This window comes from Diadema antillarum, unplaced genomic scaffold (assembly GCF_040938485.1).
Source record: "Diadema antillarum isolate AM-2024a unplaced genomic scaffold, OU_Dant_1.0 scf00000033, whole genome shotgun sequence".
NCBI lineage: Eukaryota > Metazoa > Echinodermata > Echinoidea > Diadematoida > Diadematidae > Diadema > Diadema antillarum.
Window position 1 is genome coordinate 2,185,001 of NW_027270922.1, and position 122,500 is coordinate 2,307,500.

At 39.6% G+C, this 122,500-nt stretch overlaps 4 protein-coding genes across 4 annotated transcripts in view; all 4 read left to right on the top strand.

Annotated features, from left to right (window-relative positions):
* Window positions 1-10,650, top strand: part of LOC139743155 (gamma-aminobutyric acid type B receptor subunit 1-like) — an 18,901-nt gene extending 8,251 nt beyond the window's left edge. Inside the window, exons 6-18 of the mRNA XM_071653668.1 lie at window positions 883-1,095; window positions 1,971-2,060; window positions 2,903-3,055; window positions 3,434-3,497; window positions 4,108-4,185; window positions 4,801-4,951; window positions 5,672-5,813; window positions 6,315-6,428; window positions 6,894-7,019; window positions 7,295-7,472; window positions 8,110-8,279; window positions 9,767-9,892; window positions 10,579-10,650. Of these exons, the coding sequence (XP_071509769.1) occupies window positions 883-1,095; window positions 1,971-2,060; window positions 2,903-3,055; window positions 3,434-3,497; window positions 4,108-4,185; window positions 4,801-4,951; window positions 5,672-5,813; window positions 6,315-6,428; window positions 6,894-7,019; window positions 7,295-7,472; window positions 8,110-8,279; window positions 9,767-9,892; window positions 10,579-10,650 (1,677 nt within the window). The remainder of the gene's footprint in view (window positions 1-882; window positions 1,096-1,970; window positions 2,061-2,902; window positions 3,056-3,433; window positions 3,498-4,107; window positions 4,186-4,800; window positions 4,952-5,671; window positions 5,814-6,314; window positions 6,429-6,893; window positions 7,020-7,294; window positions 7,473-8,109; window positions 8,280-9,766; window positions 9,893-10,578) is intronic.
* Window positions 10,651-18,758: 8,108 nt separating this feature from the next.
* LOC139743166 (uncharacterized) lies at window positions 18,759-55,258 on the top strand. The gene is made up of 22 exons (XM_071653677.1): window positions 18,759-18,916; window positions 19,405-19,457; window positions 20,275-20,451; window positions 22,176-22,268; window positions 23,452-23,458; window positions 24,468-24,651; window positions 26,750-26,825; window positions 27,599-27,763; window positions 28,222-28,289; window positions 29,305-29,387; window positions 31,055-31,161; window positions 31,688-31,779; window positions 33,928-34,026; window positions 34,875-34,884; window positions 35,500-35,568; window positions 36,610-36,744; window positions 37,239-37,428; window positions 38,798-38,856; window positions 41,024-43,560; window positions 51,867-51,921; window positions 53,069-53,293; window positions 55,202-55,258. Exons 1-22 carry the CDS (start codon window positions 18,763-18,765, stop codon window positions 55,256-55,258), a joined length of 4,695 nt encoding a protein of 1,564 aa, XP_071509778.1. The 5' UTR covers window positions 18,759-18,762.
* A 2,973-nt stretch (window positions 55,259-58,231) lies between these two features.
* Window positions 58,232-62,640, top strand: LOC139743177 (C-type isolectin Sp-CL4-like). Its single transcript, XM_071653684.1, has 4 exons — window positions 58,232-58,319; window positions 59,733-60,005; window positions 61,035-61,157; window positions 62,372-62,640. Exons 1-4 carry the CDS (start codon window positions 58,232-58,234, stop codon window positions 62,638-62,640), a joined length of 753 nt encoding a protein of 250 aa, XP_071509785.1.
* A 4,144-nt stretch (window positions 62,641-66,784) lies between these two features.
* On the top strand, window positions 66,785-76,037 carry LOC139742852 (uncharacterized). Its single transcript, XM_071653370.1, has 3 exons — window positions 66,785-66,958; window positions 68,017-68,139; window positions 75,392-76,037. Exons 1-3 carry the CDS (start codon window positions 66,826-66,828, stop codon window positions 75,649-75,651), a joined length of 516 nt encoding a protein of 171 aa, XP_071509471.1. The 5' UTR covers window positions 66,785-66,825; the 3' UTR covers window positions 75,652-76,037.
* Window positions 76,038-122,500: the final 46,463 nt, after the last annotated feature.

A 122,500-nucleotide genomic window follows, 5' to 3' on the forward strand; every position in this document is an offset into this window, starting at 1 on the left:
TTTGTTTTAACATTTAAAGCCCTCTGTACAAATGTACAAATTTGTGCAGAGTATTGATTTTGCACAAATGTATTTGTCGCTGCATGGCATGCAGGATCACTGCCAGCAGGCTATTTCTCGTGGCAATGACACAGTGAACTTATCGGAAGAAAGTATCTAGACTCTGAAATTCCAACGTTGCTGCGTTAAAATGTCACCCTCTTGTACAGAGGATGCTGACATTGATAAAAATTATGAAGTTATTATTGAAGCTATGAAAGTGAGCATCATTCTGCAATGCACAATGCCAAACTTTTTGCAAAAGTCACATGATGATACCAAAGCTGGGTGAAATAGGAAACAAATAAGAAGAAGAAGAGGAAGAAGAAGAAACGTGAAGAAGAAAGAGAAGAAGAAGAAGAAGAAGAAGAAGAAAATAGGCTTTATGCTTGATGGCAACACAAACTCTTATATAGGTTTCACATCTGGGTGCCATAGGCCTATCTGCCAAATTTGTTTACACGTCACGTGCCACGCCTGCTCTTCCCTTGCAGTGTAACAAAAGGAAGCTTGTGTTTGAAAGTGTTACTGTATATTAAAGTACAAATTGTATTCCTTATAGATATAAGCATAAGTGTATATCTATCATGTATTGGTGCATTGACATCAGTGCAATAACTATATTATGGTAATATCTTGCGACTTATCACGGTAATTAGAAATCTCTCAGTAGTGCGGGTTTCTCAACGTTGGCTCAAGTAGAACAAGCAAACTCCATTCGGAAAGTTTGACACATATATCTGTACTCTTTCTCTCTACTCTGGCCATGGAAGAGCAAGCATACTCTTCATGTTTTATCACGTGACGTATTTTGTTACTTATCCAAATTACCCTCGAATATAGGCGTATCGACAGGGTCTCTATGGCCCAAAATACGTCTGGATCTTGATGGGGTGGTACCACGCCAACTGGTGGGGCGTCGAGACAGAGCAATTCCTGGAGAACGGGGAGAACTTCTGCACCGTGGCGCAGGTGGACGAAGCGGTGGAGGGGTACCTCAGTATGAGAGGATTCGAGATCCAGGAAGACTTGTCCAAGATCAACTTTAACGGAATCGTGAGTCCGACACACCAGTATTTATAAAGGAAGAGTGTTGAGGAATTTGTTTGTTAAAAAAACTGGGAGGCTATGATTCCAATAAACGTTCTCTATAAGCTTTCATTACAGACGTCCGGCATGAAATTATTTAGTAACAACTACATATCTTACTACTCTACTTTTTGTCGGCCTTATAACATTTCTATTTTTTTTTTTGGGGGGGGGGATGAAAAAACTATTAGACTGTATTTAAACATCTCGTTTAATCTCATTAATCATCCGCAATTTCATCGGAAATAACTTTTCATAAAAACCAGCGACAACAATATCACTATAAGATTGTGTAGTGACACTTGCGCTAAGTTTTCCATATTTTGTTTCACTGTCAACCTGAAATGGTCTCAAGTTCTGATTCAGAGCAAGGGACTAGCCTTGAAGTGACGTTTGAAGTGACATTATTACGCGATCCATCTACCTTATCGGCAGCGCAGTTTTCCGCGGTAGTGACGACGATAAAAGCTGCACTGGTCACGGGTTTCCTCATTATATAAAAACTGGATAGCCTTCTTCTTGTTCACTCTTCAATTGTCTGATATGAGATGACACACTATGGCGGGAGAATGGAACACAAAGAACAAGCAGCCAACTTACGTCATATCATCTCATATGAGAATAGATCGGGTGAAATGCTACAGTACGGAGCTGGGTGGATTAGGTTAAGACTGTGCAAGTCAACTCAAAGTCCACAGAAATTGAATGAGTGAACAATGTTGTTGACTGTGTAAACTAAATGTTATTTCAAAAGTGCGCTGCACATTGTATTTTGCTTTCTTTATTTTCTTCTATGGCGAATCGCGACTTCCGTAAATCATTCACTCACGTTTCTCTTGTAGTACCCCGATTCTGATCGTCTGGAGTTTTTCAGCCATCTTCAGCGTGAGCTCCTTATCACCGGTGCGTGTGATTCCTATGGATACGACCAGGTCAGCAGATCGATGTATTAGCTGAACATAATTAGCTGCACGTGTACTAACTGAACATGATCCCATTTTACATGAACGAATTGTATAGCTCTGCTTTGTATCTATAACAATTTTGCTACGAATGGGGCGACAGGATTTAAAACCATTTTAAGAGTCTCCATTCTTCTTGGGGTTCTTGATATGTGTGTATACAGGTTTCCGTTTTTAGATATTATGCCACCAAGAACTATTCTAAATTTCCTTTACTTAGTATATATTTGACTTTAACTCACACCTCACTTGTTCAGTCTCATCATGTGTTTGAAAGATGAAGAAGTTTCATTCTCAACCTACCCAGAGACAGATAATTGGCAGGACCGTTTGTGCCATTAAAAGAAACAGACAATTCATCGTGACATGGGGAATCGTTACGGACCTGCTGCACCAATAGCACCACCGAACAGATAAAATAGGTTACAAATCTCTGAATATACCACATCATGACCGGTAACGGATTTGAGATTGTCTTGTCCAATCCCCATATTTCCTCCCGAGTCGTTTGAAAGGGTGAAATTTGCGATGTAATCATCACTTCCCTATTGAAACGATCACATGATGACTTGTAACAACAAATCTTCCTTCCATGAACCCGCTTTCCTACATGAAGGCAGCAATCATTTTAAAGGCTTCAAAGACTATAAAAATGGTCGATAAACATGTACTGCCACAATATTATGCGAATACCCTCTAATGATCGCATCACGAAACTGTCAAAATAACGTCGTTCTTACCCCATTGCCATCCTACTCTCGCAAAGCTGCATGTTATTGTCGTCTTCTCTTTCGTTCCTGATCATGTTCCAGATCATGACTATAGCTCTGGCGTTGAATGCGTCGGCCAGCGTGATCGAGGCTCGCTACCCCGGCCTCTCTCTCGGCAGCTTCACGTACGACAGCATCCAGCTAGCCGACATATTCCTGGAGGAGGCCAAGAAGATACAGTTTGTAGGTTTGACGGTGAGTCCGATTCCCGGGGGCGATCTTTAGCAGAAGGGGACAATATGGCCGTGGAGGCGACATTCTAACACTTCTTTAAAGTATGGTGTTCCCTGTTGTTTTTCCGTAAATCAGCGAATCAACCAATCAGCGTCAACTTTGATATCACTTCAACTTGTATATACCACGATATCTTTGAAACAATCAACACTTTACCTCCAGACGGTTCATATTATCCTTACTTATTTTCCAATGTTTATTTGTGTGTGTGTGCGTGTGTGTGTGTGTGTGTGTGTGTGGTTTAGAAGTCAGAAAGAAACGTAGGCCCATACGTATCTTGGCGTCACCTATATATTTTGACTATACTTTGATAGCTGTTGACCTTTCTACTTTTTTAAGGGACCTGTTGCGTTTGACAGCATTGGAAGTCGGGAGAGCAACGCCGTAATTCAACAATTACAAGGTAAAGAATTCAAAGTGAAGTACCTAGAATATGTCCTGAAAAAGGAAGAGAATAATCAATTAATTTTAAAAACGTCTTAAACACACTCAATGCGATGCTAGGTTGATCCTTATTTCGGTTTTGATAGAACTGAGTAGATTACATTATTATTTTGTCTGGAAAACTGTCGTAGGTTCTGGGCTCCTGAAATTTGAAAGTAGTGAAAGAAATTTGACAAACAACCAAAAAGAGCATAGTATATAAGGCAAAAAGTGAAATGATATGTGAAACAAGCATTTTCATAAGTTTGAGGCAGTGATGACCCTAAGAGTATTAAAAAAACCCCGTTTAATATCAGAAGGATTCGTTACGAGGACTAACAAATAAAAAATAACTGAAGAATTTTCTTTAGAAAATGCCTTTGTAGTCATTGATAATACATCGTCTATCATAGTTTCAGCAAACGTCAATGACAATTAATGTGATCAGTCTCATCGTGTCCGGATATTTCTAAGAAAGTCGCTAGGCAAAACGTCACAAAGGAATTGCGACTCGGGCCAAATTTCACTTTGAAGAGGGCCTTTAATATGATGAGAATTGACGTAATTTTATTTTCTTTGTATTCCTACAGGCGGTAACGTGGAACAGGTAATGGTGTTCGACAGGACTACAGACACATTTCGAATGAAACTCGAATTCCAGTGGGGAGGTACGGAAATATTATGTGCTCATCCTTTCACGACCTTTTCTGTTGTTCGTTTCATAGCGATATCGCATGTCCAGGGCTTTAATGTACTCTTAAGTGCATCAATGTTTTCAACAAATGATGGCTTATTCGTTAATTTCCATTATGTGAGATATATACGTGGCGCTTTAAACTTTAACATCAGTATTTCTCAGAATATTTAGATAAGAATTCAGGGATTTCAGTTGCATGTACTTTTCGTTGTGGGTTTTTGTTTGTCATCCACGCATTAGATGCACTTTTAGGCATGTGATAGGCCTGTTGTGTTTGGCTCACCTCGTTTCTTCTGAAATTGGTGTATCTTGAACTGAACATATCTTGCATGTTTTCATATTAATATTATGGTTGATAAAGGCGGGAAACATCTTTCCAATCTTTCCAATTATTTGTACGGTAGCAACGATTCACAGACGATAAATGAATCATCCATGTAATCTAACTTGTGTCTAATTTTCTGCTTCCTTTTCAGTAAGAAGTCGGTAATATTTTACGCGTAAGTTCTGGTTGTTTTGTGAATAGGTTAAGCAAAAACATGAAATCGAAATGAAAGGTATGTAAAAAATAAATCCTACCAAACAGGTACAATCACACCTGTGGACGGCCCTACTGAGAGGACGGTTGGCATTGTGATTGATGACGTCAATCGAGTTATCATCTTCACCGCTGCCTCGCTTGGTATCGTCCTTGCCTGCATATTCCTGGCCATCAACATTGTCAACAGAAAAAGAAGGTAAATATCGTTCACCTGTCACGAGTTGATATATTATGACGCTGCCTTCTGATATCGTTTAGTCGTTGAAGATCTCTGATGTAAAGCGTAAGGTGCCCAAAATGAATGTACAAAAGAGCAAATGACTTTAGGGAAACATGATGTTAAACAGTTCCTTTACCACTGAAGGAGCCATAGAGTACGACAATCAAAAAAAGAAAAGAAAAGAAAAAAGAAGAAGAATATATTGCCAAAGGAAAAAAAAAGACAATACAAAATATTCATGACATAAATTCCGAGTTCTGAAATAAAGTGTCAAGTTTCAGCGTTGTCATAACTTCATAAAATGAAATTAAAGGGCCACAATTTAAAATGCTTTCATTTATTTTGGAGTATATAATCATCTCTGAAATGAACACATGATTATTCAGTTAGTACCATTACTATTATAAAAAAAGAGTATACGCATATGACAAGCAGTATTCTTTTTTATTATAACGAATCTGAATCGATGCAAACACAAACTCATCAAATCAGTTTAAATGGAGTGGATCAATTAGCCATGATAAAAAAATCATGGGCTTACACATTCGAGTATGTACGCCCATGATTTTTTATCATGGCTACTACTAAACATTGATCAATGCAGCGCTTATTTACGTCGATGTAGGGCAATTTGTCAATCAGTTCAGTTGCAATCTTTAATTTTACTTTATTTTTTTTTTCTCATCACCTCTCTAGAGCATTGAAGATATCGAGTCCTATGTTAAACAACGTGATTGCTGTCGGAGGCATCCTACTTTACTGCTCCACTTTCCTCCTGAGTATCCTATTTGAGATTCAGGATGACGGGAACTCAATTCTCACCAACTTAAAATGTCAGGTATACTTAAAACCAATGCAGCAAACTTGACTCGGAGTTTCACTCTTGGTTGGCGCCCTGAAACTATTTCCTTGCGTATCAGTAACATGGTGAAAAGGCGAAATACTTCATGGTATGAACAGATTAAGAAATGTAATATGAATACATATAGATAGATGAAATGACAAATCCCAAGTATTTTAATTGGTGTGAAACTCATCCGTGGGACACAACATATATCCGTATGTTTATTCGTATCATTTTTGTTGTGTCGGCATAATATCATTGAATTGTATATTTCGTTTCTTGATTTCATTGTACTTGTATAAAAGAGGAATATGAAAACCAATCCATTTTGTATCAAAAATCATTTTAGTTTCTCGTCAATCTGTCCCCTGATATCATACTAATAGTTTCATTTTTGAGCAAACGCAAAATAAAGCCAAATGAGGTAATGATATCAATACCATGCTGAGGTTATAGCTAAATATCATCTACGTTATTTGGTATTTCCTAAATCAGAGCGCACTTGTGGTCGCCTGCGTTGGACTTTCCATGTCTTTTGGCGCCCTTTTTATGAAGACATACCGCATTCACCAGATCTATACAAGCGCCATGAAAGTCAGGAAAGTGCTGGTAAGACTTGGTGAAAGTGTTTCTTTAATTTGTAAATTACCAGAGCAATGTTTTTAAGTCTATGTGAAATTGTTTTTGTCCTTGTCGTATTGACATGCATAAATGTGATCATTATCGTATTCCAAATGACGTTCATTGTGCTTGTACGTATAGGTAAGTTATAGTAAACTACTTGACGGTTGCATACTATTCTTAGTCAGTGGTAAAGGCAGGATTAGAGTGTAAGGTTAGGGTTGGGTTAGATGCTAAGTCAGTTTCTTGAAAGCCAGTGAAGCTCTTCGTATTTTCTAGTCTACAACAACTTCAAATGAATTGATGCGAAGGTTAATTCGAGATTTGCTGCGAATATTGTAAATTCATGTTACATTCTATAGTCTTGGCGGAATAAATGATTAGCAACCTTTTCCGACAACAGTCAATGGATAATGGACTCACTTGTATGTCTTGTGAAATTTCCTTTTTCAGAAAGGACTGACCGATAGCCGTCTCCTCTTCGCCATCTCATGCTTCGTGGTCATTGACCTCGCTTTCTTCGCATTCTGGATGAGTTACGATCCAATGAAGATACAGACGACCACGTATACACCCAAAGTAAGGAGAAGTCAATATTTGTATAAATTGTATAATTTATTCATTTCTTATTAATTACGCTTCTGTTTAAATTGTTTGATAATTTCTAAAGGTGACCTATAAAAGTGGGACCAAACACATCAAAACCGACATGGATGACGACCTATACTCCCCTATTCAGATGAATTGCTTTCTCTTTGATATATGAAACAGTTTCCAAGTGAATTTCACGCACATTACCTCAATTAACTAGTGATTTTTTTCTCTTGTTTTTTTTTAAACCAACTTGCGCGAAGTTTGACGAAACCCAGCCAGAAAAAGAAATCTCCCTGGTGCCCACCCTCAACACCTGTACATCGGTCTATATGCTTCCTTTCTTGGGCTCTCTCTGCGTCTACAAAGGCGGGCTGCTGCTTTTTGGAGTCTTTCTGGCGTGGTCGACCAGAAAAGTTCGCATCATGGAACTCAATGACAGTAAGTACTCATTTTGATCCCTCGGCGGTATAAAAGTAGGATGCCTACCCTGTCTTCCTCCTGTATGATTTTCCCCTTGGTTGTGTCTCGCTTCTCCAAGAGCTGTCGTGCAACACAAGAGCTATACAAAATCAAATTTTCGTATTGCACCGTATCTGATTATACGATTGAGAAGTTAAAACCAAACATGAAGTTCATTATTTCCTTGCATAAATGCTAGCGGCTTGTCATCTTTTACTACAATAACTTTATTGCAGTGTACTTGCTATTTATTGTAAGTCTTTTGTGGCTTATAAAAACTAATGTAAAACTGAAATTTACATTTTATAAAAATGCTAAAAACAAAGTTATACAAGGGTCGAGACAGCATAATGAACTTTTCTCATAGGAAAAAGTATGAAACAGAAAAATGTTAGTAGAAAGCCTTATAACACATTTGTGTGTAGTAGCTTTAAACTGCTCAGGAGTGTGTGACAGGAACAGTTGAAAGATCACGCCGTCCAGTCATCATTGATAGCCACACAAATTAAGAGGCAATGTTCTCCTCGAGTTTTTTTGTTTTTTGTTTTGTTTTGATTTTGTTTCTTAGTCCTGACCTAAAATTAACTACAATGTCACATTTCCCAACATTCCTCAGGCAAGTACATCGCACTGTCTGTGTACACTGTTTGTTTGACGTGCGTGATCGCCGTCCCATTTGCATCCATCTACTACAGCCAGGGAGATATCAACTTCGCCTTCTTGTTCACAGGGGGCGCTGTTGTGGTCGCAGCGACCATCGTCTTGTGTCTGGTATTCGTGCCCAAGGTGAGTGGTGTATCACTCTGAATTTCCGGACCACTGATGTCAGTTATGATATTATTACGATTGTCCTCTTGGAGCCCCTTCATCTTACAAGTTTCCCATGTGGACACCATGCTAAAAGCAACGATTGGCTACCCTTTGAAGAAACTTTTGAATAAACTTTTTAAGTCAAAGCCGTTTTGTCATTCGAGTCTTCTTAGTAAGACTTTATTTCCTCTTCAGCCCTCCATACCGTCATTGTACTCACCGCTCCTTCCTCTTCTATCGAATGCACCATGGTACTGTTGCTGATATTTCATTTTCCTCATATCTTTATTGTCCCTTCTCATCTGACTAAAACATTCATTTGGAGAGTAGTATCGTTCAAGCGTTTATCTTCAGTAGGTCCATCCATTATATCAGAAAAATACGAATTTCTGAGTTGAATGAAGATTATTGTGTATTCTTTATACTGTATATATCTTTGAACCTTATACTTTCATTTCATGCTTTGTTTGTAAATGAGGAATCAATTCAATTCAATTCAATTCAATTCAATTCAATTCAATTCAATTCAATTCAATTCAATCATAGTTTATTTCCAATCATCGAAAATCAAAAAACATAGTACAAAGTATATTATACATGTGTTGAAATAATATTGTTCAATCGAATCGGATAGCGGCTGAAATGAATGTGAATCAATTTGATTAGATTGAATGGGGCTGATTTGAAGTGAATCACCCTTATGGAACAAACACATGGTCACACAGTGTGGTTTATGTGGTAATGTCCCAATTTCACATAGTAACTATTATCATGTTTTCGTTGTTTGTTTGTTTTTTGTGTTTGTGTTTGTGATGTAATGTATTTTTTGTAAGGCAGCTCACCACAAGCTTTGCTTTTTTGAGGTTCTGCCTTCCTGTACAATAATTTCATGCGTGTGATTTCCTACATGAAAAAAAGATGGAAAATAAATGTTATACAAACTTGAACTTGAACTTGAACTAACTGAAATAGGGACATTACCACATAAACCACACTGTGTGATCGTGTGTTTGTTCCATAAGGAAAGTGTCCCACATTTTTCTTTTTCCAAAACCAGCAAAGCCTTGCTCTATGTTCTCGTGATAGCATGATATGATAGTTTATTTTGATTTAGCACGGTTCGCGCTTTTATGACCGATAGTCATTCGTCTATACGTTCTCGTGCTTGGTTGAAAATAGCATTACGGCAACTCAAAGATTTTTAAGTAGGTCTACACCTAGTCATTTTCACAAGTTGCTGCTGATAAAGTTATCCCACCTTCTCCACCAACTTGTAAATGAACGCAATGGTCACTAGCTACAGTCCGTGGTTAGGGCTAAACTGCAACCAGAGTGGGTGCAATGACGTTGCGTGAAAATTTTTTTGAGGTAATGTAATTAATTAACATCATAAAGCCATCCATATTACGTATTGACAGGCCTATCGCCGTTATCATAATTATTCTTATCGCTGCTCTGCACAGCTCCTTGCTCTCAACGAACCTGTAGGAGACAGCAAACAGCGTCCCCTCACTACGTCAACATCAACAGACATGGTTTTCGATGATAAGGATGCGGTGTTGCAGCGCCTTCAAAGAACATTACAACAGGTATACCCCGAACCAATAATAATTATATTCTATTTAGTGTCCAAGTTTTATGTCTATCTTATACCAAAAAGTATGGCCTTTGCTAATGATAAACAATTCTTATATTTCACATTTTTGTGAAATTTTGAAAGTCTTGTTGAAATTCTCTTTGTGTTTAAAAGCTTTTCGTGTAGGCGAGAAAGGACAAAATGAGGAATATAACCAGGTATAAGATGTGCCAACGGTGAATTACATGAATACTAACAGATATACAAAACAATATATGTCGTAGTGAAAAAAAAAAGTTTATAGACCCCACACGAAGTGCAAAAGAACCCGGGTCTAGGGCAATTACCCCAGACCCTTCCCCTGGCCCTAATCCTAATCCTAATCCTAATCCTGAACCTAATCCTAACCCTAACCCAAACTCCTAACCCTAAACCTAACCCTAACCCTAATCTTTTCTCTAACCTTACCACTAACCAGTATTTAGCCGGGGGGTAATTGCCCTCTGGGGGTAATTGCCCGGATACGCAAAAGAACCCTTGTTAGTGGAATACGAATGAAACGAAATTAGATGTCAAATATAGCTTTTTTAAGTCAATTTGTTTATACTTCTTTTTTGTTACTAAATAGTAACAAAGTGTTTACTGTTCCGAAAATGTCATGGTACATGTGTACCTGTCTTCTTTTCTCATCCACTGCAGAAACTTCAAACACGCAAAGATTTACTAGAAGAGTTAGCACTGCTGGATCGACTTTACGCGCAGGTTGACTGAAGCAAATCGGATGTCATCACCAGTCATTATTGCGCTACAATGATTGATCAATAGCAATTCAGTTGTTTTGGCTCTGCAGTGACGTGTGTATATATAATGAGGACAAGCAGACCATTAACGTCATTTTGATTCTGAGATTCATAACAAATTCTTGTCTACGCATTAGACGTTTCTGTGCTAGTCAGTGGCTTCAGAGTTTACATCATGCAAAGGAATAAAAAAAAGAGCTGTAGATTTCACAACACTGAACGTTCTTAAGATTTACGACTTCCGATGTTTCTTTTAGAAAGGACCAATTCATTCATCAGATTGTGTAAGTATTTCGTGTAATAACATTGACTGCAGACGAGAAAAATTATGTAGGGTGTGATTTACAATGCCGTTATGGCTGCCTGTAATTAAAATGCAGAAAAGGTCAAATGCTCACAAGACAGTGTTTGATTGAAGTCAAACCAATTCCGTCACTCTTTTGTTCACTTAACAGCAGCGTACCGTTATGTTATATTGATTAAACAAGAAACATTTGACACACATGGATGACATTTAAAAACTCGTCAATAAAAGCAAAAGAGAAGGAAACTGGATGATTATTTATGATATAACGGATCTGATTATGAAAACATCACATAAAAGTTGCAATAATTGCAGTGATTTTGACATCGTACAAAATATCTAATACCTTATTGGACAGTTTTCGCATGAAGGAATACTCTGGGAGAGTTTATATATGTACGATGATATGGTCCGCAAGTATATAAGGCCCCTCCCTGATGTGAATTATACTGATACATCTAGTCGACCTTTAAAAAAAATAGCATTTTTTCTTACCAGTCTTCATCAATAGCTCCTTTTAAAATTCTTGTCCTATGCCGCTGTAATGATGTTTTCCTCAAAAGTATAAAGAAAACAATAAACAGTATCTCAGGGAATATAATTATACGTGCATAGTTTATATCTAAATAACTATTCCAGAGAGGAATACATGTATTTCCTAGTTTGGTAAATTCCGCAGATATCGAGGAATGTTGTTTTTGTATCATAGACCAAAACTCAATGTAATGTTTCCCCCGTCTTATGATGCTTATGTTCCACAGACACAAAGGAACGAATGTGTCATAGAGATACATGCTTTAACTTTCTCAGTACACAATGGCTACGTTACATCAGTTCTTCAACACAAAATGCCCGAAGACTAAGATGCGATTTCGACGTTGGAACATAGCCAAACTGAAAGACAAAAATGTCCATTCAATATACCAAGACCGCATTTTGAGAGAGTAATTCGATGAAGGGGGGGGGGGGGGGAAAGAAAAACCAGTGCTCGTCTCAAAAGTGATTCCACCCCACGGTCAGCTGGCTATATAATTGTGTGTTACATATCATAATTATAACCGCAGTTATAGATGGGCCAAAATGATATAAATATGTTGGGATTTGTGCGACAGTCCCGCGACGACTGTGCTTGACTTTTGGTAACTTTGGTTTTTTTTTTGTGTATGTTTGTTTTCTTTTATCGAGTATTTTGATATTTGTCTATATTTTGTAATCTATTGTTGTACTTGATGTAACTTTGAATGATAATAACTATGTTGTTAATAAAACTGTAGCAAAACAAGTATTGATTGGTTCATACTTTGTATTGATATTTAAATCAATGAAGTATAAATCACGTAAAGTGTCGTGGTGGATTATGTAGGTAAAAGTACTGAAAAAAAAACGATACGAAATTTTCATGGTGGAAGTTAACGGTAGAACTGCTAGTATAGAAGAACTATATCTCTCTAAAAAAAAATCGAGTGAAAATATTCACTCTTAAAAGAGTGAATACAAAAAAAGAGTGAATTTAGAGTGAAATTGGAGTGAATTTTGAGTGAAAAATGTTCATTTTCACTCATTTTGGAGTGACCTCAGGGATCACTCGAAGATTTTGGAGTGATCCCTGAGGTCACTCTAAAACGAGTGAAAATGAACGTTTTCACTCAAAATTCACTCCGATTTCACTCTAAATTCACTCTTGTTTGTATTCACTCTTTTAGGAGTGAATATTTTCACTCAATTTTTTTAGAGAGTATAAAGTGTTAACAGAATGATGTCAATTTAGCTTCATTCTCGACGTGAGTTCATTATTTGTCGTTCATATTTCTTAGTAATTGAGTTTGCCATAAGATATTTGGGAATGTGCTGCATAATCATTTTGTTTAATTATAAGTTATGAAGCTCTCAGGTACCAGAGAACAGGACTTACGCCTCCCAGCTCATCTTTGAGAGATATGACTGTCATCATGTATATATAGGCTTATTTTACGAGGAAAAAACGCAACTTGAATACATTTTATTTAGGTCTAGAAATTGGACTACGTATTATTTATTTACAAGTATGTTTCTATTATTATTAATTGTTTGCGTAATATATAAGTTAAGCGATATTTGGACATGGATGACTTTAGTCATGAAAGCAAATTGGTTGATGTATACAGTCGTGTTTGGAGTTCCTGCCTGATGATGGGCATAAGTAGTAATCGATTAATGTTATCATTTTCGTATGTTTTGATTAATGAACCACTTATTATTCGATATAAGTTTCTGTATCCATAATTATTTGGATGTACTTTAATAAAGACAATGTCTCTTATTCTGCCTACGTATTCTGGAGTGAATATACACATGTGAATACTTGCGTTTCACTCGACTGCATGAAATACGAGATCGCAAAAAATCTCCACACAATATTCAGGGTTAGCGACACGTGGGTTTTTGAATTACAATGTACAAGTATTTCTCTTTGCTATTGTATTGTTGCTTCTTTTTTTTTGACAAATGCGTGTGTGTGTGTGTGGGTGGGGGGGGGGGGGGCAGTTCCGCAGCTTCTGCAAAGTTCATGACGTTTTATTGTTTCATGGCAAACTGAAACGGCAGGAACATTTAAATTCAACTCACCCTTTTTTTTTTCATGCTTCATTCACTGGTCGCACTCCTGCTGGACCAGTCAAAGTCCCATCACTTTTTCGTACCAAAGATAGCAAAGAGGCTGAAGTTTAATTGCGGTAAATTGTAAGCCATAATACAAAGGACCTCTGGACGAGCGGATTATAAGCAGACCATCCTACCTCCCTTGCAAAAATTAAAAACCGGAGTGAAATTGGTTGGTGTGCATAGATATGAAACATGAAAGGTACTGCAAATCTATTGTGTAGGCCTATTCTATATAATCTTTTATTTCTTTATTTTTCGCACGTGTGTGATCTATGGAGAATAACATAAACGTATAGTGCATGATTCTAACTCTATTCTATACCATGGGCAAACTTGAGTTTGTGATATTCTAAAGTCCGGTCATATTAAAGATTTGCACATTCTGCAGCGACAATTTTCAACAGTTTTCTCACTGCATCACTTCAATATTTTTTTAGGACCTATATTGACCTCAAATTCTTTTTATTAAACTATAAACTTGTGAACGTCATCAGGTACTTTCGAAATATATATGGGCAAGTCCAAGCTATTTTGCACCATTAACGCGTGGGACATCACAAGAAGATTTAGCCCTATATTGCACTGTTAAGATTGAAACTTCATATATGTTGGGCTGCTTTTGATAGCTAGTAGGTATCTTCGTTCAAAACAATAGAAATAATGAGAATCTTGCGTTCAGTATTCAATTTATGCAAATTTATTCTCCAGTAACGCGTGGGACCAGAAAGATTGTCCTTTTTTTCTTCTTTTACTTTTTATTTCAATTATTGTGAAAATACTTGGTATACTATAAAATCATTACAAACATCTTTTTCTACAACAATAACTGTACCAGAAACAAAATATTTCAGAAAGAAATCATGAAACTGTTTTCTCTCAAGGTCAATTATAGAAAGATAGGTATAGTAATGCGTGGGACATTTTTGTCACTATGTATATTGTGATGTGAATTGCACATTTACTCAGAGAAACTTTAATATGTGGTACTAATTATCTAAATAGATGTATTTCTAATAAATTCTTGCAAATTTCAATGATTTAGACCCACCAGAACAATAGATATGATAAAAGATATGAAATGCCTGTGTTATCCCTTATTTTTCGACATTTGACTTTGAATGTGACCTTGAAAATAGCATGTCATGATCTTTTGTGAATTATTTATCCAAAGTGGAACTTTTCACCAAATTTCAAGTCAGAATTCAGGAAATTACAAAAAATCCCTCAATAATGTACACATTTCCCATAGAAGACTAAGATTTAGTACACTTCCACTGACTTGTACACAAATCGTCCCACGCGTTACTAAATCTAATTAAAAATTGCAAGTATGAGATTTATCAGACTAACTTTTTATCTCTTGGATATGATTAGGTCCATTGTGAATTTGGTCTTTTGAAAGTTTCAAGTCAATTAAATCATTAACTTTTATGCAAATGAGAAATAATGACCTAAAAAAGTAACGCGTGGGACATGCTAATTTTGGCCCATCCCTCATTTGCATATTTAATCAGTTGAGAAACTGAAAATCACAGTCATGATAACTTGTTTAAGGTCACCATACTTATTTTCATAAAACCTTGTAAAAATTGAAAAATATATTTTAGAATGCAGAATTTCTGAATGTCCCACGCGTTGCTCTAAATTCTAATTAATGCAGATTAATTAATCTATTGCTGGTTATGCAGAATGATTTTTTACTTTTTCTTTTTGAAATTCATGTATTTTAACTTCTTAGCTTTAAAATGATACCAAGTTTATGTAGATTGACTCATTTTAAATCTTCAGTCTTGTGTGATCAATGAACTTGCCCATACATATATACATGTATATGTATATATATAGCAATAATAAAGTCACAACAGAGGAATGCAGGGAATGCATTAATAGCCAATCTTGATTTAATGGGATGACAGTGCGAATATTCACAATGATTATTAATGATTCTTAATAATCATTGTGAATATTCGCACTGTCATCCCTGAAGAAGAGGAAGGTTCCTCGAAAATTCGGATTATTCATTAAATCAAGATTGGCTATTAATGCATTCCCTGCATTCCTCTGTTGTGACTTTATTATTGCTATTTCTAGTACTGCCAATACGCGGAACAACTACAATATATATATATATATATATATATATATATATATATATATGTGTGTGTGTGTGTGTGTGTGTACATTATTATTATCATTATTTATTTATTTTTTCTTTTTGCTTTCTAATTTTCAATGCTGACTAAATATTCCTGCTGGGTTTTTTTAAAAGCAAATTCGCATATCAGGCTAAATCATTCACGCATAATTTCAAAATGTCAATGTCTATTGAATTAAGCTTAATCGCAAAGAAACGAAGAAGAAGAAGAAGAAGAGGAGAAGAAGAAGAAGAAGAAGAAGAAGAAGAAGAAGAAGAAGAAGAAGAAGAAATAGCCACTTCCTTCCTCAGAAACACAATTTCTTATACACCTGTATTCCACTCCCCCGAATCTCACCTCGCCTCGCCTTTTCCCTAGCCCCCATCCTCGCCCTTGTATATTACTAATACAGATAGATCCACTCAAGTTTTCCACAAGGAAACATCAGAAGTTTTATACTTTTCATGACGAGCAAGGAGGAAGTTTTTTTTTTTTTCTCTAATGGATATTCAAACAAAGAAATAATGATTTCGATCCTTTTATTTTCACGACAGCATGACAGAAGAGAAGAAAATAATGATCGATTCCAATGCATTTGATCGATATAAAGTAATTAATCGTTTTCAAAACGATGGAGAAGAAAATGTCCGCTTCGGTGAAAGATTTTCCGCATACTTGTGTAAAGTGACAATTCAGCTAAGAAATCACTGTTCAGAATCATTCTGTTTTATGAGAGATCGTGAGAAGGTAAGTATTGTCGTATAAAGGAGCATTCAGAACGTGATTTTTGGTAGTAGCTTCGACTGAAAATTGTGGTCACCATGTTTGTGTTGGCGCGTTCTAATTCCGCACAGTGTATGGATCTGTGGAGTGTGAGTGGATGTGGGATACGTGTAGGTAACGTGCAATCTGTCCGCTGCTTACCCGTGTAATTATGCAATCCGTGCCATCATGCGTGCTACATCATACTGTACTGTACTTTGTACTCGCCGCCGGGGCGGGGGCTAAAAACAGTAAGTAATGAGTAGGCCTATTCGACTTTCTAACATAGTTACTCCGAATCCTGATCCTTTACATTTTGGCAATTGGATAGCCCATTAAATGGCGTAATCGTTTGCGAAGAAATAACTCTATCGCCTGAGCTCTTTAACGTTAGAGTCTTATTTTTGTCTTCTTTTTTTAGAATCTCTCTAAAATTAGTAAAAAAGAAAAGAAAAAAAAAAGCAATGGTTGGACAACTGACTGCTGTTCCCAGCTGATACAAATTTCTTCTTCTTCTTCTGATTAAGTCTGCCTCCTTCAATAGACTGAAGATTCTTGCAGACTGGTGCTATTTACATTATAATACAATTTATTTACAGATATTTACAAGCACATAGAAAATTTGACGAAAATAACTAGCCACTGTGATCAACCGTTAGACGGTTTCGAAATGATCGCACAGATGGTGCTGAAACAATTTCTGACGAAAGGGAATTCCAGTTCCTTACAGTTCTTGGGAAGAACGAATGGCGATGCGATTCAGTTCTCGAATATGGTACTGAGTGAGTGAGTGAATGACATCCAACGTCACTTTGTAGCTAGCTGCATCCCTATCAATCCACTCCATATCGATATCATCCTAACTGCGACCAGCCCCAAGAACTGTGTACAAGGAGCGCCCTGCTGGGGTTAATATCATCCTAACCTTTTCCTACCATTTTTTTTTCCGGGGGGGGGGGGGGGGGGGGGGGGGGGACAGGGGGCAGGGGGGGGGGTGGGGGCAAGAAAGTGAAATATTGAAAGTATGACAGTGAACATTTCAGAAGAATAGGACCTGGCATTCAGAGTGGGTAAAGAAGTTCGTATCAATGCAGCTCAGATTAATTTTTGTTCTAGCTCGAACAGTTGATTTTATGAATATGCAAATGAGAGAGCTGATGATAATATCACCTCACAATTTAAATTTCCATTGATTGTCTACCCCCCCCCCCCCAAAAAAAAAAAACAAACAAAAAACAGCAACAACAACAACAACAACAAACAAACAAAAGTGACAAAAATAAAATTTGTCTGCCATCTGGAAGTGCAAAGTATAAAATGTTATTCTTAGCTGAATAACTTCAAAATAATGGTCAGGGTGTATAATAGGATTTGACTGAAAGAGTATAAGACTGGCATTATTGTGCTGGAACAAAAATGCTGATAATTTCAAGCTTTATAGGTTCTAACTACGTTACTTCTAATGGCAAGTTTATTTGAATTTGATCAAATTTTCTTTGCTTCTCATCTATTGTTTATTATTGATTTACATGCCACATTTTTTTCTTTCGTGGAGGTGCGAGAAAATGATTGCTCTGCAGGTGAGCATGAGATCAGTTGCTGAGGAGTGAGACTCTTATCACGCCATATTAGTGTGAGACTTGGTAGGTTTGAAGGTACGGTAGATATGTTCAAAATGCCGAGATATTGAAGGGATGGTATAGGATCCCAGTATTGGTTGAGATGATGATTCAGATTTTAAATTTTTGCAAGATACATGTACCCGGGGCTTAGAAACCAAACCACTGTATGAAAATGTTACAGAGCATACATTTCTAGAGAGGAATTCAAAGTTTATTTGATGAAAATCGATTTTGAAATGGCCGTGATACCCAAAAACACAGTAAAACAAAGTGATCTTTATAAATGATGGGCCCCACCTTTTATTAGGATCACTTTGTTTTGGATTCCTCAACCATTTCAAACCAGTTTTCATCAAATAAAAGTTGAATTCCTCTTAGAATTATAGTATGCTCATTCGTATTTCATTAAGAGGTTTCTCATTTTCTCCCCCCCCAAAAAAAAAAAAAAAATCATCAAAAAACGTTGGAAACCTGAAACCCCATGTCAACCGAAACTATACCAACCCTTTAAACTCTCAGGAAGCACTGTAACCATGGTAACAACATTCTCCTGATTCTCTATCACCAAACCATTAAAGAACTATTAGAGGTTCAACATGGACGACCTAGGAGATCAGACCATGGAGGAAGATCATCTGGAGCTGCAGCAGGAGATCCAGCAAATCCACAGGGTGCTGGGTGAGAGCATCAACGAAGAGGAGGATGACGACGCTTCCTCTGATGATGAGGATGAGGATGACGATTCAGATGATGATGAGGATGTTCTTGTAATGGGTGAGCTTACAGAGCTATAATCTTCAATGGGATTATGTGTAGTTTTTTTGCTTCTAGAGAAAACAAAGACCTCATACCCCCCCAAAAAAAAAACATAAAAAACAAACATGTGAAACAAAAACAAAAAACAAAAACACACACACTCGCGTATACTGAAACACATGGCCATGTTGAAATCTGATACTTTGTTTTTGTTGTTGTAAATTTGAAAATATTCATGGTACTCACATTACAAATGCACACAAAAATACATTGGTCAGAATGTAGGGTGTCTTGTACACTGATATTGTGTTAGATCTATTTGACAAGTGTATAATTGTATTGGAATGATACATGTAGCTAATCTGCCATAGAAATGGACAAGTTAAAGAGGAGACAATTGTGTTGAGAACCAGCATTTTGATTCTATTTTGTTCTTCATTGTAATTATGAAGTATTACTGTGCTGCAGCATGGTTAAACTGTTTATTTATCACCATTCATTTCCAGACCTGGATAAAAATGAACGCATATTAAGAAGTGTAGCCCAACTCCAGAAGAAGGTCAGTATATTATGATGAAGAAAGGTAGTAAATTTGTTGGAGGTTACATTGAAAAATCACAGGGAAGAAGAAAAAACAGTAATAACCAAATAAACCTAGGCTTGGTATTACCTCTCATGGTAAGGCTTAAAAAGATGTACAGTGAATAAGATGTTATCATTGTTTGTTCTTTTTTGTTCTGCTTCTAATGAACACTAGGATTTTTTTCCCCCACCAATTCTTGTTTCAGAATTATATTATTGTTTTTCTTTTCCATCACTGAATATCAAGTACGGTAATAACTATTCAAATAAAGAGAGTGTAACCTAAAGTTTTATCAGACTCTTTTTTTATTTTTCATAGTTAGATAACAAAAAAATAACACTTAAGGGACACTCCAGTGTTAGCAGGAACTGATAGAATTTTATCTTATGGGTAAAAAACAAAAAATTGAAAGGATTATACAGTGGACACCCATTATTACAGAGTCCTTGGGCACTGGCAGTTTTCTTTCATTATATCAAAATTTAGTTTCAACTTAACAAATAAACAATAAAAGACATAGAGGGGATAATGTTGCAGCCTGGATTTTTTCTTTTCGTTATGATCGTAGTTTCGTTATAACTGTGCTTGTTATAACGGGAGTGCACTGTAGTAAATAAATGAAAACACTGAAAATGCAATCTTCCAATTTTAGGCAAGCACTAAAAATTTCTTATTCTTTGGCCATACCATCTTATTTAACTGTTTACTCAACATCAATGTCTGCTGTTTTATCACGAGGTTACATGGTATCAGGTTGCATGTCATATTAAGTTTTGTTGTGTATTGAGCGTAGATCAGCATAGAGATCTCTCCTGCTACCAGCCATCACCTTGACATGCCTGCCGAGCCCCCCAGGGACCTGGAGCCGACGGCTGAGAATCTTCTGCAGCTGAACCTGAGCTACCAGGACCAGCTGTGCAGTGTGCTTGATCTCATCAAGGAGGTCAGACAAAAGAACCACATCACTCAGGTAATGCCCCCCCCCCACCTCATCACCTTCCACTCTCCCCCCCCCCCATCACAATTACACAAGACTTCATAGATTTGTCACCTACAGCTTTAATCATTAAAGATGTGATTTTTTTGCCTCTTTCTCGCTCTCTCTCTTTTTTTAATAAACTAAAACATAATGATGCTACATTACACGAAATATACTATTATTTCAATGTTTGTAATATATTCATACATTTTGTTTGGAAATGAAAGTTAAAGAGAAATGAATGAATGAATAGTTCTCAAAAGGGCTCAAAATTTATCTTCCACAATTTGGAATTTGCTAGCAATATATTTAAAAGCTGTAAAAAGAAGGCTGACACTACATGCCAGAATAATGAGTTGTTTTGGAGCATGTTTAGATCAGAAGTGTGTAGTAATGAAAGTCGGTGTATGTGACCCTTTTTCTTGAAGCGGCCACCCCATTCAGTAGTGGATAGATAGAATGCTCTTAGTACGTGATGATCAAAACATGCCATATCAGTGAATATGGTCTATGTTGTACATTATGTTTAAATCAAAGAAATGTTCTTCTAAATTGCAGGTTCTCAATCTGATGTGTATTTCCCATTAGCCCTAACCAGACCAGGCTTTTGGGCTGTTCTGTGGCTGGGGGAGGGATGAATCACCCCCCCCCCCCCCACCCAAGATCTCGGCCGTCGATTGCACAATTGCCATGAAAATTGGCACATAACGTACATCACCTGTGACATAATCTGCCAAACTATTAAACAAGAAATTGAAATTTTCATTATATTGATTAATTATGCGACCTACATGTTATATGCATAGAATTGTACATCTTGCTCTAAATCAGAAAATAAAGCTCCTAGAATCCTAATTTTTGGTGATAACATTGCTTGTAGCATTCCTCACAATGTACTTGAAAAAAAATCTGGTATCAAAATTAATTTCTTATGTATTGTATTTTTTAAATGAATTTCTTATGTATTTTTTTTGTTGTATTATTTTTTCACAAAATTTGTGACAGGACCTATTTTAAGCATAATAATGCTAAAATTAATTGATGTCAGCCAATAAAAGTGAAAATAAACATATCTTTTGAATAAGGTGAGAAAATTCCATTCACATCAGACTTTGTACTCAAAATCATGTTTTTGAGCCATTTTCAGTCTGACAGGCTTGTATGAAAGGTAATGCAGCGCCGTAACGGTATGCCCGATATTCCCTAAAATGGTGTCGTAAGATGTGTGAGACTTGAAAGTAAAAAGTCAGCAAATGGCTTGGTCAAAAAAATTCACGCAGTGGAATAGTCGTGGAAAATGTCGGGGGGGGGGGGTTGGTTCACCCCCAACTGTTTTAAGGTTAAAGTTCTTTTATTCTAGTGGTATTAGTGTGACCATGGAGCTAGGTGTGACACAGCTCCTGCATATTAATTATGCCAGTTCAATACAAGTAAATTGTAGCTGCACTTTCTGTAGTTGATACTATCAGCAAAAAAAAGAAAAAAAGAAAATAAAATAAAAAAAGGTCGACGATTTGTGTGAATTCATGTATCAGTACTATAACTTGATCTTTGGAGTGATCTCTATATGTGGAGTTGCTTAAAAAGGTCCACTTGGCATGTGAGTAATGTGTCTGAAACCTTTTGACAGAAACTAATGTAGGCAAGAGATTTAAAGAAAACACACACACATAAGTGATTGGCAGGTCATCTTTTCTCTTTGACTTTGAATGCAGAAAAAAGTGTCTGAAAAGACCAGCTCCTTGATCAAAGGAACGAGGCCCATGTTGCACTTTCAGAAACACTACTTTTCTGGAGAGAGAATGCAGGTAAGTTTTAAGTTTAACATGATTTCTCTGCTCAACACTTTGTCTGGTGTGTAGATGCTAACCAAAGGTCTTACACTATGATATGTCACTGAGGAGTAGACGTTGTCAGTTATTTCTACGGAGAACTTCTTTGAGTTGTCCTGTCTGCTGATTCTTGTCTACATATATATAATGGCTAATTCCAACTTTAAAGTCCCAGCGCTTGTGTGAGCATCAATATTAAAGCGTGTTCCAAGAAGTGCTGTTTAGATCTCCAAGGAACATAGTTTGGTTTACAGCAGTGCCATCACAATTCCCCTGATTTGCTTCAATAAACATGTCATACATTTCCACATATAATAATAATAATAATAATAATAATAATAATAATATTAAATAATAATAATAATAATAATAATAATAATAATAATAATAATAATAATAATAATAATAATAATAATATTAAATAATAATATTAGTAATAATTATTATTATTATTATTATTATCATTATTATCATTATTATTATTATTGTTGTTGTTATTATTGTCTCTATCTTCACAAGATATCTCTTGGAGATCAATATCACATCAAGTTCCATCCTGGAACCTTAGACTTTCTACTACTTTTCTCAGGATTGGCGCCGTCCCCAGCAATGCTTCTTTTGGAGCATTGTTCCGAGTGCTCCAACGACAATAGGGATCACCTTCGTTTCAAATTATTATTATAATTATTATTATTATTATTATTATTATTATTATTATTATTGCTGTTGTTATTTGATTAGTATCATTACAGATCAGCAATTGAAATCTTACAAATTCCATTTTAGAGGGAGACAATTTTAAGAAAATTCACACCACAATAATGTTATTATTATCATTATTATCATATTCCTTAAGTTATAATTTTCCACCAGTGATACTAACATTCAAAATGAACTTTGAAGAGCTTAATGAGAAACATTCATGCAAAAAGTATGTTCAACTTGTTCCTAGTTCGAATGCATTTTATGTAATTGCAATGTATTGTGGCCTTTGGCTACGATTTTGAAAGTTTTACCAATTATTTAACCATTCCGATGATAATAATAATGATTATGTGTTTGATCTTGTGCTGTCTCTCCTATTGAAGACTGCTCCACTAAGTGACGAGGCAAAGCAGATCAAAGCGCATGAAATTCAAAATCCTTTGTTGGGCAACTAAGAACATGTAAGTGACTGAGCACATTTTCTATTGATACTAGTTTTGCCATCATCATACTTTGTAATCAATGATCATCATCATGCCCATACTGTACATGTAATCCTCATCAATAATCATTCGTGTGATCAAACTATATTCCCTAAATTATTATTAACCATCATTACGACCTTTCACCCCCACCGATCCTCACTGTCATCATAATTATTCACCTATATACCATCCACACGCTCACATGTTCACTCTCTTTCTTTCTTTCTCTTTCCCGTTCTCTTCTCTTTCCTTCACTTTTTATTCCATGAGCATCACGTTGGATACCCTTGTTTTCTTTTATTGTATTGATATCTTTCATAATTGATTGCTCAACAGTCAAACTTTGTGCTTATTCCTGGCAATCGTTTTGTGTGGAAATTAAAAGATGTAACAGACATGATTTTGTTACGGATGTATTAATATTAACGAAAATTGTTGAAAATAGTTATAGCACTAAGTAATACCATATTATTACAATGTTAATGAAGCTGCTGAAAATTGATGTACTGGTAAAGAAACTGCCATGCAGACGGTAAATAAGATCATATCAAATGTCAAATGTCAAATGTCAAATGTCAAATGTCAAATGTCAAATGTCAAATGTCAAATGTCAAATGTCAAATGTCAAATGTCAAATGTCAAATGTCAAATGTCAAATGTCAAATGTCAAATGTCAAATCAAATCAAGTCCAGTCCAATCCAATCCAATCCAATCCAATCCAGTCCAATCCAATCAGAATTGCTTGCATTGCTTTCACCACTTTGACTATGGGTAGTCAGTGGATTCTCTCTGACTGCTCCATGGAATCTCCTTAATTTTAATGAGTGACATGTTTAGGCATTGAAGCAACCCTGTTCATTTTACAATCTTGGAGCATAACTTTGAGTCCATGCATACCGGATCATTTCCAACATTGCCCTTACTTGCTTTCCTGTTTATGAAGATTGTGCTCACTTTCTGTCAACGTCAATTGCTGTTCCGCAGGGACGGAGGAAGAAGACACTGCCCTCTACGAGGGAGTGCGTAACGACGGGCTCCAGCGGTGCATGCAGCCACTGATGGCCAGGCAGGAGCTGCTGTTTGGGAAGCGACAAGCAGCTGAGGAGGAGGAGAAGAGGGCCCTCACCAAGGAGATCAACAGCATCATTGAAAAACTGGAGGAGATGAAGTAAGGGGGAGATTTTTGAATGAACTTTGGCCTTTTTTTAATGTCATTTTATTCTATAGCCAGTAGGAAAGAAATTAGCCCATTGAGGACGGGCTGATTTTGCTACAGCACGCATTTCCCATATACACCTGCCTGAGTATACTCGGGACTCGTCCTCAACGGGTTAAATGCTTACAGAGCAAACAGCCACAAGGCCAAAAATTCTGTGCCATTGGATCTACTGTACGCAATGAGTGCCATACGTAATATGGGCACATGTGCTACCATGGCTGACTAGGGACTTTAACTGATGATGACCTTGCAAGTGAGAGCTCATTCAGAGCTGAATCTTTGAAGTAAGCGGGTTTATGTATTAGGTTCACCTTAAGAAAATTCTAAAAATCATGCATCATATGATGTTTTGAAGAGGTACCTAAGCTGCTTAACATAATTCCCTCATAGTCGGTGTAAATATCAGGGTTTGCTTTACAGGACCATATTGTGAAAGTTCTGCATCCCTTTCACTGACAGAGACCTTAGTTAATGACATCATGGCATGGTTGTGTGCATCAGCTGACATTATAGAATGGGTCGGGAGAATCCTGCAATCTTATTAGTCAAGAGCCATGTATCAATTTTTACTGGCAGCATGCTTTATAAAGACACAGTAAACATTTTGCCATGTGTACTTGTAACAAAGAATTCACACACTTAGCAGGCTTTTGTACACTTACGTGTGCACATAGCAGGAGATGGCTTGCTGTTCATATAAAAATTACAAGTAGCCTTTGTTCTTGCACTTGGCAAGCGTTCGCACACTTGGCAAGAGATGGCTAGCCATTAATCAATACCATGCATCAGTAAAAATTGTCATGCATCATTTATTATTATAGAATGGGTAGCGAGAATCCTGCGATCTGATTGGTCGAGAGCTATGTGTTGATTTTTACTGGCCGCACGCTACGTACGCTGAGTCACAGTGGTAAACATGTTATCGCGCACTTGTAGCAAGAGTACGCGTACTTGTAACAAAGGTTTGCGCACTAAGCAAGCGTTCGCGCACTCAGGTTGGCCATGCGTCCAGTAAATACTGATGCATGGCTGGCCGTGCGTCCAGTAAAAACTGATGCATGCTCGTTTACGGCAAGCCAAAAGGAAATGCATCCAGTAATTTTGTCATCGGGTAACACGATAGAAAAATGGGTTTTTGACAAGAAAATTACCCATTCTATAAATCAGATGATGCACATGTCTTTTCGTGCGTCAGTCGGAATATAGTGTGCATGCGGTAACTGTGGAATTTAGCCTAAACCCACTCGGCTTCGCCTCGTGGGTTAAGCATTCCATAGTTACCTTATGCACACAATTCCGACTGACGCACTCAGACCTGTGCGTCATTTGTATACTGATGCATGGTTTCATCTATGGCAAGCCAAAAAGAAAGATTTGCAAATTGTCAGAAATACAATAAAAACAATGGATTTCGGGCAAAATGAGGGGTGGGGGGTGGGGTGGGTGTTTGACCTTGATTACCTCCCCCCCAAAAAAAAAACAAAAACAAAAACAAAACAAAACAAAACAAAACAAAACTGAAAAGTGTTCCGCGGCCCCTGCTGTGCATGCAGTAACTATGGAATTTAGCCTAAACCCATATGGCTTATTGAGCATTCCATAGTTACCTTGTGAATTCAATTCCTACCGACGCATTCAGACCTGTGTATCATTTATATGCTGTGATGTCTTTTTGTGAAATTAAGCACAATTACCGGTAGTGATTTGATTCTCGTCAGCCTGGAGCCTGAAGATCCAGTCTCAATTTAAACTCATATGAGAGTACTTTCCGAATACTTCATTCAGAGTTAATGTTAGATAACAGTCTCTTTTTACACGTATTTGCAGAGAGTAATTTCGTCATTCAAAACCTTTTCATTTGTCTTTATTCTCGTGCTCTAAAATTCAAAGGCTTTGTAGAGTAATTGTGATTGAGATATTACAGTGCACATATATCTACCTCATTGCAGTAAAGACAGGAGCTTACTGCAAATTTCGTATGATATTATGATATTGTGCATAAAATCTTTGAACAAATGCTGTCGATATTCATATCATTTCTGTCCAGTACCACTGCCAAGGAAGAAGAGCTACTTGGTGACAGACTGCGGGACGTAGATTGGCTGAAGATTTCATCACTTCATGTAAGTCTTAGGGCATATGAGTGGTCGACTGTGTCTAAACTTTTTGTCCTGTTCGTATCACAAATGATATGAACTGTCCTTATGAAAAATAATGCATTGTGGCAGCTTCCATATCAAGCAAGTAATTAAGAATACAATCATTTCTTTCTCTAGTGATTTTTTTTTTAAAATAACAAACGTTTTATGGGTGATAGCACATGAAGAGTGATTTGTCATCAGTGATGGATCTATTAGGGAGCGTGTAAGGGGTTTTAAAAGAATGCTTTGTGTTCCTTGTTTGTTTTGTTTTTTTTTGTTTTTCTGTTTGGGAGAGAAGTGGCAGCCAAAAAAAAAATGTAAAGGCTTTTCTTTCTTTCTTTTTTTTTTTTTTTGCAGGTCAGCTGATTTTAGGAGAGAAGTGGCAGCAGAAAATCTGAAGACTTTTTTTTTTTCTCTTTGCTTTTCAGCTGATTTTGGGAGCTGACAAAAGTGGCAGCAAAATGTGAGAAGTAGCAGCAAAAAAAAAAAGTGAAAACTTTTTTTTTGTTTTTTGCTTATCAGCTTATTTTAGGAGAGTGGCAGCAGAAAATCTCAAGACTTTTTTTTTCTATCATTGCTTGTTAGCTGATTTTGGTAGAGATGTGACAGAAAAAACCTGGGAAGACTTTTGTTTTTTCTTTTTATTGCTTGCCATCATCCATTGTCATAGGATCAACCCCTGCCAAAGCTGACAGGTGTAGGAGTTTAGGAAATAATCTTTTCTCATTTCCTTCTCCTGGCCCCATCTTTAACAGCTGAATGGGCTAAGGACCAGCGTCGAGTGTCAGCTGCACTGGCAGAACCACCTTCACCCCTCCATCAGGAATGGTCCCTGGTCTGCGGAAGAAGAGAGGCGGCTGGATGAGATTGTGGAGGAGCATCAGGGGCGGGACTGGAAAACCATCGCCGAAAAATTGGGAGTAAGCCAGTCTTTCAAAACGTTTTCATCAAAACCTATCTTAAAGGGGGAAGTTTTTACAGACATGCATGTGGTTTGAGTGAATGCAGCAATATTAGTAGAAGGCATCATTGAAAGTTTGAGGAAAATCTGACAATCTGAAATACATATTTCCTTGATGATTTTTTTTTTTGTGTGTCAAATACAAAACATATGCATGCAATTGCTCCAAGGAATATCTGTTTCAATTCACATCTGTATTACTCACCTTCTTTGCCCATTTGACTATTATATTTGTATTTACAAGAAAAGTGGTTGAAGAATCCGTAATGTTTTGTAAATCTTAACCTGTTGAGGACGGTTTGATTTTGCTAACACGCATTTCCCATAGATGCTTGCCCAAGTATACTCGGGACTCGTCCTCAACGGGTTAATATTGGGTCCATGATCATTTCCTTTTCCCCCCATTTTCATCTTTAGACTAATAGAGCTGCATTTCAGTGCTTCACAAAGTACCAGGAACGTGAAATATTGGCGTACACAAGAAGGTAATTATCACTGATGCCATCTCTATCCATGAAGACTCAGATAATGTGTCGTCTTCTTTTGCCGTTAAATGCTCCGGACGTAATGGAATCTTTCAAAGTGTTCTGTGTACATCTTGATGAAATGAATTCAGCTTGGTTCCTTACCATGGACGTGTAATGGCAAATTTTGTCCTTGTGCCGGAAGAAGCACCGGTAAGGGGCAAGCAAAATGTAATACTCTGAGGGCATGTGTCGCTAGCTGCAGTCACATTGGCAAAAGATTTGCGAAGGTCAATATTATGCAGTCTTCGCAATCTGTGTTGTCATTCATCCATACTGGTAGCCAAACTTTTCAGTCTTTTAAGTTCTAGTAGTCTGGGTCACCAGTGTATGTGTGCAAGAAAGAAGAACCATATAACCATGTGTTGTAACTATGTGTCAGATGAGATGTAGATATGGAAACTATAATTTTCAATTCTCCTTTTAGTTTTGTCTACTACATAGGATGTCTTCTAGTTGCCTCCGGAAAAAAACTTAAAGTTTATTTGTCCGTTGCCTGTGGAAATCCCTGGGATCTTGTGTTTCAGAAAGTCACAATAGCAGGCTAACTCCATTTTAAAAATGTACCCATTATACAAATATTAATGAATGTGTACTGCAATAGAAGATTATTTGAAAATGTACCAGTACGTTTTCTCCCAAATCTTTGGCCATAATGTCATGATTTCATGTTCAGTATCCTTGTCATAACCTTCATACAATGTATTAGTCCCTTTACCCAAGAATTTATCTAATTTGCTTTTTTTTTTGCATACAATTTTTATGTATTTCTTTTTTTTTCACATACTGCTCATTTTCTGGCGTATTGAAACCGTCAAAGTAAAAAATATGTTTGTGTTTTGTTTTTCTTTTCTTTGAGTGTGGAGATATGGAGTGCAGGAAAGTACTTTGTTTTGAAACTGAATACATGTTTTTTTTCTTTTTAAAAAAAATCATTTCTATCATCCATCTCTTTACTTCCTGCTATGCTGTCCAGACCTTTCACTAGGGAAGAGGATGCCCTTCTCTCGGAACTGGTCAGACGATTCAGGATTGGATCTCAGATTCACTTCAACAAAGGTACAGTAGGGAGCAGTTTTTGTAAGTGCAAGACTTATGCTGTGTTTAACACCATGTTCCTGACGACCAGGGCAGCCCAGTTTTGCCTGAAACGTAATGCGCCATGGATAGATGGGATATTCTCCTGCTTTTTCCCCTCTGAATTCTAGTCTTGTTTGTTCCAGTCCTCCCTCCTGTAAACATGTTGATTATCAGACGCCGTACAGGCTAAGCTACATATTACTTTCCATTGCGTCCCACTACGCACTGCCTCCAAGTTTTGTGACAGCCGGTTATGTACTGTCACACTTTGTTACATCCACCCTGTTTTATCACGGCCTACAAAGTTTCTCATCAGCACCGGGACTGCAATAGGAGCTTTTTTTGACAGTCTAAAAATATAACACGGGCATCCCTCCCAATCACTGGCTGTCATGTTTGCCCCCTGTGTTGTCTCACATCCATTCCGTTTTGTCCGTGGCGGCCTGAAACGGGACTGCTGTGGCTGCAGGGAACATGGTGTCAACGCAGCATAATGTGAAGAAACCCCTCCTCTGATCTATCTCTCTATCAGCTTACACATCCATTTGATGTGAGCGTTTGGTTTTTAGCTCACCTGAGCTGAACGCTCAAGTGAGCTATTGCAATCGCTCTTCGTCCGTCGTCCGTCGTGCGTAATCTTTTTACATTTTCATCTGTTTCTTGAGAACCTCATCACCGATTTTCACCAAACTTAGCAGGTAGCATCTGTAGGGGGATAGGGTCTCAATTTGTTCAAATGGGGGCCCAACTCCCCAAATTAAGGAATCTTTAAAAATCTTCTTCTCTAGATCCAGAAGTGATAGAGCTCAGTTACTACTATGAGCTAGTACATTGATGGCTGTAGTTTCATGTTTGTTCATTGTAGAATCAGGGATGTCCCTCTTGGGACCCAGGGGAGGGGGATGGTGAGGGTACCTAATGGGGCCAAAATTGTACATTTTCATCTTCTTCTTGAGAACCCCATGACCAATTTTTACCAAACTTGGCAGGTAGCATCCCTAGGGAGATACGCTAGATCTCAATATGTTCAAGTGGACACCATGCCCCACCTGGGTGCCTCCAGGGACCCCAACCCCCCCCCCCCCCCCCTCAAATTTAGGAATCTTTAGAAATTTTCTTCTCTAGAACCAGAAATGATAGAGCTCAGTAATTACTATGAGTTCGTACAATTGGATGACTGTAGTGTTAGGTTTGTTCATGGCGGAATTAGGGGGTTCCCCTTGGGACCCAGGGGAGGGGGGTGGGGAAGATTCTGGACATAATGACCCATGGTTCCCTGGAAGTTACAGCAATATTGCTCTCATTTCAACAACTTTCCAAATGATGTAAAATAGCTCACTGCATTTGTATTTTTGTCTTCATAAGTTATATTTATTTGATAGCCTATTCACCTGCTGAAGACATGTTCCTAGTATACTTGGGCAGGTGTCTTTGGGAAATGTGTTTTATAGCAAAATAATAAAGAAAATAAGAAAAATATTTAAGGTTGAAAATAAAATTGAATGGTGGTTTGAAGTATTTTATGGAACAATAAGACAGGCGGATTCCAGCATTTCAGTGACTATAGGGTGCAGTCCAGGATTGATGTATGCAATGCTGATGTGTAACAGAACTTGTCATCTCTGTGAATGTGCTTTTTACCACAGTGGCCTATTTCATGGATCAGAGAGACAGAAGAAAGATTCATGAACGGTGGATCAAGAAGTTGGACCCAAGGTGCAGGTCGGGATTCTGGACGAGAGAAGAGGACGAGGTAAAGTCTGACCGTTGACGTGCAGGAAATAGTAAAGGCCAGGGTAGGACCCTCTGTTTTGAGTCAGTCAGTGTCATGATGTTAAAGTGCTGTTTTACTAGTGGCTTCACCAATCATACCCTGAAGGAAGACTGGCTAGGGGAATCATGGAAGATACGCAAGTTTCATGAACGGATTAGATTGAAGCATGAGACCTTCCTTTGTATGTAGGTTGTTATCGGTCCTTCTTTACTTTGAGAAAGAAATGCAAAGCAGCAGTCATGTATGTTTGTTCCTCCATATATTATCAGGGCTGCCAACATTGGAAACTAGTTGAGAGTGAGACTCCCATAGGCCAATGCTGTAATTTAGGAGTCAAAATGAGTGAGATCAATAGAAATGCATGCAAATGAAATAAAGTTTTAGAGTGAGAAAGGACCAAAATGAGTGAGTCTCACTCTCAGTGAGTGAGAGTTGGCAGCCCTGTATTACCATGTACTGGAGGAGAAATTCATGCATGGATATTCTGGGTGTTTTGCTCCGGCAGTGTCTGCGGAAAGGCTTGGAGCAGCATGGACTCAAGTGGTACAAGGTGGCACAAGGAGTGGAAGGCAGATCGTCAGCACAGTGCCGTGACAGGTGGGAGACCACAGCCGCATTACAGGGGCATTCCACACGATTTTCATAATTTCACATTATATATATTACATAAATTGACATTTTCATGTATAGATTTGTAGAATTTATTTGTGGTCCTTGAGCAGAGAAGCCATTACTTTGAAGAACCTTAAACAAATTTACAGTAACCAATGATGATGACATAGGAGGCTCGCATATTTCAGAAATGTAGCAGTGTAATTCCATTACAATACCGCTTTGCTTAACAAGTTCACCTGTGTATGATTTATGCATACCTTCTTCTTTTGTTCTGCTTCCTTGAACCCCACCTCATGAATTCTTATAGTGAGGCTGCCATGTCATCATCCTTGTTCATTGCAATTTGTTATAAATTTTGAAAACATTTTTATTCTTCATCCCAATCACTATAAATGTGACCCACTACAACAAAAGGATCCGAAAGTCGGGGGAAGACAATTTTCTGAAAATGGCATGACGTTATCCCTATCTTCTCCTACTTTAATTTCATACATAGCCCATCTCATAAAAGTACTCGTTTGCGGAGATATCAATGATTTTATCAGTGCATGTCAAGTGGTTGAGGAAATCAGATTTTGAGAAAAACGCCTTCAAAGTTGTCCTTCCAATGCTCTAATGGTCAAGGGTAGGCGAGACAGTTTGCACCGCTCGACAATAGAAGGCACGCTCCTAGCGACCTCCGCCATGTTCATTCAAGCTTAGTGCCAGCAGTCCATGCACGACCAATCGGTAATCAGGATGCCACGCACTGACCAATAAGATTACTCCCTCATTGCTAGGGGCGGAGTCTAGCTGCGGTGCTAAATCCAAATCTTCAGACACGTTTCTCTTACATTTAAAGTCGGAAAATCATGACCCAGAAAAACTCTGATTTCTTGCCTTTTCTTTGATCATTTACCTTCGAAATTTCGACAGATGATGAACAAAACATTAGACTACAAATTTATGCAAAAAACAGAAATCCGATTGTTTTGACCAATTTTTATGATGTGACTTCAAACTCGATTTTCTCGGCTCTGCCGTCAGCGACTTTAGGATCCTTTTGTTGTAGCGGGTCACAAATTCTAAAATTCAGTACTCAATATAACTAATATTTATGCTTGTTCAATGTAAAGTCGGAAAATCATCCGGAGGTTTCCTTTAATACTTGCACCATCTCCACTTTCCTTAACTCTACAGTCTATACTCCCTGCATGCCATATTCTGAGACTGCAACGCATTCCTGGTTTGGGAAAACAAATGTTTTTCAAATCCATGTAACTTTTCACAAATTTTGTTATGCTGGACATGCAGTGAGCAGAGTTGTAGAAAAAATACCAAGCTTTGCTGTAATGTAAATTCTATGACACATTTATGATTATTTTTCTTGCAAAGTGAGTGGTAGCTACATAATCGTACAGGCCTGACTTTTGCGCACAAAACCATTGAAGAAACTTAGAATTTGCATGAAAATCCAGTCGGGAACACCCCTTGATATTCAGTCACCATCGTTTAATCCCCTGACTTCACATCAAATTCTTTAAATCATGGGCTAATCTGAGCAATTCTGAAATTTTTTCATGAAAAATATAATGTGCTCTTGTTTACTCACTGTGCAATGATTTTCAGTTTGGAGATAGTATGTTGTATTTGGTCCATGATTGGTTTGAAAGAGAACATATACATGCAAGGAGTCCAGGTGTGTTACTGGTATCCGTAAGGTCTGTCTATCTAAAAATGAAATAAGGTTTGTAATTCTGATGGTTCATTAGTATGCACCTTCTGTTCATTTTCAAATTATCAAAATGAACCTTATTTAAAAAACCCTTATTTCACTTTTGGATTAACAAGCCTTTGGAATAATTGGTCTTCAGAATAAGAAATCTTTGGAATAATGCCGCAGAATTATGAACCCTATTTCATTTTTCGAATAATTAACTTGTAGGTATAAGGAGCTTTTATGTTTTTGGGTAATGAACTTTTGAAATAATGATCATCATCCATTTTATCTGCTCGGATCTACTTCCTGCTTCTGTGTTTTGTCATTTCTGTGTCTTCATCTAGTTAAGCTAATGATTGAAATGAGTGTTGTGTACAAAGAAAATTCGGTGTTGATTTAAAAAAAAAATCTTTCTTGATGCTCTGTTCCAGGTGGCTGTACACCCTGAACCCAGGGAACAGAAAGGGACGCTACACCCTTAAAGAAGATCTCATCCTTCTCGAGTCTGTGAAGCAGTATGGTGTTGGTAAGTTGAAAGCTCTTGAAGTTCCTTTCCCCATTTTATTTATTTATTTTTTTAAGGAAGTTTTTTGAATACCTTGTAAACACAATGTAACAATTTATATACCACTTATATGATTAGCTGCCATGAGCTGCTCATCTCCTTTGCTGATTTCCTCTTGAATACCAGTACATCCTGGTTTTCTGTCCAGCTTTCGACTTAGCTTTAAAAGCGATTCTGTCCCTCTTCATTCATGTTAAAAAAATTTGACATGTGTTAAAGCTTAAGTAATTATTCTAGAGCAGGGCCCCATCTTATAAAGACTTGTGATTGATTCAAATCAATCACAACTTTACGATTGAATGCAAATCCATCTTATAAAAAAGCTATGATTGAAATTAAGATGGAGAACTGCAATCAATCACTCACAGGTTGTGACTGATTGCAGCTTTCAAGAGATTTGTGATTGATTGATTGTCTATCACAAGATTTTATAGGACAGGACCCAGGTCAAGAAAATTTGATGATTTCATTGGTTGAGATCTCTATGGTTTTTACTGGCTGCACATTGCAGCCAAAGTTATCACGCACTTGAATCAAGAGCTCAGGTGCTAAGCAAGCATTCACACACTCGGTTAAAAGAGATGCCTATTGGCTAGCTGATCATGCATCAGTAAATTTATGTTGCATCCATTTATTACTGGATGCATGTCTGGAAGTTAAGGATGCGCTCGGTTTGCATCCATGTGCTAACGAAAAGGAAGTGCATCCAGTAAATTTGCTATTGGGCTACATGATAAAGAAATTGATATCTGGTGAAAAATCTGTCCCCTATTCTGATAAAACAGATGATGCACATATCTTTACTTGTGATAGTTGGAATAGTGTGCATATGGTTACTGTGGACTCCAGCCTAACTCACTCAGCTTTGCCTCATGTGTTAAACATTCAATAATTACCTTACACACTCAATTCTTACTGACACACTCAGACCTGTGCATTATTTCTATAATTTTGGTATGGCCCCCCCCCCCCCCCCCCCCCCCCCCTGAAGTAACTACAACGTACACTTTATAAGTAAAGAAGCTCCCCTAGTTTGGCCACTCATCCAGAAATGTTTTTATTGTAAGTTTGATCAGAAGCAGTGTTTTTGCAGTCTGAACACTTTGATGTCTAAAACACAGTCAAAGAGATGATGACGTAGCTTCATCTTGTAATTACTATAACTGCTGTACATGCATGGACATAATACAGTATGTGTAATCCTGCATGTAAACATGTGCGTTTGACAGAACATTGACTTTGTATCACAGCTATTCAATAGAATATTGTTCGCACTGAATGATCAGTGGAGAGACTAATGTCTAATAACTGGACATTTAGTATGTCACAACACTTTAGAGACGTGATCACTGAGGACTCTTTTTGTCAGTTTGAATCTCCATCAGCAACATGTTGTTGTTGCTTTTTCATCTGTCTCAATTAGGTTGCTGTGGTGCAGGCAGCTAGAGCACTCAGCCAGTTCTGCACAAGGACACCAAATTCAGTTCTACATCGATTCAACAACATGGTAAGCCTGGACATTCAACTAAAACCATTAAAGAGGATAATGAAATATATGTTGAATAGGATTTTTCAATTTATTCATTCTCCTCCTGTCTGATGTGTCCAGGATCATTTTAGGGCTTCATAATCATTATGTTGTGAAGCTAATGCCCTGGAAGATAATTCACATGATAGCTGGGGTGCACATTGATTCATGGAGTTCATGTTGTATGCTGGAGCTGAAGTCAAAACTTTAAAGGCGCATAGACCCGGTGGTTGCTGGGGCGCTGTTGGATGATACTGCCGATCACCGTTTGTAAGATACGAAGAATGGCAAAGTTGAGCTGTCATCAAGAGTAAAGCGCGTAGGTGTTGCTAGGTAATGTTGCCTTTGTTGTATTCTCTGCGCATCACGCAGTCTGTAAAGATGCCAGGGTGCGTGCTTCTTAGTATGACCTCACAGAAGAAGTTAGCTATAGCTGTCATCATCAGCCGAATCATGATCCCAACTGTGATTGGACCACTGACTACAGTGGATCAGATTTCTTCGGACTCGTGGAAATGAGTCACAAAGAGGAGTCGATAGCATACATTTCTTTGGGAAACTTGCGCCATGCGCCTGTGTACGCATTCGACTAAATCACCGGGTCTATGTGCCCTATTTCCTTTGCATAAGTGTGAGTGCCAAGTTTCTGTGTGTTTCTCTATTAAGCCGTTGGTGTATCATGATGGATAAATGTAATTGTAATTGTTTAAAAGGCTATCCGTGATTTATGCACACACTTTTTGTTCTGAGAAAAGGCTGATGTTGCCAAAGCAGAATTGTTTGTAGTTCAGATGTGTCTGTGTGTTTCCAGACATTGTATGCAAGTTGAAGATGTAACGACTGAATGCTTTTCCTATTCAATGCCCAAAACAAAGTATCAACAAGAACAAGAACAGCAGCAACAACAACAACAACAACAACAACAACAACAACAACAACAACAACATCACAGTTTGAATTTATTGTTTTTTCCCATTGCAAATAAGTGATAATGTCTGTAATTTTTCTTTTTGTCCCCAGTTCCAAAACTTCTTCAAGAATGTGAAAGGCATCAGTCTGAAGGAGGGGACATCCTTCGACCTGCTGCGAGACATGCCATTGGAGAAAATCTTGGATGAGATGCTGGAATATCGGAAGAGCCAAGGAGAAAGGAAGGTAAGTTTTTTATTGGAATCATATCTCTGTATTGAGAGGTAGGCAGTGCCATTTGTCTTCTTTTGGTACATTTTTTATGTTATTCTATTTCTTTCATCAAAATTTAGTTAAATGTTGTAGAGAATACATGTACCAGAAAGAAAGATGAGGATTTTATATCATCTGCATGATGTATGTCCTTGTTGGAAGCAGTATGAATTTGTCCTTGTAGCAGTTGATGTATCTCTCCAGAATGGTGTAAAGACTACAGTGTAGGTGCATCATTTCAGTGCAATGTAAGTGTGACATGTTTAGATAGAGAAAAGGTGGTAAGTCCCTGACACATACACATATGTACGTTAAGGCTTGAGAAAAGTAATAAACAAACAAACAAACAAATAACAATCCGTGAACGTGTAAGCTCACTTTTCACCTTGTTAGGTTTGGCACTCAAAGGGAAACATCCCCTCACTCTTCCAACGTGTCTTGTATTTGTCTCTCTTTGGCCTTGTCAGAACTCAGAAAAGGTGGATAAGAAATACCAAGAGCTGTACAAGAGCAGGCATGCCCGTGCCCCGCCCAACCCCATGGGGAGAAAGAATGATGGTAGGAGGTGTGTGCAGAATGTGGATGAGAAGCTGCTTGCTGCCCTCAAGCCAATCGGATGGGCCAACCCAACTCCTGGTGCCTGCAAAAAATATGCTGGTAATTTAAAAAGGAGGAAGTCATTATTGGTTCGGGGGGGGGGGGGGGGGGGGGGAGCAGAGGGTGCGTTTGAGCGCTCTAAAGTGAACCAAAGCGAACTGAATCAAAGCATACCGTACTTAACTGTGCCAGATTTTGAGCGTTTGACCGCTCTGTGCAGAAAGTGTACCTTATGAGTTATTTTTAGGGGGGTCATGCATTTTGTAGCAACATGCTCATTCATCTGGCACGCTTGAACTACTTAAGATGTCCCGAACAAAGATTAAAAAGTGTGTATTATAAAGCATGTGCATGTTACACACTTTCTCACATGCAAAATTTTGATACGCTTTTGGTACCCTTTTGGAGCACATCGGGAAGTGGTCCACTTTTGGCTCAGTTTAGCTCGGTATGATACACTTTAGGAGCATTCAAGTGCTCATCTGGCGCAGACAGAGTACGGTACAGTTTGCTTTAAGAGAGTGCTCAAATGTACCTTTTGTTAATATTATGTAACTCCTTACTCTAGGGAGTTTGAGCTTGGTCCCATTACTATCTAATTCTGCTATACCTGGATCTGTTATGTTTTGGTAACAAGTTCTGATACATGATGCCATATGTTATAAATATTTATCAGTGAGCAAATATGCAGAGGTAACAGTACAGAAAACTAATCATCACACAACAAAATTTTACAAGAAACACTGTGACCTTAAATTGACCTTGTTGACCACTCATTGCAAGACATATAGGTTCGTGGTCAGTAAGTCAGCACCTATCCGAAATTTCACTCATACCATGGGGATATTTCATCAAGTGTTTTGTCTGTGATTTTCACTCGCAAAGTTGCTCTCAGCCAATCAGATGCAAGGATTTCAGTAGCTTACAGACAGTCATCTGTAGCTGACAAGTTCCCTCAAGCGCTACCCAGATTGTTATGATGGTACAATAATCGAGCAATGCATTCCTTTCTATTTGAAGTTTGGGTTTGGCCATTGAGGTCATTTATTCAGCAAAATAAGACATAAAAGTATATCACATTGGGATTTACAATAACAACCAGACTGCCCCTCCTATCAAAAAGTGAAATTTAGTAAAGATTTATGTACCTGAATTTGAGATTTTCTCAACACCTCATCTTATTAACAATTGTTGCTGTACGATTATGTCTTTTGAAAGTGTAAAAATCCACATACTCCCTATTCATGGAATGTTCTAATGAACCTGCTACCAGTCTCTTTTTTACTGTTGTTTATAACTGAAACATGAAGTTTCAATAACTGGAATTTGGTGTATTAGTATGTTCTAAATGCTCGCAACACAAACTGTCTGAACTCTGACCTGAGACTTGTCTCCTTTGCATGATTTCTTTCATTCGTCTCTTTTGCAGTGAGCAAAAAGAAGCAGCGAGAGGAACTTCGGGAGCGAATCCTGGAGATCATCATGAAGGTGAGACACCCAACTCTATCGAGAAAACTCATCAAAAAATTACATTAAAGAACAAAACCATGTTTGGATCTTTAAGGGGTCATTGGAAATATTCTGCTAACCTCTAATACCTTGCCATTCGGTGCACTCCCATTTAACGAACATGGTAATAATGCAATTTCAGATATAGTGAAGTAAAATTCAGGGCAGATATATTCGTCTAGATAATTTTATACATTATTTGTTCAGGTATAACAAAATGTTGTTATAACGAAAGAAAACTGCCAGTCTTGAGGTATTTATTACAGCAGGAGTTGCCTGTAGTATGGCCAAATGCTACCAGGGATGTATGTATTTCAAGTTTAGAATCAAATGTAGCTAGATTTGTTTGTGATCAGATGCTTTTATTTGGCCAATCAGGTGGTCATGAAATTTATATCATATAATTTCTTAGGATCGCAACTGATTGACAAAAAAAAATATAATTGCCTTTCATTGACATATGTAAAAAGCACCTGTCAGCCAGTGTTTTACTAGTAGTAGTTAAAAAAAATGATGGGCATACACTCTGGTCTGACTATAACCAACAATCTCCTGATAACTACAAAGGCGAAATATCCACTAGACTACAGAGCTTGTGCACAACAGCCATAGCTGGTTCCGATCCTTAATAGCAGCAAGTATTGCTTATTTATTCAAATTAATGAATTCTTGCGTGGAGTTATGAATTGCTGCTTTGAGGTGTTTTCATTGAAACTGATTGACAAATTGCCCTTCATCAAGATAAATAAACACCTGTGTTGAATAGATAAGCAGTATGAACTGCTATGGATGACCAGAACCAGCACTAGCTGTAGTCTATTTGATATGATGCCTTTCTCATCAGGACAACCTGTGTATGTGTATCATTTTTATGCCTCCGCAACGAAGTGGCCGGAGGCATTATGTTTTCGGGTCGTCCGTCCGTCCGTCCGTCCCGTTTTGTTTTTGTCGATATCTCAAGAACCGTGTGGTGGTTTTACGTCAAACTTGGTATGAGGGTATATCCTTGGGGGATAATACTTTATGTGGATTTGAGGGTCACAGGGTCAAAGGTCAAAGGTCACAGCTTATTTTGTGAAAAAAAAAATGAAATTTCATGTTTTTCTCCATATCTCGCAAATGGTTCAAGGTATCTTCATGGAACTTAGTATATATGCTTGTACCGATGGGCAGTGATTATCTAGGGAAGTTGGGGGTCATGGGTCAAAGGTCAAGGGGGTCAAAGGTCAAGGTCAACTCCTCAAAATATCACTACTTTCCTTAAAATGCAATATGCCTGAAGGTTTTTTTTAAAAAAACTTGATGTATGGCATGTATTACCCAATATATATTTTTGGGGAAGTTTCTTGCCAAAAGGTCAAAGGTCAAAAGGTAAAAGGTCAAGTGAAAGTGCTAAATTGCACTTTTTCCTCCATATCTCGAAAGTAACTCAAGGTATCATCATGAAACTTACATATTTATGCATGTTCAACCTAACAGTGATTCTCTTTGGAACTGTGAGGTCAAAGGTCAAAGGCCAGGTTTAGATAATGCTATTTTCCCATTTGATACTGAAATTATACTTTTTCTCAATACCTTGAAAATTACTCAATGCATAAACTTATAAAAGAGTCAAAAGTCAAGTAAAAATCATCAGTTCCCCAAATACCTGCACTCTGACATTTTAATCATTCATCCAATTGAACCTAGTTCTAGGAAAGTGAACATTCAGCACATTTGTGTCAAACCTGTTATTTTAATATTTTGCCAATTGTGTGAAACTGTCATCACACATTGTCAAGACATTGTACTATAGACCTATTAGGAGAACCATGCATTATGGCGGAGGCATATCAGTAGCCGCAGCTATATATCTAGTTTATTCTTTTTTTAATTTAAACATGTAATAATTGGTACCTATTCATCTAGATGGAAAGCAGTTTATCTATCAATTGAAGTAAAAATGCAAGAATTAATTGATTTCAGCATTTGTCAGGATTTCCAAGGTTCTCATCCTTGAGTGCCATCCTTCCAATTAAGCATCAGGAATTTTCAGACATAGGATGCATGTAAACAAGGGATGTTACCCAGTTTGGAATGTAATTCCCCTTTCAGTTGTGTGATGTTGATTGCTGTCAAAATTGAATTTTGTGTTTTTCACTACCAGGCTTTGGCTATCAACATGGAGGGCAGAGGTGATGTCATTGCATCCATGGCCAATCGTGAAGGGGTCTCGCCAAAGTCAAAGAGTAAAGCGAAATCAGCTTCCTCATCTAAGGGCAAGTCATCATCAGGAACTAAATCAGCTGCTGTGCACTGTAAAGAAGAAGAGGAAGATGACGATGGCGATGATGAGTGCACAATCTTGGATCAGCTGATGAACAATGATAATCTGTTTTCTGACGTATGGAAGAACCAGAGTGATGAATCCAAAACGCGAACCGAGAAGGGTCCTTCAGAATCAGGTCCACCACAATCAGGTCCACCAAAATCGGGTCCACCAAAATCAGGTCCACCTACAAGGTCTGCCCCAGAGCTTGAGAAAGTGGATTGTATGCCTAAAGTTTCTGCGGTGATAAACAGGCCAAAGACAGTCAGAATGAAACTGGAGCACAGACGTACGGAGAGAGCATTCGGTAAAGGTGCTATATCGGTTCCAGGACATGGATACCTTGTACCCTTAAAGAATTACCTCAATCAATTGAGTGTTCCAAGATCTCCCTTCTTATCGACCATGTGTCCACCCACTTCATCTTCAGTGCAAGCACCTCTTGTTCAAGGACTTACCCAAACTGAAAGTCTGACTGGGAAGACAGTGCTGCAGAACATTGCACCTTCTCAGCTTCATTCAGGACTTTCAGGATTAGGTGCCCAGGTTGGCCCCCAGGTGTCAGCAAGCAATGTTCTCAATCAGCCAGGAGTCATTCACGTACCTGGGAAGGGATACCTGATTCCAATCTCCAAAGTTTCCCAGCTTGCAGGAAGTGTGACGGGAGGCGCAGTGCCACCAAGTGTCATGCTGGGACAGGCCCTTCAGGGAGTAGCTCCGGCTTCAAATGTGACAAACCCCATCTCTGTGACTTCACAAGCTCCAATCCACGCAAGCTTGGAGCAGACCAACCCCAGTCTGGCAAGCATTGTCCCTGGAAACGGTCCAACTGCTACTCAAACAGCAGTAGGTGAGGCTGTTTCTGGTCTTCCTTCTTCACCGGCAAAAGGAGTTGTGCATGTCACTGTTTTGAGGGACAAGGACACCATGAAATTTTGTGTTGAAGAACAAGGAAGAACAGGTGAGCACTCAATCACCAAAGCAGCTGCGACTTCTACTAATACTGCCACAGAGAGCTCAGGCAACTCTTCAAAGTCAGCTCTTTTTTGTGAAAGTTCCAGTGATGCGCCATTAGCAATGGATCAGCAGCCATTGTGTGCAGAGCAAGAGGTAGAGAGTAAGTCTCGACAGAGAGAATGTGACTCTAGTTCGGAAAGCAAGATTCAATTACTTCCACCAAATACTGCTACCACTGCCGCGTTCATGACCATGCTTCTGGAGAGAAAGCGGCTTGAATCGAACGCAAAGAGGACCCAAAGCTTCCAGTCTGTTTGTAGAAAACCTTTCCAGGCAGGTGACAAGGGAGTATTGAGAGGGCCAGGTGGCCTTCTGCAAGAGTTGTCTTCCATGCAGTCAGAACAGCAATCTAATCATGCCACTCCAAATGGCAGTGGCATGATACAGAACTCTTCTGAAGTAACCGAGTCCAGCCAGTCTATTGAGGGTTCAAATTTACCTGCAGTGCCAGGTAATAACAGCTTGGAGCCAGATGCATCATTACGCTCAGAAGAGTTAGAAGTAGACGGAACAGAGCAAGGATCTCAGAATTGTCAGGAGCAGAATAAAACCAAAGCTGCCAGAAAGAAAGGTGGTCGTAAGCACTCAGGGCGCAACACAGAGAAATGTGTCTTAAAGTTTGAGAGAACATCTGCAGAGCATTCACAAGCTTTGGAAGTGATTCATCAGAGCGAATGGTTCCAAGTTTTCAGAGAGCGCTTCCTTTCTCTGTTCTTGTGGCCAGCTATGCTTTCCATTGTAGGACCACACAGGAAGCGGGCTTTCATACCCAAGGCCAAGCCAACAGAATCCAGGGGAGAGTCTGGTGAGCCATCTTCTGCACCTACTGCCGGTGACATTGAATGTGATGTTGGTAACCAGTCAGGGTCTTCTCCTGCAGTGAAACGTGGACGACGAAAGAAAAGAAAAGGAAATAATCCTAATAGGCCAAGTCCTGTCAAGAGTGAGGGAAAAAGTGTGAAGAGGAAATTTAAGACCATTCATCCAGTGCTTGAAGCGTGTGTAGCGAGGAGAACACGCAGTAGTGCAAGAGATGATGGAGCAACTGGAAACAGAGATGTCGGTGCAGCATCATCCTCTGAGGTCGACCCAAAAGGATGCAATCCAAGTCCTGTACTGGAGATGTGTGAAGGTGGGGACAGTGCTGGATATGTTCACCTGGAAGGTAGTGCTTGTGGGGATAGTGTCAGCCAGACAGGAGTGCATGGAGATCAAGAGGAGGGTGGTACTGTTGACCAATCATGCTCTTTGCCTGGGTCTCTTGAGTCAAGTACCGAAACGGCAGAAGATGAAGTATGCAGTGTGAAGCGCCCTCTGGATGGGGCTGACACCATCGAATCAACACCAAAGAGATTGAGGTTAAATCCAAATGAATAAAGTCTCCATAGTTGCATTTTTATGCTCCCTAACCTTTCAGAGTGCATTGCATTTTGAAGAGACTGTTGTTTTAGTGTGCTGTAGAGATGCTGCAAGGGATATCTTTAGTCTGTTTTCTCCCACACCAGCAATAATTCGTCGTTTCGTTGACTCACTTGTGGCACTACCTAATACATAGAGTGTATGTGAAGATGTGCACCCACACTTGGTGCTTTGTGAGTACTTTTACATTGTACTGCCTAAATGTTGACGTACAATATGTTTTTCATGAAATCATACCCCAGATATAACATGTAACAAATTTACTCGCTGGCTAGCCCAGGTCATCTTAAACTCAAACTTTGGGCAACTAATATGAAAAGGCACTTATCTAAAGTATAGGGCATGTGTTTAAATGCCCATTCAGGTAAATGGACAACTTACATGTATCTTCTTTGATACAATGTTTTGAAACAAATGACTGTATTAAGGCTTGCTTCATCATCTTGTTATGCAGTTGTGTGTAGAATGTGTGTGAAATCTTGATAGACTTAATTCTCACAGATAATGTCAGTATCTCTTACAGTTCTCAGTAAGAGTCCACAGTACACTTGTACGTACATGTAAAGAGATCTGATATAACAAAATACCTGATAAATTTATTTCCTTTTTTTGGTCTTGTTCATTGACAACTGATATAACAAAATATCTGACATAAAGAACAAATTGTCATGGTCCCAAAGATTTTGTATACTGAGTTTCCGCTGTATGTGCACCTTTCATACAGTGCTGCAATCTCTAAAATCATAGATTCATGATGTATCTTTGGGTCAGAGCTAAAGGTCAAGGTTTGATTTGTTTTAAGTTTTTCCCCATTATGACATGGAATCATGGATAAAGACTCGCTAAAACCAATATTGAATTATAAAAGACCAACAAATTGTGGCAAATGTTGTAGATTATGCAATGATGCAACTGAGTGATGACATTACCATCCAAGACTGATAATACAAATAATAAGTGATAATCATTATTGGTCCCCGAGATTCATCAAGCTTTATGCTATTTCAAAGAATCAGACAGTAGTTGTTATAAACTTGATGATTAATCAGATGCCACCAAATACCACTGAAGTTTTTTTAATTTGTGCATCTTCACGTGTAAAATTACAGAATCTTTCCCTTTCCTTTCAACATTGCCACACCTTATTTGAAACGTAACCAGTCAAATGTTCTGGCAGTTAAAAGATGTACTGAGAGTGATTACATCGTACATGTATTCTTGAATCACATGAACTGCTGACAACAGAATGGCAGAAATATCCTTTGTCTTTTACAGGATCTTTATGATGTTAAGTTCGTGTTTAAAAGTGAAAATTTGATTTCCCTGGAATAAAATCCTGAAAGTTTTATGGATTTCTGAAACTGGTCTTGATACAGTTTATTGTTCTACACTGTATTTCATTTTTGTCGAGCCCACCGGAGGTGAGGGGAGACTAAGGGATCGCCTGCGGCGTCCGTCCGTCGTCTGTCCGTAACGCTACAAAAACTTCAATAACTCTTTACTCTGGGCTTCAATTGCAATCAAACTTTGAGGGAAGAGGGGACATATGCAGTTTCACATTTTACCACATATGAAGGTCACCTCAAGGTCGAAGGTCACAGGCAGGGGTCAATGAACTTTAGGGCCCAATGTTAACCCGTTGAAGACGAGTCCCGAGTATACTCTGGCAGGTGTCTATGGGAAACGCAGGTCATAGCAAAATGAAATCGTCCTCAACGGGTTAAGTTTTTATGGCGCGTTTCTATTATGGGTCATAACTTTTGATCCGTAACTCCATTTGTGACTAAACTTGGATGGTAGATGTCCCTTGGGGAGTGGATGGTCACCACAAGGTCAATGGTCACAAGCATGGATCAAAGAACTTTTAGAGCCCAATGTTAAGTTTTTATGGCACGTTTCTGTTATGGGTCATAACTTTTGATCCATAACTCCATTTGTGACTAAACTTGGATGGCAGATGTCCCTTGGGGAGTGGATGGTCACCACATGGTCAAAGGTCACAGGCAGGGGTCAATGAACTTTAAGGGCCCCATGTTAAGTTTTTATGGCACATTTCTTTTTTGCCATAAATATTTACCCTTTTATATCTCTTTTTATCTCTTATATCCCATTTGCGTACAGTTTCTTGTACGTGAAAGGGCGAGACACATTATAGCACTTGCCTTGTTTATTTATTCTTTTTTAAAGATTGTTCTTTGTTACCACATGAGAATGTTTGCTGCTTCCATCTGCATGAACATAGAGCAATTTTGATTTATGTTTACACTGCATTATATGGTGTGCAAATCTTCAACCTCATTTCAAAGAACATTGCACTTATTAAAATCACAAGTTCCACATTCCACAACCGGGGTAGAACCTGCAGAACATTTTTCAGGATGTGTCTGTGTGTGTGTGTGTGTGTGTCTGTGTGTGTGTGGGGGGATGGGGATAGGGGGGGGGATGGGGGGGGGGATGGGGGGGGAGGTGGACTGCGGTTGGAGTCAAGATCAAGGGCGGGTACAATGGTTACCCCCAACACGCACACACACACACACACACACACACACACAATGAATGCCCCTCCTCATGATCGTTTTAGTACGTAGGGATCCTTGTATATGTATAAGATTGCAAAGATCAGATTGTCAAGAAGAAAAAAAAAACCAAGAAAAACAAATGAATAAGAAAATAATAAGAATAAACAAGAACAAAGGATAGCCACAAGTGCAATATACAATTCTGCACATGTACTGACAGTTGCGTCAGTATGAAGCGCCATATAAATGCAATTATTATTATTATTATTATTATTATTCCGTTATACACTGTAACAAATTTCTTTCGAAACATTGAAATCTCGTTACAGCTGTATAGCCAGACTGTAAAGTACATTGTAGGCCCTACATAAAGATACATGTACAGTATGCCAATTTTGGACCTGAGTATCTGAGAGTTTCATTATAACCGTGTGTTTGTTGCAACTGAAATACATGTATGTTGCTATGCATTTCCGGAACAAATGCATACAGGTGCATTACCATTCCTTTCAGTGATCTCCCATACCGTCGTGTGTGTTGGTTCTGTCGAACGTGCAGGTCATATAAACACTGTAGCAACATTATCGAAGTACACAAAAAAACAAACAAAAAAACCCCCCCCAAAAAACAACAACACTCAAACGTAACTGTGGTATATCAAACATTATTTCAAAACACTCTAAGACTGTAACAATTGGACAAGTTAGATCAGATTACAATGTATTACATAACATAACATTTGGCGATTTTCAGTTGAACTTCATGTTCCAAATTAGTCACCATGATTACCTAATTTTGCATAATTATTGCTTACAAGTGTATTCTCCGCTCGGTTGGGGTTTTATGTGTATTCAGTGCAACATGATGAGCATACATGTACACTCATCCTCGGGGTAACTCAACCTTAAAGGGATCGTATAGTTTTGGTTGAGACCTAATTTCAGGTTTCTAATATTTTTTGGTGAGATATTGAGAAACCTCTATTGAAATATGAAAGAGCATGTAATTCTATGAGGAATTCAACGTTTATTTGATGAAAATTGGTTTTGAAATGGCTGAGATATCCAAAGAAGAGCGGTTCTAATAAAGTGTGGGACCCACACTTTATTACGATTGCTTTGTTTTACTTTGTTTTTGGATATTTCAGTCATTCCAAACCCGATTTTTTCGTCAAATAAACTTTGAATTCCTTTTGAAATGGTATGTTCTGTACTATATCATAAGTGTTATCTTGGTATCTCGCAAAAAGTTAAAAGCCCAATTCTCATCTCCACCAATTATACTGTACCATCCCTTTAATTCCACCAATTGATAAAGGGACTACAAAGTGTACATGTATGCATGTATCAAGTCGGAAGAAAACTCCTACCCCGGTGTGGATTTGTATGCTTTAATTTGATAATATGTTGTGTTAGTTGAAATTCGAAGGATTTCATCATAGAAGTATATTATTCCTTCTGATTTTACTTAGGTGAGATTCACTGTACAGTGTTTGATCTTATCTGAGACGGACATAGAGTAGAATATATCACTGCAGTTTTCCACATACATGTACATGTACATTTATTTGAACAGGAACACAAGTAATGGCCAAACGGTAGAAGCATAGAAGAGATTCCCTGGGAAGAATTCCTGCCATTTGTATACAGACGAACAAACAAAACATACAACTACCAACCCTAGCTGTAGTGTTGCTGTGCAGTGTGTTTAAGATTGTATTTAAAAAATGATGATGAATAAGGGCTGGCGTATTTGGAATACAAACCGAAGAATGTCCCGTGGTTTTAATATTCATAACGTGTGTGTGTGTGTGTGTGTGTGTGTGTGTGTGTGTGTGTGTGTGTTTGTGTATGTAGGCCTATGTATATGCGCATGGCCGGCGGAACCGTGGGGGCCGTGGGGGCTTAGGGCCCCCACACTTTATGTGCACCATCAAAGGAATACATACGGTGTTATCCCCTTGGGCCCCCACACTTTTTTTTTTAACCCGGAAGTACGAAAGTGACACTAAATAGAAATACAATGTAGATAGACATCTTGAAGTGTGATCGCGGTAAGGTTATGTTTTTCCGGTGAAGACGTTTCTTTTTTTTTTTTTTCTTTTTTGCTTGTCAGGTGAAGAAACCCGGAAGTGGGCCCCCACACTTTTGAAAACGCTCCGCTGCAGCCGGCCCTGATGCGTGCACAATGTATGTAGGCCCTATTTACAGCAGAAGGGGGGGGGGGGGGTATATGCTCAAAATGTTCGAAATTTTGGCAATCAACGTGTACAACTTTTATAGAATTTGAAACATGAAATAAGTAACAGGGATAGCGCTTCAGTGATGATACCTGCATTTGCCACGGTTCCTTGCAGTTTGTAATGATTCTCCTCTAAGGGCTCACACGGGTAAATTTTACCCCATAGAGACGTGTGTTAAAATTCAAAATTCAAAAAGTTCTGTAAAATAGTTGGATAAAATGAGGTGTTTCATCTTCGCTGACGTGAAAAAGTGAGATATACCCTTTCATCTATCAAATTTCCAAGGGGGGTTCTTCAGCTCAAGCTCTGTCCAAGTTTTCGCAAATCCAGACTACAAGTTCTTTTTACTCAAAACATCACATATTTTCTGTACATGTACCCAATCAAATATAGTCCCTTCAAATTCCATTAGGGAAGCTTTTGCCAACCAAAATACAGCTTGTAGAGAAATTCATAGTCAGTATCTGCAGCTATTCAGTTTTTTTTTTTTTGTGCGAAACTGCATCTTTGTTTTTTACTTACGTTCCATTATATTCATAGGTGTGAGCCCTAAACGGGAGGCTCTTCACAGTCCTCCAGTGATGGCGGTTGATACTTTCTGAAAAGGACGTCGCCTGGAAGTACTGTAGTCACCAGTTTACTTGATCACAGTGTGCATGCACAATGATCAAGTTGTTTTCCAGTCGGGTTTGCGGATGTTTGCCTTTCTGATTAACACATGGTATTGATCTATCATCAGTTTGATAGAGCGGGACATTGCATGGTTTTTGTTTTGGAAGGAGAATATATGAGGATATGCTTGAATGACTCCGTCCTTCTTATTCGCCTTCAAAGTGAAGTATGAGAGAGAGAGAGAGAGAGAGAGGAATTAAGGCTGAATTTCTACAAGGAGACGGAAGATGAGAAGGTGGAGTTCACATCGTTTTGCTGTGTCGGTATATCTATTGCTTGCTCTGCTTCATGGCGACTGGATGCCTGTAGACGGCAGTTCCATTCCGAGTTAAAGGCAGCCGATCGCCATCCCTAATGGTACGTAAACTCCGAACGACCGAAGTTTGTGCGTGCAATTGCGCAATGGCAGACTCGGTGCTATATCCATAAACGTGTGGGACAATGCTACCACTGAGACAAGTGTGTGTGTGTGCGTGTGTGTGTACGCATCATACACAAACATTGTCACCGCGAGCTGCGGTGATTGGAGGAGAGAGGCCAGAAGACGCTGCGGCGTGTGTGTGTGTGTGTGTGTGTGTGCGTGTGTGTGTGTACGCATCATACACAAACATTGTCACCGCGAGCTGCGGTGATTGGAGGAGAGAGGCCAGAAGACGCGTGGCTCTTTTGGCCTCTCTTCATGCGCATGCGCACTGAGAGTGTGCGTCCATTCGGAAGCTCTCGGGACAGCCATTTTGGGTTAGGAGATAAGCACAGGGAGCTCTCTTGTAGCCTACCGTATTTTCGCTGACCCATTGAGCCAGCGCTATTCTCATTCGGGGGTCACTACATTTGATACAGAATGGGGGAGGCAGCGTGTTGCGTTCGTCTCCGTGCCGCACAAACCACTCGCCACGACTGAGTGTCTTTAAGTCTACGAGTGATAATTATGTGTATCATAGAATGTTACTATAGATTTTGTCCAGATAATACGTGATGTCAGGTTTGGATATTTCTATCATCATGCCCTGAGACGCATGGTCATGTGTTCCAGCCACACAGTGCAATTCTCTCTCTCTCTCTCTATTTATTTATTTATTTATTTATTTATTTATTTTTTTTTTTGGGGGGGGGGGTTAATTTGTCATTGTCTTAAAAAATGTTGTTTCGATTTAAACTTCTTGGTGATAAGATAGGCTTAGGAGTGAAGGTCAAGGATACTTTACTTTCTCTATCCAGTATGAAATACACTTACGCACACACACACACAAATAAACACACCCACTCACACATAAACACACACACACATATAAATATATAAATATATGAAGAGTTTGTTGCTAAATTCACTTTTAATGGTAAAGGAGAAAAACATGGATTTTTGTCTAACAAGCTTCTGTAATAAAATGGGCCTAATGCAATTTATCATTTTTTCATATCCAGTAGGAATACCCCGTGACGGGATAAAGACAAGTTTAATGTGTTTTGCGAAAAATGACGTGTCCACACTTATTTTTTAAGCGCTGTCCCTTTTTTTAGGGGGGGGGGTGGTGAGGATTGGATTTTGTGGATTTAGCACCTTTTGAACTACAACTTTCAGCATAGTGATATATGTTTTATTCAGTTTTAGTTGTGTTTTTACTGGTTTCTGTGAATTTGTGTATTTTTGCAATGATTTGTTATCTCCGCACATTCTCCTGTTTCTCCACCGCTACGAAGAATATTATATGCATAGAAATGAAAAATTAATTTAGATTAATGAGGCAACTGTATGTGGATTATGGAATGCTGTATAGCATGGTATCCATCCTAGCATTACTCTGGTTACAATCAAGTCAACACACTGGTTTCTGAATGGATCCATATATATATATATATATATATATATATATATATATATGTTGATAAGGTAGTCCACGTGTTGGCAAGATAAAAATGTAAGTAACAAAACTGCAACAAAGTTCATGCTGTATTCACCAACGGTTTATTTCTTCACACAAATTTTCGAGCGTCTCGCCGCCCTTTCTCAAGTGTTCCACACTTGAGAAAGGGCGGCGAGACGCTCGAAAATTTGTGTGAAGAAATAAACCGTTGGTGAATACAGCATGAACTTTGTTGCAGTTTTGTTACTTATATATATATATATATATATATATATATATATATATATACATATATAATATATATAATACATGTTTATATAATATATTTGAATAAATAGTACATATATTTATACATATTGATATAATATATATGAATATCATATATCACATACATATTAATATATATATATATATATATATATATATATATATATATATATATATGTGTGTGTGTGTGTGTGTGTGTGTGAGTGGGTGTGGGTCTATACTGTATATATTTGCAATTCCACAGTGAATAAGACATCACAGGGTAAATGTCACGGTCACAGGTGTGTCATAATCACATGGTTTACACCACAAGAAAGAGGAGATTTTACACTTTTGTAGTATTTCGTTGTTGCCATATACTTTAGCGGTGAAGTTGTAGTAATTTACCCCTGACAAATAACCAGTTTTAGGAAAAAATTCATCCCAAATTGAAACTATGCTCAGAAAGATAAACATTGGGACTTCTACCATTTTAATTGTATTATAGTGATATCATTTATGCTACAAAATGCTATAAACCCCATATTCTTGAAATATAATTTGTTATAGAAATTTTCCCAAAATTTGCGTATTTTGTATAATAGTCCACATTATTCTGATATGTCACGCTGTCATATGTCTCAACTTTTGAGAGCATTTTTCCCTGTAAGATTAAAATTCTTCTGTGTTTTTGTGTAAAGTAGGTTTGAGTTCATTTTCATCCTCATCATCATCATCTTCATTGCCGAGCAATTTGGAGTAAATTCATCTCAGTGGTAGCTTTATTCTTGAAAGATTTTGTTACGACGTTACGCGTTACGGCGTGACATTGTCATCCATTGCAATTTAACAGGAAATTCTGCATTGGCATGACAGGCAACCTATTTCACTGCACCATATCATACCTTATAATATACCGTATAAACCTTTAGTGAAAGCAGACAAACCTCTCCTCTCCCTTTTTCCTTTCAACTATCCTATCTCTATGGAAGTCATCCATCCCTCCTTTTCTCCTTCCGATGTATAGGCCTATTATGATATTATGTTATGCTACGGGGGCTGCACGCAAATCAAGCCACGCTTATGCTGTAGCCCCTCTGTATTATTCATTGTTGTATGTTTTGTTGTACTTTTACTGTACATTGTACAAAGGCAATGAAGAAGAAAATACTCTGTGAACAACTTATATTTATGTGTGTACATGAATGTGCATGTACAATGATGATACAGAAACCAATAAATCAAATCAAAATCAAATCAAAATAATCAATTACATTAGAGTGTAATTCCAAACTCACTAAAAATCCGCTGGTAGAAAACATTAAGTATTATGCTAATAACCCTCAACTTTATCCACTTATTAGGGTAAGAAGTAATAATCTTTGCCTATTCAAATGTCAGCCATATTGTTTACAATATTCATGTGCATGTGATGTCATATTTTCAAAGTTTACTATGCTTGGGTTCATTTTTTTTCAGTTAAAATTGAAAAAGAAAGTGATACTGACTTTTCTTTTTTCGATGTGAGTACATGTTGAATTGTAAAATCATATTACATAGATTTAACTAGTTAACTAGTGCATAGAAATTCTATTGATACCAGAAGTGAAAATGTTTCCGTAAATCTGTTTGAACTCGTTGCATGACATCATATAGATTTCATTTAAACAGTATTTTGTAAGTCATTTTCTTGCTATTGCTGTAAAACAGACGTGCTTTACAAGATTGAACATTATAATGAAAATTTAGAGACACACTTACAGGTAGTTGCCACGCAAATAAACAAAAAGTTGATATAACAGCTTGTTTTGACAAAACAAATGTCACGCTGTTACAACATGGAATTACATATACTGTGTGTACCTATATTACTTTTTTTTTGTGAGACGTTTTAGATCGATGTCAGAATGGATGGAGGCAGTATAGAGATCGCTGCTATCTCCTGGTGCTGAAGACTACGTCACAGGCAAAAGCGAAGGAGATTTGCATACAAGAGGATGCGGCTTTACCGGAGATCTTGTCGGAATTAGAGGCCAAGTTTGTCGCATCACTCCTGGAATCCGTCACCGTCACATCCTCGAGAAGAGCCTGGCTTGATTGCTACAGGGCAGCTAGTGGTAGCAGTGACTGGGTATGTGGCGATGATCGACATCCAGCTCAATATCTCCGTAAGTGAGAAAAAAAAAGCGACACTAAACAACGTTGTACTAACTCTTATTTTCCTCCCGTTCCTGTCCCTTTCTCTCTCTCTCCCTCTCTCTCTCTCTCTCTCTCTCTCTGTCTCTCTCTCTCGCTAATATAAACGCGAAAATATGTATTTGTACATGATTATGTCCCTGGAACAGAAAAGGGTTAATAGTGACGACATGCGCACACATTAATGAAGTGCTGTGCACTTAGTAACTATAGCTACAAACTCCAGCCTAAACACCTGTCAGTCTCTTTTAAGTCATTGGATAGATTGTGCATCTTTTATGAGCATAGAAAGGTTTTCCCTTTAATCAGAAACTGCCTTGAAAGTTAGTGATTGAAGCGCACTTGTATGGCTCTATGATTCTATTATTTGTCTCGCTCAGCCATGTAATTACCTGAACTTCAGCAAGGCTGATCCTGCTAAGTGCATTCAGTTGACCCCCCCCCCCCCCCCCCCATCATAGTTTGTTCGGCTATGAACTCATAAATAAATCATATAGGTTCATTATTGTCACGATATTCAGTCAGTCCATCGGAAGCCAGGCTTTGACATCATAGTCACTTACTTACGTGCAAGCCAAGGTAGTTAATTAGATTAATCTTCAGTGGATCAATTATTCAATGCTAGGCGATGGTGGATCCATTATCGCCTCATTATGTTGATATAACAATAGTACAAAGCTCTGGAGAAAAGACAAGTAGGTTACCATAGGGTGCTGCATCTGACGGTCGCTTAAGAAAACCCCGAAGAAATGAGAAATTAATGAATAGGGATCATGACGTCCTTGCCACTGCTTGCGCCTTTTCGAACTGTTGGGCCATTTTCTGCCGTTGTAGTTGTTTGATGTATCAAGAACTACCAGTGTGCTTAAACACTTTCGGCGATTGCCATTCATTGAATATAAATATAAAACAGATATTTAAAATGAAAGAGATGATATTCAGGGGCGCCTTTCAGGCACTTCAATCCCTTTCCCTCCCTCTGTCATCCATTTTCGCTTGTCGCCCGTATACTGTTTATTCTTTTATCAATTTTTAACCCTTTCTGTGCTTTGAGTGTCGATTATTGGCACAAAACTTCCATACCATTGTACACGTCGTCCAAAGTCCCTGGCACTGAAAAGGGTGAAATGATGTGGTCAGATTATCAGCCAAGCTTAAAAGTAATAAAAAAGTAAGGAAGGATTCCTAGTGAGTGATACAGCTCGATGAATGACTCTGTGGTTGGGCCTGCAAGGTATAAACTGGTTGATGAAAAGGCTCACTACAAGCGGCGAATGTTTACGAATAGTAAATATTGCGAAAGCAAGGAATTATGGGCATCGTCAGGGATCGTTTACTGTCGCATTCAAGTTCGTAAATAAGTTCTATTTCTAATATGTTACCTATAGACATTGATAGAATGGTGAGCCTTCGTTTGGTTGCTAGCAAGTTTTGCCTACATAATGTCTAAGCATATTACCTGTTAACATGAACGTTCTTTTCAGGTTTGCATGGTTTGAATGGCTCTAACTTATAGTTCCGTTAGTTCGCGGTGTTTTGGCTGAATAGGTTCTTTTCAGAAGTATACTAGGCCCTACATTTATTACAAAAAGAAGTAGACTCGTTAATTAGCGCCACAAACTACTGGAGCTGCAGCATTTGTTGTTCTTAACAGATTACCGTGCTGTAACGCAGCAAAATATAATGCATGCTAACTTCAAACAATGACATGTAGTTAGCCTATACATATGTAAGCTGATTTGTTATCAAGGACGTCGAGAAAATGAAATGTTCCCGTGGTCTAGCGGCTTGCAGCTGTCTAGGAAATGATGAAAATTATCCCTTTCCTTTTTCCCCCGTATAGGTTGGATCAGCAATCAACCAAATAACGCTGGTGGAAACGAGGACTGCTCAGAGATAGCACATTTTGGACAATTCAACGATTTAAGCTGCAATCACCAGAGAATTCCACTCTGCGTTAAACCCGGTAGGGAAAACACACGCACGCAAGCACAACCATGCTTGCTCAGTTTATAATTCACAGTCGTTCATAGGTATTTCCTACTCCGCCCACTCTGTATTACATTGCACAGGAATAAAATCGATGTTAAACTGATGGAAGTTTAGGTAGTTTTTTTGGGTGTTTTTTGTTTTGCGAGTTGCAAGTTGCACATAATTTCAAACACGCCTGTTCTATTTCAGTCTGAGTACCCATTGGTGAGTTTCAGAGCATACGCATTATTCAGGCCAGGCCGCACAAACTTGCACATCTCATCGTCAATCAGTAAAGCAACAGCATGAGGCTTATAGATCTTTATAAAAACAAAAATCGAGGCTATCGTACTGCTGGTAATATTTCCGTCCCAGCTATCAATGATAATAATCAGTCCTATCAAATCTGCCAAAAAAATAGGCCTAATTATGACTATGCTCTTATACTCTCCCCAATTACCGCTCTCTTTCTTTCTCATCGTTACTATATTATAGGCCTTTGTCAGTTAATTGATGGCGGCAAACATGACTTTCTTGCACTATAAGCCTAAACCAGTTCACAGTTCCAATCTGAGCATGTTCAGATAAAGGTCATTTGGGACCTTCTTTTGAAATGGATTTGTAACTGAGGTATTCAAAACCTAGATAGGGCTTCATGACAACTGTGTTATAAACGAATAAGGTGCAGATTGGCATTTGCAGGTGAATGTGCATTCTTTTCAATAACATTTAACAGAAACCCTTCATGCAGCACTGTCATGTAAATAACCACTTTCTGCATGGCTGTTTCCAACTGCTATTCTTGAAGACTATTCCATGTTTTACAAAGTCTATGGTTGGAGAGGTTATTTGAGAAATAATGAGAATAGTGCCAACTGTGAACTGGCTTATCAAAGAGATGAGGTTTCAAAGTGCTTGAAAAGACCCCTTTAATATCTCTGTTTCGGCAGCTCGCATCCGAGAATTCCTTGTTCGGCGGATCCCATCACCTTATCAAGGTGTTTGTCTACCTGACCACGTGATCGAAAGCATCCAATCATCTTCGCGGATTAGATGCGTGGCTGCATGTTTCGCTACTCCAGAGTGCGTGTCCATGAACATACTGCCAATGGAGGGAAAATGTCAGCTGAACAACGCCACCAGAACTCCAACACTTTCAACTGAACCGTCTGGAAACTGTGAATATTTAGAGCTTTTGACGAACTTGTGATTTACGACTTATGAACAATAAGCAATGATCCTCTACAATGTCGCTGACATGTGAAACTGGTAAACTAGTTAAAGCATGTAGGCATGAAGATGTAAATACGCCTTGAGAAGGCAACGCTTTTTGCTATGCATAAGCTAAAAAAGAGACTTTACAAACTAATAAATTTATAAACTCATAAGAATCCTTCTCGGGACGAGGAAGCAACTTACCGTAACGGGCCTTGTTCTGAACACGGCACACTGTCGAGGTTCAGCAATTTATTTTCTTGCTGTAGAATTAGTGATGTAACCTTCAGTGTTTGAAACAATATTCCAACATAGAAAGCTTTTAGCAGCTTCTTCAGTATTGCAATTTTCATGTGATATACACCTGCTTCTTTGTAGCTGGTCCAGGACACAATATTTACGCTACCAACCTATTAAATATACAATTCATTAAATCCATGTTATTGGCATCCCTCATTCCCCTCAAAAGAAAACCTTGTTATTTTTTTTGTGTGTGTGCGTGTGAATTTGAGACAGTTGTAAGGCCTATTCATTCACTTGAATCTTCTAAAAATTACTCACAATATGTCATGTAATATGATGTTGGTGTAAGTATCAGATGCACATCCAGCAAAGTGAAGGTTTGGATAATTCTGCAAACGAGCTGAGGTATCTGTGAGAATTAAGTGGCAATGATGATCTTTTTATACTCTAGCTAATTAAACACATACACAAAAAAGAAACAAAGAAACAAAGAAACACACACGAACACACAGAATAAACGATATTACTTCAGACAAATAAATGTTCCACACCATCGTACCACAGAAATGACGCTTCTTCGACTCGCTGAGTTTATAAAGACTAAACAACATTGTTATGAGCAAAACAAAGAAAGAAATATCAAGGAACCACGTACCTTACTGTGTCGGCCCTACATTGTAAAAACGAAGCGTGTTCATCGCTAATTCTACATAAGATTCAAGGTCAGGAAAACGACTTTCCATTCAAATCAAAATGATTCATGATTTTATGAATCATCGAACATGTCGAACACCCGTCCTAAGTGGACACTTTACCCTTTTCTGTATGTTGATGCTAAATGCTGTTTAATGACAGTCAGACACAATCAGATGGATGTTGCAGAATATTGAATAAAAAATTATGAGTCGGAAAAAAAGACATCCTTACTCAAGAACATATCGTTTTGCGAGAATCATGGCCCGTGCGTTTTTCGTCGTTTTATGAATTTGCACTGCAAGTGATGTTGGCAGACGAGTAAACAGTAAGACCGAGCTCCGCGCGAGACCAGAATGGTCGGTCTTGGAGAGAAACAAAGACCCCGGGGGTCGTCTCGCTCTCACAGTATCCCTCCAGCACTGATGATGGTTCATACTATTCGAAAAAGCGTCATCATTTTACTACATAGTCGCTAGGTTACTTAATTAAATTTTACTCTCACAATGACTAAATTGATTTGCAGTCCGAGAAGCGGGTGTTTACTTTCATGATGAACGTGTGTAATTGATATTGATCAATCATCAACCGATTTCATCAGGGAACTGCACGATTTGTGTGACAAGGGGACACGGCAGACTTGAATGTCCACTTCGTCTCCTATTCACTTTGAAAGTGAAGGATTTGAGATGAAGTGTAACCATTGAAATCTTACCAGATCTGAGACTGGATTTCTACAGAGAGGAAGAGGATGAGGACGTGGACATTAAATGGTTTCGGTGTTTCGGTATATTTACTTCTTGCTCTTCTTTATGGAAAGGTGTGGGTAGAAGCCGTAGGTGAGTTCAATTCCAATTAGGCCTATAATATATATAGGCCTGCCCATTTATGGTGCAATGTATGTTTCTATATATTTCCAGGATTCGAGGATTTTTTTTTCATCTTGCCTGGCTGGTCACTTGATTCCAAAGGTTCATTATTTAGAAGTATCGTAATTCCGAAAATATAGCAGGATCTGTTGCTAAGAAGGTTTGTTGATTTGAAAATGAAATAACGTTCGTTAAAGTCCGAAAATGAAAAAGGGTTCGTTATTCTGACGTAGAAATAAATATTGTTAGAGCCCTCTCAAAATCAGGAAAAAACTACTCATACATGCGTGTACTCATCCGCTTTGAAAGAATCCTGCGTACGTCGCTTGTAATGATGGATCAGCCCTTACCACCCACCCTAGTCCCTACTACTCGACGCGAACGGAGATCCCCGTCGTCTCCCCCCCCCCCCCCCCCCCCACGATTCCTCACAGATTTCCTTTTCGGATTAACTAAAATTGTTTCATTTTCGAACTTTATATTTCATTTTGGGTTAACCAACCTTCGGAACATTAAAACGAACCTTATTTGCAATATTCGGAGTAAGAAACGAATTTTTAAAATAAAGAACCCTATGTCACTCCAGAATTTACAAGCCTTTAGAATAGCGAACCTTATCTCATTTTCAGACTATGAAATCTTTGTGAAGTAATAAACCTTATTTCGTTTCCGGATAAACGAACCCTCTTTTTTTTTCATTTTCACATTTACGAACCTGATTTCATTTCGGTCCATCGAACCTTCCAAATACCAAATCGTATTCCATTTTCGGATGAGAGACAGTTTAGAATAACGAACACTAATTTATTTTCGGTTGAAACAATATCAAGGTATGCGGATTGTATAATTGAGGGGGTCGGTGCAATTTAGTGCTAACCCTCACAATAGTCATTTTGAGATAATCGCTGTTGAATGTTTGGAAAGTCCATACATTGTACATTAATAAAACATGAATGCACATGCATGCACTTTTTACCATCTTATTTGTTGAATTCAAGTATGATATTTTCACGGAGTTTAATTAGAGTGAAGGATATGAATTATGAAAATGCACGTAACTCAATTTTGACAAAAGTGCGGGTTAGCACCATATTGCACCGATCCCCTCAATTATGTTCCCGTATAACTGTTACAAATCTTCGGCATAATGAACATCGTATATGTTCCATTCGTATACTGTATTATTATTTTTCTTTTTCGCATGCAGTTGTCACTTTCGCACACCAAAAATATTTACAAGGTTTAAACTCCTTGGTAACAAGATAATACATGGCTTAAGTCAGGAAGAGAAAGGCACATAGGCCAATATTCGCCCAATGGACCGTTATATATACATATATAGTGAAATATGCAGAAATATATATTTTGTTGGTTGTGGTTAAGACCCATGTCAGGATGGATGGAGGCAGTACAAAGATCGCTGCTATCTCCTGGTGCAGAAGACTACGTCACAGGAAAAAGCAAAGGAAATCTGTCTGGAGGCGGATGCGGCTGTACCGGAAATCTTGTCGGAGTTAGAGAGCGAGTTCGTCGCATCTCTCTTGGAACCTGTCACCTTCACGTCCGGAAGAAAAGCCTGGCTTGATTGCTACCGAGCAGAGAGAGGTAGCAGTGACTGGGTGTGTGGCGATGATCGACATCCGGCCCAGTATCTCCGTAAGTGAAAAAATGTCGTCATCAAGCGCCATGACTACCTCTAAACTTCCCTCCTCCCCGCCCCACCTCCGTTCCTACCCTTTCCATTCCTAATTGGATCCTAGAGCGAAAATACAAATACGTACATACAAACAATATTTTTGAACCTGTGGTAATATTTTCTTACCATGTTATATAGGCCCATAAGGCAATTGTCGCCAAGCATCAAATGATAATACATCAAAATTGTATAGGGTCCAGAAGATAGAGAGAGAGAAAAAAAAATACCCGCAAAATATCCCTCTAACGATTACATCAATAGCAATAGATGTAATGGAAATAAGACATGTAATGAAGTTCTTGTGTGTATTTATCACATCTTTAATAACATGTAGGGACCTTTCCGTTTTGAGTGTTTTCTAGAGTCCTTCTTTAGCCTTGGCAAATTATATGCAGTACTGTCAAACCTGTCTATAGCGGCCACCTAAGGGAGATGAAACTTGTAACCGTTATAGACACGTGGCTGCTATAAATTTTAAGACGGGTTATCCGGCATTTCATGTGAAAGTTCATCTGCACGCATCAGTGTTGTATATGGTCTACCTCACGTTAAGAACGGTTTGTTATCTTGAAGGTTCGGTAATCCGCAAACGAAATAAGGTTCGTAATTCTGAAGATTCGTTAGTACACACATTCTTTTTTATTTCCGGATAAAAAAAAATGAAACCCTTTGGAGTAACGAACCCTTTCTATAATTTTCAGATTATCGACCCTTTCGGAACAACCTTTTCGGATTAATGAACCCTCCAAATAGCAATACTTAAAAACTAACTTTCGGATCATCGAACCTTCGGAATAACGAAACTTACATGTATTCTATTTTGGAATTACAAACCTTCGGGAAAACCACCAGAAATGTTCGCTTTAGAGAACCCATTATTAAGGAATATGTGGTTCAAGGGATTTGCATGTTTCGGAATAACGAACCTTCGAAGTAACGAACATCACTCTTGTAAACGATGAACATTCTTATCCCTTTTCTTTTTGTAGCTTGGGGTGGTGGTCAACCTGATAACGCTGGTGGAGACGAGGATTGCTCAGAGATCATGAGCTCTGGGAAATTCAACGATCTACGCTGCACACAGAAGAGAATTCCTCTCTGCGTTAAACCTGGTGAGAAATCTATAGGGATGGTACAGTTTCCACTGAGATGGGGCTTGAGGTTTCAAACTTTTTTTATTTTTTTTTCAGGTAATGAGAAACCTCTTATGAAATATGAAAGAGCATATAATTCCAGGAGGAATTCAAAGTTTATACGATGAAAATTAGTTTAGATATGACTTAGATATCCAAAACAAGCGATCCTGATAAAAAAATGGCACCCACCTTTATTAGGCTCGCTCTGTTTTTTTGTTTGTTTTTGGATAACTCAGCCATTTCAAGACCGATTTTCATTAAAAAAAAACATCGAATCCTCGTAGAATTGTATGCTATGTCATATTTCATAAAATCATTTGTAAGTATCTCGCAAAAAGTTTAAGTTCGAATCATCACCTCAATGAATTGTTCAGTGCATGATTAGCTATCTACTTGGTCTTCCAACTCTTTTCCCGACGGTTTGTTATTCCAAAATAAAATAAGTTTCGTTATTCCGAAGGTTCGATGAACCTGCTCCTACGGCAATTGCTCCGGTCTTATTTTCTCCAAGGGCTTACAGGGTATGGGATAGGGTAGGGGTTGTGATAGGTTTAGTTTGATGTGAGAATTAAGATTAGTTGCGCTGTATGTTTTGCCTAGCACGCAGATATTTCACGGGAGCAACTGCCTCAGGAGCACATGGCATGGAACCTATTCCGACATCACTGCCGCGAAATACAATAGTTGCTACAATGCGATTATGCAAATTGACGATTTATGGAAACAAGGAGTTTCGTTGTTTTACTTTTTGCAAGTTGCACACTCACATAAAATCTTAGACATGCAAGACGTGCTGTTCGTTTCCAATCTGATCAATCTGATCCAAATCGATATACGATTTTCAGAGTATTCCAGTGGGGGCATAGATTTTCAAGTCACATAGACGATCAGTAAGGCAACAGCATAAGGCTGAGATGTTCATAAGATTGATAACAACAATCAAGGTGATCGTGCTGCTGGCGATTTATCGGTCCTAGGTATATTTACAATGACAATATCGATATAATTCCTGTAAAATTTCTATCTATGATCTCACAATGATCTCATTTTATTCTTATTTTCTTTCTCTCTATCTCTGCTTCCCTTCATTAGCATTTTAAGTGGTGGCTAAAAATGTCTCTCAAGCACTATCAACTAAATGTGTGTTCAAGGTGCCTGAAAAGATCCATTTAATGTCTATATTTTGACAGCTCGCATTCGAAGGTTCCTCTTTCGCCGGATACCGTCACCTAATCAAGATGTATGTCTAGCTGACCACGTGATCGGAAGCATTCAATCATCTTCGCGGATTAGATGTGTCGCTGCATGTCTGGCTACACCTCAGTGCGTATCCATTAACATACATCCAATGGATGGGACATGTCAGCTGAACAACGCCACAGGAACTTCATCCCTTTCCACGCTTTCAGCAAAACCGGCTGGAAACTGTGAATATTTAGAGCTTTTGACGAACTTGTGACTTACGACTTGTCAACAACGGCGAACGATTCTCTGTCGTTTATGTGTGAATCTATATGCATTCGACTCGTTTTATGCGAATAACACTAGAACACACGTTGTGAGCTAACCAAAGAGCCTTGGTTTGGGACGAGAAAGAGTGTTTCACACGACGCTCCTGTCCAACAGTCCTAAACACGGTGCCTTGGCAAGTTTCAGCAGTGAACCTTCTTGTAGTACGCTGAAGGGGAGTGAAACCCAAATATATCATACCTTTTTGATTGAGTGAATGCACCGATATTAGTAGAACACATCAGTGTAGAATACCGAATACAATCTGTTCACAATTTATTAATGATTTTGACGTTTTGGTGACCAGACCGCTGGATCAGAAAAATACTTCTGATCGTGACATCACATAATTTTATGTACAACGATATGACGAACATGACGAAAATGTAAAGAAAATTCAATATATTTTCATTTTTCTTAGCGTGATGAAATAGCAATGGGCCCACTTCTTTCAGAAAGCAGGGGAATAATGTCACCCGTGATATATCAGCAACGAGTCTAGGGATTGTGTACTTTTCATATGAAATGATACTTTGTGGTACTTATATATTTTCCTTATATACAATACTTTGTGGTACTTATATTTTCCTTTATTATAGTAATGCTATGACATCATGATCTGTAGTAGTCTTCTGATCCACCGGTCTCGTCACCAAAATTTCAAAAATTCATAACTTTTGATAGGAGTACACTATTCCGACTTTCCTCCAACCTTCACTGGTATATTCTACTAATATTGCTGCACTTAATTCACGTGTATTTTTTAGTTTAATTCCTCGTCATGAAGAGCACAATGATTTCCGTCCAATTCAGTATCAACATGTAATAATGTATAATCTGAAGGCCCGTCGCAAGGAATTTTAAGAGGGTACGGTTACACTATTCTACCATAGACGAATGATGAATCTGAATGTGAATGAATCTGAATCTAACACTCGAATAGAATTAATCACGCAGCTTTTGATATTTTAGAACAATCCAAGATGCAAAAACTATAAGCAGCTTCTTCAGTAATATCATCTTCTTGTGAGTTATAGCTTTAATTGCTCCATGATGTGTTAATAGCTATGGTATATAAGGACACAATGTACTGCAGTCTTCATGCAATCATTTGATATGATATATATAAAACTCGTCATTAAATCTGTCTAATTCGTAATACCCCACCTACAAGCAAAAATAGACTAAGCAAATACTTGCAAATTTGAAACCATTGTAGTCACTTTAATTTTCTAAAGTGTGATGCCAAGTTAACGATCAGATGCAAATTTAGCAATGTAAAGGCATTGGATAACTCCGTAACGGAAATGACCGACGACATTATAAGCCAAATAAAGGGCGAACTTAATGTTTTAATCACATTGTGTAAGTCGAAATAAAAGCAATTTCTCTTTTCTCACTGGATTCGACTTTTGGGTTGATGATATTTGAGACTGTTAGTGTATACGGATGGCGTTCCACATACAAAGTACTGAAAGCCGTATTAGCATTTCCAGCTCGTATTATATTATTATATTATTCCAACCCCACCCACCCAAACCAAGATTCATGACTGCTTTGTAATTAAGATGGTGTTTGATTAAGACTGATTGATGAAGGGAGCATATTTCGCCATGCACTGCAAATTATTATGTTGAGAAAAAACAAATCCCCAAGGGATGTGGCGTGCTGTTGGTATAAAAATGCTGTGTGTATGTGTGTGTGTGTGTGTGTGTGTGTGTGTGTGTGTCTATTCACGGCAGGAGTATTAAAACATTTTTGGAAATCAATGTAATCTTTGCAAGACTGGAGAATCCGAAAAACAGACCTTGAGTAATAATTTACTGTGGTCCCGTAAAGTTTTTAAATGCAAACATGACCAGTATTCAAACAGACTCCCCGAGCCCTCCACCGATGGCGGTTCATACTACATGTATTTCGAAAACAGCGTCGCCTTTTAATACTACAGTCATCAGGTTATTGTTTCGAATTTGCTAACACAATGCTAACACAATGACTAGATTGATTTGCAGTCCGACAGAGGGGTGTTTACCTTCCTAATGAACACGTAATTGATATTGACCAATCATCAGTTGATTTCAGCAGGGAATTGCCTGCATTTGTGTGACATTGTGAAACGGCAGACTTAAATGCCTTCATTTGTCTCATTCTGTCATTCGCTCTCAAATTGAAGTATGAGAGAGGAAGTATATCGCTGAAACCTTAATGAGAACTAAAAGGCTGAAATTCCTACAGAGAGGCAGAAGATGAGGACGTGGAATTTACATCGTTTCGGAGCGTTGTTGTATTCATTAGCTCTTCTTAATGGCAAGATGGGTGTAGAAGGTGTAGGTGAGTTTCATTCCGATTAGGCGTACAAAATCCATTTGAATAGCCTACAGCATATACATGCTTACAGTGTATGTTTTTACATGTTCGTGCTGTCAGGTTTGGAGAATTCTGGCCATTATTGTGTTCAGCAGTACATTTTTTTTTCTGTCTTTCTGCCTGGTTTCGTTCGTAAAAACCTCGTTAATTACCCCAATATCAAAGTTTCTTGCCGGGTGGGCCCATAAACCCTAACTGCACTGGGGGGGGGGGGGGGGGGGGCTGGGAGGCCCCCCTCCATACTTTTGGCGATTGCATCGCGACCGCTGGGAATTTCGGTGATTCTCGCTTCATGACTTTTTCCCCTGAAGTCTTGCGCACATTTTGATACCACATTTGTCCATATCGGACCTACCTAGGGGGTGTTATGGGCCAATTAGTATGCGCATGTCATTAAAACGGCTAATCGCTGCATATATTTGTGTACAGTTACATACTGTCAATAGACCATGGCTTGCATTACTTTATAAATTTTGCTCAGGAATTGGTTTTCCACTTGGTTCATGCTTCAATATTGTTCTGAAATAAATTGGGCAAAGTTTAGAAACAATGCTATACATAAGGAATATAAAACAATAGAAAACATAAGAAATAAAAACAATACCATAAACATAACAAAAAAGTTGTTTTTTTCTCGTTTTTTTTCTCTCTCTGAGGGGGAAATTGAGTTTTTATCCACATAGATGATTCAAATAACTCTTATCCTTCCACATGATTTACTGGGCACTCTTAGAAAACAATAAAATACATAACAAATGTAAACAGTAAAAACAAAAGAAATAAAAACATTTTTCTCACATTTCTATACTTTTTGTATTCATTGATTTTTCTTATATTTTGCACGCAAAATCACATATAAGCTAATTTTTATTTAAAAAATCATAAATTTACATAATTTTGCATAAATTATACTTCAAGTTTACAATATCAGGGACATTAGACTGAAATTATGAAAATATTCCCCAAATGCATAAAATACGCATTATGAATAATTAATTAGCTAATTATGCAAATTTTCTAGTTCATCGGACATTGCGTTTCCGAGATCACGGGGGGGGGGGGGGGGGGGCTCCCAGGCACCCCCCCCCCCCCAGTATTTTCATGGAGCCAAATAGCCCAGTACAGTAAGGATTAAAATGTCCCACGTTTGAAAAAAAAAATCGACTCACTTACCACACCCTCTTAGAACCCAAGCACTGAAACCATATAGATCCCAACAAATACGGCACATTATGGCCAATCTTCGGATTCATCTCGTAGGTGATAATAGCGAATATCAGTCGGTAATGTGAGATAAAATAGAATAGATATTACAATAAAGGTCAAGGGGCTGTAGTCAGTAGGTATAGAGGGAAGTGGGGTAAATGGATCCATTTTGTGAGATTTGTTTGGAGAACATTGCACTTTCATGATTTTTAGAGATTCCCTTATCGAGGTGATGGTGTTCAATCATGTTTGCATTTGCATCTTAACTAAGATCTGAACAAAACATCGAAATTAAGTGTGAATCATCAAGACCTCGGGGAATTTCTAAAAACATTCAGAGATGTATTAAAGTTAGTCCGTTATATCCACTTACCCTTCTCTATCTCTCTCTATCCACTTTTTTTTTTTTGGTTGTGGTTAAGATCTATGTCAGGATGGATGGAAGCAATACAAAGATCGCTGCTATCTCCTTGTGCAGGAGAAAACGACGCAGGAAGAAGCGATGGAAATCTGTCTGGAGGCGGATGCAGCTGTCCCGATAATATCGTCGGAATCAGAGGCCATGTTTGTCGCATCACTCCTGGACCCCGTCACCTTCACGCCCACGAGAAAAGCCTGGCTTGATTGCTACAGGGAAGCTAGTGGTCGCAGTGACTGGGTGTGTGGCGATGATCGACATCCGGTACCGTATATCCGTAAGTGGAAAACGGGCCGCCACTCTTAAAACAACTTCATCTCCTTTAAACCTTCCCCTTTTCAGCTCTCTTCCTCATTATTTTTTCCCTCGGATACCAGCGAGATAATTCCCCCGCACCTCAACACACACCCACATGTGCATGTATGAATATGTCTATTCAGATGGGGTCTATAGGGCAATTACCCCCTGGGCAATTACCCCGGACCCTTCCCCTGGCCCTAATCGTAATCGTAATCCTGAATCTAATCCTAACCCTAACCCTAACCTTAATCTTTATTCTAACCTTACCACTAACCAGTATTTAGCCGGGGGTAATTGCCCTCTGGGGGTAATTGCCCGGATACGTTCAGATGTAATGATGTACATGTGATACATGATGGTAAGGGATGTTGCAGGAGGCAATATCTTTTCTTTTTTTAAGTTTGCGATTTTTTTTTTACTTTCTAAGCTTTGTCTGAACAAACAGATGGAGTAGGCCTATGATAAAGAAATAAACATGAACCGCGGTGCGTTTGAAAGGAATATAAAATGGTTGAAGTTTCGAGCGAGATTTTGCAATGAAAATATCTGAAAACATTACTTAAAACATTTAAAGCAGTTGACGTCCGGATAATAAAGAATCCGGATTATCGACGGCAGGATAATTGAGGTCCTACTATATTTGAAAAGGGCGTGACTTCAGCATAACATTTTTGAAAATAATTTGACGATAACGAAACGTAAAATGATAGAGGGTAATTGAGTTGACATGTTATAGATTGACATGCAAACCGAAGACAATATGAACTTCAGTGGAAGAAGTAAAAAGAAGTGGAAGAAGTGAAATTATGGTAGAATGTGAGTGGTATGTGTCTAGGCCTGCTATCATATAGGGTTCATTAAAAGAGCAGTACTAATACTAAAGAGGCTGCACTTGGGTAAGGAAGACCTTGCCATAATATGTCATCATTGTTTAGCCTGGACAAGAAGACTTGTTTAGCAGGCCATCAGAAAACAACAACAACAAATCTCCCAAATAATAAACGTTCTAACCTCCCCATTTTTGCATTGATATAGGTTGGAATGACAATCAGCCAGATGACTGGCATGGAGTCGAGGATTGCTTGGAGATACTGTATTCTGGGAAGTTCAACGATCTAAGCTGCACTGAGACAAGAATTCCTTTGTGCGTAAAACCTGGTGAGAAATTATCATCATCATCAACAACAACAACAATAACAGAACACGCACAATTGCGCATTAGACATACTGTTCTTCTCAAAATGTGTCCGATATCATACTGTATTATAATCGCAGTAATCAATATGGCATTTCGTTTAAGGCCCCCTCACACCTGAGCGAATTGCCTGAAATATGACTTGCTATGGCGGCGACAGGCATTTTCTGAAAAATCGTTTGCAATGGTAATTGATAGTATACAAATTATCGACTGCTGCAGAGGGAGATGGTAAAACTATTTGCACCGAGGTGATGTCTCAACAGTGCTATGTCCCGAGACGAAGTCGAGGGACATGGCACTGTTGAGACATCACCGAGGACAAATAGTTTTACCATGGCCCGAAAGAAAGCAGTCGATATTTGTGTTATATCCCTCTCGAGCATTTTACTAGAGTAATGACGGTTCCCTTTTGGAAAAGTGTGCAGGTTTCGTGAACGATAAATCTAACGTTAGGCTGTAGCAGTGCAGCAGCAGTGCGTGCAGCGCGTAGCGAACGACACCGCTGCGCTGTTGTTGATTCCTACACACGAGCTACACTACAGCGTGCAAAACTCCGAAAGATCAGGGAGGTGAGATCGAGGTCCAGGACTACGTTAGAAGTAGGCCTAAAGCGGCTTCGTTACCCAGATCATCTTCAAAATCGGTTTTAGTTTATTCCTAATTCGTACCTGATATGGTGTCCTCCTGCGATCATTCTTCCGTTACTGGAAGCAGTCACTTTGTCAATTGAGCTGAATGCAATGGGTGATTTCAAGTTCGGTGCTAGTGCTAGTGCTAGTGCTGAGATAGCACTAGCACCGGCGATAAAACCGAACTTGAAATCACGTCGGTGTTAGGAGTTGACCTCAAAATTATTACGTATTTCCGGTTGCTGGTGCTGGGCTCGGTGTTGAATGTCGTCTGCTGAACCGAGCTCCGCCGTTTGTGTTAGCGATTTACGTGCTTTTTCTCCATTGACTAACACTAGCCCCTAGGGATTATCATTTTCGTCATTTCAAGTTCGGTGCTGGTGTTAGCGTTGCCCTGCGAGACCCATATTTACGTCCATAAGTAGTTGCACGTTTTACGTGCAAAGTCTATGCTAATGCAGTGGTCGCCCACGTAACGTAAACGAACACCATCGACATGGCTTTATAAATCTAAGCCTATGAGCAAAATTAGGATAACTGTGTTTTAAAGAAGGGATGAAATTTGTGGCATTTTAATCATTCTTCCTCGTTATGTGTCTAAAACTAAACAGTCATGGCTACATCTTTTTATATTTGACTTTAACTATGCGCTATCACTTTTTTCGTCGCGCGATTCCCGCGGAGCTCGCGGTGCTGTGATTCCAACACCTAGTGCTGGTGATCGATAATTTTGATCGGTATCGCCTCGTTAATCTGACCGTCGGTGTTGGAGCTCGATTTAACGCTGTTATTCGGGGGCTAACACTAGCACTAGCACTAGCACCGAACTTGAAATCACCCATTGATCACGTATCACACGTCCACACGTTATTCACCGACCGGCCACGCCATCGCACCACACAGATTTCTGTAATGCTGTCGCACATCACACCGCGCGCTCTCTTAGCGCTAGCTAGCTAGCTACAAGCCACAGGACTGTCGCTCAAAAGTATCGCTACTACGCGCACTGCGTACATTCTTAAGTGAGAAATGTAGATATCGATCACACGATCACGATGGGTGCAAATCGTGGATTCCCAAAAGTACTATATCACGCTGGCTAGTAACCAATTGCACCGCATCCAGCTGCTCGTAGCTAGCTAGTAAAACTACACCATGTTCGTGCTCTGTACAATCCTATGGCTTTTATGTACCCATGTACTGTGTTCGGATGGAGACCATTACTCTAGAGAGAAGGAGACTCGACACGTCTGACTTTGTGCTGCTCTCAGAGGCAATCTGTTTATTGTGTAGCCAGCAGGCTGGTTATATAACAAGTCCAGTGTATATTGTACATGTGTTTACAATCATGGGATGAAGAGGGTGGGTGGCAGAGGAAGTGAGATGGACAGGTGGTGGTGTTTGTGTGAGGTAATGAGGCATGGTGGTGGCTGGAGAAAGGAATGTCGGATAGACCGTGAGAAAGACAGGATAGAGCAGGGAGGTGGAAGAAGCACCTCCCTGGATAGAGTGACCAAAGCAGTGATGGTGGAATGATAACATGAGATGGTACAATCATGGAGGTACAACTTCTTGGCATATACGTTCTATATACATGTACAAACACAATATCCCTCCCCTTGTTGAAAGAAAAAGTGCATAGTGTATCAGATTGAAGAGTCAAGGAGTCTAGTGGAAGAGTGAGTTAGAAATTAGGACAGTCAGAGATCAAGGCAGAGGAAATCAGGGAGGTTCACATAACAATAATACAACAGAGCATGATAACAGTTCTCTCATTCGTAACTAGGGCAGTATGTAAATGCTTAGGTACTTGACAAGACAAGAATTTGCAAATATTCCTCGTTTTTCTTTTGTTTCGAGAGTGGGAGAAGAGAAGAGAAGAAGGTAGGATAGGAGCGAGCTTGAGAGCATTGGACAGTAATCAAAGGATATGAAACGGAACACAGAACTGAGAACATGATAAAATGATATTTTTCAGAGATATTTTTTTTTTGATCTTCTAGAACTTCGAACAATCTCAGAACTTCTTAGTTAACCACAGAGCTTTGAATAAGCACAGAGACATATTTTAGTATACATGATAAATGATCAACACTTTTCCTTTTCTTTTTTTTTTAGATTGTAAAAGAACGATTTCAATCTGAGCAGGCAGATAGGCTGTAGGAAAGAGTGAGAAGTGAGAAGTGGAGATAAGGAATAGTATGAAACAAGAAGAAACAAAGTAGCTATACATGTATATACAAGACATGAACATACAATGCATGTACACACACAAAACATGGCATGATAAACATGAGTTTCACTGTTGCTTCATTATCGTTCAGTTTGTTCAGATTTTGTGTTCGCTGCTTCTTTTTACAGTCTTTTAAGTCATTATGTCACACTGTTTCTCATTACAGTTCACAGTTCGACACATCTCGAATGTCCGCGTTTCAGTTACGCAATTATTATCTGAACATATTTACACCAGCAGATATCTACATTGCTGGCCCACCGCGATAGTACGTAAATCTCTGCGGTTACTATCCGTCATCTTGTGTCTGGCACCAAGTACTCTGACATGCAGTATGGGTGGACGGTGCCTGAAAACACCCTATCTGTAGTAGTCAGGGAAGTGTGTCAGGCCATATTATGTGACGAGTATGCAGATGAAGTCATGACAGTCCCTTCAACCCCTGATGAATGGATACAACTTGCTGGTGGATTCTACAAGCGGTGGAATTTTCCCCACTGTGTGGCAGCTATTGATGGCAAGCATGTGGCCATCAGAAAACCTCCTCTGTCTGGCTCGCTATACTACAACTACGAGGGCTTTTTTAGTATAATCCTGTTGGCTATACTGGACAGTGACTACAAATTTGTCTGGTGCGATGTTGGTGGTAGGTATGATACAATAGGGGAAAGGGGGTAGGTCGAGTCAATTTAGGGGTACGTCAGATTTGTTATCACCTCACCTCCATTGTTACTGTTTCGATATCTATTTTTTGCTGAAATGATAGCAATTGGGGCAACTCATCTCAGCTTTTGCTTGGTACCCTTTTTTCTTCTTCAAAAACGTGCTTTTGATAAGAATAGTCAATAATGCTGGGTATTTATTTCACACAAATGATCTTTTGTGTAGAAGCAAACATCTGAAATTAATTGATTTGTTTCATTATAATGTTGGTATTTTAATGTATAAATTTTCAATTGATGAGCTTCCTGACATTTTTGCACAGATGTTCATAAGAAATAACTCTCTTTATATCTACCCAACTCGTCATCGTGATGACTATCACCTTCCACGTACTCGCACAATTTTTGCGAAAAAACATTAATGTTTACAGTGCCAAAATACTGGAGTCTTCCGGCTGATTTTACTGAAATCTGGACGGAGCTGGTCGCTTTTATACTCCCCGAGGAGCGCACACACACGTACGAGAACGCCTGATCTATTCTTTCGTCTTCGTTTCCAATCGCACGCCATATCAAACCATTGCTCATTGTTCGTTCGTCTTATCGAAGTTCAAAGTTCAAAGTTGAAATTTCAAATTTATTTCCATTCGACATAAAAATATCAAAAGAAATACACACACATACACAAAACAACAACAAGAACAAGAGCCGATGCGTAAATTCATGTGAATGGGGGGGGGGGGGGGGGGGGGGTCAACAGAAAAGTGCAATAAGCCTTGTAAATCGCTGACCCCTAGAAAACATAAATACTGTGTAAAATATATCGGGAGTATAGAAAAGAAACTAAGGAGGAAAAGAAAAGGACAGGACTGAAGAACAAATCAAAAGACATATATAAGTGCAATTTAAATAATCATTCTGAATGAGAATATGAATTCAGGAGTAAAAATTTATAATTCCTTTTAAAACTATTCAAAGACGGTTTCATTTTCAAATCAAATGGTATTTCGGTCCATATTAATGGACCTTTATAAAAAACTGTAATCTTCGAAATATTTTGTTCTCATATGACATAAATGATAATCATTAGCACGACGGGTGTTATAAGCATAAACATTACTATTCAATAAAAATCTAGAAGAAATATTAGAGGGCAATAAACCTTTTGATCACATATACATACAAATTGCAAGATTATATCTATTAATATCATATACATTTAAAAGCTTCAAATGAAAAAATAAAGGTGAAGTGTGAGCATTAAAAGATACATTGGAAATTATTCGAATAGCTTTTTTCTGTAATACAAAAAAAATTTTCATACAAAAATCATTTCCATTGGACCAGGCCACATTGCAGTAATTGATATGGGAAATAAATAAAGTATGGTATAACATAATCAGAATATATCTAGGGAAATGCCTCAGATGATAAAAAATACCAATACCTTTGGCAATACGATTGCACACGACACCAATGTGTTCATGCCATGAGAGCTTGTCATCTATATACACTCCTAAAAACTTTACACATGACAAACGAGAAATTATTTGACCATTAAAATACAAAACAGCATTCATATCAAATTTTCTCTTTCCAAATACCATAAACTGAGTTTTACTTACATTTATCACCATTTATCGGGTCATATCAACCCTTCGCTCGCCTTCGGCCGCAATTTACTCAAAGAAGTGAACCGAAAAAATCGTTATCCTTCGCATGTCATATTTATCCTTCGCTTACCGTTCGTTAATCATATTTGACTTTAGTTTATAATCGGATGATTTGAAGGCAATTTTATTTGAAATCGTTGAATTCGCGCGCATTTCGTGAGTTTTTCCCATTCGTCCCCCTTCGTCCCCCTACATTCGCTCAGGTGTGAGGGGGCTTTTAAGCAACCGTCACACTAGAGCGGATCGAGCCAACTAATGCCCAGCGGATCTGAAAATTTGAAGATACGCTCACATCCGTTGCTCTTCGTTCGTGACCCGCTTGACGTTCGCTGCATCCGCTAGCTGTTCGCAGAGATTCGCAGAGATCCGCCGGAGCTAAATTTTGATTTTGGACATGTCCAAAATTTTGAGCGGATGACGAACGGAATGACAATCCGCTCTGTGTTCGCTTAGCATTCGCTGATCGAAAGTTTTGGTCGCTCTGCGTTCGTTTCATATTCGTCCGCCGTTCGTCCAAATTCGCCCACCAAATCTGCACAGCAACACACGTTAATTAAACGTAGTACAAAAACAAAACAAAAACTAGATATTCATAGCACACATGATAATAGTAATGAAAACGATGATGATGATAATGATGATAATAATAATAATAACAATAACAATAGACAGAAAAAAGGTATCATTTACGCAGGGTAGCCTCTTCAGTGTTGCCACTGCTCTACCAGAGAGAGGGCCCTGCCATTATTATTACCCTAGCGTTGCCAGGTACCCATTTATACACCTGGGTCGAGAGGGACATTGTGGGTAAAATCATCTTGTCCAAGGAGTAAGCACTGGGCGGGATTCGAACCCGGGTCATCATTGCTACCCGAGTCGGGAGTCGTATCCACTATGCCACAGCCCCCCACATGACATTTCATTGTATGTATTCTGGTATTAAGTAATAAATGCTTGATAATAACCGCACTTGCAGTGTTTGTATCAAGAATAATTATTCTAAACCGCTGCTATAAAAGTCAATCTGTAGTAAATTGGAATCTCTGCATGGAAATTGGGAATTATGAAAGTTCGACTCCAGTTGGAGGCACCAGACGCAATGGAGGATGTTGGACTACCAATATCATCGTCAACGTGATCATCAGAAGAAGTGAACTTTAATAGGGGAATCTTGAGGACTATCGAGGGTAGTGACATCAGGAGTACTTGGTGGTGACTTCTGCTTCCTTCCTTTTGAAGCCATTTTCACAGTCACAACAGTACTTGACACTGTCACTGCTCAAAATGATTTGGTGAATTGGTAGCGTGCGTCAGCCGAGATCCGTCACGTGATTGCTGCAGTATCGCTTTGCAAATGTTGGGCATCCGCTGCTCATTCGCTTTGTCCGCTTAGCATCCGTTGGATGGACTGTACGCATTCGCTTTCATTCGTTACTTTATCCGCTCGTAACACGGTTAGCATATGCTCATCATTCGTTAGGCGAACGTTCGAAAACCACATTTTGCTTGCGAATTCGAGCGTATCTGGACTTTGCCAAATTTTGCCCAATCCCTTTGGCATTCTCTGATATATACGTTATAGTGTGACGGGGCCTTTAATGTTGACCATTGAATGAAAACAAATTCTGTGGTTAGTTTAGCTTTTGCAAGTTGGAAGCAATCAGATGCACTGGTCTACTGTGATTTTCAGAGTATTTCAGCGGGGGGGGGGGGGGGGGGGGGGCTAGTAATATCACGTTATCTATACCCACGTTGATTAGGAAAGCAACAACACGGGGCTGAGATATTCCTTAAGATTGACAGTTTCCAAGGTAATCGTGCTGATATACAATGACATTATCGAGATCATTCGTATGAAATTTGTGATCTTCCATGAATATGTTCTCTCTTTCTCTCCCTCTCTTCATTATACATTTGTAAATCCTTTCAATTTTTTTTGTTTTTTTTTTGAGCAAGAACAGATTAGGGTTAAAGGTAGTTGAAAAAGACCGTACTTATTGTCTCTGTTTCTCTAGCTCGCATGCGAGAATTCCTCTTTCGCCGGATACCGTCACGTGATCAAGACGTTTGCCTACCGGACCACGTGATCGGAAGCATCCAATCATCCTCGCTGATTAGATGTGTGGCTGCATGTCTCGCTATGCCACAGTGCGTGTCCATTAACATACATCCAATGAATGGAACGTGTCAGCTGAACAACGCCACAAGAACTCCAACACTTTCAGCTGAACCGTCTGGAAACTGTGAATATTTAGAGCTTTTGACGAGCTTGTGATTTACGATTTATCAGAACTATCAACGACCCTCTATTGTTGATGTGTGAATCCCTGTGGATTGGCTTTGTTTCATGCGACTTACAAAAATTAATAAACACAGGCCGTGTGATGAGGCTACGCTTCGGATCAGGGAGCTCGCCAAAAAGCCTTTAACTTGTCAGGGCGCTTTCCCGTCCTAAACGGGGCGCTTTGGCGAGTCCCAGTAGTAAGACCTTCGTGTCGCACGTAAACACTTGATAGGCGAGAGTTACCTATTCAACATTTACATTCAAAACTTAATGTTCTGGAGCAATCCAAGATATGAATCTGTCAGCACCTTCTTCAGTAATGCCATCTCCTTGTAATACACAATTGATGCTCTATAATGATTATCTTGTTATTGATATGATACGGACACATTCTATGTTTATTTTTATGCAGTCCTTCGACTGAAATAACAATTACTTAGGTTCATTTTACTATTATACAGAAATCCACAGTTTATGCAATTAGTTAGATTCGATAGAACGATTCATCTCATGCTTAAAAAAAATAATCAACAAATATGTCAATATGAGAATGAAGATTTCACTCTAAACTTTAAAATGGAATGTCAATTTAAAGAAGAACAATAGTAGAATAACTATGACGTCACTATCAACAAATGAGTGGTATCCAAAAGGATACATCGTATAATGAAATCACATTAGCAAAAGTTTGGGCCGTATTGAAGACACACAACAAAATTCACAACACTTTGAGACATTTAACAGGATGTTTGTACGAAATTACGAAAGTGAGTTATTCAAATGTAAACATTACTGTTCTAAAATTTGGTATTGTATTGTTTGCACAATGATAAAACTTACGAAACATATCATTGTGTCAAACGTGAAAATTTATGCACCTAGTGTCTTTGCATCTTTCACAGTAGGCAATTCATTACCAGTCAATGTAGTCAGGACATGTAGTCAATCTATAAGCATCATATTATTGTGAACAGATATTAATGTAACGGGGAGTTCATACATTTGTAAATTACACATCATAATTTTCTCATAAAAACGTTCGACATGATTTTGTCAATCATGTCAGTGTGATTTATTTTCCTCTTGCATGGATCTGGCTAATGATATATATAGATGAAAATTTTCCACCTTTCTACATCATTCACTATTCTTTTTTTTTAAAAGCACAAACATGGTTTCATTTGAAATGTGGAAATATTCAAGGAATTTGCTTACAGCACACGATCTTATCTTCTTTTTTAAGGGGGGGGGGGAGGATAAAAACAAATAAAGCAACCCATTCTAGACTGACAACCCGAAACATCTTAACCGATGGTTTTCAAGTTTTACCCTCCAGTCTATGTATTCTTATCACAGTATGTCCACATGATTTACAATTACAGTCAATTTTCAACTCTCTTCGCAAGACTCGGGCTCCAAGATCCATAGTAAGGAAATTAGCTGACATTAGTCTGCTGGTCGCCACCCGTGTCCATGCACTAAGTCTGCAGTGCGCTAATCTTCAACTATGAAGGATGCACTTCTACAGAAGAAGAAGAAGAAGAAGCAGAAGAAGAAGAGGAAGAAGAAGAAGAAGAAGAAGTCGGTTTTTTTTTATATAATACACACACACACACACACACACACCTAAACAACATACACACACACGCACACAGTTATTTGTCGGAAATGTGCAGTGGCCTTTGATCTCTGAGTGTACCGTGTACATGGACAATGAGAGTAAAACACAACAACAACAAACAGACAAACACGCACACAATCCCAAAATATATTTACTTTGTACAGCTACATGCACAAAGGATGTAAGCTGTCCATGTCAACTTCATCTTGATTATTTACAAAAGTGGTAGATTGAAAAAGTACCCGATATATCTAATGCTTTCCGTTCATCTGTCCACTGCAGCATAGTTCAACTGAAAACATACATTATTATCCTCTTCTGTTTCAAATTACGGGACAGCCTCCCCGTGAAATCTGAAATCTTTCATCACTGGTCGAACAATTCGAACACAGTTTGAGGACATGATTGTTTTCTTAACCACACATATCAACTAGAAAAGCACTCCGAGAGCGCAGACCTCCGCCAAGCAGTTACTTTCCATCGATGATCTTGCTCTTCCATATGGAGATCAGTGATTTCCACCCACTGCAAAATTGCCCGAGATCCCCAATATAGAAGCCTTTCTTACGTCATAAACCCTCAGATGCGCCCAGCCTGAACTCCCAAGTTCATTAACCCTACCTGCCAAAATATCAAAAATCCTTCATAAATCTCCCCAAAATTCTCGGATCATTACCAAAAGTTAATCGTTTGGTACTTGTGTCATTCTCAACCTTTCCCGCAAGTTTCATTCCAATCCGTTCAATACTTTTTGAGTTATTTTGCGCACAGACAAACGAACGAACGAACGAACGAACGAACAAACGAACAAACCAACGGTAACGAAAACATAACCTCCTCCCTTGGCGGAGGCAATAACCGGGGAGAAGGGGGATGGTGAAAGCAATGGCCATCCACTTTCAACACAACTTCCCTCGTTTCACCCCTTATCCCACTCCTCTCCCACACCCCCTTTGGCTATACAGTCACACACCTGTGGTCCATCCTACTTTAGAACAAACATGAAACGCTTTGTGAAAGTGCAGACAAAGCATGGCATCTGCTTGGCTCGCCCCTCCGTGGACTCCCTCCACACCATCCTGTTGTTGACCCGGACGAGGATGTCGAGAATGTGCTCCTTGTCTTTGAACTCGGCGATGACGTCGCACAGGTCCTTGACAAACCATGAACCCTCGGAAGAATCGCGCCACGCCTTCGTTCCTGCAGGTTGGAAGAATCAAGATTATGGTGTTGTTGTTGTTGTTTTAAAGAAAGAAAGAAGAGAGGGAGAGAAAATTATGGTGCATGCATCCAGTACGCGTAATCTTGCAAGGAATGTTATGATTAAAGTGTTGAGTTCCGAATTCTCCCGCACATTTTATATCTGCTAGCCCTAACAAAAAAGTCCTGTGGTACTCCCTGTGGTACTTGTCGGTACCACACAATGTACCACACACTTGTAATGTTACCACAGGAATTGTGTGGTACTGTACCACAGGCTTGTAGGGTACTCCCTGTAGTACTTGTCAGTACCACACAATGTACCACATAAATAAATGTTACCACACGAACTGTGTGGTACTGTTTTACAGGCTCATGTGGTACTCCCTGTGGTACTGGTTGGTACCACACAATGTACCACACAAATATATGTTAACACAGGAACTGTGTGGTACTGTGTCACAGGCTCGTGTGATACTCTGGGATGTACCACAGGGCAGTACCACGGGACATTACCACAGGAAAGTTCCACAGGACAGTACCACAAGACAGTATACACACAAATTGTCCTGTGGTATTTTGGGACGTATACCACACAACAGTACCACAGGACAGTACCACATAAATTGTCATTTGGGACATACCACAGGAGAGTACAACAGGAATTCCACAGGATAGTACCACAGGACAGTACCACAGGACAGTACCACAGGGCAGTTCCACAGGATAGTACCACAGGAAAGTACCACAGGACAGTACCATCACAGGAAAGTACCACAGGACAGTACCACAGGAATTGTCCTGTGGTATTTTGGGACGTACCACAGGACAGTACCTCACGACTTGTCCTGTGGTATTTTGGGACGTACCACAGGACAGTACCACAGGGCGGTACCACAGGACAGTACCACAGGACAGTACCACAGAAAAGTACCACAGGATAGTACCACAGGACAGCGTACCACACGACTTGTCCTGTGGTATTTTGGGACGTACCACAGGACAGTACCACAGGGCAGTACCACAGGACAGTACCACAGAAAAGTACCACAGGATAGTACCACAGGGCAGTACCACAGGACAGTACCACAGAAAAGTACCACAGGATAGTACCACAGGGCAGTACCACAGGAAAGTGCCACAGGATAGTACCACACGACTCGTCCTGTGGTATTTTGGGACGTACCACAGGACAGCACCACAGGGCAGTACCACAGGAAAGTACCACAGGACAGTACCACACGACTTGTCCTGTGGTATTTTGGGACATACCACAGGACAGTACCACAGGAATTGTCCTGTGGTATTTTGGGACATACCACAGGACAGTACCACAGGACAGTACCACAGGATATTACCACAGGACAGTACCTCACGACTTGTCCTGTGGTATTTTGGGACGTACCACAGGACAGTACCACAGGGCAGTACCACAGGACAATACCACAGGGCAGTACCACAGGACAGTACCACAGGAAAGTACCACAGGATAGTACCACAGGACAGTACCACACGACTTGTCCTGTGGTATTTTGGGACGTACCACAGGGCAGTACCACAGGACAGTACCACAGGAAAGTACCACACGACTTGTCCTGTGGTATTTTGGGATGTACCACAGGACAGTACCACAGGACAGTACCACAGGATAGTACCACAGGACAGTACCACACGACCTGTCCTGTGGTATTTTGGGACGTACCACAGGGCAGTACCACAGGACAGTACCACAGGATAGTACCACAGGAAAGTACCACACGACTTGTCCTGTGGTATTTTGGGACGTACCACAGGACAGTACCACAGGGCAGTACCACAGGGCAGTACCACAGGACAATACCACAGGAAAGTACCACTGAATAGTACCACAGGACAGTACCACATGACTTGTCCTGTGGTATTTTGGGACGTACCACAGGACAGTACCACACGAATTGTCCTGTGGAATTTTGGAACGTACCACAGGACAGTACGACAGGAATTCCTGTGGTAATTTTCGATGTATACCACAGGAGAGTACCACAGGAACTGTCCAAAATCCCACAGGAAAATCATAATATGGTGCTATTCCACACAGAAGTACCACACAGCAAATTAAATTCGTAAGTACCACAGAAAAATGTTACAGGATATTCTTTTTTTTTTCTTAACATTTTATACCAGAGGACTATCACATCAGGAGAATATCAAACAGCAGTACCACACAGGAGTACCACACAGGAAAATTGTAAGGCAGAATCAACTGAAATTTGTAACAAAAATACAAACAAAAAAGCACATATTAATATTCCTCAATTAATTGATAGATGAGTTATGCTGTGAATTATAACAATTGATTTGCCATTACTTATCCTGTCCTATACTCCTACAGTATTACCTATTTAGTGAAAGTGCTGATGTAAAGCATGAGAAATTTCATAAGGACTTCTGTGGTACTCCTGTGGTACTCCTGTGGTACTCCTGTGGTACAAATTTTTACATAGCTCATGAATATTCATAAAAAGCACTCTAGATTTTAGAAAATACATATATGTCCTAAAAAATCAAAGTATTAATGATGGAACTTACTTTGAACTTTATGAAAGATTGTCTAATTATGTTATGTTATTCCCAATATCATAGATATTGTTATGAAAGTGTAATTTCATATCTTGATAATAAAGTATAATCGAGTTAGTAACCATGCCTTAATGCTTTACGGATAGACGGCCATATATATATGTACTGATAGGGTCGATGGCTACCTAGGAATAGAATATGACTATATAGATCTATTATAGGACTAGATTGGCACTTGGCCATTAGACTCTCGTTTGAGGTTATATGTTAGGAGTAGGACAGGTTATTAAGTAGGGCCATGTTTGTCCTGAAATCCATCACTCACCTATCAGGAATATTCCGTGAAATGTGGCTAAAAGTCTCCCAGATTTTTTTTTTTTCGATCTGTCCTGTGTGGTACTCTCCTGTGGTACCATGGAAATGCTGTGTGGTACTGCCCTGTGGTAATGCTGTGTGGTAATGATCGACCTGTGGTACTGTCCTGTGGTACTGTCCCAAAATACCACAGGACAGTTCCTGTGGTACTGTTCTGTGGTACTAGTCCTGTGGTACTGCCCTGTGGTACGTCCCAAAATACCACAGGAATTCCTGTGGTACTGTCCTGTGGTACTGTTCTGTGGTACCGGTCCTGTGGTACTTTCATGTGGTACTGCCCTGTGATACGTCCCAAAATACCACAGGAATTCCTGTGGTACTGTCCTGTGGTATGTCCCAAAATACCACAGGACAATTCCTGTGGTACTGTCCTGTGGTACTGTCCTGTGGTACTTTCCTGTGGTACTGTCCTGTGGTACCGTCCTGTGGTAATTACCACAGGAGTACCACAGGACTTTTTCGTAAGGGTGAACAGCAAAGTGAATATAATCCCGTCTGATGCGTATCAAAATGGAACAACTTGCAATATGAATATTGCTGCACCTTAGCTCTATGGAATGTCTGTACATTCTGACGGTTATTCCGAAGGTTCAATAATCCGAAAATGAAATAAGGTTCGTTCTTCCGAAGGTTCGTTAATCCGCAAATGAAACAAAGCTCGCTGTTCAGAAGGTTCGTTACGGACCCCTTTTCATTGTCTGATCAACGAACCATCGGAAAAGCGAACCATATTTCATTTTCGGATTAGCGAACCTTCGGAATAACGAACCTTCGGAATAACACCACAAATGCTCGGATTAACGAACCCTTTTTCATTTTCGGATTAACGAACCTCTATATAGGTATAGGGAATTTGTGTGTTTCGGATTAACGAACCTTCGGCATAACGAACCTTCGGAATAACGAACAGCACCCCATTCTGACATGGCTCCGAAACTTTTTTCCCCTACTCTTAAATGTCAATATTTCATTTAAATAAGGACTTAAGGCTAAACTGTTATGAACATGGTCATTTACCGCTAAAATTGGTTAAAAGCGCAAAAAAGAAAGTTTGATTCATTTCAGGAGGGAATTTCCAAACATCCACATGACTATTATAATTTATGCAAGAGATGAATACTTCTAATAATGTTTTCCCCCAATTAATCCCAGTTTCAAGTAATAGTTTAAACTACTTTTGGTGAAGATGCCACTAGGTCTTCATGGCCTAAAAAAAAAAAAAGGATTTCACCATCATGACGTACAAAATATTTTGGTATACTAAACTTTATCGTGTCTTTTTAATTTGAATGTCATCCCATCCTTTTGACACTGCATAGAGAACAAACAACGCACATTATTTTCTTCCCATCTTGTTTGAAAAGCTTCACGCACACATGCAGCCCACTGAATCCGAAAAACCACCCCTAAACCTCTTACCTTCCGTTGTCGCATAAGCTATCAGGACGTCTGAGTTGACTGGTCTCGTCAGGAAGCCAGGAATTTCCAAACTATCCAGCACTTCTTGTGACGATGACCACGATGGGCTATCGGAGTAGCTAACTGCTCCCACATGCTCTGTGCCACGACATGACTGGATAATAAATATCTTTGGCATATCTGCAAAGAAAATGAATTAATGCTTTTAATTGACGGATTGATTAGAAAAAAAAGCAGCGCGACATTCAAAAAATCGTCAGAAAATTGGAGGAAACCCAAACCAAAAGAAATGCGGATTGAGTGAAAGCAGCAACATTAGTAGAACACATCAGTGACAGTTTGAGGAAAATCGGACTATCGATGCAAAAGTTATGAATTTTTAAAGTTTTTGTGTTGGAACACTGGATGAGGAGACTACTAGAGGTTATGACGTCATTTGTGGACAACAATATAAAGAAAATATAAAGCGAATCCATATTTTTTTTTTCATGAAAATAACACATTCCATCACCTTCATACTGACTAGTTAAGTGTAGCAATTATTCCCCCTGCTTTCTGAGAGCGGCTAGTCAAGTGCTCTTTCATTATACTTGAAAAGCGAATTTCTGTGGAATTCCTTTTATTTTTCTTTTCACATTCTTGTCCACACATACGTCACAACCTCTAATAGTCTCCTCATCCAGCGGTTCCAAAACTAAAACTTTAACAATTCATAACTTTTGCATCGATAGTCCGATTTTCCACAAACTTTCACACATATGCTCTACTGATGGTGCTACTTTCACTCAATCCACATTTTTCTTTGGGTTTGGGTTTCCTGTAAGAAAAACAAAGTTGGAAGCCATACACAAAAAGCGCTGCAAATTTTCATACGCTGTGACGTTTAAACCGAGGTCATTGGAACAGATTATTGAGATATACATTCAGTATAAGACAAACAATTTACTTCATCCAGAACTAAGTCTTAAAATCCACTGGTAATGAACAATGGATGCAAGACAAGTGTGTGTGGCATCTAATAGTACATTGTGATATGATTACAGTATACAAACGCTCGACGTTTCTTTCTGATGTACTGCATAGTATTTAGTATTAACTAGTAGTATTGTGACTCGTAACATGTTGCGAGTGGCTGATTTTGTGATGATATGCATTAATGGAATGAGAAAGGTATATTTATCCTTTTCCAGAGATATTAAGCAGTTAAGCGATTCTCAATACATGTATTAAAGTTATTCATCAGACTCGCCTTTCATTTCTGGTATCTTGTCGCCATGGAAATACTTTATGATGTCATCAACCAACATCCACTTTTCATCAGCCATCAATACTCCATCCTATTTGTTCAAAGTGTGATGCATATAAAACGAGAAAATTGAATAGAGACAGAAATTTTGATTCGTTTCCAATTCACACTTTGCATTCCTTGCAACTGATTGACAAATTGCTCTACAGACGTAAAAGAGCAGAGAAGAAAAAGAAGTAGAACAGAGAAAGTGCTACCAGCCTAACACGATGGGTTGACATCAACTACTTAAGTGCTTAAGGCATGCCATTCCGAGGTATGAGGGAGTACCAGCCGTCGTTTGGCTCAGTCGGTAGCGTGCCTTCCTCCAAATCCAAATGACCATGGTTCGATTCCCGAGTCTAGCTGACATTTGGCCGAGCTAGTATGTTGGGTGTAATCGTACCGTCCCCCTCTAGCAAGGAATGAATCGTATTATTATTTTTTTTTTCAGATTAACGAACCTTTGGAACAACGATTAATATCATGATTCAACTTCACGTGCCACCAGTATGTGTATGGGTATATCCTATTTTGAGAACATCTACATAGATCCTAAAATATTATATTATGCACAATACGATACGATATCCTGTGTTTCCATGAAATCATTTCTGTGACATGCAAAATTACAAGCTGATACTGATAAAAATATTATAATTATTCCCGTTACCTTTTCTGGTCCATACGTCTTTGTTCTCTGTGGTTGACCGTGCGTCCCAATGATGAAAATAAAACTCTTGTATTCTCCCTTTCTCAGAGTGCTTTGTGAGGTACGAAGGTAGTTTTTAAGCTCTCCCTTGGTCACATCCTTTTTATATGTCAGGTTGGAATAATTGTCTCCAAGGTCTTTGAAGAGCCCTCGAACGTTCTCTTCATCCGTCTCAGCTCCTGTAAAGACACAGCATAAGAAAAAAAAAGAGATAAAAAGATCTCAATATGGCAAGAAATGTGGGAAGGCAAGAGCTCGAGATATCTGCGTTAATAGTCTGTGTGCCAGAAGCTGAACCTTGTCTAAACGTCAATTTTTTTTTTTTCTTTTGGAGGGTGCTGAATCCGGATCTGAAAGATGAAATTTTTGCATCCTTGAGGGTTTTTAGATATCGAAGATTAGAAGATGGCCACCAAGACGGCCGCCAAAATCTTAATAATTATTTTCTTATAAAACGGTGAAAAAAAATGTTTCACCTCATTTCGAGGGTGCTGGATTCGAATCTGGATGATGCCTCTTTTGCACCCCTGAGGGTTTTGAAATATCCAAGCTGGTGCCAAAATGGCAGTCAAAAATTGAAATCATAATGGAAGCATTTCCTTTCATATGGCGACAAATTAGAAATCAACTATTTGTTTTAAATCCTTTATCCGCTATGTAAACTATCCTAATTCCAAATGTGGTTGATGCAACACCTGCATCCATTAGGGTTTTGCGATATATTGAAAAAGGGTCTCCATAAACTGATATCTACATTTCCTTATAGAGGGTGGAATGTTGTATAACGTTATTAGGGGCATTGATCCCAGGATAAGAAAACAAACATTTTCTATGTACCTTGAAATTCAGCAAATAGTTATAATCAGCAGTATCTAGTACAAGATAACCACAACTGGCAACAACGGTACACTGTACAGGAAAGTCACATAATGCATGTCTCAGAAAATGTTTTCACGCTCACTGAAAAGGTTGATTGACATCCACCTAAGAGATTTAAGTCTGACACTTACGAACAAAAAAGACTGAATGTCCATGGAACATCATGTAAGACAAATTCCAAAGGTCTTGATATTCTTATTTTCTCTCAGTTCTACCCCCTGTCATTTTGACGACTTTAGATAAAAAAAAAGATTTCTCTCTGTAAATTTGCCTGTTTTCCTTTGTGTTTTTAATTGATTCGTTATATATATATATATATATATATATATATACATATATATATATATATATATATATATTTTTTTTTTTTTTTGCTATACTAATTTTCCTGTTTCTGGAGCGATTGCTCTCCATTTCCTTCTTTAATCAGCCTATCATTAAAGTGACATTCCAGACGATTTTCCTAATTTCACATCACGTAGTACATAAACCGACAACTCTATGTTTAGGTTTGTGGAATTTATTGTGGTTCTTGGGCAGAGAAACAGTATTTTAAATCTGAAACAAATTACACTGAACAAGGATGATGACATAGGAGGTTCACATATTTCAGAAATGTAACAGTGTAATTTCATTACAATACCGCTTGCTTGCGAGTTCACCTGTGGTGTAATCTATGCATGCATTCTTCTTTTGTTCTGCTTCCTTGAGCCTCAACTCATGTATTCTAATGGTGACTCTGCCATGTCATCATCCTTGTTCATTGCAATTTGTTCTAAATTTTGAAAATGTTCTTATTCTCCATCCCAATTATCACAAATTCCGAAACTCTATCCTCAGTTTAACTAATTTGTAGTTGTTCAAATGTAAAAAATCTGAAAATCACCCGGAGGTCTTCTTTAAACAACTCGGTGATCTGGGCCCTGTTGCATAAAACCCTTACCGCTGGACTTACCGCTCCTTTCTAGCGGTAAGTCTTCAAATCAGCGGTAAATTTTAGAATCCTTGATGCTGATTGGCTGTGACGCGTAATTTTGACGGTAGTTACCATTGAAATTCAATGGTAAGTTTTATGCAACGGGCCCCTAGACCCCATTTCATGAAAGATGTTAGGATATCAACTCTTGCTGGAATTTCTTCTTCCAATACCAAAAGCCAATGAGGAAGCTGATTTTGACGTTACCATGGCAACTGCCATTCCAGCAAGGCTTGCTATCATATCAACTTTTTATGAAATGGGGCCCTGACTGGTGGGCACCAATCTTATAGTCAGTAATGGAAAGCTGCCACGTTCACACATCAAAACTAGAAATTCGTGCTCGGCGGGTCGCGCAGCCGAGCACATGTATCCCCCGAACCCACAGCATCAAGAATCAAACCCTATTGGATTTACCTTTTCATGTATAAAGACGGAACAAGCGAGGGCGCCATCACCAAAAACCATAGGCATCTTTGTCTTATCATCATACACCTTCATGCCAACTTTGAAGATGATCGAAGAAGAACTGCAGCCAGTAGAGCGCTCACAAGCAGACCCTATTGAATTTACCTTTTCATGTATAAAGACGGAACAAGCGAGGGCGCCATCACCAAAAACAATAGTCCTCTTCATCTTACCATAATACACCTTCATGTCAAAATTTGAAAATGATCGAAGAAGAACTGCAGCCAGTAGAGCGCTCACAAGCAGACCCTATTGGATTTACCTTTTCATAAAGACGGAACAAGCGAGGGCGCCATCACCAAAAACAATAGGCGTCTTCGTCTAACCATAATACACCTTCATGCCACGTTTGAAGATGATCGAAGAAGAACTGCAGCCAGTAGAGCGCTCACCAGCAGACCCTATTGGATTTACCTTTTCATGTATAAAGACGGAACCAGCGAGGGCGCCATCACCAAAAACAATAGGCGTCTTTATACAACACCTCAGAATGATGTCGAATTGTGATTGACCAAGAACATGTCACATGACATTCAATAGAAAATACCTATCAAACTCATTGAGTGTGACAGCCATGCAATAGGCCCCTGGCATGGGCCTATTGCACGGCTCGAAGGTACTATAGCACGGCTTCGCGGGGGGCTACTAATGCACGGCCGCTCACAGAGTTCTGTGGCTCACAGTAGCAAAGCGCCAGCAAACTACAGTACGTGCTGGCATGGCCGGCTGCGCTGCGCTGCCGGTAAGTCTCACAGACCAGGCGCGGCGGAGTACTGCAACAACGTTAACGTGTACGCGCAGCTACTTACCGAGCTAGTTGCATGTATTGCGGCCTTACCTACTGCTGTGTTTTTACTTTTGACTCTGATCTGCTACGTGGACCACAGTGATCCCAAAATCAAGACTTCATTTAAAGTTGAGAAACCGTAATTTGATTATTTTTCTGTGTTTTTATACAAAATCATTTTCGGAAATAGACAAAGTCTAGACCTACTGCTAGATCTACCGGCCGACATTTCAGATCGGCCTAACAGTCAGGCCTAACTCAATCTAAAACGTTAGTGTAGAATGGGTATAGACCCTGCGGAGTTTGTGATTCCTGTGACTGTGTGGTCGAATCATGACGAGTGTTTGAAAGCAGTACACAGGGTGGTGTACAATTCTCGGCCTAATTGTTACATTTATTTTTGGGCCTTCCTGAGTTGGCGGTCACTAATTTAGTACTGTGATTGTGGACAAGGTGTTGTATAAAACGAATAATTTATGATTTTGTTCGTGCATTGGGGCACATAATATCGCACTCGGCGCGAGATTCGCCACTGGTCTATTCAACGCGGCGCTACGCGCCTTGTTGAATAGACCAGTGGCTTATCTCGCGCCTCGTGCGATATTCGTGCCCTATGCACTCACAACTCATAAATTATTCGTATATTGTCTAACCATAATACACCTTCATGCCAAATTTGAAGATGATCGGAAAAGAAATGCAGCTGGTAGAGCGCTCACAAGGAAATCTCTGCGGCGGCGGCGGACGCGGACGCGGCGCGACGAGGCCAAATCCATAGTATCCTCCGAACTCTGTTCGGGGATACATGTACAATAAGACATATTCCACACAGCTCAGGAGGGAGGGAGAAACTTGTGTGTTATAACTGCAAGTCAATGAGCAAAAAATCAATAATTCTAATGTTTTCATAAAGCATCCTGTGGAATCAAGAAGGAAAGGGCATGTTTTCTCCCCTTTATAGTTACTAGTATCCCTAAAGAAATACACACCTAAACGACGGTTTGATCTGCCAGTAAACAGGTTGTTGATGAAAAGGACGTGACACTTCCCTGGCTCGTAAAATAAGCGGTGATTAAACCCTTTATTCCCAGAGGCGCTATTCGAAAAGGATGTACCTCGGGGACTATCCGCTAGATTTCATTCAAATTATAAGAAAATATAAAGTATTGTTAATCATATCATGTAATCACAACCATAATGATAAGTTAATGCCATGCAAAATCGAAGTATTTGAATAAATGATAAAAATTTTGAACAAGATCATTGATAAGTACATGTACAACTTGTTAAACTAGAATAGGCTGCAATGGATGATTCCAATGAAGTAAGCATATACTAACGAGTTGTCAGTAGCTTTCCACATTTTGTTTTTGTCTTTTTAATATTTCATTTCATATCAATTTATTTTCATATTCCTCACATAAAGCACAAAAAAGTATATAAATACGAAAATTACGAAAAACAGAAATTAAATGAAACCTCACAGGAATATACAAAAGTTTGTCTTGGTATAAACACAAGGTCTGTATACATGAGAGTTGAGGTATGGTCAAAATGCGAGAAATATGATGGGGCCTGTGTAAAAGCAAACTTGTACATCCAAAGGTCCTGGGATAAATCAGATAAGGGGAACTATGAAATACAGATAAATATACTGTAGAACATCATACCAGCTGCATACTATAACTGTGGGGGGGGGGGGAACTGATTAAAAGAAACAAAAATCTGATTAAATAAATGTTACTAAATAAAATACAGAAATTTTAACGTGGCTTCTCTTGAACAAGGACCAATAAAATTACACTAAGTATGAAATTGGACCATGCAAAATTGAGACTCAAAATAGTCAAGGTGCTCAATGAAATTTCATATTTGACTTCCTCAGAGAGATGTGGTAATGCCACGCTCAATATTTAAAGACGCTAAAGTCTTTATGGGTATTTTTATATTTCACCGTTTTTGTCAAGTTAAATATTGAGTAAAATTTGAACAAACGCAGACAAGGAATGAGGAAGTTTTATCTTCCCTTTGATTTAAAAATCAATGAAGAAAAATAATCAAATCAGGTGAAAGATTTGGACAATTTTCTCTTCATATTTTTTTTTTCAAGTACATCTATATTTATGACATACTTTTGACGATTCAATAAGGTGACTTTTGGTGAATATAGCATTATCATTAAAATGAATTCATGTTTGGTATTTCTGACAGACCTTTCGAGTCCTTTCCATAATCATGTCATGTGTGTCATATATTTTGTACTTATCTGCTTTCATTTCTTTCATAGTCCATCAAAATAATCAAAATGATATGACTGCAGTAGTTTAATTTACTAAAATGATGACAGTACCCTACATGAACCAAATGATACGAGTAATTCTGAATCTTAGTAAACGAATATATCAGTATTCATTTTATTCATATCCGAACCTTATTGTCTTTACCAATCAGATGTGCTATTGATGTTAAAAATCAACAAAATCATAATGAGATTAACTCTATACTTCCTTTGAAGTTTAATGTTGTTTGTAATTTTTCTAAAGAAGTGATAGAATAGATCAGAAACTAATGAACTAATTGGTTATCGGAATTGGGATAATGACGGAGAAGAACTTAGCTGCTGCTTACACATGGAAACATGGGAACTTTGAGGCTGGCGAAGGTCATAGGGGCTTGGCATGGATGGCTGGGGATGGGCAACATTGGGCTGCATGGCAGGGCCTCTTGGCGCAGCAAATTGCTGACCGTCGTACTGAGAGGCACCCATGTATTGCGGCTGGGGAACATAGTGGGGTGGAGCAGCGTACGGCATGTACGTAGTTCCTCCTGGTAGGATGTAGCCCCCTGGATGCATAGCTTCGGGGTGATAACCTGATTGGGGCACTTGCTGGGCTGAATCAGAACTGTCTTCTCCCTCCACTGGGTAGTCTATAAACACAAGATCAAAAGGGAGTGAGAGTGAGATAAACAGAAAAAAAAACCCTGAGAGACGAATAACTGAAACAGACAGACGACTTGACGGATAGAAAGACAGAAGAAGCAGGTATGTATGTCAGACATGGAGATACAGAGAAAATAAAAACGATGCCACTGACCAAGGCATAAAGGAAGGACTAAAAAGATACCCAGGAGTGACAACCAGGAAAAGTGCAGGGGGGGGGGGGGGGAGGTGGATACCAAAAAGGAATACATTAAGCAGTCTAATGCACATATATTATGTATCTTATTAAAACAGACGAAATCTTCAAGTCTTTGCGTCTTTGCATGTTACAGTCCGCCAATGGATACAATAAATCTTTGCTGCTTCATCTCACTGATTATTACACTGCAGTGCTGTATCTTATTTTCTGACTGCCTACATGAATCAATTCAAACGCTATACATATATAATGTAAACATAGACGAGGATATGCATTTTGCATGCAAATAACGTACACATACCATTAGAACTGGACGTAACAGATCCAACAATGTTTACAATGTACCCACTCTCAATAAAATGACATCACGTTCGCAGACAAGTTATGAAACACACTTTATCTACTCTTTGTTCATTTTCCTTAAAAAAAGGGGGGAAAAAGACACGTTACTTACGCATTGCACGAAGTTTCATCTCTGCCGTTCTAATGGTTTCTTGGTGTTCATGTGCATCAATCAACTTGAAGAGTTTGTGAAGCTTTCTGTAGTGTCCCAACTGCAGAATATGTGGTGCAAAATTTCACTTTACATTAACTGACAGTGCATGAAAATAGTTCCTGTAAAGAGGGAGAGACCATTCACATTCACGTCGGAAAAACAGAAACAAAAACAAGAGCCGACCTTTCTACTGATCTGAATACACTATTGTGCTCGTATTTCTAGTATTTTGATATATTTACGTTGTTCGACAAACTAACCCATGTGGTTTCATCCAAACGATACATTGATAATGATTGAGTTCTGCCGTCGCTGGTCATGCCAGTTCACAAAATTATATTAAACTGACATGAAGTGACACTATGACAGTGGCAACGCTACTCATGAATTCACCTCATCTTGATGCTCGAATAACGGAAATCATGGTTACTGGTTACAGCAAAATAAGGTATCTGAATAGAAGTGGAAATAGTTGTGTTAGTAGCAAGTTCGGCGGAACGGGGGGCTCGGCCCCTCCACTTTTTCTGCACCATACATAGGAATAAATAGGGTATCACCACTTTCTTGTTAGCTGATGAAACCCGGAAGTGCCCCCCTCCACTTTTGAAAAAGTGGCGCCGGCCATGAGTGGCATTGCTATCACATGACTAGTGTGATAGTAATAACATTGTTATCTATATTACAATCTGCCAAAGTTACCATTACAGGGCTTGCCCTTAACTTTTTTTAGGTGGCCAGCCGGGCCACTTAACCATGATTTTGGGTGGCCAAATGCAATTTTAGGTGGCCCGGATGCTTTGTCAGTTTTTGATGTTGGAATCGAGGGGCGTGTATTATTGCATAATACAACAACAATTACAGAGTAGTAGCTTACACTGCAGACGTAAACTCTACATAACTTTTTCTAATCACCTGCCGGGTCGGGCAAGCAGATTTTCAAATTATTGCAAAACATTTACCTAAACAGGAATTTCACTTGCCCCCCCCCCAAAAAAAAAAAAAAAAAATCAGAAATATAAATAATGTCAAAAATCATTTGCATGTCAAGGTTTTGATGAAAAAAAGAAAGAAAGTGAAGCTGATAAAGAGTGGATAAAAAGAGAGAAATAGCCTTTTTGAGGCCAGTTATCAGGGCTTCATTTTTTTAGGACTGGTGCCGCGCTCCCCAGCACTCCTTAGAAATACACCTGGAGAAATAATCTATAAATTAATCACAGAGCCTCTTACTGAGACCAAGATCTTTTTTAAACATATATTTCAAAATGCTTTTAATTGGTTATTCCACATCCCCCTACCTGACTCCTTTCATCGTGCACTAGTGCTCATTTCACTCTGATCCTTCCCCACCCTGGCCTCGATCCCATATGAAAAAAAAAAATGGAAGAAAAAAAAACACGAGAAAACACACACACATAATATTACAACACACAACAAAAATCTCTTCCTTACAGCTGTAACACCTTCCTGGGGGGCGTTTCATCAACGAGTTCGTCGGGGGTTTTCACCGACGAATTTGCTATCAGCCAATCAGACGCAAGGATTTACACTGACAACTGTTAAAAGCTAATGAAATCCTTGGTCTGATTGGCTGATAGCAAATTCGTCGGTGAAAACTCCGACGAACTCGTTGATGAAACGCCCCCCAGATTTCCGTGTTTCTATCAGGTGAAACGACATGTTTTAAGACAAGAATAAAACAACAGTAGATATTGATTGAAACTCGACACCAATTCATGCCAGCGAGGCCAGGCTGCTATGTAACTTCAAAGTACATTCCGACAGCTGGCTGGCAAAACCACATAGCAGAGGAATTTGCGCGCGCTTGTAGATTTCTGAATGGATGGAGGGCCTGGGAACAGCCCCTTGGTGGTTAGTCTGTGAGTTATCAAAAGCAGACCTTTTGAACAATTGCAAACGTAATGATACTATTTTGTCTTCCTTTTGGCCTCAAAGAAAAACGTCAAAAAGACGAGTTGAGTATCACAAATTTGTACATCGGCATGCAAAAAGATTACTACACTCATGTCATGACCAGAAATTAATAAATATTCCAAGACAAAAAACAAAGCAGCCTCGGGTGCCTACAGACGGTGACATCGAGACGCCATGCATTCACCATGCACGTTGGGGAGCAACATGTTGGAGTTGACAGGGAGTGGTGATCCTGGAGTTTGTGAAAACTTTCCGATACTTTAATAATCTCAAAGCAAAGCTGAAGCTTCTTGTGGTCTCACGCTCAGCAAATCTGCGTGCTAATTCTCAATTCGAAGGAAGTTTATCTCTGATCTGTTGAGTTGTTTTTGCTGAATCTTAGGAGCTTATCATGCCTGAAGTTCAAATGGAGGTTGCCAGAAATTTCATATTCACAAAGCTTCAGAATTTACTGAAACATTGCCTACTTCATTCATTTGAAATGTCAAATTTAGAGGGTACAAATCAATGTGGCTGATGATCATCCACATCCGATGATCATCCACATACTTGCATCCTCAAAATATGACATTTCAAATGCATTAAAAATCTTTCAGTAATTTATTTTACACTGTTGATGCTGCAGTAGTATAGTCAGGATAAAGACAAAATAAAATCTCTGCACAAAACAGATTTTTTTTTTACTGTCATTGGTAGTCAAAATTGTGTTTTCATGAAAAATGTGACACTCTTAATACCTCACAAAATCGCAGGAGAGTGATTTTAAGGAGCTTACATGAAAGAAATAAAGAATCATTACGTTTGTAATCCACTGGGTCTTTGACTTGAGCTATCTTTAATTAAACATTCTTTCCCTGTTCATCTCCAAGACCCCAGACAGTTCATGACCTCCAAGAATGCGCCAGTAAGCGCGGTTTCTTCTGTTGATTGGTCTCTCTCTCTCTCTCTCTCTCTCTCTCCACCCCTCCCCATTCCCCAGTCTGGCACCTTGGTATCGTGGGATTTTTCTTTTTTCTGGGTGAACTTGGTGTTCACTCTTTATCTGAATTAGTGAATATGCACTGTGCTAGATGCTAGCGCTCTACCACAATTCATGTGGAGCACGCATAACAAGTCACCACTCGACTCACCTGCTGGCAGCTAGCTTACCGCGAGCAGAAAACGGCAGACAGTTTCTTCTGTTGCCGCTACTTTTACTGCCAAAATACTGGCTTTGTCACCACACATTATTGTGCGAGACACAAGTTGTGTATTAGAATATTAATGGACTTTCTTCTGTATGAATGTTGGTGTTGCTTTGAGTACCGGTAAGTGTTTGACAGCTACTGAAATCGTGACATCGCTAGACAGTCGTTAGAGACGTTAGTTTTAGGCTTGCGTATGCATGATTATATGGATTTGTTGGAGGGAAAATATGGGAAGAAAGGCTACCTAGTAAGTGTGTCATGATTATTAATGGCCCTAAGGTTTTTTAGTGGCCAACCGGGCCACAGAAGGGTCAGTTTTTGGTGGCCCGGAGCGATTTTAGTGGCCAATGGCACCCGGGCCACCGCTAAAGTCGAGCCCTGCATTAGCAGGGCCTGCAGACTTATACTACTACCATTTATCTAGACAATGAACTGTATCATGTAGGTGTGTGAGATTCCAACACTTTCTCACACAATCACTATCTATAGCTGTCGAAAATACACGACCCCGACCCCTCTGTAACATTTTGAGGTTCACTTCTCTCATACCACAGACTGATCACTGACAACGATGTACCTCACTTTTTTTGTTTTTTGTTTTACATTTACCACATGGCATTACTACTGGATCTCATTAAAATTATGGCCAGGTTATTAAGTTTTGGTTAATCTTGGTGATCTTTTCCATTGATCTCCATGATGACCTTTCGTCCCAATTATTTCAAACAAGTGATGTATTATATATTATTTTCATAATCACCCCTTGTATGACATGGTCACTGAGATCTCGTCGCTGAAGTTATGACTTGAAATTACATCTCAAATCAATGATAAGTTATTTTTGACCTTTGAACTTGCATTGACCATAATATAATAATAATGATAATAATGAACTTTGACCCCACTGCCCAAAACTATCCCTCTAGAATCTTACATTGGCAATACATGTATAAGTTTGATGAACATGTCTTTTGCAGAAATAAGCGGTAAATGAAATTTTTAGAATTTGACCTTCAAATTTGACAGTGAGCGTATGGACCCAAAATTTTCCTTACAGAGAATTTTAACTGATTTCAATACATTTTGAAGATAAATTTCATGAAAACATTATCTTTTTGGCATTGCAGAGACAAGGGTTTATTAAGAATATCACCTTAACCGTTGGCTTTTGACCTTGGGTGGGTCTCTCTGCTTCCCTTTCTTTTTCCTTGTTCCCCTATTCTACAAGCATCAATTGTATTAATGTCATGTTGTATTGGTTACTAAAGAGTCAAGATTTTAGTTTTGTTGGCGTTGTTTCCACAAGAACATTTATAACGCATGCAATTCTGTCACAGACGTGTAATGAAAACAGTTGAAATTGTAGGACATAGCCATGGATAAATGTGACCGTGCATCACAAAGCCAACACGCGCAATGATTTTGTCTGATGATTCAACATAGGTAAAACAAGTCGACCTAACCAATCTTGGGTTTTCTTATTTTCTGAAAGCGCAGTACTTCTTTAACATTAATGTAAAGTTTGGGATTATCAAACGAACGAGAAATTGTGTCCGTAGCAGTTTTTCCAGAACACGCCTTTTTTTTTTGTAGACTATGGTAACTAGGTGTGGCTTAGAGTTCCCTATTAATTTCTTAAAACCTTTTACACACTCTTCACTTTCAACTCTAGTAATTTTTGAAAGATTAATGCTACTGCTCTGAAATTTGTATTAGTGAAAGATGGAATATGTTAATAGAGCATGATTAATTTCATTGTTGTTGGTATGAAGTTTTACATCCTTTGGTTTGTCCCATTCATTGCACAAAGTATATACGGTAAGATTAAACACTTGAAAAGACCCTATACTTCAGAGCCGCTTTTTTCAGTACACAAATTTCCAGAATAATCATATGTGCATTCTTTAGGATTATTATGTAGATAGGTTTGGAGAGCCAGTATGAATTGAGTAATATATCATTTTAGAGCTCAAAGTCTGCTCTTTCAGCGTCTGATCTTATATAGAAATCTTTATTCAGCGACTTTTTGGTGGTTTTGTGATGCAGGGTCACAAATAATAAACAGATATCCTTCAAGAGTGATCAAAACTTTTTTTTTTTTTTTTGGTGTGTGTGGTTGCATTATTACGAAAACAATGATAACTTCACCTTGAATATTTGCTTTGAAGCAAGTTTGTCGAACAAATTATCTATTGTTTTGATTCTGCGCTGAATATCACCGGCACCAAAACCTCCTAATTCCTTCTGTTGTATTTCCCCTGCAATAAATCATAAGAAGAAAAGAAATGGATGATAAATTGATCGTGCGTGAGTATAAGGAGCATAATGTAAACAAGAACATATTGTTGGACATTTTCAAAACTGTACCAATAAAAATACAGTGAAAAGAATTCTACGAAATTTGATTTTTATGAAATATATAGGTCCTAGACAATTTTCACGGACTTGTAGCTAATAAATATGTTCACAGGTAATTCTCCCGGCTTTCCACTAATGTTCTAAAAGAGGTTAGACAAGTTCCCTTTCATTTTGCTAGAAAAGTGAAAATGTGTTAAATTCTCGTTATATTTCTTTTGTTCTGACGTCAATAAAAAACAAACAAGGCAAGTGCCAAAATGTGTCTCGCCCATTCGCGTAGAAGAAATTAATGTTTTTCTAATTCCCGGAAGTTCATTAACCCCGCCTTACCAGCCAAGTTTAGTCACAAACGGACATAGATGGATCAAAAGTTATGAGCCATAATCGAAACGCGCCGTAAAAATTTAACATTGGGCCCCAAAAGTTCGTTGACCCCTGTCTGTGACCTTGGACCTTGTGATGAACTTCAACTCCGCAAGGGACATCTACCATCCAAGTTTAGTCACAAACGGACATAGGGATCAAAAGTTATGAACCATAAGCAAAACGCGCTGTAAAAACTTAACATTGAGCCCTAAAAGTTCATTGACCCCTGCCTGTGACCTTTGTCCTTGAGGTGACCTTCATGTTTGGCAAAATGTGTAACTTTGTGTAACCACTCTTCCCTCCAAGTTTGATTGAAATTGAAGTCCTCAGTAGAGAGTTATTCAAGTTTTTGTAGCGTTACGGACGGACGACGGACGGACGGACGACGGACGGACAGATGCCGCAGGCGGGATATTGCTTAGATAAGGGGTGGGGCAAAAAATAAACTTATAACATATAAACTTATAACATGCAGGGTTTTTTTATTGATACAAATAAATATATCACGTTCGACCTCCTTGCATGTTTCAAGATCATCATCAATCTCGATCAAAAGAGCATGGCTTCTCTTGTCACATCAGAAATGAAATTTGACACAACAAACAACTCTAACTTACTCTTCATCAGGTCAAATTGTTCATCTGTAATGTTATTTCTCAGAGTCCGCAACATTTCACGCTGGATTTCCTTCACCGCCTCCTCAGACATCTTTACCTCCAACAATTACTTGATGCCTGTGTGAAAACCCTGCTGGAAAGAACACAATTTCACGCAGTGTGAGAAACACATTGTGAACACAGAGTGAAATCTTCACACTATTAAAATCGAGTGTTTAACAGTGTGAACACATTGTGAACCATCAATTCACGGTGTAACACAGAACATCACCCTGTGAACACTCTGAAATCCAAACCACAGTTTGAAATCATCTCCACACGAAAATTCGAGCGTTTTCACATAGTCAACTAAGTGCCCACACTGAACAGACTATGGGACACTGTGTTCAGTGGGGAACCCTTGAAATATCACAGCGCCTCGAATTTTCAAACCTACAGGAATGGAAAAAATAAGAACATAATTACTTACATTACGGAAAGGATTGTGTGTGTCTCATCCATGTCTTCAATGTCATCAGGAGATCCACTGCCAAATTGAATCTTTTGTTAAATATACGTAAAAGTTTATTACTTAGACCAGAATGACTATCAAGAGAAAATTCATGAAATCAATAATTCTTAAGATGTGCACACCAGTAGTGTACAGAATTTGGTGCTTTTTAATTTTTTAATTTTAAAATTGAAACGATTGCTTGCCTTTCAGACGAATTGGTAATGATGATGTCAATAGGCATGCAAAAGTAGCTGTAAAGTTTTGACGGACTTGGTGAGCTATTTTGTACGAGGAACGTCATGCTTGAACACTTTTTATCTTGCGATCAGGGCCAAGATCTGAGACAAAACTTTGAATGCACCTTTGTGCTCATTATTATGAGCATCATAAATAATGTAACACCTTTGTTTTGTAGTGTTGATGTTATTCTTCGATGGCGTACGATAGGCGGTGTTACATTGGTAAAGTTTCTCAACACTCGACGACAGCACACAGAAGAGACCACGATGACAATTTATATACCTCTACAATCCGGGTTCTTTATTTATTCACAGTAGGATATAACGCTTAGCAGAGATATATATTAACAGGTACTCCCCATCAAACGGCCATATATTGCCCCTAAAGAGGGATGGCAAGGGAGACCAACGCTTTGTGTCTTTACCCCAAGAGGGTGAAAGAGAGAACTCTTGACCAAAGCACATGGTCACTTTTATAGTACATCTATACTCAAAGGAGGGGCTTAATCTAAATAATATTCAAATATTCAAAACAGAGGGATTCAGATTATAATAAAACAAATGTGTAAGTTAATGATGACCACTGTCAATCCATGGGTCACTGACACCAGTGACTCACATATTACATGATGGGGATGATGGGGGAGAAACTTAGCACTGGTAGACAATGGGGAAACAGGTTATCCAGAAATGTTTATGGGAGAGGTTAGGCTCCTAGGGAGGTAGGGTGTGTGGACTGACCACAGGATGTGATGACCAGTCGGGTTGGACAAAATTCTGGGAATAACAATGAAGGAGTTTTCCCTCATGTCTGTAGTGGTTGAAGCTCGGGTTTGTAGCAACAACACTCCTACATTTGATATATTACATTACTTCCATCTTTCAAAATGAAACGTCCTCGTTTCAAGGAGGTTTATTACAATGGGACAAATGACCTAAGAAAACCCAATCGAAAATATTCTCCAGTGAGAAAATGAGAGAGGGAACTGGACACAAAATGTAACTTGTGTAAAACTAGAAAATACTGGAAATACAATAAACAGAATAATAAAGCATAACTAAAGGAATGGTAAAAGTGGAAAGGGGTAGAAGGAAACAAAAGAACATAGAAACATCAAATTCAACATGGTGTTAACATTACTACAAAAATATCAAGTGAAATCATAGTTACAAGGCAATGAGCACATGAGAAAAATCATGAAACATTTTCCTGTTTCCGTGTTGCAATACTGAAAGTTGTAAAACCGAGGCAGAAATCAAAGAATCGCATAAATACTGATTCAAACTATGAGGGAAAGAAAATGTGTGCACAGTGAATTTAAACACTAAACAAAAACCAGCTTCATCTGAACAATACTAAAAACTACAGTATTAAACTTATTAATCCAAAACAATTAACTCATGTGTAATAGGGTGTAACACATGAAAAGGAATAAAGAATTCCAACAAAATAGAATAATAACCAAAGAAAAAATGATTGCATTAATCATCAAAATTCAGCAACTAACTGGTCAATAAAATAAGTACCTGGGCATGAATATAATTAGGTCCATGTCCCGAATAAGCAGGAAAAATAAAGCCAACTTTAAAAATGGAATGAAGATGCAATAGTCTTGCATTTCTAAAATTATGGAATGAAAAACCTGAAATCAGGGTATTGTTAGCGAATCATAATTTAAAGAAAAACACATTCAAACAGATATTAGAAATAGGCCAATCTAGGTATGGCGATAAGGTCATATGAATATGTGTGTGAAAAATAGAGATCTCACAGAAATGTGCAAAAAAAATTTAGGAATTGGTCCACATGAGGCTGTGGACAGGCAAAAATATGTTGAAATCATGTGAAATGAAATAGAGAGAGGAGGAGATTCAGAAGCTGAGGAGTCAGAGAACAGGCAGAGCATAAGAAAAATCAAAGCAATAGAAAGTCAATTATTAAAACTTAAACTGCGCAACACCCGTGTCAGATATGAGCAAGACATCGTTGGCTAAAAAGTAATCACACATGTAATAATAAAAAAACAAATACAACTGTCAAGGTATTAATCGGTAGGAACTACACTTGTCCATAAACATAAATCATGACCTGCTTTAACTGTCTGATGGCCATGAAAAAATATATACAAAGGAATGGCATTAGGAGGCAATACCTTCTTACTTTGCATTCAGAAGTCAGACAACAGAAACATAAGTGAACATAAAACAAATGATGCAATAAACTTCTATATAGCAACAATTAGTGATCCTTAATTAAGGTTGTCTGAAAGTCAAGTTTACCGAGGCCTAACGAGAGAAAGAGGTGAAGTCTGAGGAGATGGGGTTACCATAGTAATCGGGAGGGTGTACAATCCGGCCGCTTCGAGTGCGGTTCGGAGGATCATGGTTACGTGCATGAGCATCATGGGATGGTGAGGGAGGAGGGGGCGGCAAGTTGGGGTGACTGGGAGGGGACGCAACAGGTGGGACAGGTGGGGAGGGAGGTGGGACAAGCCATATATTAGTAGAGAGTGATGGTGGGGGGACTGGTGGAGGGAGGGCATCGGGAGAAGGTGGTGGACTTGTCGGGGATGACAGAGGCAGGGAAGTGTCGAGATAGGGCTTTAGCCGATTATAGTGTATTACTTTCGGCTGTGAAGAAGGGGAGGATGGGTCAATGAGATGGTATTGAATACCTTTTTCATCTCGTTTAGTGACACGATACGGGCCTTTCCACTGTGGGGCCAGCTTATCACGTGACACAGTAGGGTCATTTATCCAAACTACATCATTGACATTATATGGGACAAAGCGTGTATGTCGATCATAATGGTACTTTTGGGTCTCATGAGCACGATCAGCCTTGGTGGCCGTCTGTGTGAAAGCAAAATCAAGGCGACTGAGTAAATCAGCCGCATAATCACCAGCAGAGGAGGATGGGAGGGTGGGGTTAGAGGCAGTAAGGAGGGAGAGGGGAAGGCGGGCTTCGCGACCGTGTACAAGGAAAAATGGGGTGTATCCTGTAGAGGAGTGAGGTGTTGTGTTATAGGACAACTCAACCTGGCCGAGAATCCGGTCCCATTCACAGCCAGCTTGAGTTAAACGCTTACCGAGCTCTCGTTTGAGGGTGCGGTTGAAGCGTTCCACCATACCATTTGATGAGGGATGATATGGGGTCGTTCTTGTTTTGGTTATCCCCATCTCTACACACAATGTCTGAACCAACTGGGCCTCAAATTGGCGTCCCTGGTCTGTGTGGATCGATTCTGGGATACCATGCTGACGCACATACTTGTCAAAAAGACATGTGGCAACAGTGGTAGCCTTCTGGTCGGGCAGAGGGAAGAGATTTACATATTTCGTGAAATAGTCCATTACAACAAGAACATAGCGGTTGCCTTGTGAGGTAAGGGGTAATTCGGTCAGGTCAGCGGCAATGCGTTCAAAGGGACGAGAAGAGGTGATGGGTTGAAGGGGGGCACGGAGAGCGGGAATGGGATTGCGACGTGCTTGGCACGGGGCACAGCGGAGACAAAAATCTGTTATGTCTCGGCGCATAGACTGCCAATAGCAAACCTTGTCAGCTTTCTGGATAGTTTTAGCAGCACCAAAATGTCCAGAAAATGGGGAACCATGCAAAATAGCCAATACATTAGGAACGAGAGAGTGCGGTATGACAACCTGACGATCGAGGGAACCATTTGAAGCACGTCTTAATCTACAAAGCAAGCCATCATGGAGCACTAGGCGATCACGTTCTGAGTGAAATTTGCGAAGAGCAGACTCATAACGAGGGATAGATGATTTGTGGGGAAATTTTCCAGATCTAACCCAGGACCGAACTTCACGAATGATGGGGTCCTGGTGTTGTGCTTGATGTAATCTGAAACCTTCATTAACTAACAAGAAACAGAGGTCATTACTATCTTCCGGGGTATGGAAATCTGGGTCATGAGTATCACAGGGAGACACAGGTGAAAAAGGAGGTTGGGGTGGTGGAGGAGGAGGATGAGGAGGAGGAGGTGGAACTGGAGGATAAAGAGGTGGCGGAGGATGAAGTGGAGGATGAAGTGGAGGAGGTGGTGGAGGTGGTGGCGGACGAAGTTGAGGTGGAGGAGGTGGCGGATGAAGTGGAGGAGGTGGTGGAGGTGGTGGAGGTGGTGGAGGATGCTGTGGAGGAGGTGGCGGATGAAGAGAACACACAGATTCACTAGGTGGTTCAGTGGGGATTCGGGAGAGGGCATCAGCATTAGCATGCTTGGCTCCATCGCGGTGTTCAATGACCCAGTCAAGGGGGTCAAGTTCAAGCGCCCAGCGACTTCGACGTCCGGTCTTATCAAGGGAGACGGGTAATTTGCGGAGGCTGACAAGAGGCTTATGATCTGTGACGATAATGAACTGATTATCTGAAAGATAATGCCTGAAATGACGCACTGCCCAGACAATGGCCCAAAGCTCTCTATCATACGTAGACCAATTTCGTTCAGCTTTGCTAAGCGCTCGGCTCGCATAGGCGATAACTCGCTCCTTACCATCAGTGAATTGTGTCAGAACAGCACCTACAGCAAAATTCGATGCATCAGTATGTAGAGTGAAAGGTTGAGAGAAAATTGGGAAAGCCATGAGAGGGGGTGATATGAGGATATTACGCAATGTGTTGAATGCATTCTCACACTCATCAGACCAAACAAAGGGCACACCTTTATTAGTGAGATGGTTCAGGGGTCGGGCGATTTTTGCAAAATTTTGCACAAATCGGCGGTAGTAGCTGCTCAGACCGAGAAACGCACGAACATCTGTCACAGTGCGCGGGGTCGGCCAGTCTCTTACCTTCTCGATATTGGACGGATCAGGTAAGACACCATCTGGTGAGATGACATGACCGAGGAATGTAACCTTTTGTTGGAAAAAGTTACACTTTTCTGGGCGCAGTTTCAGACCTGCTGATCGGAGACGGGCGAACACTTCGCGCAAGCGCTGCAGCTTTTCATCAAACGTTTTGCCAAAGACAATTACGTCGTCAAGGTACACAAGAACCGAATCAAGGTGCAGTCCACGTAGAACAAGCTGCATCAGTCGCTGAAAGGTAGAGGGAGCATTACGTAATCCCATGGGCATGACTTTGAACTGAAACAAATCCGTACCAGTAGTGAAAGCAGTCTTGGGACTGTCGTTGGGATGCATTCCTACCTGCCAATATCCACTAGAGAGATCCATAGTGCTAAAATAGCAGTTGCCAGCAAGCGCATCAATTGTGTCATCGATGCGGGGAAGGGGATGGGAATCTGGGCGCGTCACCTTATTGAGTTTACGATAATCGACACAAAACCGATAGCCACCGGTTTTCTTCTTTACCATAACAATCGGTGAACTCCAGGGGCTTGAACTAGGTTCAATGACATCTGCTTCCAACAGGCGATCGCATTGCTCTTTTATTTCCTGCCTGATTTGGGGAGAAGCCCGATATGCACGTTGGCGAATTGGGTTTGTGTCGGGTGTGGGGATTTCATGTTGGACCAAATCTGTACGACCATAATCATCAGCAGTGTGACTGAAAATATCAGCATACTCAGTTAGCAAATCCTGAACTTTAGCCTGTTGAGCTGGTGACAGAGAAGTCGATGACAGATCAAAAGACAAGGTGTCTGAAGGGGGAGGAGTGGTAGGGGAAGAGGGGGAGGGGGCAGCAACAGCGCAGTAGCCTTCACCTTGTCGGCCTATGACAGAATGAAATTCACCCAAAATCATACCAGAGTACAACGTAACATCACCTGTGGTTGGATTGCTAATCCGCACTGGGATTGTACCTTCATGCACAGAAGCTAACGTACATGCTACGACAATGGGAGTATCTGTAGATGGTTCGAGAACGCCATCATAGCTGACAGGGAGGAAAGAAAATGGTTCATTAGCGAGAGAGAGTGGTATTGTCATTTCACTCCATGCAGGCACTACAATTTGCTCCTTAACAACAGCATTACACACCAGTGGTGTGAACTCATGAGGATGCATGAAAGGAATAATAGCATTGCCAATGATGAGGACACCTGAAGTGAGGTCAAGCTGTGCATGATAGTGAAGCAAGAAATCCCAGCCAATGATAAAAGGGGGATCAATGTCACGGGCCACCTGAAATGGAAATGTGAAACAATGAGAGGTCGTGGAAAAATTCACATCAATTGCACCTAATGTGTCAAGGGGGTCACCAGATACAGAATTAACCTTAACAGGTAATGAGTGGACAGGGCGTGTACGCAAACTAGGAATGGCTGAACGCAATTTATCACTAACAAGAGAGACAGATGCACCAGTATCTATAAGGGCAGGAATTTGCATGTTGTCAATTCTGACCAAGATACGAGGAAGGCAATCAGAGTGAGGAGAATCAGTGGGTCTATCAGGAGAGATGGATGCTGGTAGTCGACCCGCAGTACCAGCTAATACCTGTTTCCCGGCTGAGAAAAGGCATGCTGAGATCCATGGGGGCCGCCATTTTGATTGTCTGCAAATGAAACATGGCGAGAGGAAGTGGGAGTGCGGTAGTCATGGGAACGATACGGGGGGTGAGATGGAGGGGGGCGAGCGGGACTATCAGTCCTGTATCGCATGTAATCTCGGCGTGAAAATCGCACGTCAGGTCCACCATAACTGGAAGACCGATCAGGAGAACGATATTCCCGACGGGAATACTGCCGTGAATTGTTAGGATGATATGGGGATGGGGAGCGAGGACGTGAATTGTGACAATAGGAGGATGAAGGGAGATATCGAATTGGTGAGTTAGAACGGGAGTACGGGGAAGGGGAACGATATGATGTATCCTCCCGACGAGATGTAGACGAGTGGTGAGGATGTGAGTGTGCCAATGAGCGGGAATATGGGGAAGGGGAACGATATGATGTATCCTGCCTGCGAGATGTAGATGAATGGGAGGGGTGTGCACGTGACAATGAGCGAGAGTATGGGGAGGGGGAACGATGTCTAGCGGCTGTATTGGGAGGGTGGTTGTGGTGCGAACGACTGTTGACAGTTTTTGCCAAATCACCAACTTGAACCTGAAGTTGAGCAAGCGACTCAACTACTGTGTTCAAAACATCTGCAGAGGGGGCAGCAACAGCAGCAACAACTTGGGATTGGGGGCGGTTATGGGGAAAGGGGAGACGAAGTGCCTCATCCGCTCTTTGGATCTGATGAGCGATGCGGAGTGCATCGTCGAGAGTTGCAGCGCCATGCTCATGGCATTTTCGCTGCAACTCCGCATCCAATCCTGCCAAAAATCGACGGAAAACTTCGTCGTCCCTCGCTTTTTCGTCAAAATTAGGGAAAGCAAGGGATGTTAATCTGGTGAGGTCTGCAACATAAACTTCAAGGGGTTCATTTTGGGCGCGGGGTCGGGCGTTCAACATTCGCTGGAATGTTGAAATTTCTGTCGTTTTAGAGAACACTTTGGACAAATGTGTCTTGCATTTTGGAAAATTACACTTGTCAGTAGCTGGCAAGGAATCCCAGACAGTGAAGGCAGAGCCTTCCAAGCGGGAGGGGAGGATTTTGGCCAGATCAATCTGAGTACTGCCTGGCCATGCTTCTGCTGCTACTTCTAATCTCCTACACCACAGGGAGAAATCTTCTCTCCCATCGCCGCTGAAAGGAGGAGGGAGATCAATGCGGATGAGGGGTTGGGAGGAGGAAGGAGATGTAGATGTAGTAGGAGTGGGTTGTTCAGTAGCCATTGTTAGAAGTTAACAGGTTTAACCAAGTCAAGAATGAGAAAGAAATATCGAGTACTATGTAAACCTACTTAACTGATTACACAGGAGAGAGAGAGAGAGAGAGAGAGAGAGAAGAGAGAAGAAAAAGAAAGATGAAGAGAAAAAAATATGCAGATGTGAATAAATCACCCTAGATGCAAACATAAAAAGGAAAAAATCAGCAAACAAACTTATGCTCAATCAAGCATAAACTGACATACAAAACTAGCAGTATGTCATGAACCGTAATCAATGTAAGAAAAACAAGTAATGTCATCAACAAACAAACACACGTCAAACAATTACAATTAAATACGTATATCAACATGCGCATAAAATGAAAGCAAAAAAATTGTTAAAACAACAGAGTGTAATCAAGCTATGTACCAACACTCAGAATATCAAAAACAAATCTCATAAAATGAGGACAGGATTAGGACAAAAGAAAAGGCTATTTGTAATAAGAGTCTGTCCAAATTTAGTAATTAATGTTCAGTGAAAAAGGAAAAACTAATATGAATAAGAAGAACTCATCCAGATCCCTCGTAGATGACCGGTAGCTCTGTACAGTCCATGTATGACGTCACTGGTTGATGACGACTGAACAGGAGGCACAGCCAGGTACAGCATAGGTAGACTCACGTTAACACAGCACAAGTCAGCGATGAAAAAAGATCCAGGATGAAGAAGAACAGCTCATCCAAGGTAATAAAGGTTGGTTCTCCAGCAGTGGCGAACAGCTTACATTAAAATACAGAACACTCCAGCATATAGATGATGATGCCACAATGACGACAGGATACAATCCGCTAAGGAGCACAATATCACGTCGCTTGAAGTATAAAACGGATATCAATCCACTGCTCCAAAATCCAGGAAAGTGATGATAAATATAATAGTTAACTCTGCAGAAGTGATAGTTCACAGCTGTTCACTGTGTGAAACTGCAATCTCACAGTGTAAAAAAATATATAAATTGTGTCAGCAGGAGCCCTATACTGCACGAAGGCTCAAATTCAGTTCCACAGAAGAGATAGGTCGCTGTCTCGAGATGATCCAGTCGGAGGAAACAAATAATATAAAACAGTCCAAAACAGGAACGTCCAGAGCGATATAATACAGATGGATCCGATAATCCCACCGCTGCCACCAGAATGTAACACCTTTGTTTTGTAGTGTTGATGTTATTCTTCGATGGCGTACGATAGGCGGTGTTACATTGGTAAAGTTTCTCAACACTCGACGACAGCACACAGAAGAGACCACGATGACAATTTATATACCTCTACAATCCGGGTTCTTTATTTATTCACAGTAGGATATAACGCTTAGCAGAGATATATATTAACAGGTACTCCCCATCAAACGGCCATATATTGCCCCTAAAGAGGGATGGCAAGGGAGACCAACGCTTTGTGTCTTTACCCCAAGAGGGTGAAAGAGAGAACTCTTGACCAAAGCACATGGTCACTTTTATAGTACATCTATACTCAAAGGAGGGGCTTAATCTAAATAATATTCAAATATTCAAAACAGAGGGATTCAGATTATAATAAAACAAATGTGTAAGTTAATGATGACCACTGTCAATCCATGGGTCACTGACACCAGTGACTCACATATTACATGATGGGGATGATGGGGGAGAAACTTAGCACTGGTAGACAATGGGGAAACAGGTTATCCAGAAATGTTTATGGGAGAGGTTAGGCTCCTAGGGAGGTAGGGTGTGTGGACTGACCACAGGATGTGATGACCAGTCGGGTTGGACAAAATTCTGGGAATAACAATGAAGGAGTTTTCCCTCATGTCTGTAGTGGTTGAAGCTCGGGTTTGTAGCAACAACACTCCTACATTTGATATATTACAATAACATGAATATCATCCGTTGAAAACAAGGACTAATCGCACGGGAGATAAAAAATGGCATGATCTATAAAAGGATATTATTGTTTTTGGCGGTTTGCCAATTAAGTGAACCTCATGTGCATAACAATCTCAAGAGAGTGTTTTGAACAGAGTAGGCCCTACTAATAACACTTTTTTACACTCAGACAAAATACCAGCGGGACAACGATCGCGATAAATATTATTTGAGACTTTTTTGCAAGCGTTCACACGGACAGAAATAGTGGGATAACGATCGCGATCCATGTCTCGAGATTTTTCGCAAGCGTTCACCCGCTATTTGGCGCACACAGTGAGCTTCACTGCGTGCGCTTCTCTTTGCCTTTCGTTCTTGCGAGTCACCTGCCCAGCATCAGGACTGAACGCTATTTTGGCCGAGTACCATACTCGTTTTCCCCAGGACGTGCCTTTAGCCAATGCGGTCTGGGCTTATATCCCCTGTGTGCCTGAATCGAGACTAATTGCGATACAGCAACGAACGCGTACGAACACGGTCGGAGGCCGCTGACGCGGCTCGGTCTTAGTTTGCAGGCACAAACCCTTGTTGGTCGTAAAAGGAGTCTGCGCCAAGACTACTGCATACACCACTTCGGCACTGTCCCATAGGCCCTGTGTTGTAGCTTCTCCCAACAAGGTAACACATGAATCCACATATGTCTGCATGTTACTCCATGGTTTACAGAAGAACCAGATATAAGGGGGAAAGATGACTTTACTGACTACTGTGTAGCGTAGGGAGAAAAGTCACCTGATAACACCCCTTGGAATTTGGTGCACTGGTATCCATAGAGCTCCATGCACAGAGGAAGGGTTGTCTGACCAGTGTTGTTTTTATTTCACCCATGGACTGGTGATATCTGCCTAATCTGTCTTCCTAATTATCCAGTTATTGGGTGCTGCCAGACAAGTCCCAAGAGATTGTGATGGACATTGGAAAGCAACCAATCACATGGGTAGAGGGTGGAGTTTGATTTTCACTGTGAGAAACTGTTTTTAGAAGTCTGTACAAACCCTTGTTGGGAGAGGCTGCAGTTCAGTGGAGCGTGTATTAGTCTTGCGGCATGCAGACTCTCTTACGACCAACAAGGGTTTGTGCCTGCAAACTAGCTCGGTCTAGCGATCACTGCTGTAAACGCGCACTGCGTTAGTCTATTTTCAGACACTGCTGAGAGGCAAGCAGCGCGTGAGGCCTTGTCCAAAGGCTACCAGGACGGGACGTTTCTCGGATTTGATCATGCGCAGAAGCAAATTTGCACGCGGCACGCTCAACTACCGGCCGCGCCGTGCTTGCGAAAGCTCGCTAGTGGTGCGGTGCGCACGCTGTTGTGATATGCGCTTTGAATGATGGGATATATAATATAGGACTCGGGATTACTTGGTCCAGAGTTAACACGGTTGCACGTTGGCGAATTATCGGGACAATTCAGAAATACAGTAAGTGCAAGATTTCTCTGGATTTGCCTCGTGATGGCAAGATCGCAATAATTGGTGGGATTTTTGTGAGCACATCACGGGCAAAAATCTCGAGATTTGCGTAAGTGTGAATCCAACTAATATAAACAGGAATACCTTTCTACTTCTTGAAATAGCTCTATGGAGAGCAGAAACTCAGTCAAATTTCCATGTACAGAATAGTCGCATTAGCAGTCATTCAACGACATTTTCATAAGAATGTAAGAAAGTTCTCATCTAATCGGCAACTGTCGTCAGTGATTAATATCTGACATAAAAAGAAATCTTTAATTTCATATGTCACACAGTTTAAATAGCCAAAATACGGATTCGAACTCAGCAACTTCGAATAATTAAAATGGTAAAATTTATTTTTTATTTCTTCGATTTTCCACATTCGGTAAGAAAATCTATACGAATTATACATTTTGGCGGTCATTTTAGCGGCCATCTTGGATATCCTTAGAAACCGCAGGGATGCAAGAAGTGGATCATCTAGATACGAATTTAATACCCTTGAATAAGGTTCGAAGCAACATGTTTTTTTTTTTCTTTTGATTTTTCACCATTCATAGGAATGTCAGTCATATAGGGTGCTATTTTGGTGTCCATGTTGAATTAAGTATGCAAAAGTTTCATCATTCATATTGTAATTCAGTACCCTTGAAATACCTCGTCCCCCCCCCCCCATTTCGACCGTGTAATATGAGGAAATATTTAGAGATTTCAGATTTTGGAAGTCATTTTGATTGACTGCCGTTTTGAATATATCAAATTTAAAAACCACCAGGGATGCAAGGGTTACACCGTCCATATTTGTATTCATATTTCCTTCGAAATTGGCTAAAATCATACAAAACCCATTGCGCGTACGGTAAAACAAAGCATAGCCTCTGAAACACAGACTAGTTTGTATTTCATTTGGCAAATGATAAACCTTACACTTTCCCTTCCCTTATCCAACTTATGACGTCAATAGTGCAGTGTATTACACACAAGATATACAATGTGCATAATAGACGACTTTGAGAATTTTATTTGACGAACAAAATGATAACGTGGAATAAAAAAAAAAAAACGATCCATAAATTATGCAGTGTGATCCGGTTTGACATAGCCGTTATCTATCTACCAATACGATGTGTCTTGCCAGGGAGGTGAGAACACCTCCCTGGTCTTGCGGATGAATGCGAGCGGACGAATGCGAAGATATAATCCGTTCAACTTTGCCTTAGACAATAAATTAATCATGTCAGTAGTAGTGTAGCCCGTCTATATGTCAAAAATTCGACCTTGATTTTTCCGAGAAAATGGGAAAAAATGAGAGTAATAAATATAAAAATAGTATCGCTATGTATTTTGTTGAAAATCAGGTCACGTACTTTGGAGAGGTCAGAGAGCTTATAGTAATAATGTAGCCTTGAAAATAGGGAGGAGCGGGCAAATCAGACAGTGAGAAAAAGAAAATTATGAATGTATCGATAAATCTATAGTATTGATGCTGAGTTGATAAAAATTTGTTTTGACGGGATAAAGCCCGTAGAGCTGCTGGAGGAACGAGAGCAATGTGAGGAAGAAATGTGCGGGTACGAAGTGTACACTGATGAGCGCTGGACATATCAGACAGTGACCGACGGTCAGAGCAGACAGCCAGTGAAACAGTATATCATGAATGGACGAAGTCTACTGTGAAATGCGAGGGTACGAAGTGTACTCTGATGACCGACGGTCAGAGCAGACAGCGAGTGAAACAGTATATCATGAATGGACGACGTCTACTGTGAAATGTGAGGGTACGAAGTGTACTCTGATGATCGATTTGCATATCAGACAGGGAGTGAAACAGAATATGACATGTAGTATGGAGGCTGTGTCGATGAACATTTGTTTTGACGGGATAAAGCCATAACTGTGAGAGGTACTAGGGTAATTAAGACATGTGAGGGTACGAAGTGTACTCTGATAAGGTCAGAAAACTTACAGTAAAAATATGACATTGAAGAGGACGTAGTTGAGGAAGGAGATGTTTGATAGAAGAGGGATAATTATGCAAGAGTGAGCGAAAAATACTCTGATGAGGTCAGAAAACCGATAGTAAAAATATGTCCTCGAAGAGGAAGGAGTTGTCTGATAGAAGAGGGCTAATATGCAAGAGTGAGCGAAAAGTGCACTGCTGAGGTCAGAAAACTTATGGTAAAAATATAACCTTGAAGCTGTTAAAAATAGAGGAAAACAATGCAAAATAAGCCGATTGTGATGAGCTCTGATACATTTATAAAGAGTGAACATGAACAACATCGATCATTCTACAGGTAAAATCAGTATTGTGATCTTTGTCTTGAACGTGTAGCAGTTTGAGTTAACTGAGAAAATGGCCTCTTACAGTTATTCTGATGCCAGTGCCTATGTGAATGATGAGGGGGATGTTGTTGGTGTTTCCAAGGGACGAAATGAGGACGGTGACAGTTCGGCATCAATGGTGAGTACATTATCGTTTTTTCGATGGATATGTCTAACACAGATGATTTTAGAAAAGTTGATTGCCACAAAATTAAAATACAAATTAAGTATAGTTTATCACGTCTATCACTTAATTACAGTGCCGTAGGGACATACTGCATTATTATGAGTCTACGTTTCAAACGATCCTACGTTTTAGTTATTTCTATTCGTTTCATTGTTATTTTTGATTATGGTTTATTTTTTTGTAGAATTCCTCCACGAGTGGATATGCTGGAAAGTCAGTGACGTCACCATTTACTTTCGAGGAAGGAGCCATTCCCTTTCACTTGGGTTCAAAACGCTTTGTTGTAGTGAAAATTTATCAAGGCACTGTCTACGTGAACATTCGCGATTATTATCAAAATCATCTTGGCAAGATGTGCGCGGCTTTGAGGGGTATAAACCTTACTGTGGAGCAGTGGGAAAAGATGCGTGATGCGATGTTTCCAATTTCGCGTGCGATTAACCAGTTGCAAAAAGAGGCCAAAAAGCAACAACTACAACAACAGCAGAAAAGGAAGAGGGAGAACAGCAACTCCCATTCATATTCTCGCAGCACTTCTTGGCAAGGTCCCGATTATTATCATTAATGGTCTAACAGAACTCGCGCTTCTATTTTTTACCCACCCCCTATAGATGAATATCCACTATGACTACTTCTACTGCTAATAATAATAATAATAATAATAATAATTTTTTCGATAGGTCAAAGCTGAACTTACCCACCACAAGGAAATGAGAAGCGTAAAACCATTGCCCGCTGCCAAACACGTGTCGGTAGATGAGATTCGGGAGATGGTGACATCGAAGAGGGCCAGTGAGACGAGCGGAAAGGACGAGAAGGAGATGGGAGCAGATCAGGACGGCGAGAAAAGGAGGGAGAGATCAAACCTGATTGATATTCCCAATGATATCCACTGCATCACCCGTACGACCTATGCCGGACCGTTCATCACAGCCACCAAAGTGATCATGAAAAAGATCAACGAACTTGTACTGGAGAAATGCTACGGTTGTCAAACGAATCATCCTAGTCAGAAACACCACGAGTGTCTGTGGTTAGACTGGGAAGCGAAGATAGACACATACATGGATTCAGCAATATCGCAACTGACGGAGTCGGAGTTCATAGAGAACTTGGACGCCGTGTACGACATGGACAATTTGTGGGAGGATGAACGTTTGATAGTCCTGTGCGAGGCTGTGGAGTTTTATCACTTTTACTTGCGTACACCAGAGGTGGTGGAAGAACTATCGCAATACATAAAGTTACACTGCTAGTCACTTTTGGCACGAGTGTATGATAATGTTACATTATCGCGATGCACTATGCATTGAATAACAACAATAGTTCAATTGCCTATCTGATCTGTCAATAACGCATTAAAAATTGAAGCCGAGCAATCCAATTGGGATCGAATATGAAGAAGAACTACAGTCTCGACGTGTCATACTGTTGGTATTTTCTCGTCACATGAAAGGTTGAAAGAAAGAGAGAGAGGAGGGGAAGTAGAGAATGATATTTTGTCTTTCGTTAAAAATTGCACATATATATATATATATGTATTGTTTGCCTGTACGAGTGTTCGGTGTGATACGTTCAACTAATTATCCAAACGGGATCTTGTGTGAGAACCTATTACACACACACACACACACACACACACACACAAATAATGATTGATAGAGAGAGAGAGAGAGAGAGATAGGAGGGGAGGAACAGAGATGAGTTTTCGTGGTACGTTAGAAATTACACTGTATATTATATATATATATATATATATATATATATATATATATTACTTGCATGTACGAGTGTTCAGTGTGATTTGTTTAATTAATTATCCAAAAGGGATCTTGTGGACATGCCATCCCATTACACACACACACACACACACACATACACGCAACCCTGAAAAATTATAAAGTACGATAGCCCAGGGACATCGCCCTTTGCTCCTTCGAAAATACAAAGTTCAAACGTCTCAGAGTGCACAAACAAGTTTTAAAAATAAGGGTATTACAGTAAGGTGACCGGCGGATGTCTCTTTGTCTTTCTTGAAAAACACAGCCCTAAAAAAAAAAATTATAAAGTACGATAGCCCATGGACATCGTCCTTTGCTTCTTCGAAATACGAAATTCAATCGTCTCAGAGTGAACAAACAAGTTTTAAAAATAAGGGTACTACAGTAAGGTGACCGGCGGATGTCTTTATGTTTTTCTTGAAAAAAAAAAAAATCTAAAGTACATTAGCCCATGGATAGCGTCCTTTGTTTCTTCGTCGAAATACAGAGTTCATACGTCTCAGATTGAACAAACAAGTTTTAAAAATAAGTGTACTATAGTAAGATGATCGGTGGACGTTCCTTTTCCTTTTTTAAAACAGTCCTTAAAAAAAAAAAGTTTACGCAATATGATGTAAGAAGCTAGTACCATAATCACTGTACATAAAGCCCCTTGCTCTGACCAGTATAAATATAACTTGCGAGAACTGGAGTACAACCGTTCGAAAAAAAAATGGACAGTCAAAGCAGTGACGGAGCTGTTGCTGGCTGAAGCCAGACCATATCCCCGCGGGGACTATGGCTTTTTCCTTACCCCCGGGAGTCCAAATACCAATGTTCCAAGGACTGCCCCGCAATGGGGATGGTGACATCATCATCCCCTTAGAGCTGCTAATGTCAGTTCAAACGCCAGATGAAGAAGATTACATTTGGTAACTCTTCTTCTTCATCACACACCACGTGAGTATACCCTTACCTGTGTTTTTTTTTTCCTAGAACCGTGTACTATTTTTGTACCTTGCATGTTCACTCGAATATAAATTGACAGTCCGTGTTCTGACGTATCATCATTATCATTCTAGCAGCATGGATTCCAATACATTTAACGAGAGACTGACAATATGCAATTCGCTTGACGATTTGAATGCATTGTTAATGGAATATGAACAGTACCAGGGTAAGTGTCATACGTTCATTCATCCCTACAAGAAATGTATGGTTTCTTGCGTGTTTGTGTCTGTGTCTTTGTGTTTTGCCAGTCATTCTCTATTTTCTTTTTTATCTTTGTTTTTTCCTTCTTTTTTACCTTCACATATAGACCAACGTCTGCCACCAACACCACCACCACCATCACCATCACAACTCACATCGCCCCTAGCGACCGAAGCCGGCCCCCGGACCAGCCAAACACATTTTCCACCGCTTTCCACCGAACCACCACTACCTGACATCTCTGCTGCTCCTGCCCAGCAAGGCGGCACCAACACCACCGCGGAGGAGGAGGAAAAGGAGGAGGAGGAGCAGGAGGAGCAGCAGGAGGAGAAGGAGGAGGAGGAGGAGGAAGCAGATACACCCAGCACTTCTCACGAGTCGCCATCTCCCTCATACTTTCTTCGACGAGTGAGTCAAAGAACCAATAAGAAATTTAAAGCCAATGTTGTTGATTACACCGTCTCTTTTCCTACTCATAACGAACTGACGCCACTGATAGATGCCTTGCCGCGTGCCAGTAGTTTGTTTCAACGTATAGTAGATGATATGATAAGAGATGCTCGTGATCACGACATGATTCGACTCGTTTTTAATACTCCCAAGTTAGACAAGCCCGTAAGTCTTCCTTTTGTGAGAAAAGATCAGCTAAGTCACGATGTGTTCATGCAAAAGTTAGAGGCAACCTTACAGTCCCACGAAGAAATAACCTTGGACGAAACGGTAGCTTTCAACGTGATACATATGGAAATGCCAGTAGGTGGTAAGAGGAATAGGAGAAAATGTTCGGATTACGATGAATTACTGAAAACCATGCGATGTGTGTTGCGCATTAATAATAATACTGACAATGACAGAATGTGTTGTGCAAGAGCGATCGTGACCATGATAGCCAAAATTGAAAATCACCCCCAAAAGCGATCTATTCAACTCGGTACTAGATTACAGAGACAAATGGCTAGACAGTTGCACGAAGCTGCTGGTATACCCATCGAGCAGTTGTGTGGTATTCCGGAAATTAAACGTTTCGAACAAACTCCCATGATGACCAATTACAGAGTAGTGGTTGTTTCCAGAAGAGCCTGTAACTACATCACCTATATTGGTCCCGAAGATAGAGATCATACGATTTATCTTCTGCAGACAGACGATCACTATGATTTAATCACCTCCATGAAAGCCTTTTTGAACAAAAGCTACTATTGCGAGAAGTGTATGAAAGGCTACGATCACAGGCGCGAACACTCTTGCCAACGCATTTGCAAATTGTGTTACGGTTCGACTTGTCCCGCAGTCAGCCGAGCGGACGAATATGTAGAATGTCACAAATGTAATCGTAGATTTAAGAACGCTACTTGTTTGAAAAATCATGTCGAAAATAAAGTGTGCGAGACCATGTACAGGTGCGTGACGTGTGACAGAAATGTCAGCGTGGAACTCTTAAAAAAACACAAGCGCGAGCATGACTGTAGCAAGAAATTTTGCAAACACTGTCAGGGCTTTTTTCCGTTCAATCATCAGTGTTATGTCTCACCCGAACCCCTCGAGAAAAATAAACAAAAAAGTTATATATTTTTTGATTTCGAGTGCACTCAAGAGAGTGGGATACACGTGCCCAATTACTGCGTGGCCCAAATTACCTGTTTTGAATGTCGTGACCAAGCTATCGACACTCCTTGTACGCATTGTGGAGAAAAGAGACAATTCATTTTCAAAGGACCCACGACTGGCGATGATTTTTGTAAATGGTTGATAGACGAGCATTCCAACGTCATAGCAGTGGCCCACAATATGAAAGGGTATGATGGGATGTTTGTTCTTGATTATCTCTATCGCAATTGCATCATTCCCAAGATGATTTTGAACGGTGCAAAGATCATGAGCATTGATATCTCCTTGAATGACATCAAGATCATCGACTCCCTCAATTTCTTACCAATGCCTCTGGCGAACATGCCCAAAACTTTCGGTATTGAAGAACTGCAAAAGGGATACTTTCCTCACTTTTTTAACACGACCAAAAACCAGGCGTACACGGGTCCCCTACCCGATGTCAAATATTATGGTCCCGATAGTATGTCTTGCGCCAAAAGGCAAGAATTTTTGAAATGGTACGAGAGCGAGAAATCCAAGAACAAGGAATTTATCATGGCAGAACAATTACACGCATATTGCGTCAGCGATGTCGACATCCTGCGCAAATGTTGTATGCGCTTTCAGGACCTATTTTTTCAAGCTACCAACGGCGTCATCCCCTTTGAGAAAAGCATCACCATTTCCTCGGCCTGCCACTATGTGTACAGGAGAAATTTTCTCAACGAGAATACCATTGCTGTTCTTCCCCCTAAAGGCTACAATCTCCGTTACAAGCACTCTAAAGTCTCAATAGAATGGCTAACTTACATGAGTGAGAAAGAGAATGCGTACATACGTCATGCGAGGAATGAAGGGGAGGTAACGGTGGGTAGATACAGGGTAGATGGTTTTTGCGAAAGCAACAAAACTATCTATGAATTCTACGGGTGTAAATATCATGGATGTCCCAAGTGTTACCAATTTGATACGCCTAGTCCAGATTATGAAGATAGGATTATGGGTGAATTATTTCTAGACACTCTGGCTAGAGAAGCGTACATTGTACAAATTATGAAGGAGTATCAAGTGGTCACTATGTGGGAATGCGATTGGCAGAGAATGAAAGACGAAAATCAGGTACCGCCCCACATCAAAACACTGCCCGGTATCGATGACTATGTACCACTTGACCCAAGAGAGGCTTTCACGGGAGGTAGAACCAATGCTACTTGTCTTTTGTACGATTGCAACGAACACGAAAAAATCAAGTATGTGGACTTCACCTCTCTATATCCATGGGTGAATAAGTATGGTGTATACCCCTTAGGACATCCCGAGGTAATTACGAGCAATTTCAAACCTGTTTCCAACTATTTTGGTCTTATCCGATGTAAAATACTACCTCCAACTGACCTCTTTCATCCTGTTCTACCTAGTAAGATCAATGGTAAATTAATGTTTCCATTGTGTAGAACGTGCGCTGGAGATTACAATCAGCAAACCTGCCAACATTCTGACGAAGAGAGGATGTTACACGGTACTTGGGTTTCTATCGAACTGAATGAAGCCATAAGAAAAGGTTATGAAGTTAGCTCGATCGAATCTGTCTGGCATTTCCCCCGTAGAACGCAATATCAGAAATGCGCGGAAGAGGAGGAGGAGGAGGAGGTAGAAGAAGAAAGAGAGGTCTGGGTTGGGAAGCCACGCGACGAATCAAAAACTGGTTTATTCCGGTATTACGTAGATCAATTTTTGAAAATTAAACAGGAGTCCTCGGGGTGGCCAGATTGGTGTAAGTCAGAAGCCGATCGAGATAAATATATCGCGGATTATCTTCGTCACGAAGGTATAGCGTTAGATAAAGAAAACATCAAGAGAAATGAAGGCATGCGCGCGCTGGCGAAATTACAATTATGTTCATTTTGGGGTAGGTGGGGTATGAGAAATAACTTGACCAAAATAGAGATAACTCAGGATCCTGCAGTATTATACGAGTTTCTCACAGCGGATGACAAGCAAATATTAGATTTAAACTTCGTTTCTGACGAATTGGTAGAAATAAGATGGCAAGTGGCGGAGGAATTTGAGGAACTATCTAAACAATCTAACGTGGTCATAGCTGCCTTCACTACCGCTCAGGCCAGGCTTAAGTTGTTTCATATCTTAGATCGTCTAGGAGATAGGGTGCTCTATTATGACACGGATAGCATCATTTATGTCGAAAGAGGACATATTCCCGACGAATGGTCGCCTCCCTTGGGAGATTACCTCGGTGATCTTACTGATGAATTGGATGGTCGTTATATTGTGACTTTTGTGGCAGGGGGGCCAAAATCTTACGCTTATCAATTGAACGATGGTAGTACTGTGTGCAAAATCAGAGGGATCACTCTAAATTACAAAAATTCCCAAGTCCTGAATTACAATGTCTTGAATCGCATGGTGAAAAAATTGAATACCAAAGAAACTTACAAAGTAACGGTCACCGATAATCATCACATCACGAGAGATATCAAAAGACAGCGCATTTTGTCTAAACCACTCAGCAAAGACTACCGCATTGTTTACGACAAGAGAGTCATTCAAGATAACCTGTTTACCGTGCCATACGGATGGGTTCCCCACGAATAATAATATAAATCATACCTCTTAACAACAAGAAAGGCCATTTCGGCGTATGCCTCTCAAGAATGATGAACGTGTCTGATTCTCGCGCACGGGTGAACGAGGGGGAGGAGGAGGTAATAGGGGAAGTGGAGTATCCGGTAGAACTCACGGAACGTGACATTTTGACAGTTAAGCGAAATATGCCTTGGAAATCAGTTTTTCTATCTGCTTTCCTAACCCTTCTTTTTGTAGTCACCTTTAGTTTAACTTATCATTCGGAAGAAAAAATCTTAAAACTCCTCCAAAATGGTGTAATTCCAGATACTGACCTCTTTAAGCCTTTACGTTCATTCTTTTTCAACGCATCCAACATCCTGGTTTAGCTATTAAGACGCAACACTAAATAATGTCCATCTCATCAGAGTATATAATAGACTGCGATGACACTAAACCGCGTTAGTTCAGACGCGATTTCTCGAAAGAAGAGGGGAAAAAACACTGTCATCGTCATGTCGTTAAAATTCATTCATCCATTTACCTGCATAGTGGCAGGACCCACGGGGAGTGGTAAGACAGTATTTGTCCGGAAAATTCTAAACTCTCACCGCGAGATGATCGATCCGCCTCCAGAAAAGATAATATGGTGTTACGGGGTTTATCAAAAAGCTTACGAAGAGATGATGCGAGAAATGCCTTTTGTACAGTTAATAGAAGGCATACCGGGCAATCTGGACGAGCTGATAGATCCTACATTTTGTAATCTTATTATCATAGATGATTTAATGTCGGAATGCGGTAATGACGCGCGAATCACCAATTTGTTCACTCGCGGTTCTCATCATCGCAACCTCTCCGTCATATTCATAGTACAAAATCTTTTTCACCAGGCCAAAGAACTCAGAACCATCAGTTTAAACAGTCATTATCTGATTGTGTTTAAGAACCCCAGAGATAAATTGCAAATTGCTCATCTAGGTAAACAACTATACCCGGGGCGTGGCAAATACTTGCAAGAAGCGTACCAAGATGCCACTCGTTATCCTTATGGATATTTGTTGATTGATCTAAAGCCCGAAACGCAGGAAGAGTATAGATTACGTAGTAAGATATTTCCTCCCGATTTGACCGTTGTGTACGTTTGTAAAACGTAAGATCAGAGAATTACTCTCTTTTGTGCATCACGATAATACGTGGTGGTTGATTGTGACTGGCAGGTAGCCATAAAATAGACGTTTGTAGCATTTTTGCGTCACTCTTTCAATATGTCTCGTAGATTAAAGAACCACTTGCCGGAGCTGCAAGTCTTGAATAAATGTAATTCTAAACAGAGAAAGGCTCTTTTAGAATACGCCAACAAAGATCTCATTTTATGTCTATCCGAATGTTGCGCAAACTGCTTAAAAGGTAACGTTCAATTAACTAAGAGTCAGAAGAAGGCATTATCGCGGCACAAGAAAGAGCTGCGCTTCGTAGGTAACAAACGCAATGATTATAAAGCTCGAAAATCAATGTTAGTCCAGAGAGGAGGTTTTCTCACATCTCTGCTGGGACCTATTTTGTCAATGTTATTAAAATGATGTATTTTCTAATCAAAGTGATACTAATAGATTAAGTTTAAGGTGTCGAACGAGTGTATGATTGTCAGAATCGATTCTCTTTGTTAAACTTGTTGGTACTTGTCATGGCTAATAGTAGTAGTAGTATGCAAAACACCAAGAAAATGATATTGGTGCCTCACGATTTTGCTAGTTCTTTGCAAAAAGTATCTCCACAGCGTGAAACACCTACGGGTAAAGCTCTGTCTATATTGGACGAGTCTATTCGTGATGTGCTAGAAAATCACGCCTTATCGGATAGAGAAAAATTGCAAAGATACAATGACATCTTGTATAGATACTTGCAATTGCAAAAGCAAAACAGTCGGAAGAAGCCGATCGAAGTGCTCTTAGGAGAGCGACACGCAGATACCCATGATCCGACATCTACAAAAGCACAGTCCGACGAATTGTCTGACCATCAATACGCTACCTTGAAGGAGGATGTGTTAAAGATTTTACCCCCCTCGGTAAAACATCGAGGGAGTTTGTTATTAGATCATTTACTGCAAAAGAAAGACAGCACCGACTGGCTGAATGAAAATAGAGAGTTGATCGTTGGTGATTCCATTGTACCAGGCTCAAATGTAGTAGATCTAATATACGATGTCATGAGGGTACGCAATACGCACGAACCAGCGGGTTGGAAAGAATTTCTTAAAATTCTGATCAATAGCAATACGCCCGAATCACTTATTGTCAATACGGCACGACGCAACGCAATGCAAGACATGAAAATTAAAGGGTTCATACCTACGTCTGTAGACAAGAGGGTTACTAAGAAAGGGTCTAAGAGCGCAAGCTCAATGATGATGATGACTACACGTGCAAAGAAAAAAAAGAAGAGAACTCTACCTTTCAAGTGGGAAAGTCTCTGAATTATTGTGACCTAATGCATTGAGATTTGAGAGAAATGTGTTTATGATAATGAATAGTATAGTATTTTCTTGACGATAAATGTCTAAGCTAATGTTACTGAATACGTTGATACATCAAGACAATTGTTGAATGTGTATTGTGTTATATCATTTTTATATTATCTTTCTCGTCTTAACCCTACCGCGTCTCGGTAGAATAAGAGGAAACGAATGGCCATGATAGGTCACACATATTGATACCATACATGTATCGCAACGTTTTTATGCTCCTTCGCCGTGTATTGTTTGGTGTAATGTTTTGTTATAGGATAGATTACAATTGATGCCTTACATGCATCGAAACGATTTAACGAGAGTACAACGGTACCTATTGACTTTTATGACACTTGTGTACGATCGTCAAGTTTTATGTGAAGACGACTGATTTTTTTTTTTCAGCCTACCCGATGGTATTGTGAAATGACGTTGGTAATGATTATCATAATCATATTTT

Bases quoted from the DNA above. Each gene is read 5' to 3' on its own strand.
- LOC139742852 (XM_071653370.1), top strand. From the start codon at position 66,826: ATGTTTGTCGCATCACTCCTGGACCCCGTCACCTTCACGCCCACGAGA. The intron at 66,959-68,016 runs GTAAGTGGAAAA...GCATTGATATAG, and splicing joins ACATCCGGTACCGTATATCC to GTTGGAATGACAATCAGCCA. The intron at 68,140-75,391 runs GTGAGAAATTAT...CTGTTTCTCTAG, and splicing joins TCCTTTGTGCGTAAAACCTG to CTCGCATGCGAGAATTCCTC.
- LOC139743166 (XM_071653677.1), top strand. From the start codon at position 18,763: ATGGAGGAAGATCATCTGGAGCTGCAGCAGGAGATCCAGCAAATCCAC. The intron at 19,458-20,274 runs GTCAGTATATTA...TATTGAGCGTAG, and splicing joins TAGCCCAACTCCAGAAGAAG to ATCAGCATAGAGATCTCTCC. The intron at 36,745-37,238 runs GTAAGTTTTTTA...TGGCCTTGTCAG, and splicing joins AGAGCCAAGGAGAAAGGAAG to AACTCAGAAAAGGTGGATAA.
- LOC139743177 (XM_071653684.1), top strand. From the start codon at position 58,232: ATGAGGACGTGGACATTAAATGGTTTCGGTGTTTCGGTATATTTACTT. The intron at 58,320-59,732 runs GTGAGTTCAATT...GTTGTGGTTAAG, and splicing joins GGTGTGGGTAGAAGCCGTAG to ACCCATGTCAGGATGGATGG. The intron at 61,158-62,371 runs GTGAGAAATCTA...ATATTTTGACAG, and splicing joins TCCTCTCTGCGTTAAACCTG to CTCGCATTCGAAGGTTCCTC.